Genomic DNA, 127,282 nt, shown 5'->3' with positions numbered 1-127,282 from the left:
CTCCATGGATGGACCATGATAGAACCTAGTCCAGGTCAGGTGTATGGATGGAGCTCATGGGTGATTTGTATGCAGAAAAACCAACAAACCCCAACAAAATCTGTTTGATTTCTTCCAGCATGCACTGTCTAGCAGCTAGTGATCATCTCCTTTGAAGGGATCCCTGATAAAAACGGGACCTGAGAACTGGGTCCACAGTAGGCAGAAGTGGGTGGGTGGTTGTGAGTTTGAGGCCAGCCTGATCTACAAAGTAAGGTCCAAGCCCATTGGGGAGACACAGTGAGACCCTGTCCCCACAAAGTAAAACAAACAACAACAAAAACAATAAAAATAACCACTACCAACCAAATGGTACCTGAGAAGTGAGGTTCAGTAAACTTTGCTCACAGGACTTACCAGGACTGTATATATTGGACAGAATGTAGACAAAAATAAGACCAGCAATGTCTCAGCGCTGTATTAGGTCAATTACTAATTTATATCCCGGGATCTGACCCTGCGGTCTCTGCAGCTACCTGTGCTCACATGCATACCCTCTGCACCCTGCCACGTAATTGAAAGTAAAAATAAAATGTGCACTGGGAACGATGGCTCGGTGATTAAGATTCCGGAAGACCTGAGCTCTATTCTTAGCACCCACACCAGACAGCTCGCTAATTTAGACCCTATAACTCTATTAAATAGGCCAAAGGGAAAAAAAGCAACCACACACAAAAAGAGGGTCTCATGTATTCCAGGCTAGCCTCAAATTTATTATACAGCTAAGGCTGGCTTTGAACTCCTGATCATCCTGTCTCTTCTTCCCAAGTGCTAGGGTTACATAGGTGCACACTGAGGTGTGTGTGTGTGTTTCCTTGTGCACATATGTGTGTCAGAGGTCAATGTTGGCTGCTTTCATAAGTCACTCTCCACCTTGTATTTTTAAGATGGAGTCTCTCACTGGACTTGTAGTTCACCAGTTCAGCTAGACTGACTGGCCAGCGAGGTCCAGCAATCCTTCTGTCTCTGCTTCCCCAGTGCTGGGATTACAGGTGTGAGCTGGGATTAAAGGTGTGAGCTTGGATTACAGGTGTGAGCTGGGATTACAGGTGTGAGCTGGGATTAAAAGTGTGAGCTAGGGTTATAGGTGTGTGCTGGGATTACAGGTGTGAGTTGGGATTAAAGGTGTGAGCTGGGGGTTATAGCTGTGAGCTGGGATTACAGGTGTGAGCTGGGATTACAGGTGTGTGTTGGGATTACAGGTGTGAGCTGGGATTACAGGTGTGAGCTGGGGTTATAGGTGTGTGCTGGGATTACAGGTGTGAGCTGGGGTTATAGGTGTGTGCTAGGATTACAGGTGTGAGCTGGGGTTATAGGTGTGTGCTAGGATTACAGGTGTGAGCTGGGGTTATAGGTGTGTGCTGGGATTACAGGTATGTGCTGGGATTACAGGTGTGAGCTGGGATTACAGGTGTGAGCTGGGATTACAGGTGTGAGCTGGGGTTATAGGTGTGTGCTGGGATTACAGGTGTGTGCTGGGATTACAGATGTGTGCTAGGATTACAGGTGTGAGCTGGGGTTATAGGTGTGTGCTGGGATTACAGGTGTGTGCTGGGATTACAGGTGTGATCTGGGATTACAGGTGTGAGCTGCTGCACTTTACCAATTTAGTGACATTACCAATCCTCCCTGTTGGATGAGAAACGGATGTACGAGGAGCTTCAGGGACTTGCTTAGTTCACTGTCTAATCTACAGGTCTTCATTTATAGACGTGAATGATCAAGAACTCTGGCCTTAGTGGTGTGACAAGGAGAGGGAGAACCAGGATGTGACCTTCTCTTATCCCTGTCTGGTCTTTTCCTCTGGGACCTCATCCCGTGTTTGAATAGGTCCCTTCTACTGGGGTGGCATTGTGGAGGCCTTCTACAAATTAGAATCTGGACCCAACTCTACTCTGGCAAGCAAACTCCTCTATTTGAGGTTCTCCCTGTGTTATAAATTCCAGGCTCCTTGCCATCTCATCTTCCGGTCCACTTCACGGTTCTCAGGATCTCCCACCTTTCTTTCCAGGCTGAAGTTTCCTACTTTGTCCCCAGGGAGAGGGATCCCTGGAATCAGGGACTGAAGCAGTTTCTGTGATAGATGTCACCTGTTTTGCATCTCCTCCCCGAGCCTGCCCACGCTGTGGGACATTAACCTGTGGCCCTGAACTCTAATCTCATCTGTGCAGTCCTGGAAAAGGTATCCAGTAAACAGCCCTCCAGAACAGGCCAGCATTCCTGCAGACCTGCCTCTGGTCAGGGACTTGTGTTCCTTTACACATGAGACCACACGAAGTCCACTCAATTCCAGGGTCAGTGACCTCTCTGGGTGTTGGTTTGGGGGTTAGGGCTAGGCTGGGTTGAACTGAACATTGTACTGAATGAGGAAAGGAATTTTCTTAGCAGATCCTCCTCACAGAATGAGGTCTCAGGCTTTCACAAACAGCCCTGACCTCTCCCAGCTCACCACAGCAGGCTGAATGAGTATGTGAAAAGGGCCTGCAGCTTTGCTCCATTGGAAGGTCCGCAGAGCCTCTGTTCAGACCTTCATTCTGAAATATAGCCTCTGTTCTTTACAGTCCTCTGTGTACCGTGAAGAAAATGACGCGTCTTCCCCTACCTCTCCCCTTCCTTCTCTAGTCCCTTTTTTACTGGAAATAAACAAACAAACAACAAAAATAACAAAAATAGATTCATTCTCTCCTTCTCCTCTCCCTGAGCGGCTGGGGCTGAAATGCAAGAGAGTCTGCAGAGGCATTTGGAAGATAAGGATCCTGATGATGAGCAGAAACAACGAGGAAGGAGGTTGAGATGGGGAGAACGGGAGGACCAGTTCTCACTGATAGAAAGGGGAGGGAGACAGCTAGAATGCGGGTGATGGGTCAATCACATTGAGCTCTCACTGCACTGAAGGAGAGAAGAAAACTAGAATATATGTAGAATATATGCTAACTATATAATATATGTTATCTGGGACCAGTCAGTCAGTGTGAACTCAGGGTTGTCAGAGAGAAAGACAGAAAGAGTGAGAAAGCACATACATTCAGAGAGGATGCAAAATACCTACAGATACGTGTGCATGCAAACACATGTACACACAAACATATACATACATATCCATATGCATCCTAGCTCTGTGTGCAGAAGAGTCTTGGTGTTAATGACATGACAGCAGTAGGTACACAGAATGCCCTTCCAAACACCATTCCCCACTATAAGGCCACGTCCGTGGAGTTTTTATTTCCAGAAACACAAACCCCAGAGATGGCGCAGAGGAAACACAGGTAGATTTGAATGATGGGGCTTTTTAGAGTACACAGCTGCTGTAGGCATTAGAAGAGATAACAAGGGCTGGGTATATCTATCTGTATCTGTATCTGTATCTGTATCTGTATCTCTATCTCTATCTCTATCTATATCTATATCTATATCTATATCTATATCTATGTCTATATCTATCAAGGGCTTGGTGAGAGAAGGAACTTGTCACTAGACCCGACGACCTGAGCTCAGCCCAGTAATCCTCCACACGTGTGCCATGGCATATGGGTGCTCACAGAAACACACACGCAGACCCAAAATTAATAAATAAGTATAAGCAACACAAATGTCTGTTGAAAATTAAATAAAATACATAGCGACATTCTGGGTTATAACCTACTATATAAAATAGGAATCCATGAGTCCTCGCTGATCTAAATGATAGCAAGATAAATATGTGAAGAAGGGGAAGATTTTCCTTACTTTAGGCTGCTAATCAATAAATTTTGAGGGGAGGAGAAGACCGGAGAATCAACACTTGGTAACCAGTGTGATACCAATTCATGCTGGCAAGAATCATTAATGAATGGTGAGACCCAAGGGCGAAAGTCTTAGAGGGAGAAAAACAAGGCATGAAATACTCTCAAAGTATCTCTTTGCAGACTTCTTACTAATAGAAAACTGGGAAGCCAGGGAGCTGCAGTGCTAACACGTACCAGACACCATCACCAGCGAACAGTTAACAAGCACAGAAAGGCGACAATCACCATAGTAGCCTGTACCATGCGATACAATGTCACCTCTTTGAGGTCACTGCCAACATCAGAAAATCAAAGTCTCCTGATGAAGTAATCCCAGGAAAAACCCATGTCAAGGGACTTTCCCCCAAATAGCTGTCAAATACAAAAGAGTACACTAAATCCCATCACCGTGACACAGATCTACCAAATCCAGAACACTGGAAATTCCACAGAACAAAGATCCAGTTTCTTTGACAAGTAAACAGCATAAAATGCAGGCGATCATCTTAGAGCAAAAGACTCAGGAAATAATAGACCGCATATAGCATGTGGATCTCGGCAGACCCCATGTAGCTTGTGGACCTCAGAAGACCCCATGTAGCAAGGAAATCTCAGCAGACACCATGTAGCATGGAAATCTCAGCAGACACCATGTAGCATGGAAATCTCAGCAGACACCATATAGCATAGGGATCTCAGCAGACCCTCTGTAGCATGGGGATCTCAATAGAACCCACATAACACGTGGATCTTAAATAGATCCACATAGCATGGAGATTTCAATAGACCCCATGCAGCATGTGGATCTCAATTGACTCTTTATGGCATATTTGTAGTTATATTTTATTTGTATTTTAACAAATAAAGCTTGCCTGAAAATTGGAGTGCAGCGCTAAGCCACTAGAGGCCAGGGAGTGATAGCACACACCTTTAACCCCAGGACTCAGGAGACAGAGGCAGATGGATCTCTGTTAGTTCAAGGCCACCCTGGGCTACACAAGATTGAATCTGTCTAAAAGAGAAACAGCTCACACAAAGGTGATCCCAGCACTTGAGATCCCACACCTTTAATCCCAGCACTAGGGAGGTGGAGACAGGAGTGATATGGCTGGGCAGAGAGAGGAATATAAGGCGGGAGGAGACAGGAGTTAAGGGCAGCCAGGTTTGGTGGAGACAGATGCAGTCTGAAACAGTCTGAGGAGCAGTGCAATCTGAGGCCACAATCACCCTTCAGACTGAGCACTGGTAGAGGTAAAAGAACTTTCTAGTGTCTGGCGCTTTGCTTCTCTGATCCTTCAGCTTTCACCCCCTAATATCTGACTCTGGGTTTTTATTATTAATGTCAATTAGAATTCATGCTACACATGTAGATCTCAATAGAAACCACGTAGCATGTAGCTCTCAATAAACCCCACGTAACATAGGGATCTCAATAGACCCTACGTAACATGGGAATCTCAATAGATTCCATGTAACATGGAAATCTCAATAGATTCCACGTAGCATGTAGATCTCAATAGACCCCATATAACATGGGGATCTCAATAGACCCCACATAGCATGTAGACCTCAGTAGATCCCATGTAGCGTGTGGATCTCAATAGATCCCATATAACATGTGGATCTCAATAGATCCCACATAACATGGGATCTCAATAGACCCCGCATAGCATGGGGAATCTCAATAGATCCCATGTAGCATGTGGATCTCAATAGATCCCATGTAGCATGTGGATCTCAATGGACCCACATAGCATGGAGATCTCAATAGACTCCATAAGGCATGTGGATCTCAATAGACCCCATGTAGCATGGAGCTCTCAATGAGGATCTACTGTGAACACCTAGTTTAATTTTCTTGTAGATCCACATAGGAATTTGTATACTGACGTATACAAATTTGTATACTGACGTATACTTGTAGTAAGGGGCCTGATAGCAGCTCAGCAGCTGAGAGATCTTCCTTTCGTGTCAGACACTGAGTCCCTCAAAGCCTGCAGTAGGAGGAGAGAAACACCTCTAAACCTTGTCCTCAGATCTCCATGCTTGCAAGCAAGTGTGTGTACACACATGCAAGTGCAAATAACATAAATAAATAAAATCATTTTTTGATATTAGTAAATAGATTAGGCAATACAGAATAATTATTAATTTCTATAGATGTATCCGTATTGTTATGTAAAAATTCCTATGTGTTAAAGATAGATTGTATACTGGGGGAACTATGATAATTGTCACTTCAGAAAAAAGGGAGGGAAGGAAGGAGGGAAAGAGAGAGGGAGGGAGGAAGGACGGGTGAAATTAAATTGACAGAATACTGAGCATTGTTGAAACTGGGGATTGTCTGTGGGCACTTACTATGCTATTGATTCCTTTTGTGTCTGTTTGAAAGCTCTCATATGAAGGAAGGAGGAGAGAAGTATCTGAAAGGGACTTTAGAGCACAGAAGCAAAATCAAAAGTTTACTCCATTTCTTAGTGCAGGACACTGGGGTGAGACTAGTGCTTATCTGTTGGGGCGATGTCTAGGCACACACCCTTGAGACTGTGATTGAATGAACCCCACAACAACAATAGACACGATAACATGGATGAGGGAAAGCCCGCAAGACCTCAACCTTATACAAAGAACGACAGCCGGCTAAGGGATGCTGAGGGCGGGAGAAATGGTCTTCCCCAGGGAAGAGCACAGCAATTGGTTAGCACCCGCCAAATACTCTGGCAACATACATACAAGTAATATACAGACTGAGCAGGCTGCATTCATGTGTTTAGGGATATACGTGAATACACATATATGTTATGTAACAATAATTAATGAAAAAAAGAGGCCATGAATTTGAAAGAGAGCAAGGAAGGGTACACTGGAAGGTTTGGAGGGAGGAAAGGGAAGGCAGAAATGATGTAATTAGAATCTCAAAAAGCATTCAAAATGTTTTTTAAGAAAGAACGTGGTTGATTGTATCATTTCTTCTAGTGCCATTAGTCCAAGATCATTCTAAAAACACATTTATGTAATTATATGCACAATCCACACCTGAATTCAACAACTTAATGATTCCACTATTTATCTTGGTGCAGGGTTGGGCAAGAAGGTCAGAAAAATTAAACACGATCTATTCTTAACTTTTGTGCCTTGCCTTACACAACCAACGAATGCATGGAGGCTTTTGTATTTGTATGTGAACTGTCGAAATGTGTTATCAATTTATACCAAAAACATACAGCCATACCTTAGGAATTTGGGAGTATTTAGAGTACTAGAATCTATAAATTCATTTTAAAGTAATATCTTTTATTTATTATTCGGCAGTATCATACATTTATACCATGTATCTTGATCATAGCAACCCCCAGCTCCTCGTTCCCACTCCTCCCCCACACCACACCCAACGTTGTCCCCTCTCATGGTCCCCTGCACGTCTTCTCCTCCTTTATTATTACTACTTTTCCTAACTCACCCAGTCTAATTAGTGTTGCCGGTCAGGAAGTTGGCTGGTGTTTTTGGCTTGATCTCACACAGGTGGCACACAGGTACCCACAGTTTCGGTGAACTCATGAGTCCAACAGCCATGTCATGTCCAGAAAACAGTAGTTCATAGTGCTCCTCCCCATCCATTGTCTCTTATTGTCTGCCCCTCCTTGGCCGTGCTCCCTAAGTCTTGGGGGAAGAGGATCGATGTAAATGTCCCCTTTAGTGTTGCTCACTCAACAGTCCCTTCTTCTCAGCCCTTTAACCAATCATGAGTCTCTGCATTAACTGCTGCCCATTGCACAAAGAGGCTTTTCTGGCCCAAGTTGAGAGCAGCACTAACCTATGGGGATAAACCAGTATTTAGAAGGCAGTGGTTTTTTTTTTTTTAACTTTTTAAATTTCATTAGTTCATTCATTCATCCCTGTGTGTGATGGTCTTGCCTGTGATGGTCAGGACACAACCTGTGGGGGTTGGCTCTCTCCTTCGACCAGTTGCGTCTTGGGGATCAAACTTGGGTTGTCAGGTTTGGTGGCAAACACCTTTGATTGCTGAACCATCTCACAGGCCTTAAATTAGGGCAGTCTGACATGTTCATTTAGGAAAACAACGGTAGTACAGTCCTCACTGTAGTCTACAATCTTCTGAACTTTGAACCAGGTTTTTAATATGAAGGATGAATCCCCTTCTGGGAGGCCTCGATCCAAACAGGAAGCAGCTTGTTACCGCCATAGCCTGTACCATGCACCAGTAGCCTGGCAGGTCACTATTGGGGCATGCAGGGTTCACCTCTAGACAATACACATCGATGAATTTTCTACCCCGGTACCCTCCAGCATATGAAAGCAGGCCATCAGAAAGGAAGTTTGCAGGTCGGTTCCAGCGTGGTTTCTCTATGTCCCGAACCAATTTTCAGCAGCAGGGTCTTAGCATCTAGCTATGGTGTACAACCAAAAACCATGGCAACAGCCCATGTGGTTTTGAGGGCCCTTTTAACCAAATCATTCATAGAGAGGGATCCACATCTGGTACTAAGATCTTTGTTTAATAACATACGTCTTCTGGCAAGAAGCACTGATCACCCAAGCAGGGTGTCTGCATTCAAACTCCTTAAAAAAGTTATGAGTTTTAATTATCTTATTTTAATTAGCTTACAAAGTAGTGAGTTTCCACAAAGCTTTGCATTCTCATTGAGTTTTAGTGTCCCAGCACTTCCTCCTAGCTCCCATCCTCACCTACACCTGAATAAGCCTCTAACTCCCAGTGTGCCCCACCCCTTTCATCAGCAAATCTGTGTGGAGAGAGTAGAGACTTTCACAGTGCTGGCGCTTCTATTCCCCATGCAGGGCATAGTTTTCCACTAACCTCAAGTTTAATTTCCTCAATAATATTTAATCATTCAGTCAATGACAATCCAGATGTCTTTGTTCACAAACATTTGTTTTTCTTTAAGGAAGAATTCTTTGCTTTTTAGACCGTGTATATAGAAATGAGCTGGTTTTGTATAATTTGCCATGCATTCTGATGATTCTTAGCCCATTTATCCTATGATACAAAATAAATTTATTAGAATTTTATATATATGCGGTTAAGCCATATATCAAGAGAGGAGGGTTTCTTTTTTTTTTCCAGTCATTTTGCTTCCCATTTCTCTTCCTTGCCTAGAGGTCTGGCCCAGACCTCCAGCTAACATGCTGAGTGCAGATGGTAACAGTGGGTGGTTTAGTGTCCTGCTTGCTCTGGAAGAGAAAGGTTTCATGTCACATTCCACCCTGAAGCAGGATATCTGTAGATCTTTATCAAATCGAGGAGCAAGCTTGCTAAGAACTGTCATTATGTATGGATGTTGAACTGTACCAAATGATGTTCTGATACTGATAGATGTGGTCATTAGTTTCATCCACGACTATATTGATTTACTCAGTTATATTAATTGATACTTCAAAAGATAATTTGCATTCCTGGATAAATCAAACTGAGTAATTATTTATTATCCCTAGTGTATTCTATTTGTGATTTTTTTTTTGAGATGTTGCCATGTGACCCAGAGTGGCCTGGTACTAATTATGAAGTCAAAGTTAACTTTAAACTTCTGTTTTTGCTGCCTCTGTTTCCTGGTGTGTGTCCAAGTCCACGTTATGCAGTGCTATCAAACCCAGGGCCTCTAGGCAAACTAGGCAAGCACCTGACTGACTAACCAAGCCTCTTCCCAGGCCTGTTTGTGAATTTCCCTTTTTCATCGGATTTTTGCATCTTTGCTCATAGTAGATATTTTGTGTTTGTCATGATGTCTTTATTGATTTTTTTTTTCCTTTCAAAGTCTATATTTCATTCTCAAAACATTATCGGGACTTTCCTAGACTTGGTTCCCAGAAGGAGTGTGCAAGACTATGGTGGTTTTTCTTAAGTGCTGGACTGAATTCCAAGTCCACCGGGCCATGAACTGCTACTGTTTACGAGCAGGTTATTTTTGTGGTCTCTGATGTGAAAAGAATAAAAACCTTCCATTGTCCTAGGATTTCTGAGAGGGAAGATAGACAGAGGGAGGAAGAGACAGGGAGGAGGTGCCACATACCACATCCCAATGCCAGCTTCCCGTGAGGCGCCTGCCCCAGTTCCTTCCTTCCTGGCAAACTTTCCCTGACCCAGCAGGCTGGCAATGGCTGGCCTTGTGGTTTCCACTGCCCAGGCTTCCAGGTTACTCCCTTCCCAAGACGACCCAGTCCCGAGATTTCAGAGAAGGAAGACTTTGGCTTGGTCAGAGGACACTGTTCGGGGCGGGGGGAGTGTGTGTGGAGAGACGAGCTGGGGCTGGAGTGGGGGCATGGGGAGGAATGCTTGAGGCAGACAGAAGCTCTTTGTTTGCTCAGTTTCTATGAAAATTGGGTAACCTTTGTAAACAGCAAATATTGGTTCAGAGGTCCACTGCCTTCCTGCCCACCCCCATCTGGGCAACACCCCAAACTCCCCTGCACGTACACACAGCTTCAGTTGTTTCTCCCAGAAAGCCCGCTCTGCGGTAGAGATGTAAGGGTTGACTCTGTGGTACACAATTTGGGTCACAAGCAGGTTGGGCTGAAACTAGCAGTTCCCTTTAACTCATCTCTCAAGTTCTCTCCCTCTCCTCTCTTTTTTTTTTTCTTGTCCTTTTTAAATAGAGAGATCAAATATTAAGGAAAGCAGTTGTGGCCTAGAGAAGGCTAGCTAGAATTAGGAGCTCTGGGATCCGCTCCCAAGGTCTATGAACAAGGAGCCTCTTTTTAACAGACTGTGACTGGTAGCATCATGGATGCTGACTTCATCTGTAGGGTTGTTGATCAACACTACAGACCCACTTGCCCCAGAACAGGGCCTGGCACATGCAAGGGGCTAACACGTTGCTTTCCATTCGACTAGGCCTAATCCGGACAGCCCCATCTGAGAGCCTGTAGTCTAGCACGCATTCCTCTCCAAGGCTGACCTGACAGAGTTGGCGGGAGAGGTGGAGTGAAGTGGGGGAAATGCCTGTGGGAAAAAGGCAGGGCTGGAGTCCAGCCATGTCTGTTACCTCCTCATTGTGACCACAGGTGAGCCTTCTTGCCCTCCATATGTCCTGCTTTGCTAGAAGGAGCTGTGTCCATGGTTGATGAGTTAAAATACAAACAGTCTGTCTGATTTTGTATCTCGGCATTACCACTGACCTTGGGCAAGGCCCTCTGGTGTCCTTGTCCCATCTAGATGGAGATTCTCAAGCACCAATACCAGGGGCTGTAGTAAGAGGTCACTGAACCCCACCTCCAAAAGTCTCAGCCATTGTTAAGGTATTCAAGGGAACAATGCTTGTCCGGAGGGTCTCCGGTATAGAATTAAATACATCAATGAGGACACAGATACAGGTGGCTGGAGCCACCAAGAACACAGAGCACTATGATGCCAACTTCTCATCCTCCCACACTGTGCAGGCATACATAGACCTGGGTACCCAATATAACCATGGCTGTTCACATGAACACCCCCAAAACAGCCTTTGTCCCACCTACCCTCTAAAGAATGACAGACACAGGGCTTCTCCTGAGCAAGAACCAATGGCCTGGACTTCTCTGCCAGGTATGTGTTGATGACACGGTAGCTGTAGGTACTAATGTCACACAGGAACCTTCTCCATGTCCTGTGTACCTTTCTGGGCTTGGGTTCAGAAGACCTCTCTGAAGCAGAGCCTCGTGTTGGCTGGTCTGGCTAGGACCCAGGGAGACCAGAGACTTGGCTAAGGCAAGGCTGCAAGCCTGTGGCTGGAGGAATAGCTTAAGGTGGGCTCATTGTGTATGCACAGGAAAGGATGAGAGAGGGTTAGTCATTTTCTGTGTCTTCCATGCCCTGCTCTGAGGAGCCCTGAGTTTGTGTCATATGTTCAACACCTCACGGTTCCCCTTCCTGCTTCCTGGCATCAGCTGCAAGTGTACCTGATGCTCTGCTGGGTATCTCCTGTCTCCCCACCCCCACCTTCATGTCCCTACCTCCAGGTGTTAAAGGAATTCAGACTACATCCTAATGCCTGCTGTGAGTGGTAGTGGGACTATGGCCTTCCTGCAAAGGGAGCCATGAGAGGGTCAGGGGATGGAGCCCAGAGCAGCAGGGGCTTCCCTTCCTCCTTAGTGATGCACTAATGGTTGCATCAGTGATGCATCATTTGCCTCATGTCCCTGCTAAAAACCTTGTTAAATCAATGGTCTCTAAAGCAGCTGGTGTGTAACTCCTTCCCACAGGAGACCATCCAGTGGTTTACGGATGGCTGTTGCTATTGCAGAAGATGAACAAAACAGCAGAGGGGCTCAGTGTGGGGGTTGGCCCTGTCTCCTCACCTGGGTCCATAGGATGGACAGTAACCTGTGTCTGGAGCCTCTGAGGTGTCCCGAGGGAAGATGGGGATCCTCTCGACAAAGACTGGGCAAGGGAGAGGAGTGCTGAACACCTGTGGCCCCCATCCCTGTCTTTCGCCTTTGACATCTTTGTTTCCATGTTTAGGACTTTTGTGTATCCGGTTCCATGAGTGTTAGGTTAGAACATTTGACCTTTGGGCTCATAAGACAAAGCTCAGGAGGCAACACAGATTTCAACCTGGCCACTTGAATTTAATCTCCAGAACTTCTATGGTGGACGGACAGAATGGACTCCTGAAAGTCGTCCTCTGACCTATGCACTGTGACATATGGCAGAGGTGTACCTGTGCTTGAACACACACACATATGTGCACAATAAATAAAGGAAGAAAATCTGACTTTCTCTCTAACCCTCATAAGACATACAGGTGCCTTTAAACCATTCCCGTCAGAGACTGGAAGCACACCGGGGAAAGCCGCCTGCCTGTGTTCCTAAGAACCACTGCACACAACCAAAGCAGCCAGATTAGCTTGTTGTCTGAGCCCGGCATGAGCTCTCCATCAGCTAAAATATGAAGCAGACTCATACCGCTTGCCTGCTCCTGGTGGAGAGGTCAGGCTACTGGCTCTTGCACAGGAGAAGGATAACAACAGAATCCCACGTCCGACATTCTTCTGAGGGGTCGGCAGGACAAGGCTAGCCGTGGGGAGGGGGCATGTTGCATAGCCCAGGCCTGTGTATGTCTACAGGGGTGTGCGGAGGTGACAGGTTGGCATCTCAGTGTCTGTACCTGTGTCCTCAGTTACGTGTTTAGTCCTGCATTAGAGATCCTCTGGACATTCATGGTTCCTGTGAACATCTTGACAATGGCAGAGACTTGCTGAGAGCGTCAGTGGGCTCTTCCCACAGCCTGACATTGGTGCTTTAATATGTCCACCTTACAGGCTTGACAAGGAAACAGAGCGGACAACATCTTGATTAAATTGATTTTGAAAACCCTAAATTCTCTTAATGATTCTGAAATCTGGACAGACATTATGCCTATAGCTCCTTGACCTTTTCCTCGGTGTATCTTGTGTGCTGAAATAGTACACGAGGTAATATATAACCAGAGGGACATTTTCAAATGTCCATTTTATTTTTACTTCATCGTTTCACAATTTTCTAACTCATGTTCAGGGTTGAAATACACAATTATAGTTATCGTGAAAATAGTACATATGGAGGGTGCAAGTGCAATATTTTTGTGATAAAACCATGCAATCAAAGCAGTTTGATGATTACTTAATTAGAGGGGACTCGGTATGGGCAGGAAGCGTCCTCCCGGGGTGTTCTTTGCACTCACAGAGCCCTTTGTTCTGAGTCTCAGTATGACCACTTCCTAACAGTGGGAAAGAGTTTCATGCCCCTGTTCCTAGCCTAGGCTGTCCCACTAGAAGCTCAGGGACAGGACCCTTTCAGCCCCAGAGCAGGCTCTGCCTGGCAGGGATGGAGACAGAGAGGCTCTTGGTACGTTCCCAGGATCACCTGTGAGAGCAGGGGCTGCTGCCTCTCTAACCAGAGCCCAGCTTTCCTCTCTTTATGTTCCTTCTAGGGTCCTAGACTGGGGTTCAGGGCAATTCCCTCCCCTCTCCAGCCTCAGTCTCTCTTTGTGAGGCCGATGAAGCTGCTGGCAAGCAGCTCTGGTACCCGGGGTGCTGGAGCACGTCACTCCTGCCCAAGCGGCTATAGCCATGCGGTTCCTGGCACCGAGAGAGCAGTGATAACAAAGAGTGGGTTTTGCTTTAGGCCTCCTTCCAAACAGCTTTTTTTTTTTTTTTTTTTTTTTGGTGGTGGATTCCATGCGCAGTTCTGTCTCACAGCCTCACAGCTCAGGAAATGAGGTGATCATCAGGGCAAGAAAGGAAGGGGGGGGTGCGGGCTATTGGGCAATTGGGCTGCGCAAACACAGGAGGTCAAAGATTGCACCCAGCCAGCCCGCTCCGGACATAAAGGGGAGCGGGTCACAGAGAAGCGGTGCAGAAGCGGGTTGGTCTGTGTTCCCCGCTCCTCGCCACACACACCGGGAGGATGAGGTCCGCCGTGGGCGCCCTGCTGGCCTGTGCTGCCTTGGGTGAGTGTGGGCTGGGAAGGACTGTAGATTACTGCCTATGCGTTCCCTGCAAGCGAAAGGCTGGAAGCCCTAAGAGGCTGCCTTTTGCTTCTCCCTGCCACATCTCCATCCTTCGATAATGCAGGAATAACCTTGACTCAGTCGCCTGGGGCCCGGATTCAGTCTCTTCCTTTTCTTATGCTCCTTGTGCTGTCTCCCCTATGTCCAGTAATTTGCAGATATGGTCTATGATAAGGTAGAAAACTTTTAACCAGTTTTCCTAGGTATTACCCTGAGCCGCCTAGTGTAGTCCAAACAGCTTGGTGGATAGTCAGGACTTCTGGGATCAAACCGTGTTATCCGTTCACTGTCTGATGTCCCTTGGCTGCCTTTGGCGCTGGTGGCTCAGACTATGGTGTGGGATTTGAAACCAGAATTCTTGAGTTCAAATCTTGCCTGTACTTCTCCTGTGCCAGGTGTAGTTACAGCACCTGCCTCGGAGGGTCAGGTGAGGGTGAAGTCACAGGATCCTGCTGATTCCTCTCCAGATGGGGTCTCAAGGACCCACGTGCCTGCCCTTGTTGGACTGTTGGAACCTTCTAGTCTGAGCTATTTGCCTTCCTTGAAAACTGTCAACATGGGAGAGGCTCCCATGCTTGTCAACTCAGGGCACGTCAAGTGACTGTGCACAGTGGCACATGACGAGGGACAAAATTTGCAATTTAGATTAAGTAGTTTGAAGCACTAGGGAGGTGGTTTAGGGAAAGTCTGCTATTTGGTTTCCCCCTGGCCAGCATGGAATAAAGGGAAGGAGTTGGGGCACCCAGTCTCCCTGTTGTCCTTCCTTATCCATCCTCACCTCGCCCACCTGACCCCATCCTTTGTGCATTTTGGACCTGGTTGAGTCAGTAAATCAGCCCTGCTAAGTTGTTCTATAGGAAACAGATGTGATGAAAGCCAGGCCTGACTGCCAGATCTCATGGATGGTATCTCTCCATCACACGGATTTTAACAGTGACACAGTTGGGAAGGTGGTTCAGTTGGGGAGACGCTTGCCACATAAGCATGAGGACCTCAACTCAGAACCTTAGCACCCATGGGAAAAGCTGGGAACAGCAACACTCTGGGGAAACAGGGATGGGAAGATCCCAGGGACTTAGGGCCAGCCAATCTAGTGGAATTAGCAAGGCTCAGATTCGGTGAGAGATCCTGTCTCAAAAAATCAGGCAGCAAGTAATAGCAGAAGACACCCTATGTTGCCCTTTGGCCTCCATGTGTGCCTAGCTGCACATGCATACACACACATACACACCACATACACCACACACACTCGCACACGCACACAGACACACACCCACTTATAGACGCACATGCACATAAATCGTGATGCACAGGATTGTCTTCAGCTATTTCTCTAAACGGAGACCAAAGTGGGGTAAAGCATTGAGGGAAGGTTTGGTAGAAGCAGAAGCCATTGACTAGAAGGGAGTTCCTAGCTATTTCTAGACAGAAGGTAGCTGGAAAGTATCACAGGGGAATTCACAATCTAACTGTGGCCCAGAGAGAGGCAAAGCATGGATGATGGTTATCTTCCTCTGTGGTCTGGCCTGCAGACCCGGGCCGCTAACAAACATGGTGAGCTTGGACAATCACTTCCGGAGTGCAGCTCTCTGGTTTCTGAAAGCTGGCATTCCTTTCCCCGGATCCTCTGGGTTGGAGCACAGAGCCTTGGGTCAAGGTCACTGAGAACAGTGCTCGCATTCTGGGGCCATGATGGTGAGGCCAGGGGTTGGGAGAATTGTGGGCTGTCATCCTCAGCTCTCCCAGAATCCCTCCAAGCAGCCCAGGGGTAGGTGGGAAGATGAGAGGCCAGTGGGATGAGCCACCTTTTCTGTCCCCAGCATCAGAAAGCAGCAGAGCCCTGTGCTCTGTCACGACCGCCAACGGGAGTGGGATGAGGGTGTGACAGAGGGGAGGTGGCCAACAAGACGCTTCAGAAAGTGGTGCTTCCTCTCCCCTGGCACAGGAAGTGGGTCCCTTATGCCTCTGCCTTCTCTCCTGCAGGACTATGTCTGGCTGTCCCTGACAAAACTGTAAGATGGTGCGCAATATCAGAGCACGAAAACACCAAGTGCATCAGTTTCCGTGACCACATGAAAAGCGTCCTTCCGGCCGACGGTCCCCAGCTTGCTTGTGTGAAGAAAACCTCCTACACTGACTGCATCAAGGCCATTGCCGTAAGTCCCGCTGCCTCACACGGTAGAAGGCTGCAGGGGCTGTTTCCTTTCGTCATTGTAGAATATGGAGGGCAGGTAGGAGGCTGATGTGGGAGGTAGGCAACCCCTGCTGCCCGTCAAATCACGCCAAAAATGGACATAGAAGAAGTCGTGGTAACTGTCCATAGGCGGGGGGGGGGGGGGGGGGGGGGGGGGGCAATGCGCTCTGAAAGGTAACTGCTTCGAGGCACTTAAGTTCTATGAACTTGGGGTGGGGTTAGGGGAACGGGCATCAAAAGTTACTGTCTAACTCTGCTGGGAAGTTCTCTTTCTCTCTCTTCCTCCCTCTGTCTCTGTCTGTCTCTGTCCATCTCTTTCTCTCTAGTGTGTGTGTGTGTGTGTGTGTGTGTTTCCAGGGATTGAGCCCAGGGTTTGGGGAATGCTAGGCACACACTCGTAACACTGCATCACATCCCCCCACTATATAGGTTCTGGACGCGTCTTTGGAAACATGAGTGGGTGTAGGGGGCCAGAATGAAGAGTGATGACTGCAGCTGACCGCGGATCCCTTTGCTTTCCCCTCTTCACTCCTTCAGCTCTTGTACATCCGGGCTTGTCGGTCCCTCTTCTAGTCAGGGAGCTGCAATATTGGTTACCTATCCCCTCGAGGTGTCCACAGCCTAGTAAGGAGAGAAGAGAGGATTGCAAGTGAGTGAACTATTAATGAGGGCAAAAGGAAAGAAGGGTGTTCCAACAGGGACGCACGGAGAAAACGTGTTGGTCCCTGTCGTCAGCGTCAGTCTCGTTGAGAAGGAAGCAATGAGGCTAAAGTTCAGCAGATGACCCAGGGTAGGGCTTCCTACTAAGAGCTGTGGTGCACACCAGGAATGAACAGCACGCTCAAAGGCAGCGCCAAGCTAGTGTGAGCTGTATGCAGGAAACCAGAGAAATCCAGCCTGCTCTTTGGGGGCACAAACGAGATTTGTAATTGTGAGTACTGCCAGCAGGGGGAGCACTGAGCTCCATTCCAGTGTGTGGTAGCTCGGACATTTTATTAAGGGAGGGGAGTGCAGGAACTCAATAGTTAGGGAAAGAAGTGGACGAAGGTTGCTCAAAGAGAACCTGGTGAACCTGGTGAGGTTAGCAGTGTTGGCTGACTGGCAGTTAGATATTTAGGATTCCATTTCACATAGGGGTGGGGAGACAGATGCCTTGTTCTTCCTGATAGATATCTATCGAAGGAGGTGTGTGTGTGTCTGTGTGTGTGTCTGTGTGTAACACTTCTGAGTTTCAACAAATACACAGTCACACCCAGAAGCCTTGTTTTTTGCTCATAGAAAGGGAGAGGAAAGTCTGTCATTTATTGTCCTCCCAAAGAGAGAGGACATTTTTCCTGAAGGCGCTGTGCTTTCTCAGACAGGCACATGAGAGGGTTGGGGTAATCCTAGGATACAGCCTTATACTGGAGTACAGTCAGGCCTCTTGATGCCGGAGCTTGGATGGAGTTGTCATGTGGGGACATGCATACAGCGGAATAATTTCAGCCTTAAAAAAATGTGAAATTTGGACATAGTCAGGTTACAGTGTAGATGAACCTTAGAAACATAAGCTAGACACACTGGGACCAATACTGCAGGATTGCATCCGGTGATGGGAAGAGTGGAGTTGGATACAGGAAGCTGGATAACGGTTACTGGGGACTGGGGCAATGGTTGTGTGTATGTGTGTGTGTGTGTGTGTGTGTGTGTGTGTGTGTGTGTGAACTGTTTAATGGACAGGAAGCTGGGTGGTTGCTACTGGGGACTGGGGCAATGGATGTGGGGGTGTGTGAGTGTGTGTGTATGTGTAAATTGTTTAATGGTGGCTGTTACTGGGGTCTGGGGTAGAATCTCGTTGAGAAGATGAGAAGGTTCTGGAGATGGATGGTGGTGATGGTTTCACAACAATGCAAATTATTTAAGGGTCCATCTTTAAAAAGGTCACAATGGTAATGTGCGTGGCTATTTTATAACAATAAAGAAATCAAAGCCATTAAAATTTGACTTCTATCATTAGTTGATCTCGCTTAGACATACGTTCTTATTACTTACCTTTAACGTGACTGAGACCATGAAGCCATAGCTCTGCTTTTGCAATTGATCAGTAAGAACTCTGTTTTCAAGTGTCTAGACCAGTGGTTCTCAACACCCTTGGGATTGTTGAACAATCCTTTCACAAGGGTCGACTAAGATCATTGGAAAGCTCAGGTATTTACATTACAGTTCATAACAGTAGCAGAATTACAGGCATGAAGTAGCAACGAAATAATTTTGTTGCCACCACAGCATGAGGAACTGTATTAAAGGGCCGCGGCATTAGGAAGGTTGGGAACCACTGGCCTAGATCAAAAGCAGATGGGCTCATTTTAAGCCTTTAAGTAAAGGGCTTAAAGTCCCATTTGTGGGACTTCCCCAGTGCAGGGCAGTGCTCTACTTCGGAATGAACCTTGCTAAACATTAAAAAAAAAGACTTTAAGGAATGAGAAAATAAGCTGTTGACATAGTTGGAATAGTCAAGTGGCTTACTGATTTAAACACAAGAGTCCTGTGGGGAATGGGGCTGTATTCTTGTCATTCTGGTACTTTGTAGGCTGAGGCAGGAGGATCATAAGTTCAAAATCAGATATATAAACTGCCTTAAAACAAACAAAAATACCAAAATAGTTGAATATTCACAAAAGCATAAGGTAAAATAATCAAACAACGTTGAAGTAACAAAGATAAGAAAGAGACCAGACTATATGGCCCCAAATCCCAGCGGAATGTCTTAGCAGCCACATGACGTGCCAAAGCTGCTTACCCTTTATATGACTCTACTTCTGCTCACCTGTGAAAATTGAACTGGAGGGGGGAGGCTGTCAGATCTCCAAGTAGACAATTATACCAGAAAGGAGAGTGAGCAGGAGACCCTGAACCTTGAATCCTCCTGCCTGTGTCTACCAAACTCTGGGATAACAGGTGTGTGTGACCCCGGCATGTTAGCCCCTACTGTTTCGTGGGCCCAGGACTGTAGGGGAACACAATGAGTCCTGAGTCAGTGGCGAGCCCAGTGCCTTCAAGGATTTCATTTTCCTTGGAGGCAACTCCACAACAGCACCCACAGAGGAGCTGACGGGAACGCTCAGAACACAAGGGTCTCTGATGGAAAACCTTTCTGTGTGGCTGGGCACGGAAGGAGATATAAAGACCACCGAGAGGTTCCTGAGTGCTGGATAAGACCGTGTCAGAACCTATAGTACAGTGGCTAGGCCTGCCTCTGGAGAGGGAGGGACCCTTTCCCTGACAGGCCAAGCCTCTACAATTGCCGAAAGTAAATCTGCATTAGGGTATTTTTGGCTAGGTGCTGGACAGACACATCATTGGGAAAAAGAGAGAAACACTCCGTTCTTTTCTCTATGCAGAGCAAATGTGAACAGTAGTGAAGGGGTCTTTTGACAGAAATGGAATCAACGCATGCTAGCAGGGTTGGATGTGTTCTTGTTAGAGTTGCGTTTTTTTTGGCCCTAGATGCATGGGCCGTCGCTGTCCCTCCCCATCTGTTATGGCTCAGGGAGGTCTTCTTTGGAAGCAAGAGCTCCATTGAGGATTATTCTCTCTTAGGGAAGTGAAGCAGATGCCATAACCTTGGACGCTGGTTGGGTGTATGAGGCAGGCCTGACTCCCAACAACCTGAAGCCTGTGGTAGCGGAGGTCTATGGGACACCTGAAAGTAAGTTCTCCCAAAGGACCCAGGAGCGGTATTGCGGCTTTGTCCCCTAGGAGACATTAACTCTCATTTTGTAGGCAGGTATTAGATATTAGACACTGGCAAGTATTCTCTTCGGGGAGTCAGTGAGGAAAGAGAAGATCTTCTACTCCTCCAGGCACAGATCAAAGCTCTGGGACTCTGGGCTGGTTGAAGGCCAGTATGGACCTTCTGAGTCAGGCATCCTCACTGGACAGAGAGCAGCCTGGGGTCCAGCTTGGTCTTCACTGGATCTGGTGATGTGTCCAAGCTGGAGTGTCGGGTGCCATGGACATGGGAGAACCCATCCAATGGCACACAGTGAGAGCCCAACAGTCCAAGGAGTCTTCTGAGATCACTCTGACTCTTCCTTGTCACCAGAGGACGTAAAATACTTTGAGAGAGGCAGCGAATGTGAGCCCCTGTTGTAACAGTTCCATGTTCCTGGTGGCTTTGGGTTGATGGACAAGAGCAGGGTAAACAGCATCCTTGACCCTTGAGCAGGTGCTTCTCGACCCTGTATTTTCCTGGGATGATGTTCCAAAGGTTCCCTCAGCCTTTAAGCCGACAGAGGTTTCTCTGACTTCTTACAAGCCAACTGCACCTAGGTTACCCCTGGGTCTCTCTTCCCTCCATCAGAGCCAAGCCCTGTCGAGCGGTGCTTCCCTGTGCTATGTCAAAGTACTCCATTCACACTGTCTCCTTTCAGAGCCACAAACCTCCTACTTGGCTGTGGCCGTGGTGAAGAAGGGTTCTGGCTTCCAGCTGGACGAGCTCCAAGGCAAGAAGTCCTGCCATACTGGCTTGGGCAGGTCTGCAGGATGGAACATCCCCGTCGGCTTACTTTTCTGTAAATTTCCGGAGCCTCGCAGTCCCATTGAGAAGGGTAAGCTGTCACCTCTGTTCCTGGATATCCTGCCAAGGTCACGCAGTCATGATTAGTCAGGCAGGTAGACTGAACTCCAAGGTGGTGACGAGAAATCGAAACATCTAGATTGGCCGGTCCGTGGTACCAGCTGCCCATGGGGATGGCAGCTGGGCCCTTTTTGTCGTTGTGAGCTTCCAATACCCCAGCAGAGGCTGTCCTGAGGAGGGAAGGAAAGGGCAGGTGGGTTCGCAGAGGATTTCCATATTCACAGCAGCTGGACCTTCTCCCCACCCCCAGTTCCCGTCTGGAGGTGTGATTCACTCGGAACGGGTGCTTTGGTGCCACCTGCTGGGCATCAGATTGTTCCGCACCTCTCTAAGCTGTTCTACCTCTCCGAGAGGCGCCCTCTGTCGGAAAGATCTGGGAAGAGAGTGGTTGAACAAAGGTCAAGGGCTAGCCTTGGCTAGCAGGAAACACGGACCGGTGTACCTCAGAGAGAACCTGCAGGACAGAGGTTTACCTGTTCCTGTTAGAAACCCTGCTCAGCGCGTGTAAGGCTGAGCCAGGAGTGTGCTTGCTGGCTTCATCGCTTCGTGCCTCTGACTTGCCTTAGGAGCCCAGGCTGTGAGGCACTGATGGCATTGTACTTATGCCTTGTCCATTTCTTTGTATCGAGCAGCCGTGGCCAGTTTCTTCTCGGGCAGCTGTGTCCCCTGTGCAGATGCGTCATCCTTCCCCAAACTGTGTCAACTGTGCCCAGGCTGTGGCTGCTCCTCTCTCCAACAGTACTATGGCTATGCAGGCGCCTTCAAGTGAGTTGAGATGGCCTCTCTGTTGACCAGTGTTGAAAGTCCTCAAATGGGGGTTCTTTGCTGACCTGAAGCAGACCCTCACCTGTCTAAAGTTATTTAGGGAGCTTAAACTTCTCTCAAGGAGGCAGGGGTACAACATGGAACCCTCAAGGCCAGGCTAGCAACATTCCCTTTCATCTGATGTGATAGCTCAAGCCCTGTTCTGGGAGTCTTCTCCTCTCCTCTCTCTCTCCTCAGAGCTCTTACATCTGGCTGGTGTCTCCTCTCATCGAGCTGGCCAGCATCTGAAGGGACTAGCACACCCCTTGTGCCTGGGGATGTGACAGACAGAGCCTCTGCCCCTATGACAGTAGTGAGCCATGATTAATATACTGGACAGTCCCCTGTCCCCAACCCGACAGTACATTTGGCCTTTTTAAATTATTTTTTTACATATAATATATTTTGATCATATTCTTTCCCTTCCCCCAACTCCTCCTAGATCACACACACACACACACACACACACATACACCCCATCACCACCACCACCATGACCACCACCAACAACAAAGGTCAAAACAAACCAAACAAAAAGCACACAGGTAAAAAGCAAAACAAAGCTTGGAGTCTGTTTCGCATTGGCCAACTATTCCTGAGGCATGGGGGCCTGCCCTGGAGAAAACTGATCTTCCAAGAAAGCAGCAGATGCAAGTAGCTTCTTGGTTAGGAGGGGGACTTTGTGGCTGATTTCCTGCTCTCTCTTTTTATCTCGCTTATACCCTGAAGTCCACATAGCCAGAGTAGAAATACTGTCATCTTCTGCACTAGGATTTGAAGCTTTTTTACATTAAAATGTTTTCGCCTTCTTTTTGCCCGTTTGGGGTAGAAATGGAAGGGCATTCGTCCCGTGTGAGCTCATCCCTCCTTTCAGCAGTATTCCAAAAGTCAGCAGACCACCAGAGTCTTTGTGCTTCTTTTCCACAGGTGTCTGAAAGATGGAGGTGGGGACGTGGCCTTTGTCAAGCACACGACCATATTTGGTAGGTGATGGGAAAAGCCTGGCAAGTTTCCTGCCCCTTTTTGCCGTCAGTAGGTGAGCAGGAGCTGGCACGATTTCTCTACCATTGCTTGAGTTTCTACATGGGTCTCCACCTAGATTCAGGGGCCCCTTTCTATCACTCAAACCACACAATGGATCTTCTTCTAGGTAAGATTTGCCATAGCCAAGGTTTGGAGATTGGTCTGGCTGACCTTGGCCTGTCAGTTGTCTTGCTGAACTCGGACTCATGGGATGGAGGCCGTCATTGCTTTACTAGTCCCCCCAAACCTCCATGCCTTCATCCCGTTTTGGGCTCATCTTCCTGCCTGTTCCTTGGCCCTCAGAGATCCCTCCAGGTCCTTCAACTCATGCTTTTATGATAAGAGGCCCACAAAGGTGGGAGGGGCTCACCTGAACTTTCCCTCCTTAGAGGTTCTGCCAGAGAAGTCCGACAGGGACCAATATGAGCTGCTCTGTCCTGACAACACCCGCAAGCCAGTGGATCAATTTGAGGAGTGCTACCTGGCCCGCGTCCCTTCCCACGCTGTTGTGGCTCGAGCTGTGGACGGCAAGGAGGACTTGATCTGGGAGATCCTCAAAGTGGCCCAGGTAACCCCCCCCCCTCCCCGCCACCATTCTCTCCCCTTCTTACAACTCTGTGGTTAGATCTTCTTGACTTCTAGACATACTAGAACAGTCTTTGTGTATGTTCAGGAAACAGTGGGGACCCTGCCATGTGTCACAACCTCTTCCACATCCCCGACTGGGATGCCTTGTAGGGCAGCAGGAGCCTCCTCGGGTATCAATATCCACCACGAAGATGGACGCTAAAAGAAAAAAAAATCCTGCACTAACTCAGAATTGAGTATAATAAAGGGCCATTTATTTAGGGGGTAGACTCACAGATCACAGTCCTCTGCTCGAGTGGGAAACAGCAACCAAATCCAGCAGCTGGAAGACAGAGAGAGTGAATACGCACTTTACAGTGGCAATTATAGGATAAAAGGCCATGCCCAAGTGGGCGGGTAACTTAAAGGCTACTGGCTGAAGGATTTCCTACAGCACACCGCCTTTTGACCAGTGACACATTGTCCATCTAAGGTAGGCCCTTAAGGCCCAGAGAAAATCTCAAAAGGCTCTCCTGAAACACAGAAGGAAAGAGAATCTCTCTTTATCTCCCCAACCCTTGACACACTCAGGCACATGCATACACACACACACACACACACACACACACGTGAGTGCACATGCATACACACACACACACACACACACACACATACGCATACACGCACACACGGATGCACATCCTGATTGTAGAGGCATTGACTTCCCCCTGCCAGTTCTGGGTCTCTTGGCTGGGGTTGGTTAAGACAACTTCCTCTGGTCCAGCCTACTTATCTGTCCATCAAGAATGTAAGGGGCAACCATCCAGTGCCAGCCTCCACACCAGGCTCACTTCTTGTTCTTGGCTAGCTCTCGGACACTCCGGAAGACAGGCTCAGATACACGGGGAAGGTGAACGTGGGATGGTCCTTTCAAGGCACTGGACGGCGAAGGTGCTTGGGGACGGAAAGCATGCCTGAATGCCTTCTTTCCGAGGACCTCCACGTTTCCCGTGGTTTTAAATCAGTTCCCTGGAGTTTTTTCCTAGTTTTCTTCAGTCCTGCTACTTACCCTCCCTAATCCCTGTTGCTGTCTGCTGCTCTATTTTTTTCTGGAAACAGGAACATTTTGGCAAAGGCCAATCCAAAGACTTCCAACTGTTCGACTCTCCTCTTGAGAAAGACCTGCTGTTTAAGAACTCTGCCATTGGGCTGTTAAAGATCCCCTCGAGAATGGACTACAGGCTATACCTCGGCCATAACTATGTCACTGCCATTCGGAATGTACGGGAAGGACAGTGTAAGTACTCAGGAAAAGCCAGGTGCCGCCAAGGAATGTGGGGATCTAGGCAAGGGCAAGAAGCAGCCATAGTCTTTCTGGGGGCTGTCAGCCTCTCCTGATGTTCCTATTTCTGTCTCTTGTTTGTGAGCCCAGGGCTGGAGTGGCCTGGAGGTCACCAAGCACTTTAAAGGCTGTTCACATTTTAAATGACCTGGGTTGGTACTAGTATCATTCCCTCTGCATAAATCAGGGTATTCCCATGCCCTTTATGAAGCCAATTAGACTATTACAAAGTAAATAACTCAAAGTTTCTGCCGATTTCACCTCTCTTGTCAATACTGTGGTCAACACAAGCATAATGAAGCTGTAGGTCAATGGAGGTTGACCTCGCCCTGGGTTTCACTGGCGCACTGGAAGTCTGCCTGGTAATTTATTCATTCAATGGATATCTATTGAACATCTACCCACACACTCTGCTAGATGCTGGACTTAAAAACACGTATTAGATTCTGTTGTCCTGGAACTTTCAGGCCAGGGAGAGGACAAATGTTTGAGAGATGGTCACACTACTGGACAACTAATCACAAAGTGAGAAAATGGAAAATAGCAACAGCGGTAAAATAGTAAGGTCCCACAGGAGTGAAGAGCAAAGTCAAACAGACCTTCCTGGCCAAGGGCTGAGCCCCTGTGAGGGAGTGATCTGGGGGGCCAAGCCTAAAAGATGGGCATGAACCCATTTACCTGTCTGTCTGTTTGTCTTTCTATCTATCTATCCCCCCTCTCTCTATCTCTCTATCTCTCTCTCTCTCTATCTGTCTATCTATCTATCTTTTTGCTGGACATATATTATAATGACTCCATGATAGTGCTGCTTAAATGGGAGGGTGCCCTGGTGAATGACACGGTGTGTCTCTTTCTCTAGCAGAATTTACATTCCCCCATGTGGAAACCTATGGCAAACCACGAATGCAGAAATAAGTGATTAGGTAAAAGTGCTGTTTGGAAGAGAAGGGAGAAAGAAAAGTGTTCAGATGTTAGGGTGTCCTGAGGTTAGAGAGTCAGCTTGTCAAAAGAAAAGCCTGGGGTCCAGAGAGATGACTCAGTGATCAAAAACAAGTATGGCTTTTGAGAGGACCCTAGAGTGTCTCCCAGTGCCCATATCAGACAGCTCACAACTGCCTGTAACTCCAGCTCCAGAGGCTCTGACACTCTCTCCCAGCCTCTGAGAGTACTGTACATACACAAACCCACATAGAGATACATGCACACATACCTAATTAAAATTAAAGACAAATAATCTTACCAAAGAGGAAAAGCTGAATTTAAATGAAATTAACCAAAGTTGGACTGTCTGCTGTCTTTGCTTCCCTAGGTGATTATGAGTTCCTCGAATGGGATCTATTTATCTCATTTGCATGAAGCAGTCAACAGCATTGACATATCCCAGACAGCAGCTGGGAGTTGTCTCTTTCCTGACCTCTGGCTCTTCGTTGTGAACTCCAGGTCCAGAAAGCCCCAGCAGCAATGTGCCAGTGAAGTGGTGTGCCCTGGGTCACCACGAGAGACAGAAGTGTGATGAGTGGAGCGTGAACAGCGGAGGGCAGATCGACTGTGAATCAGCAGAGACCACCGAGGACTGCATCGACAAGATTGTGGTATGACCCTTCTGCTTGTCCAGGGTAGTGTCCCCGACACTGGCCTGCTGGCCCAGTGTAAGGCCAAGGCAGCAAGTATAGCTAGCGCAGTATGGAAATCACCTTTCTAGAATCCTTGATTTCATGGTCTGAATTCAGCTCCCCAGGAGGTTCTAAGCCTTAGAGTTTGTGGGTCTGAAGGGTGCCTCCAGGTTCCTTTGACTCTTTACATTAGCCCACTGGGAGGGTAATCCCAGCCATGTCCTTTTGAGTGGGCTAAGATCATAATTTGCTCTGATGAGTGTGGAAGGCCTTGGTTTTGATCTCGCAGGCTTAATTGATCAACAATAGCGTTCCTTATTTTCCTATAGAGAATCTTCAAAATCCTCAGCCTGAGAAAGAAGAAAATAAGCACCCTTTGTCATCATATAACTCAGAGAAAACCCTCTTATTGGGATTGTGTTGTATATGTATAAGCTGCTTAGCGCCCCCCCCCCCCCCCCCGTGCCACCATGTCTTATAAGCCTCTCTTGATTTGGTGTATCTATCTGTCTTAGAGAACTACTGAGGTTCTGCCAGGGCGGCACGCCTGGCAAGGGCAAGGAAGCGCTGAGCTTTCAAGCCCCGAGTGCCCCTCCCCCCAATCTGGCTGTTCTTTAAGTTGAACCTTCATTGTTGCTCGAGTTGCTACTCTGGCTGCGGCTGATGGTGGTGGTAGTATTTGGAGACAGGGTCTCCAGCGGCTGCTGTTGGTCAGTTCCTGGTTGAGGCTGAGGATGAACTGCTAGACCCACATCCTTCTGCTTCTATCTCTGGCGTGTTGGGGTCATGTGCCACTATGCCACCACCTAGGCTTAGGGCTGCTCAGGACAAGATCTCGGTCCTCGGGTTTGCTCGGCTGGCACTCGACCAACTGAGCAGTCGTGTCAGTTGGATCTTTGATAACAAACTAGTAAATACATGGAAACAAAGTAATACCTATTGACGACTTGCCGCTGTCAACTGATCCTTCAGGAGTTTCTCAGCTCTGCTTTTGAGCTCTTAAAGATAACCCTGGGCTTCCTAAGCTCTCAGTCACAAAGCAAAGCAGACCACCAACCCCGCTCCTCTGTTGGCATTTTAAAATATTACAGTATTTTAGCGGCATTCCATTTTATTGTTTTGCCTGAGTCGAGGCAAGAAAAATGAAACCAAATTAATGCAAAGCCTGCCAACTCAAAACCTGAGTCTATTTAAAGGGATGCTAACGTCTGGGTGTGCCTGACCGATCACTGGGTTGGGGGATTCCAGTACCAACATCTATAGCTGCCCTGGCTTTATACCTTGTGCTGGGAAGGACTTTCAAGGAGACAGTCTAGAAGGGCAGGCGGCACAAACTCTCCATTTGTTGTGACTTGCTTTCTTTGCAGAATGGAGAAGCTGATGCCATGAGCTTGGATGGAGGATACGCCTACATAGCAGGCCAGTGCGGTCTAGTGCCCGTCATGGCGGAGAACTACGGTGAGTGTGCTGAGTGCCTGCTGCTGTGCTTTCTTCTTTCTGGGCTACAGCGAGGAGAACCACAGCCCAGTTTATCTCAGAGCCATGATAAAGTGCCTCCTGCCTGACACCCTTGGTGGTTGGTTGCTCTTTTTTACACTTTTTGCTCTTTGGGGGGCTTGCCACCCAGTTCTCAAATAGGGTCTTATTATTACTTATGAAGGCCCAGCCTTAGCTTGGCTTATTTCTAGCCAGATTTTCATAACTTAAATTATCCTATCTACCTTTTGCCTTAGGGCTTTTTCCTTTTCTTACTTCTGTAATCTTACTTTCACTCCTACTCCATGGATGGTTGTGCGGCTGGGTGACTGATCCTTTCTTTTCTCCCTTGTTGATCTCCCTCTTCCCCATTTTCTCCTCCTATTGATTCTCTGTGCCTGCCAGCCCCACCTATTCTTTCTCCTGCCTTGCTATTGGCCGTTCAGCTCTTCATTAGACCAATCAGGTGTTTTAGGCAGGCAAATTAACACAGCTTCACAGAGCTAAACAAATGCAACATGAAAGAATGTAATATGTCTTTGCACCATTAAACAAATGTTCCACAGCATAAACAGATGTAACACATCTTAAAATAATATTCTGCAACACTCCTCCCTAGTCTCTGGGACTCCCTCACCTAGAATCTCCACAATTATCTTAAAGAATGAGAGTGGTGGTCCCGTCCGTCAGTTCCTGCTATGAGACTTCTGGTATGAAAGGAATCCCACTGCAGAGTCCATGGGGGATGTCTGGGAAGTCTTCCAATGCCCAGCACTCCTGCTTTTCCCACTGCCTGTTGCAGGACAAATACATTCAGTTAACATCCCACTGCAGGCTTGATGCACAGCGAGCAAGACACTTGAAATGCAGTTTGTGAATGAACCCTAGAGGTCCAGTACCCAGGTGAACTCGCAACATCTGGAGAGTCTTGCCTTAGTGTCAACCAGTGATGTCTGCAGTTTTATTCACTTTTTTTTCTTTTTTCATGAGATGGGCATGATCATCCAACCTATACAAAAATGTTTAATGATGTATTTTCCTTCCTCCAGATAGCTCCGATTGTGGAAGACTAGGACAAGGTGAGTTGAATCTGGCAATCACCTTGGAAGGTAAATCCTCATTGTTGGGGGAAGTGGTTAGGCAAGTTTATAAGTCAATGGAGAGATACAATTTCGGAATGCAAAGTGCCGTGTGAGTGTCAGTACTGATCAGGAGGGCTGTGCTTCTGCACTCCCTGTGACTTAGACATGGGGCTTCTCATTTCATGTTCTAACATAGGTACTGTCCTCTGTTAGGGCTCATGGGAGGATCCAGTGATTCAGAATTTATGAGTGGTTTAGAATCGTGGAAACAAATCTAGGCTCTTCCCATTGCTTCCCTCCATTTTGAATTAAAGTCTTAGAGTTTTAGATGAGAGCACAGCCCAGGAACCCTATTGATGTGGCCCTTGCAGGACTGAGTAGAGAGTGTCAAAATATTGATATCTAGGAGTATGGAGTTTTCTGCCCATCCAACAGGCTGGGCTCAGAAATTAGACTAATCAGACTAGGGCTCTGATTAGGGATAGATCTAAGATGATGCAAAGAGTAAGCAGGAAGCCTGACACCAACGTGACATCCACATGACACCGAGACCAGGTGTTCAGACTCCTTAGGTTGTATTCCACGAAACCATGAGTGTACAATTCTGGCCTTGTCCCCGCGACTAAACACAACCTTCTGACTTATAGCATATCTAGAAAGAGCCGTTATTATTCCATGGATAACATGGATTATTTTCTATTGGGGAGAATATTCTGAATTAATTAAAATAGAAAACAGGATCACAGGTTGGTGTTCTAGCCCCTATTAGAGGATATGTTTGTACTGTCGAAAAGGACAACCAATTCGTTCTTGGTGTTTCTATTTTGCATATTAACTCTGGTATAAATATATATTCTCCTTATGAGAGGATGCCTGGTCTGATTAACCCCCAGGCAAGTTCATTATAAACTCTTAGAGTTACATTCGCTTTCTGGCATCCATTTCTCTGATTTAATACTTTGGAAGTAAGTTACAGGTTTTTAACTCAATAACCTTAGCCTTATGCACGCAGGTGAGGATTCTAGGCCAGCCATTTCTATAATGATTATGTGTTAACACTTTTGCTTTTCATTTTCACATTGTCTGGGCACTCATGTGTATGTGGGCACATGTGCATGTTTGCGATGCATCATGTAGAGGTCACAAGTCAACCTCAAGTGGCTTTTCTCAGGAGCCATCCACTTTGTCTTATGAAACTGGGTCTTTGATTGGCCTGGAGCCCCTTTAGTAAGTAAAGCTGGCTGTCGGTGAGCTCCAGGAGTCTGTCTGTCTTCATACTCTTTTTCCTGAGATTATAAGCACATGGCACATACACACACCACCACACCTGGCTTTTTTACATGGGTTCTGGGACTGAACTCCAGGCTTCATGCTCTTGGGGCAAGTACTTTACCAACTGAGCCATCTCCCCACATCTTCTTTTTAAGTTGATCTATAAAAACATTTAAAAACTGTACATGATCACAGGCACCACGTGATCTTAGTGCTTAGCTTTTGAACTTCTTCCTGCTAGACTGTCCTGTTCTTCACCAGAGTCAGCTGTTGGGAAGTTCCTTTCATGCACAGTGTGCTATTTAGGATATCCTTGCTGTTTTATGAAGACAGTGGTATCTGCTGGAAGCATATACTCTGGGAGGTCCCAGAGATATTAATAATGATTTTGGTGGCATCTTTCCTGTAGGGTATTATGCTGTGGCAGTGGTGAAGGCATCGAACCGTGACATCACCTGGGAGAATCTGAAAGGCAAGAAGTCCTGCCATACCGCAGTAGACAGAACTGCTGGCTGGAACATCCCCATGGGCCTGCTCTACAGTAGGACCAAGAGCTGCAAGTTTGGTGAGCAGAGCTGGGAAAGGAACTTGGCATGTAGAGAAAAAGGGTCCTGAGAAAGGCTGTGGGATCCAGGTCCACAGAAGAGAAATCTCATCAAAGCGAACCTCTAGGAAATAGCAAAAAGAACTGGAAGGGCTAAAGAGCCGGGGAGTGGAGTGGGCATGATTTGTCTCAGTTGCACATAATGGCTCCAGTGAATATACATTTACATTTCTCTGTCCCATGAAGAAGACCAGATGTGGGCATTCCATGGCTGATAAGGCCTTGAAGTCTCCTTCCTTTTTCCCGCTCCACAGTTCCCATCATAGCACGTCCATGTTCAAAGCTGTCTTATAGTTTCCAAGGCATTCATGATCCAGGCAGGAATGAGAGCAAATGGAAGTTTATACCAGCTGTGATCCGTGTGTGAAAGGAGCCTTCTGGACATTATTTTTGATATAACTTCCTATTGTGCAGATCTTAGGTGTGTTATCATGCACCTGCCTACACACACCTACCACAAATCAAGCTAGATTTGTGTTACTGAGGAACAAAGTGAAATGGACATCGGGTAGACACTACGCGATCCCCGCTGTGGGGGTTCTATGATATGATTATTGGAGGGGGGAGTCCTGGGTCTCTTACGGTGTTGGTCAGTTCCTGCTCAGCTCCTAGGAGTCTTCCGTTTACTCTGTGCCCTCTGAAGATCCTGAGTGGAGTTTGTCTCTACCGCCTTAAGTTTCTGAGTAGACGATCCCAACAGACAGATGTTGACAATGGCTTTGCTTTCTGTCGGCTTCCTGAGTGCTTCTTTCCTTGTGCCTCCAAATTTGGGCAACTCCTTAAAAATGAGAGAACTCTGTAAACCTGACTGTGATCCCTGCAGCCCTAGCATATGTAGGCACTGAAAGTGAGGACGCATCTCTAAGCTGAGATGCTCCGGTACCTCAGAAACAAAGCCCACCTGGAGCCCTGGGCAGAAAACACGGGCTCCTGACCTCTGACCCCTGGACCCTCCGGGACCTCCTGGACTTTCACAGCCATGGAGGCAGCCAAAATGCAGGAAAAATACCCTGTTCTTCTCTTAAGCTTTGAAATGAAAGGGGAAACTCAAACAAACACAACCCAAAGAAAGCAAACAAAAATAGTGGTCCAACTTCAGAAATTCCATTTCTTCACTCTTCAGGCTGGAGATGGTGGCGCTCAAAGGCTCCCCCTCCCCCGAAGTGGGCGGCCCACAAGATCCTTTCCCACCCTTGATAGGTTTCCTTCAAAGGCCTGCGGTCTGGCGATTCTGGGTTGGTGGGTGGCAGGTTTCCGAGTGAATCATTTAAATCCCTGTCATGTGTTAAGTAAGTCATTAGAACTGACACATGAAGAAACTGACTCTCTTTTGTTCTTGGGTCCAGATGAATATTTCAGTCAAGGCTGTGCTCCTGGATATGAGAAGAATTCCACTCTTTGTGACCTGTGCATGGGCCCAAACAAATGTGCTCCAAACAACAGGGAGGGATATTTTGGCTACACAGGGGCTTTCAGGTGAGTTTTCCAATCCTGACAAGACGTCTTAGTCTTGACCAGATTCCTTTTAGGAAGTGAGATGAGGTCTTATAAGTATTGATCTGTTAAGTGTTGCACATATTAGAATGAGAGATTCCCCCCCCCCACATGTAGAGATGGTGTGTGAAGGGGCCTCTGAGTCCCCACAGAGCTCTGCCTGCCAGACCAGTGAGACTGTCGGGGAATGCTGCTTAGCAGTTCTCGACTGGGGACAGTTTGCCTCCGTCGCCTTGGCAATGTCAAGAGATGCTTCTGATGGTAGTGATGTTGGCAGGGGTGCCTCCGGCATGGAAGGGATGGAAGTAGATAAATCTCTACAGTGCATGGGTCAGCAATAGCTAACAAAATCCCAAATGTCACTCATGCCAAAGCAATGCTACCTTTCCATAATCGACAAAATACTGAGCCAGGGGTTTGGCTCAAGCTTTTCCATGCTCCCCAAGAACCACACTCATTTTGAAGTAGAGAATAATGAAGAACATGATTTCTAAATTCCTCTCTACCATGATATTTTATAGAATCTCTATCATTTTTAAAACTTAAATATTAACATTTGAATTACATATATGTATGTGTGCTGTGTGCAGGCTACCCGTGGGGGCCAGAGGAGGGTGTCAGATCCCACAGAGCTAGAGTTATAGGCAGTTGTGAGCTTCCTGGTGTGGGTGCTACGAGCAGAGCTCAGGGGCTCTGCAACAGTCACTTAATGGGGAGTTGTCATTAGAAAACTGATTCCCTGCTCCCCATGTTCATGCTGGGGAAAGGATATAACCTACTGAGGAGTGTACTAAAAAATATGATGTAGAGAGTGGGAGACGTCTAAGTGGGTAAATGTCTGCCACACATACATGAGGACCTAAGTTTGCATGCCTAAAATCCACATAAAAGGTACCAGCGTGTGTGTCTCAGTGCTTGTGGGTGTGGGATGGAGAAAAGACAGGTGGATCTCTGGAGCTCACTAACCAGCCAGTTTAGCCAACTGAGGAGCTCCAGGGTCAGTGAGAGACCATGCCTCAAGAGACAGTGGTCAAGGAAGATACCCAACGCTGACTTCCAAATTCTGCATGTATGTATACATGTGTACAGGTTTTACACACCCACATGAATGTGCATATACTCTCCCCACCCCATACACAAAGAATAAGAAAAAAAGTACGCAGTGTGTGGAGCTGAGTTTGTGGAACTGCATAGCAACTTGGAGGCTTTTGCTTTCCTCATTATGCATGCTGTTTAGTGATAGAATGGTCCTAACCCTTGCTGGCGTCAGGTGGCCAACCTCGGTTCTGTATGATGCCTCTGAATGACATGTGTCAATTTGACCTCCTGTCTTCTTTCTCCTCCTATCTGGACCTGTTCAGATGTCTTGTTGAGAAGGGAGATGTAGCCTTTGTGAAACACCAGACTGTCTTTCAAAACACTGAAGGTATGTGTGCCCCCTCTCCTTTTCCCTACAGAATCTGGGCCCCTGGGATTGCTGGGGTTCTTTCTCGCCACCAGAGGGTTAACTTGATCTTGTTCTTTGTCACCTTAGATTTCTTTTGTGCTTTTCTAAGAAAGTCTCTGATTTCTAGGCCTTGACTCTCCACTTTTCATAAAGACTACAAAGTCTATAGCCTCCTGGCTATAGTTTATCTCAGAGACCTGACCTTTCACCTCCTTCAGCACCTCTGATTTCTAAGCTGCTATTTTTATGCAGAATGATGGCATTGCAAAGCCCATTGGCACACAGGCACACCCTTCATACTTCTCTTCTCATAGCTTCTGACCTTAAGTAGAGAACATTGTTATAATTCCCTGCCAGTGTCTCCTCTCTTCCCTCCATATAACACAACAATACTTGGGAATCAAGGCCTTGCTCATGTTTAAGCAAGATTTTTGTCACTCAGGGTGGTGGAAGCAATTTGGTTATATTAGAATTAAGTTGAATTAACTGTTCCACATCTACATGAGCCAATTCACATTCAACAGAACTCATCATTCCTGTAGTAGCCAAAAAAATTATAAACACTCCAAATATCTATAAATGGAGGGATGACTTAAAAACATTGTTCTATGCCACACCATAGAATGGGGTCCAGTTATTTGAAAGAATAACCTCGGTTTCCATAATGGTAGAAAAAAAAACCTGTAAGGTATATAAGTAGTCAAAATAGGACTACAGAAGTTTATTTATGTTAAGATCGAATGCTAAGAAAACTAACTGTAAGCTTGTAACATCGTGTAGACCCATATGTAAGTAAATGAGCATGAGGCATAGATGGAGCCGGGCAGTGGTGCAGTGGTGGCGCACGCCTTTAATCCTAGCTCTCAGGAGGCAGAAGCCGGCAGATGTCTGTGAGTTCAAGGCCAGCCTGGTCTACCGAGTGAGTTCCAGGACAGACCAGGCCACACAGAAGAACCTGTCTCGAAAAACATATAAACAAAAAACAAAACCAAACCAAAACAAAACAAAAAGCCATAGATAGAAACACAAATTGTGAAATTGAGATTTCAAGAATTGGAGTCAAAGGAGCCAAAAGGAACCAGTGGGATTTGGGGAATGCAGAAGTGAGGATTTTCAGCTCGTAAGTAGAAACATTTAAAAATACTCTCACCTTGGTCTCACGTAGTATTTATTCAGTTATGGAAAGATTCTTGAGAGAGCAATGAATGAGATGAGAAAGGCTGCAACCCTGCTTTATGGGAGAGAGATGAAAACTGACTAGATAAAATGCCAGGAGGAACCATGGAAAGCCTCAGGTCGGGCAAAGGCGTTTAAATTGACTGACTGATTAATTAAGTTTTGCAAAGAGACTACAGAAAAGATTAGGCAAGCAAGCAGGTCAGACAGGACGTTTTCACCTGGGACCAGCATCTTTAAACTGAAAATGCTGATGCTGACTTAGCACCCTATTTATTTATTTATTTGGTCTGGAGATGTGATGTGTGCAGAGATGGGGAAACTGACTTAGAGTGTCACGTTCTCTCCATGCTGGAGCCAGAAGTACAAAGACTTTGGAACTTCATTGTTGTTTGAGACAGGCAGTCCTCACTCTGTATCTCTGGCTGGTCTCGAACTCACTATGTAGACCAGGCTGGCCCCAGACTCATAGAGCTCCATTTGTTTCTACCCCCAAAAGCTCAGATTTAAGGTTGCTCCATCATGCCTGGCCTTTTAATAAACACTTTGATGTTGTTTAGCTTTGGAATTTAATAGAAATGAAGATCTTATTTTTTTTTTAAACAACACCCATGGAACATGGTTCTTTTTCATTTGGCTGAAAGGGAATATCAGAAAGAAGTACTCACCAGTAATCTCTTGTGAACTGAGTACCACCTGAGTGTTCCTTCCTCCCAACACTGCCATCATCCTGCACACGTGCTTCTGTGAGCCAGAAGGCACAGATTTCCCATACACCAGCAGGTCAGGGACACCCCCCCCCTCCAGTAACTAAAATGGTCAGATCTGGCTAATCCACCCTTTTCTCTACCCAGGAAGAAACCCTGATGCATGGGCTAAGGATCTGCAGCTGAAGGATTTCGAGCTCCTGTGTCCTGATGGCAGCAGGAAGCCAGTCACTCAGTATGCCAGCTGCTACCTGGCCCAAGCTCCAAACCACGTTGTGGTCTCACGGAGAGAGAAGGCAGCCCGTGTTAGCATGGTGCTGCTTAACCAGCAGGTATGGACCATCCAGGGTCTCCCACCATTTAGTCCTAGCTGGGGCAGGTTATTTGGAGGTCAGAGCTGAGCAAAGCTTCGGTGTAGACATTTGCTTTCTGAAAACTATAATGTGGAGTCCTGAGATTGTGGCTCAGAATACCCCAGTTTAAATCTCAGCTCGCAGCTTTTCTAGACGTGTCGTCTTAGACGTATATGACTTAAAATTTCCAGTCTCAGTTTCTTTACATATTAAATGGAAACAGTTAACCAAAAAAAGGGGAAGTAAGCACACAAAAGGATTAGGAAATATGTGTCTAACGAAGGGGCTTACAGCGTGTTAGCTGGGACTGGATCCCTCAGACCTGGCTCTGTTTCTGTGGAATTCCTAGTCACTAGAGACAAGTTCCCACCTGATCCATGAGTCCTCAGGACCTGGAATCTGCTTTCCAGCCTGCTTTGACCTTGACTCAGGGATTCCTTTATTTTCCTCAAGTATGCTTTTCTGAAAATGAGGATGAATGATCCTGCTTCCTAATGTTCTTTCATACAAACCTTCAGGACCAGAAATTATTTCTATGTCTCACGCTTAGACCAGTTGTACCACGCTCCTAGCAGTTTGGAAAACACAAGATTCTCACCCTCAGAACAACCCTGTCAGGGACAGCCTGGGAGAGGGCTTTACAGGGGGGCGGGTGCTGCTTGAATACTTGAATCCCTGGAGCCCTCTACACACAAACATCACTCTACCTTCTGGCGTAGCTTCCTGCCTGTTAATCTGTCATTAGTTTTAAAAGAAAACAAAACAAAACAGGATAGCATGTCTTCAAAAGCCCCTTTTAAAAGCACATGGGTGATAATATTGAGTGATGTTTCTAGTTTGACATTAGATTTGGATCAAATAATCTTACAGTAGCTAACAGTTTATCAGTGTTACCAATGTTTAAAGAGGGAAATTCTTTAACCTTTTGACAGCATCTTAAACCTCTGCTTCTTATGTAGATTTTTAAAATACTATGTCAGCTATACAGAGTTTAAAATGAAAAAGAGGGCACAAGATGATAATCACGAGCATTCAAGAATACTCCTCGCTGGGATAGGAATGCTAGGCTGACTTCCAGCGCCCTCATTTACAGCCGTGGGCTGGGAAAAGCTATGTGGCTGGTCCAAGACAAATTTAAAATGTATCCAGACGTGAACTTCTATTGGCTTCTTTTTACCATTCCTCTGAGAGCGCATGTCTGATGTCTTTTTGGCAACCATACTGGAAGGGGCATATCATTTCTTCTTCCTTTAAGCACCTCTGAGACACTTAAGCCACAGGATGAAAAAGAGAGCAGCAAAGGTGGGAGTGGGTAGTTGAGAGGCGTCGGAGGTCTCAGAGGACAGTAAGATAAGGGGTGTTCAGAGGACTTTGGGGAATTGGGGAAGCACGTGGTTCAGGTTCAGGTGGGTAAATGGCAGATGAGAGGGGTGGCAAGTTCCTAAGGTATATTCCAGAGTTTTCCTTTGGTTGTCCAGGGCTGGCTGCTTGGAGTTTTCAGCCTCCTGCAATGCCGGTGTTTCCCGCTGCTCAGGGATGTGTGTTCACAGGTGTTCTCTGTTCCTTTGACAGACTGCCTTTGGAAGCAATGCTGACTGCTCTACGACCTTCTGCTTGTTCTCATCTGACACGAAGGACCTTCTGTTTAGAGATGACACCAAATGCTTGTTTAAACTTCCAGACGGCATCACATGGGAAAAATACTTAGGAGAAGGCTATGTCCAAGCTGTTGGTAACATGAGGAAATGCTCAACCTCACGTGAGTAGAATGAGCAGTGTGGAGAAGTTGCAAAGCAAACCCGGAGACGGGCTCTGGAATGGCAGCTGTAATAGAGGAGTCAAGCATGGCCTCTAGGAAATAGCCACAAGGGCAGGATAAAACCCAGCATATACAGCAGGATGGGTTTTATATATATAGTAAGGGGACCACAGATCCAGGACTCTAGGGTGGTGAACTTATTAGATGTACATAACCTCATCTTATTTCGAAGAATACAAAAGGGACACTAAACTTATTAGTGGTTCTTGTCCAATACGGCAACCACTAACAAGATGTGGCTACTTAAATTTAAATTACAGCTGAATTAAATCCAGATGTCATTTCCTCAATCCCATCCAGCTACAATTTTAGCGAAAAGTAGCCACAGCAAAGAGAATGTTGCGGAACATTTTCTTAGACAGGTCTGATCTACAGAACATCAATCGTGATACGTTCTGGCTAGCTCTAGTTGTCAAGGCCGTCTGGAATGTCATATGCCAGGCACTGAGACAGGATAAAATGAAGTTGTGCAGTCTGCTTTGGGATTAATCGAATCACTTGGAAGCATTTGGAAGGTGTGAGAGAATCCACGTGGTGAAAAGTGGTTAGTCTTCGATTGTAGTTTGTAGGTGAGACTTGGTCCTGATTTAAGTTGCTATCTTAGAGATACAGCTTGAGTGAGTCTGTGCTGCTTCAGGGTGTTGGCACTTTCAAAGTTTCCATATGGGGTTGGTAAGACGGTTCAGAGGGTGAACGAGCTCGTACCATCAAGCTTGTGGCTTGATGACCTGAGTCTGATCCAGATCTGACGGTAGAAGGATAATGTATATATGCACGCACAGGTTGCCACGTGCAGTTCTAGTGTAAACAATGTGCTTGCTGATGTCCACTGTTACAAAATCCAAGTCAATATTTCCTTGGCCTTTATGCTGCCCAAGATGACAGTCTAGCGTTGCTATTCTCCACCCCATCCCTAGACCCAGCTTAGAAATTGCTGGGGACTGCTAGCCACCATCTGCCTAAAAATCTCAGTAAAAGAGTCTTCATAGACAACTTTTAGCTATATGAATTCAGGTGCAGAGTTTCACCCATTAAACACAAGGGAGAGCTGGGTGGTAGCGGCACACTCCTTTAATCCTAGCACTTGGGAGGCAGAGGCAGACGGATCTCTGTGAGTTCGAGGCCAGCCTGGTCTACAAGAGCTAGTTCCAGGACAGGCTTCAAAGCTACAGAGAAACCCTCTCTCGAAAAACCAACCAACCAAACAACCAACCAACCAACCAACCAACCAAATAACAACAACAAACAAGGTAGCGGATGCTGCAGAGTAGAAAAGTTGTGTTACAGCTACTGCATCCTTGGTGTGAGGCCCTCCCTGTGGTAGGCACAGGAGCTATGGAGGCTTGTAGAGATGGGCATTGGAACATGCACCAGAACAATGAGCCTTGGCACCGTTGTGTAAATATAAGAGGATTCTGAAGGCCCTACCTCTCCCTTCTCTTCCCAGGACTCCTGGAAGCTTGCACTTTCCACAAAAATTAAAATCCAAGAGGTGGGCTGCCACTGTGACGGAGATGGGTGTTCCTGTGATCCATGGACTTCCCTTGGCCCCTGTGGCCTGAGGGGTTCAGGCCAACTGGGTCCATCTTCATGTTTGTGTGTCTTTGTGTAATAGAGCACAAAATAAAAATGACTGTGACTTTATATTTCCCAAGCTCCGTTCTTTTCTAAATGTTTTCACCAGGATTTCTTTATACAATCTGACTATATATGTTTACAACTGAACCTTGTCTTCTGAGTTCAAGATTCAAGTTGTTAGGGCTGGTGAGATGGCTTGGGGGTAAGGGCACTGACTGCTCTTCCAGAGGACACGGGTTCAATTCCCAGCACCCACATGGGGGCTCACGACTGTTTGTAACTCTGCTTCCAGAGGCTCTGATGCCCTCTTCCTCTCTGCAGGATCCTGCATGCATGTGGGACACATGAGCTCATGCAACCACATACACATAAAATAAAAGATTAGAAAGTAATTTAAAAAATAAAAATATTTTTTAAAGAAGTAAAAAAATTCAGATAGTCTTTCCCACAGCTCTGGGTTCCAGAGACTCAGTTCCAGGGTCTAGCCCAAGAACAGACCCTTTTGAAAGAATCTCCTCGGTCATCCTAATAGAATCAAATCTATACGGCACACACATGCACATACACATGGTGCAAGAAAGAGAAATTTGTTACAAATAACTGCCCCAGTGAGTACTGAGAAAGAATATCTAATTTTATTAAATGTGTTTTGACACCATAGCCATGGTCCAAAAACGAATCTGAAACAACTTTTGCTAAAAATCTTCTTTTGAGCCTGAGAACAGAGCGATTTCTGTCATCAGTCCGTGGGCTGGGGTCATTTACATCACTCAGCGAGACATCGTGGGCAGGCAAGGAAAAGCTCCTCAAGTGCTGGTCACTGGGAGCTTTGGTATATAGAGTGTCCCTCAGTAAGGGAATGCTGCAGAGGCGGGCTGGCAGGCCAGATAGCGCCCTCTAGTGTTACAGTTCTCCTTTAGGGCTGCAGGTATTGGAGCTTAGCTGTCACTTAGCAGAGAGCAAAGACAGCAAGGGCCTGGGTAAGCACTGCTAATTCGGAAGTAAAAGTGTTCCGTGCCCCAAAGTCTTGGCTTATTTGTATAAAATGAACGTTGAAAGGAGTGCTTCAAATAAGAATGGCCCACGAGCGCCACATTAACACTGACAGTGACTTTAGCAGATTTTAACAGTCTGCCCAGTGCCCAGGGAGAGTTGGGGCCCTGCCCCTGTCTCATTCTACCCTCTCTCCTCCCCTTCTCAGTCCACTTTCCTGTAAGATACAGCTCATCCCCATGTGTTGATAGTAAGTAGTTGGTTGAACACATAGAGACTAGTCATCAATTCTGTCATTTCCCACCCTGATGTAAGCCACGGCCACCTGCCAACTCTTCAACCAACATACTTCTTTATTCTTAAGCCTGTTTCCTGAACTTCCTGCAGGTGTCTACCATCAATAATCCTAGCACTTGGGAGGAGGAGGAAGAAGGTTCAGCAGTTCAAGGTCATCATCAGCATAGCAAGTTTGAGGATGGCTTGGATAACATGAGAACTTGTCTTAAAACACAACACATACACACACAGGAATACACAAACACACCTTTATACCATCTAACCCCAACAATTTTCACCTGATAATGTTTAAACATTTTTTTTGAGAGGACGATACAAGATCTTACATTATGTGGTGGAGGTTGGTGTATGTGGAATTTACTATAAAGGTTAGGCTCTGTGGTGGTTTGAATGAGAATGACCCCATAGGGTTTATATGTTTGAATGCTTGGTCCCCAGTTGGTGAAACTATTTGGGAAGGATTAGGAGGTATGGTCTTGTTGGAGGAGGTATGTACACAGAGTGTTTTTGTAGGGACTACTGGCCAGCTCCCAAATAACCACATGGAGACTTAATTATAAATGCTTGACTGGTAGCTTAGGCTTGTTACTAACTAGCTCTTACAACTTAAACTAACCCATATTTCTTATCTAAGTTCTACCTCGTGGTTCATGGCTTATTTCCTCATTTTTGACATGTTCTACTACTTCTTCTTCTGGCTCAAGACTCCTGAGACTCTGCCCTTCTTCTTCCCAGTGTCCTCCTAGTCTGACTCCCCCAGCTATCAGTCAGTCAGCTCTTTTTTTAACCAGTGAGAATAACACATATATACAGTGTACAGAGATTGTTCCACAGCAGAGGTGTGTCACTGGGGGTGGGTTTTGAGGTTTGGAAAGCCCACACCAGGCCCAGTTTCTTATTCTCTGCCTCCAAATCAGGATGCCAGTGCCCATGCCTGCCTGCTGCCACACTCCCTACCATGAAGATCACAAACTCACCCTCTGAAACTGTAGGCATGCTCCCAATCAAATGCTTCTTTCTGTAAGTCGACTTGGTCATGCTAATGGAACAGCAACTAAGATGTCACTGGGCCAGGCTTTGACATTTCAAAAGCCCACATCATGCCCAGTTAGATCTCTTTATCTCTGCACTGGCTTGTTGTCTTAACATGTGAGCGCTCAGCTGCTGCTCCAGTGCCTGCCTGCCTGCCTGCAGCCATGAGCCCCACCATGATGGTCATGGACTCTATTAATCTCTGGAACCCTGAACCCCAAATTAAATATTTTCTTCTATTAGAGCTCTTTGTCATGGGGTTTCTTCACAGCAATAGAAAGGTAACTAAGATAAACTGTTCTCAAACTCGTGACCATCATCCTGAATTAGTCTCTTGAGGGCTGGGATTATGGGTATCAACACTGCCCCTGACTCAAACAGTGATAAGTCTAAAGAAGAAGCAAAGTGTGTGTGTGTGTGTGTGTATGTGTGTGTGTGTGCACATGTGTGTGTGTGTGCGTGCGCGCATGTGTGCATATGCATGTGTGTGTGTGCGCGCATGTGTGCGTGTGTGTATGTGGTATTAGGACCATAAAAAGAAAAGAAACATAATGTGTCATGATTTCTGATAGTACTGGTACCTTAACCGTTATAATAATTTATACCCTACCTTTTTAAAGCTCACATCCTCAACACTTCTCTTTGACCTGAAGCCCTTTATCAAATGAATCCTACCACATAATGGCAAGAAGTTAAGCATATAGAAGCCTAACTGCCTGTAATCAAATCCCGGCCCCACCTCTACTTATGCGCTCCTGGGGAATTAGTCAAACCCTTCCCCAGTTTCCCCTCTGTAAAGGTGCACTGGTGAGTCACTGCGAGGATTTAACAAATGAGTACATTAACAGCTTTCTGACCCCAGAAAGCACTCATTACCGGTAGACATTAGTCCCATTCTCGTACCGTAGTCTTCCTTACTCGCACTTCCCACACTTCCAGAGCCCCTGAGCTCACGTGCATCCTTATCACAGGGGCTTCTCTGCTACAAAAGAGTCTATCAATAACTGCCAGACACCTTTGTTTCATTTCTATGCCACCTACCCAGGAACTCCCAAAGAAGCCCAGTTGATTACTGACTCCAAATGAAAGCCAAATACATATTTGTAGCACTTTATATCTCTTTATTCTACCACCTGCTTGAGGGTGGCTTTCAGGTTTTTCAGAAACACCTGAAACACAACCTAGACTGGCAATTTTCATTCTAGCTTCCCTTTCTCCTTGAGTCCACAGCCTCACTCTCCCTTAGTAAAGTCTTCAGTTCACCAAAGGACACGTTTGCTGTGGACTATTCCTGTACACAGTGTGACTATATGTCATTGGGATTGGTTTAATAAACAAGCTGACTGACCAGTAGCTGAACAGGATAAATTTAGGTGGGAAAGCCAAACTGAGAATGATGGGATGAGGCTGGGTGGAGTCAGAGAAGTCTGTGGCAGACACAGAGAGAGCAGGAGAGGAACGTGATATGCTAATAAAGGTACCACCACGTGGCAGTGTGTAAGTAAGGAATATGGGTTAATTTAAATGTAAAAGTTAGCTAGTAATAAGCCTGAGCTATCGGCCAAACATTTATAGTTCATATTCAGCCTCTGAGTTGGTTATTTGGGACCAGGCCTGGTCGGGACAGGAAACGTCCGTTTACACACATTCGTCTTTTCAGTCACCCAACATCAATGTTCTAGGAGAAAGCCTTGATTATTCTTCTCAAGTCATTATCTATATATTTTATAGTCATTACAACTTACATATTTTATCATCTAAATAACCCTGAAATTTGTGCCCTCCATTCCACCCGTTTATCCTGTGTTAGACTCTGGGTATCATTTGCCTAAATACGATAAGAGACTCCTATTTGTAGAATGTGGCAACCACATTCGCCATTGCAAGATGGCGCTGACATCTGGTTCCCCAGCCCGGTGAACAGGATAACGCGCATGTGTTGGTAAATTTCCAACGCTGTAGTCCCTGCCTCTCCCGAGGCGTCATCTGGGATGATGGGTAGCTGACCAATCTGAGAGTGACACGTCCGAGGCGGGGACTGTTTCCTATATAAGGGCTGGGTTCACCTCGCTCTGGGTCTCCGCCATGTTGGCTTATGCTCTCACTCTCAAGATGCATTAAAAAGCTGTTCTGGAGAAGGATCCTACGTGCCCTGCGTCGTTCTTGCTGGCAAGACAGTAGCGCAGGACACCTATTGGTAGCCCAGCTTCAATCTTTTCTTCCTCAAGGGTCAGATCTCCGTAGATCTGCCAGTTATCCGTGTCATCTTCGACTTGTTCCATTCTGAATAAACTCTAGGTTCTTCAGCACAGCACACCAAACCCCTTCGTGTCTGAGTCCTACAAACTTTGCCACTGATTTTCTGCCACTTTGGCTTAAGTGAACATTCAAGTCAATTTTTTTTACATAGTTTGTAACTAGTCACTCAGCATCTGGTGACGACAGGGCTAAATGAGTGGCCCAAAGTGTGCTGATTTCATCTGTGGTGTGTCTAAATCACGCAGGGAGGGGGGGTTCCAAACACAAACCTTAACATCTGTTTTATTTCCTACCCAGTCAAAAACGCTTCTTCCTATCAACTCACTGCTACGCTGTGAGAAAGGGAGAGCCCCATTCCCTGCTTCCTGGTGCCTCGGAGTTGGAGTTTTGTGCCGTAATGTGGAATTGTAAAGATGTCTTTTAGTCTTTAAGGAACTTTGACTTCTCCTGCCATCACCCAGTCATACCTGTACTTTAAATCACACACACACTTTAAAACAATGGCACCTGCTTAATGACAGAGACTGCAAACACAGCTCCCCAGGCTTGGCCATTTCTGATCAGCAGAGGTGTTTTTAAATTGTAGCACACATTTTGAACGTTTTCAATTTCCCGCTGAAATCTTAAGTCGAAGACTCACCTTGAAAATCTTTTCTAAATAAGTTCTCTTGAGAAGCTAGGAGAACTCGTCTACCCCAGGCCTCAAATGGTCTGTGTGGTTTGAGTAGGGCCTTGCTTTCTATGGGTGGAAATGATCAGTTTATTGTCGATGTCCCCCAAGTACTGATTTTCCTATTTGCTTTTTAAATGTAGTCATTTGAGTTTTCCCAGCCGAGCCTGTCAATTGAGGACACAGAATTACTGAGCTTCCCACGTGTCGCTGACTTTTCCTCATGCTTCTCTTCGGCACATCTTTTTTCTTTAGCTGCCAGCATAGGTTACGGAATCCTTCAGGATTCGGGTCCATCTCTAGCTACTTTTCTCTGATCCCATGAAGGACTCTGCTTATCTTTGTGGATTCTCATGCGGCACGGGGGCTCATTCTGTCACATCTCTTGCCACACTGGTAAAATGTCTCACAAGTCTCAGAGCATGTAAAGGCAGAGTAGAAATTCTCAAGTGAAAATTTGCAAGTCATTAATTTTGCTCAAATTCATCGTTCTTTCAAAAATCTAAAAAAAAAAATGGGAGTAGCGGGTTGGATGTGACTAAAACATTTATGTATAAAATTCTCCAAAGATAAAATTTTAAGTGTAAGGGGGAAGACGCACAAAAAAGATAGAGTCGGTGCATACACATCCCAAAGCGTAAAGATAATCAGTAGACCAGTTAACTGGGTTGTAGAAACCAAAAAACTTCAACTCCCATCAGGCACCTGGCGTTCCTCGGGGCATGCAGGAGGGAACTACGGCCCCATGAACTACCATTCCCGTGATGCTCTGCGTCCTGGGGCGCGGAGTCTAGAGCCACGTCGCTTAGGCAGCCCGGGAAGACCACGCACCTTCCCTCATGGCGTCCGTAGACACCCGGCGTGTTGGGGACAGCGCCGGGGGCTCCTTCCAGCCTTACCTCGATTCCTTGCGGCAGGAGCTGCAGCAGAGGGATCCGACGCTGCTGTCCGTGGCGGTGGCTCTGCTCGCCGTCCTGCTGACGCTGGGTGAGGCGGCAGGCGAGAGCGGCGAAGGCGGGGTGGCGGAGTTGGAGCTCGGCGCTGCAGGCCTGGGAGGCGGGCGGCGAGGCTCCCCTTTTCTGCCATCCGCCCTCCAGAACGCAGCAGCGTCGAACCGGGACTCCGAAGTGACCTAGTTCTTGGGACAGTAGTGCCCGAGGCTCCCCTGTGCGCTTGAGCGCGGAGGGCGTCCGTCGCCATCGCTCACACCAACTTTGAGCTGCTTGTGTCTGGGAGCTTGGTGCTGGGCTACTGAGGTACTAAGGAAAAGTGGAGATCGTCAAATCAGATTTAGCAAGCCATTATTATTATTTTTTCCAGATTCATCGTTCTGTAGATACTAGAGGTCTCCACAGTTAGGATGTGGGACATAGGTGTGGAAAAGTTGACGGTCGATAGTGACTGGCACCCGTGGGTTCCTAACTATAACTCTAATGGGGTGTAACAGTGAAACTAATGCTGACGGACGCGTTGTTTTGCCGCAAATGCCTATTAAAACCCTTGACAATGAAGGCTGCTTTTCTCCGCAGTTTTCTGGAAGTTCATCTGGAGCAGAAAGAGCAGTCAGAGAGCTGTTCTCTTCGTTGGGCTTTGTGACTCCGGGAAAACGTTGCTGTTTGTCAGGGTAATGCTTTGATTCCCGCCTCTGTTAAACGTACTAGGAACTGTCATGGCATTTCAGTATTCCTGTCATTTTGTGGTTTATTTAGTACAGGACACTATGTCAGCAAGTTTGGGACAAGTTTTTAAAAATATTTTATTTAAGTTTTTTTTCTTTTTAATTATATGGATGTGTGTGGATGTGTGCACATGAGTGCCTGTGTCTGTAGAGGCCAGATATGTAGACTCCGTGGAGTTGGAGTTACAGGCTATTCTGAGCTGCCAGATGCTGGGACTTGAACTCAGTTCCCTTCCTTACAGGAGCAGTATGTGTTCTTAACCAACTTAGCTGACCCTCCTTCCATCCTGGGAGTTATGGGAATACAAAAAGGCTCTAGGAAAACCTGTTCCTGCACTCCACACACGCACACATTTAGTCGTTTCTGTGGGGTCTTCTGTAGATAATTTCTGTGGGTAAAGATGCCAGAAGAGTTGTTGTTGGATAAGAACCCCTTCTGAGAGCTTACTGGAGACTTTCATTGTTTCAGATTTTGGATGTTTTGAATTTTGGCATATTTGCATACATCTTTATCATTTAAGCATCCTTAAAAGGAAATGCTCCAAAATTCAAAACAGTATATTTTACTCATTTGTAATCTGTGTTGTGAATTATTTATTTATTTACTTATTTATTATGTATACAGTATTCTGTCTGTGTGTCTGCCTGTAGGCTAGAAGAGGGCATCAGATCTCATTACAGATGGTTGTGAGCCACCATGTGGTTGCTGGGAATTGAACTCAAGACCTTTGGAAGAGAAGGCAGTGCTCTTAACTGCTGAGCCATCTCTCCAGCCCCCAAAATGTGTAGCCCAGGCTGGCCTCGAGCTCGTGATCCTCCTGCCTCTGCCTTCTTCAGCAAATCCTACCGGCATGTGCCACCACAACTGGTTGTGTTGTGAATTCTATGTAGCTCTCTGGTTCTTATAGAACACCCTTTGTATCAGGAGCAATGTTGTGATTGCGGTTGAACCGAGACTGGGTGAAGACATTTGCATCCTAGCCTGCTGACTGACTCCTCAGTAAGTTCACGGTCACTCCCTGAAAGTGATCCATGGCATGAATATTGACTGCTACTTTTTTTTTTTAGTTTAAAGGATGACAGTGAAATGTTGAAGCTGTATGCCAGACTTCACTTGTCAGTGGCATGGGCAACGTCTTTGCTGATTCAGATGATACCCGTAGAATATATGGTCTGGGGCTGGGGAGGTGGCCCAGGCCGTCGAGCTTGCCTGGCAAAAACGAGGACCTAAGTTTGGATCCCTAGAACCCATATAAAAGCCATACCCAAAGGTACTTGTAATCCCAGTAGAGACAGTGGACACCTGGAATTTCTTGGCCGGCAAGCCTTGCTAGTTGGTGAGCTCCAGATTCAGTGAGTGAATATAGTCTCAAGGTAGAGAGTGACTGAGGAAAGACTTCCGACAGCCTCTAGTGTAGACACACACACATACACAAAATGGAAGATGCAGTCTCAGTTTCTTGGGCTGACCCGGAATATAATGGCTACAGACGTGCGCTTTTAAGTTTAGCCTGCTTTATTACTCTTTCTTCACCACTTAGTCAAAGAAAAAAGGAAGCCCAGTAACTTTTGTTGTGATGTAAAATAGTTCTAGCATGTCCAGTTCTAGCCCAGCATTGTCAGAGACATGACAGAAAGACCCTCCTTTGATAGTTGAAGCTAGTGAGGCTTCCTTTCATTAGTGCTCAGTTTTCTGTAGCCAGTATTTTTTAACTGAGCATGTCTTACTGTGGAGAATTTCCACTCTTCCTTTGGCAGGTATAAATTAGTATTTAATTTTCTCTGTGTGTGTGTGTGTGTGTGTGTTCATGTGTGAGTGCTGATACATGTGTGCCCTGTCACATCCGTGGAGGTCAGAGGATGACCAGTGTTAGTGTTCTGTCATTGCTGCGCCAGACTAGCTAGTCTGAATTTCTGGAAATTCCCGTCTCCTCCTCCTGTTCTCCCCATCAGGGTACTAGAATTACGAATGTGTACATTACTGGATCTGTTTCTATTGGGTGCAGAAGATCTGAACTCAGGTTGTCAGGCTTGCACGGCAAATGTTTATCCACTGGAACATCTCCTCAGACCTTGAGTTGTTGGTAGTTTAAATGTTTACAGGTCAGTAAATTTGGCCCCTTGTCGTTTGAAAAGAATAATATTCGGCCTAGGGTGTTACTCAGTGGTATAGAGCTTTTGAAGCATGTCTGAGACTTTGGGTTAGATCACTGGCACTGCAAAAAAGAGGAATAAAGCCTGTAATTAGTTAAATTTCTATAGATTAAAAATAAACCAGTATGATCCTTTTCAGCTATTCCAAGTAGCGTTCATTCATTTGACCTTATGCTAGACAGAATTAAAATGGTGTTCTTTAAATTGGGTTTGGTGTTATTGTAGTGCGCTCACCCAGATCTGGTCCATTTTGTTTTTTTACAGTTGCTAACTGGCCACTACAGAGACACACAGACTTCAATTACCGACAGTTCTGCTGCGTACAAAGTCAACAATAACAGGGTAAGGTGCCTGTGGACTGTTCTGGAATCTGACACTCTTCTTACTGTGAAGTCTTGTTTCATTTCCATTGCTGTGAGAAAATACTCTGAAAAAAGGAAACAGACAGGCAGTGGTAGTCTGGGCATTTCTTTAACCCTAGCACTCGGGAGGCAGAGGCAGGGTTAGTCTGGTCTACAAAGCAGATAGCAGATGCCAGGACAGCCAGGCCTGTTAAACAGAGAAACCATGTCTGGAAAAACCAAAAAAAAACAACAACAACAACAAAAAAAAAACAGAGAAGAAGAGAAGAAAGAAAATATTCTGAGGAGAAGCAGCTTGGGAGGAAAGTATTTAATCTGATCCATTATTCAGGGAAATCAAGACTGGAGCTTGGAAGCAGGAGCCATGCAGAAATGCTGCTTGCTGGCCCGCTCTTTGGTTTACTTAGCTTGAGTTTTTCATGCCCCTGAACCACCTACCTCGAGATGGAACCTCCCACATCGGGCTGGGCCCTCTTACATCCAGTAGACACGACCTGCTGACATGCCCACAGGCCAGTCTGATGGGACTCTGTTGAGGCTTTTCTCAGGTGGCTGTGAGCTGTGTCCAGTTGACAGGAGTAGGATGTGGGCATTTGTAGCCTGCTTTTATGAAGAACATATTCTTGGTAGCAGATTTTATCATGCCTCTACTTGTAACATGTATAGGGTTCCGTCACAAAATTTTTTCTTCCTAGGTTCTGTCTGTTCAGGGTTATTGTGAGTTTCATCGGGTCTTTTTCTGTTACAAGAGCAGTACATAGTCAGAGCGTTGTTAGTATTTAATGTTACTACAATCTTTTGCTTTTACGAGCATGGTTGTGATGGCTACACACCATGCATTTCAAAAATATCCGTGAAGAATCAGAAGAATGACTGTCGCACACCTGTGCAGCTGGAGGGCGCAGATGGGAACTTTTGAGCTGGTTATAGTGCTAACAGCTTTGGTGGGTGGGGGGAGGGCTCCGTGGCTGATGAGGGAGCGAAGGAAGGACGGATGGATAGGCAAATTAGAGTTGTGATTTTAGAGCCCCTGTTCCTCCCCTTTCTGGTGCTTTCAGAATTAAGCACTGTGCAAATAGGAGGGTCAGCCGTTTAGCTGTTTTTTTTTTTTTTCTACAATGGTACTTCTCTGATCCAGAACTTTATTTTATTTTTTTCTTGTCTTTAAGACAAGGTCTCATTGTAAGAATTGCAGCTCAGATGGAAAGGTATCCTGGCAGTTAGGAGCCAAGGAATACCATAAAGTCACTGTAAGGTAGCAGCGTACAACCCTGCTCAGGGAAAGGTTCCTAACGCCAGTGCAACAGCTCTGCTCCAGCAAGGGGAGGGTTTCCCCAGTGAAGCTGTTCCAGCCCTGCTCTGCTGAGGACGGTGTCTCCTGCAAAAGTGTCACAGCTCTGTGTAAATTCCCCGGAGTGTAACAGCTCTGCTCTGCTAGGGGAAAGTTTCCCCAGCGACAGGGTTACAATTCTGCTCTGCTCTGACTTGCTCCAGTGAAAAAAGTCACAGTGCACAACAAACCTCACTTGGTGTTTGTTGGGAAGGAAGAATCCAGGGAGGTGGCGGCCCCTGGGGTGAGAAGCAGCAGCAAACTGAACAGGACACAGAGCTTGCATAGGGTTTCTTGGATGACTGAGGGAGTTCCAGGGTGGCTTGGGATTGGTGGATTTTTGTAGCCTGATTCTGGGGCTCAACAATGAAGAGCACTTGTTGCTCTTCCAAGGTATTGGAGTTTAGTTTCTAATACTCATATCCCACAGGTCACAACTATAACTTCAGCTTCAGAGAATCTAACACCCTTTTCTGATCCTCATGGTCATCCACATTTACATGTACACATATACACACACATAAATAAATCTGAAATAATACTTTATATTGGGTTAAATAATTTTAAATACTTTATTAAAATTGATAGACAATGTTCCTCAGGCACATGAGCCTGTACTGTGCTTCATTGAACATAAAGAACACTCATCCCTTTCCTGTCCCACTTCCCAGTGTTCTGTTCCAGTCTAAGCAGTAATGTGCCCAGTCGTGTCTTCTGGATCACTCACTAATGCTGTGTGTTTCAGTGCTAGTACTGCTTCAGAAACAGAGCGGTAGACCTCATCATGCGTTCTCCAGGCTCTCACCGCATAGAGCGGCAAAGTTGTTAGACATGTTGTCGGTGAAGGTTCGGGCAGAATGAATCCAGAGGGTTGTGCCCAGTCTGTATGTGGTACTGACTTCCTTCTGCAGACACCATCAGATGTACCAGAGCACACCTGATAGTTTTATCATTTATGTCTACAATAGCATGTTCCAAGGATGAGGTTGTAGGATGGTGACTAGCACCTCCTAGGGTGCTTAGTGAGTTTGCTAAGTAGGGGACCAGGAATTCAAACGAAATACTGACAGAATTGGAACAAATAAATGGTGAACCTAATGTACAAATATCTAAAACTCAAGAGTCAAAGTTGTGGATATTTCTTTAAGATTGAGAATCTCATTCATTGTAATACATGCTATAAATTGTATGTTTTTACTTTACATTGTTTGTGAATATTTACCAGTTTTCATATGAGTTTGCTTATACTTATATTAGTGTATTTCCTAAGCCTTGGATAATTTCTGCTTCAGTGATTCCTTCAGACAGTAAGGTGTCTTCATTGTCTTACGAACATTTATTAAACTGGGTGGTGGTGGTGAACATCATTAGTCCCAGCACTCAAGAGGCAGAGGCAGGCAGATCTCTCCAAGTTTGAGACCAGCCTGGTCTACAGAGTAAGTCCAGGACAGCAAGGGCTACAAAGTGAAGCCCTGTCTCAAAAGAACCAACCAAACAAACACTTATTTACATTGTAATTTTATACATCTTACATAATTTTACATTGCATTATTCATGTCATGTCAGGAACCATGCTAACTGTTTTGTTGCCAGAGCTTTTATTTAGTATGTGGGAGGGGAGGCAATAATATGGGGTGTGCAGGAATGTGTGCAGAGGTCAAGCTTGGGTGTGTTGTTCCTTAGGATGCCATACACATTGGCTTTTGAGACATGGTCTGTTCGCTGTCCTGGAACTCACAAAGTAGGCTAGGCTGGCTGATCAGAGAGCTTCAGGGATCTGCCTGTCTCTGCTTCCCCAGTGTTGGGGCAAAAAGTAATTCTACCACACTGGACCTTTTTTTTCTTAATGTAGGTTTTTGGAATAAAACTCAGATCGTTTTACCAACTGGCCTATCCCCAGCCCCTATTTTTTTATTTTTTTTCTTTCTGTGCCTCGTGCATACTCATCAAGCAGTCTTCACCAGTGTTGACGGTTAATGCTCCACAGACATCCATCTCACTCACTGTCTGCAGTCATCATCTGCTTGATTCATTAGCACAGCACCCGCGTGCTGCCTGTGATCTGATGGTGCAGATTTATCCTCTTGGAACAGAAGGCTGACCTAATCTCACTCTTGTTCTCAGGGGAATAGCCTGACTTTGATTGACCTCCCTGGGCACGAGAGCTTGAGGCTTCAGTTCTTAGATCGCTTTAAGTCTTCAGCCAGGTAAGTTAGGAAGTGGCATGGGTGTGTGTAAGTGTGGACCGTGTTGGCATCCACTCATGATGCTTCCTCTGTTAGGATTCTGATGCCATGGTGCCCTGGGGTGGAAAGATGATGCGTTTGGAGTATCCATTGGGGTGTTAGGATTGTGAAGACTGTAGGAGAGTTTCTTAGGGAGTGTTACTCTCGTTAACATGATTAAATTTCATGGTAACTCTGAAGATACTATTTTAAAAAATTGTTTTTAACCATATGCGTGTGAGGCCGGGTTATGTGCACTTGTGGGGAGGTATATGTGTAAGCCAGAGGAGGGTGTTAAATCTCCTGGAGCTGGGTTACAAGTGGTTGTGAACTTCCCAACATGGGTGCTAGGAACTGAACTATGCAAGAGCAGAACACACTCGGAACTGTTGGGCCATCTCTCCATCCCCTAACGCTAAAGATAGACTTAATGATATATTAGAGCTGTTAGAGTTTGGAAGAGGAATTTTCTTTGTGTTTTGATTTTGGAGACAGGGTTTCTCTGTATAGCCCTGGCTGTCCAGGAACTTGCTCTGTAGACCAGGCTGGCATCAGACTGAGAGATCCACCTGCTCTGCCTTGCTGGGATTAAAAGCTTGTACCACTACACCAACTCTCATAAATTCTTAGGCATGTTCTGCACATAATGCAGTGGCTGTTAGCTGGGTATCTTTGGGTATAACTGCTAATTATTTGCATGAATGGCACACAGCTGGTATCGTCAGAAGGGCCAGCCAGAGAGGGCTGGCTTGGCTCCTGTAAAGCACCAGTAGCTGTATTCCGTAAGTGTGGATCTGTCTTAAAGTCCTAGGTGATTTCCACACTAGATGCTGACTGGCAGTCTGTGGCTCAGAGCTCAGTAGAGTGTCACACAGTGCCAGGCTTGGGGTGATGAGGCTTCCACACCCCTACAGTAGCAGCATGCTCTTACAACAGCTTTGTAGCCTGGTTTGTTTGCTGGTTGTTTTCCCACTAGTGGGTTTGGAGCAGTCCACTTTGTAGGAGGCATGGTATAGAAGCCGTCCTTATCATCCCCCTTGTATAACCCGCCAAATGCTAGAGGCAGCATGGCAGCCCAGCAAGTCTGCTCTTCAGTTACATTAAATCAATGCCTCAAGAGCTATTTTTAGTGTAAATCCTCCTGACAATTGATTCTTAAGTTCTTTCCTAAAATCCGAACGCTCTAGTTTTAAAGGCTTTCTTCATGTTTGCTATCTAACACTGATTAAGAACTGAAGAGGTAAATTTATATGATACATTTCAATGATGTGAAGGCATATTTTAATAACTAGATTTGGAAAGCATTTTGGAAATGATGTTGTGATAGTTTAATTGGCAGTATTGTACCTGAGGTATTCATGTTTTTGATTGATGGTATCTTAGCTTCCTTTTTGTTGAGCATTCTAGACTTAGATTTTGTCATTGCTTCTTGCCACAAAAAGATGGTGATGAGCAATTTGTCATGGATGAGAATGCAATTTTTATTCCTCAGACAATTAAGACATACCTAGAACTGCTAAATTTGGCCATAATAGGGTGTTCTTTTAGTACTTAGCAGACTGAGGCAGGGGGATGGCAAGTTTGAGACCTGCCTAAGCAATATAGTGAAACTGTCTCGAAACCAGTTTTTTTCTGTTACTAATTGCAAATAATTTACAGTTTGTAGTATAATTATACTCTGTTATCCAAGTATTTTGAATAAATAGAATATGTATCATATAAAGATAAAACTAAGTTCACGGAAACTTCAGTTATAATATAAGGGAATTGAAAATACTATGATCTGTGACTTTTTTAAGATTTTTTTTTTTAATTTGTGTGCATGCGCCTGTGTGTATGTTTGTACATCATATATGTGCATGTTCCTGAAGGACCAGAACATGGTGCTGGATCTCCTGAACCAAGTTACAAGCAGTTGTGAACTGCTGGATGTGGGCACTGGGAACCTAACCTTTGTCCTCTGCTAGAGTGGCAAGTCCTCTTATCTTGGAGCCATCTCTTGCGCCCCATGGGCCGTTTTTTAAAAATTCTGCTTCTGGCTTAAGATTCTTTTCCCATCACTGATTTTAAAGTATATTATTTTTTACTCTTTCTTGGATTCCTGCCCTTTTTTAAACAATAAGTAACAGCATCCAATACACACTCATTTCCTTTTAGTGAACTGTAAGCCCCCGTGTTTTGATCTTCATCAGACCATCTGTTATTTGGGGGATGTGCCTCTGTAACTGCCAGTGCTGGCTACTTTTCTTCTATCCAGTGGGTACTTAAAGTAAACCTGCTGTTTTCTTTGCTCTGCCAAATTCTTCTGCTTCCTTTCAGGTTCTGTTTTTCTCAGTGTCATTTTCCTACGGGACATCTGTCTTTGGCTTCGTGGTATTTGGGATTCAAGTGTACCACCCTACACCGAAGGACACTATCCTGTTCCAGTGCAGTGGCTGACAGCCCCGCAGCTGGACCAGCCACACTGAACAAAGCCTCCCACTCAAAAGCAGTTTAAGAAACTGAAACAGCTGGCTTCCTGCCTCACACTGCAGGGCACAAGTGAACCCTGCAGGCATAAGACCCCAGTGGAAGATTAGCATGAAACTTGGGCCGGTTCATCAAACCCTGTGATGCCGACAGATGGCACTGTCTGCTCTTTCTCACTTGTCACAGCGTGGGACTCTGCTGACATTTTTGATCTTCTCTCTGCTGTCTCTATGCTAGTTTATCTAAGAAATCCTTTTCCCTTGAGTGTTGTGTGAGCCCTCAGCTCTGCTGTCTAGTTTGCTGTGTTCTTTTCAGCTAAGTTATATCTGCTTAGGTTTCCACTGAGTTGCTAATTTCATATGCTATTTTTATGATGTAGTCTTTAAAATACCCTTTAAAAGTACACCTGCTTCTTTTTATTGTTTCTAGTATTATCCTCTAAATTTTTTTTTTTTTTGAGGCAGGGTCTCATGTAGCTCAAACTGGCCTTGAACTCATATTTAGCCAAAGACGACCTTGAGTTTATGATCTATTGCCTCTACCTCCTTGGTGCTAGGGTTGCAGGAATGCGCTTTGTCTGGTTTTATGCTGGCTGGAATGGATCCGAGACTTTGTGCCTGCAGTGCAAGCATTCTAGCCTCCATGAATATGTGCTTAGGTCACTCTAAGCTCCAGTTTGGGGGTTCTGGATATTCTGTGTTGGAACTGCATGTTTTCTTCTGTTTGATCCAGAACCCCTCCTTCAAGGGAATGGGTGTCACTGATGAGGTTGACAGTCTTTGCTACTTTAGGATGCGAAGGGTAGACTCCAGAGTTATTTCCATCTGTTGGTATCATGGGGGTTGATGAATCTGGCCCGGTTTTTATGTAACCTTCGCTTAGGGTCTTAGTGCAGGGAGAGCGTCAACTTGTGCATGGCGACTGTGAGGCGTTGGAGACAGGTGTAGTAGTTCTTGGGAAATTTTCTAATCACAGCCTCCATTAGCCTGCCTTTGAGCTGGAGGCTTTGTGCAGGGTGTTTGGTGTGGCTGCCCAGGGCCTCTTAGCCGCTGTGTACCCCTCTTTACTTAGGCCTTCACGTTCCTGACCCCTGTTGTCTGTAGTTCCAATGGCTTCATTTCTGGTATTGTTATTGCTGTTGCCTGAGGTTAGCCCCATGTACTCATAATTCTTGAGTTACCCTAAGAGTTCTCTGTCTTCACTTAGGACAGGAAAACAAACTGTACAGGTCAGTGTGTCATCTCGGACCCAGCTTTCCACAGCTCACCCTCCGCACGTACTCTTTCCAGGTGTGCTTTTTATCTGTGCGGTCAGCACACTCCTTTCGCCCAGCCGTCTGTACCATGTGTTGTTGGCTCAGCTTTACATTGTCCTGTAGTCTTGTTCACATGTCTTCCTCTTTGTTCTTACTCCGTTGTGGACGATAGGATGGTTTCCTGGCCTTGAGCAGACACCATTTCTTGTGTCCTTTTAGTTTCTTAACAGCTTTATGATTATGATTATTATTATTGCTAATATTATGTCAAGGTGTGTGTGTGTGCTTGTGTGTGTATGACAGTGGGCTGAGTCTAGAGAGATCAGGGGTCCTGTCCTGTGGCTCCCGCTTACTGTGTACTCATGTGCCTCTTCCCTTTCACTCACTGCAGGGCTGTGGTGTTCGTGGTGGACAGTGCAGCATTCCAGCGGGAGGTGAAAGACGTGGCCGAGTTTCTGTATCAGGTCCTCCTCGACAGCATGGGACTGAAGAATGCACCATTCTTCCTAATAGCCTGCAATAAGCAAGGTGCTTCCTGGCAACGGCAGTGGGTTGGTCTAGGATTGCTACTGAGAATTAGTTCATTTACCTGCAGTTGTTACTGTCGAGCATGGGGCACAGGGGTGTTCACAAATTAAGGGATTAAATCTTCATCTATTACTATTTCCCAGTCTTTTTACCAGGCTGCCTTAAGGACTGGCAACCAAGTGTTGTTATACCCTTTTTCATAATACAGTGCTTTTTATTTTGAAGATCCTAAATTATTTTACTTTACCAAATGTTAGTTTGTGAGGTTGCATACTGTCACTTCTGGAGATTTTGGGGGGGTCTCTGTAAAATAGCTTTACCACTGAGCAGGTTTCACCAGAGGAGGCTGCATCCCCTTTGGGGCTCACACTCGGGTCAGCGGGCTTCAGTTCTGGGCCCAGTTCAAGTAAACCCAGGATAGTTGGTCTTCAGAGCTCTCTCATATCTGCATTTCCTAGGAGTCTGGAGCATTTTTCAGAAGTGATTTTTTAAAAAAAATCTTAATAATACCTGCTGCGGGTATCATTTTAAAGTTATTTTCAGGGACAGGAGAGATAGTTCAGAGGTTAAGAGCAATGGCTGCCTCTCCAGAGTCGTGAGTTTAATTCCAGCAACCACACGGTGACTCACAACCATCTATAATGAGATATGGTGCCCTCTTCTAGTGTGTAGGCATGTTTACAGGCAGAACACTATACATAATAAATCTTTTAAAAAGTAAAAGAAGATATTAAAAATAATTTTTATGTGTATGGGTGTTTTGCCTACATGTATGTCTGTGAACAGTATTCATACCGGGCTTTGGATCTGCGGGACTGGAGTTACAGACAGTTGTGAGCTGCCGTGTGGGTGCTGGGAATCGAAACTAGATCCTTTGAAAGAGCAGCCAGTTCTCTTGGCGCTGAGCTACCTCTTCAGGCCCAGCTCTTACCTTTCTCTGTTTTGTATAAGAAGGGCATTCAGTACCTATTGGCTTGGGCTTTGTGCCCTCCTGGGCTTGTTTCCAACCTACAGCGTACTTCATGCTTGCCACAGCTTCCAAAACTTGGCTGGTTGTATGAGGTTCTTTTTAAACGGTAAATAAGGCGTTGTGTGTTAAAGGTTCTCATCAAATGTCAGTCACAGTGCTGGTGGACAGGTGTGAGCTCGAAAGGCTTGTACGCTGTGGAAAGCTCAAGCTTACTTAGCTTTACTCTCATTAGCACTAGAACAATTTATCTCATTGCATTTAATGTTTTAAAACATTTTTCAAAAAACTACAAATACAGCATTTACTTTGACAGAGAAAGAAATAGCATAACAAAAAATGATTTAATGGGGCTGGAGAGATGGTATAGCGATTAAAAGCGCTGTCTGCTCTTCCAGAGGACCTGGGTTCAATTCTTAGCTCCCACATGGCAGCTCACAACTGTCTGTAACTCCAGTTTTCTGGGATCTGACCCCTTCACACCAATGCACATAAAATAAAATTAAAATAAATTAAAAAGATGATTTAACAAAGGAATGGGAGATAATCTTGGACTAAATAGGAATTTTCTTTCTGTGGTAGGAATCCAGGGCAAAGACATATTTTGGTTTAATCTAGAACAATGCTCTTATTTTCCCCCCAGATATCGCAATGGCAAAATCCGCGAAGTTAATTCAGCAGCAGCTTGAAAAGGAACTGTAAGTGTGCACACGCTGCTGGCAAATGTCCTGGCGCCCAAGCGTCCTCTGGTTGTGTACGGTTATCAGAATTATAGTCAAGATTAGTATGGAATGTATGTGTTAAATAATTTATGAAAGAATTAGTGGAATTCTAAAAAACTAATGATGCTTATAGCTGTTTTAAGATTCCATGGCTTACTTTTGTTCTTTTATAGCTGGAAGGTTTGAGAGACTTAAGACACTAGGTTTAAAATAATTTTATTTCAGTGAATGAAGGTATTTGTTTACATAGTAAGGCATGTAAAACAGTGTTAAAAGGTACAAATAATATGTAAAATAGTTACATTAAGTAAAAACTGAGGGTCAGGGGAAAAGGGAAGTAAAAAAATTAAAAGCGATTGGAAGCTGGGTGTGGTCCCACAAACCTATAGTCCCAGGACTCTGGAAGCAGGGAAACCAAGTGTCCCAGGCCTAACTGGCCTATATAGTGAGAGCCTGTTCCAGAAAATAAAATTTAAAAATTAGGCCTGGCGCTGGTGGTGTATACCTTTAATACCAGCACTCGGAAGGCGGAGACAATGGCCAGATCTTTGTGAGTTCGAGGTCAGCCTGGACTTCAGAGTGAGTTCCAGGACAGACTCCAAAGCTACAGAGAAACTGTCTCAAAAAAATAAAAAATAAAAAATTGTAGCCACTGGAAATTATTTTTGACAGAACAAGAACACTTAGGAAGAATATAAAAATCTATGTTACTGTCTTGTAATTTCTTACATTGTTTTCAGGCTATTGACAATATTATTTACCTTAGTGTCGAAAAGCTTGTAAGTTGAGTGAGATAAACTGTTAGCATTAAGGAATCTAGCAGGCTTCCGTGCAGTTCCTATTTCTAGGAACTAAAAAGCTATTTTGCAGAAGAAAAGACAGAAAACCCATTTACATTTTCTGACTGACTGCTTTTGTAAGAGTAAGGCCTGTTTTTTTCAGACAGGGTCTTAGTAGCCTTCACTGTCCTGGAACTCACTCTGTAGCCCAGGCTGGCCTCGTACTCACAGAGATCGCCTGCCTCTGCCTTCCAAGTGCTGCAATTAAAGGCATGCACCACCATGCCCAGCTTGCTATTTTAGTTGGATCTAGTATTTATAAATATTAGTCCCTGGCAGGAAGTCAGTCAGCATTTGCCTGTGTGCTCTCTAACAGGATGAGCAGCTGGCTGTAAAGTGGCTTAATTTGGGAAGGTTTTTCTATTTAGGATGGATGAGACTGAAGTCTGCGTATGTATGAACTTTATATCCAAGAAGATTCACGATAAAAAGCTCCCTATCTCCCCGTGCTGAAGTTTCCAAACCTTGAGTTTTTATAAAACAGCATGCATTTAAAACTGTATTTTCTATGGTGTCATTCAGATCTTAGAAGTGGAATTAGGCTTAAAAGAGCTGGTGGCACCTGGGTCTCCTAACCCCCTGACATCTGGCTAATAGACAGGTTGGACCCATCTGACCTGTTTATCTGAAACAGTGGTTCATGGATATAAAGGATAAGTCAGCAGTGTTAATAATAGCAAATTGGCGGTTAGCCTGTCAGTCTTTAATGGGCACTGATGATTGCCTCTGACTTGTCCCTTTGCCCACAGCAACACCTTACGAGTCACCCGCTCTGCTGCTCCCAGCACACTGGACAGTTCCAGTACTGCACCTGTTCAGCTGGGAAAGAAAGGCAAAGAATTTGAATTCTCCCAGTTGCCCCTCAAGGTGGAGTTCCTGGAGTGTAGCGCCAAGGGTGGACGAGGGGATGCCGACACTGCCGACATCCAGGACTTGGAGAAGTGGCTGGCCAAGATCGCCTGAGGGGCAGCCCTGGCTGCAAACCTTTTGCATCTGTGACTGATGAGCAGTTTGGGAAAGGGCTGTGGTGGTGTGGAGCCGATAGAGGGAACATGGCATGTGTCAGCATCTCCGTGTTCTAGAAACAGTTACTGCAGCTTGAAAGCATTGTCCCTCCCTTCTAGCTCCTTTCTCAACCAGTCCTTTTTATTTAATTCTCCTGTTCTCCCTCTTGGTAGGTGTAGCATTACTTTAGTGTGTGACATAGCAGAGAGGGCATTACCATGAGAAAAGGTGCATCTGGGAAGTTCTTGTCCTCTGTCTCTCTGCTTCCCTCCCTTTTCCTGGAGCCAGTTAATTTCCAGTTGCCCCTCGTATTTTGGCATAACTAATTTGGCATTGTTAGTTCTTAGTGAAGTCTCAGATATAAAGGTAGTTACAACGAAGACAGGTTCAGAACCACAGGGCACCGCTGACAGTGACCTGTCTCCATTCCAGCTTAGGTTCAGAAGCCTGCCGGGAACCTCTAGTCACTCTCACGTGACGGATGTAAGAGCCAGCTCCCCAGACACTCATGGTTTAGTGTGCTCCAGAGCTTCCCCTGGGGAGACAGTGCACTGCTGCCTCTGGGGGCTTGTGAGGCCCCAGGCCGTCTGCCTGTGCTACTCGGTCAGCTCCCATTGTGTCTCCTCAGCTCAGATGCTGTGGAACAGCACAAATTGGAAAAGTCCACTGTATATATATTTTTAAGTGAATTCATTCATGCTTTAAAAAAAAAGTTGCCTTTTCAAAGTAATGCTGTCTTAAACATTTGTGTTTTTATTGCTTTTACAAATGACTGGTAAATTGATAAATAACTGTCTATCTGAAAGCATTAAGTTGGATGAGCGAGTATAGCTGGGAAGCTGAACTAGGATTCAAGCTCAACTCTAGGTTACCCGAGCCTCATCTCTCACACTCAGACAGGCCTCATTAGAGAGACCCTGTAGGAGAGCCATGACTCAAGGTGTGGTGCTTGGGAACACGTACAGGAGCGTCTGGGCTGGCCTTGGGGACCAGTGGGAGTCAGGATAAACACACGATGTGTTCCCTGTGCAGTCCAGCCCAAGCCTCTGCTGCACCACATGGCATCCCTGTGGGGCCCAGATCGCTGCTATTCCTAGCAGGTACTCAGGGCTCCCCACCCTAAAGCATTTTTTTTCTGGTGTATGAGATACACAAAATGGTAAGTAGAGAGATGACCCTGTCAGTTCTTACTAGAAAGCAGTGAGTTGCTGGGATTCTCATTGCTCTCTGGACTGTGCTGCTGATGTTGGTGAGAAGGGCATGGATGACTGACACTGCAGTAGGTGTTCAGGGAAAGAAAGGTAGATGTTTAGTTAAAGAATATGTGTTTGCTGGGCAATGGTGGCACACGCCTTTAATCCCAACACTCAGGGAGGCAGACGCAGGCAAATCTCCATGAGTTCTAGACCAGCCTAGTCTACAGTGTGAGTTTCAGGACAGCTGGAAATATACACAGAAACACTGTCTCAAAAAAAACAAAACAAAACAAAAACCCCTGTGTTCTTGGACACTACTCCCTTTTTCTGGATAATAAAGTGATTTTATTTACTGGGAGAATCGGCACGTCAGAAAAGTGATGAGGTTGGAGAGCAAAGAAAGTTTTATTCATAGCCCGAAGATGCTCTTAAACAAAAGGTTAAGTTGGGCAGGGCTGGAAACTAGGTTGGTAGAGTGCTTGCCTGGTGCTGGAAAGCCCAGTTGTAAAGGGGCAGCTGCACTGAGGAAGGCCTGAAGGATTCCACTTCTGGAGTCTCAGCATGGCCAGACTTCATTCTGGTTTTTCAAACTAGCTGACACTACCAGGTGCCTCAGTTTCTGGAAGGGCCTCAGCTCTTAATGAACAACAGCTGGAGAACCCCTGCCACTGCTCCCCAAGGCCTCTACACCTCCTGACATGAGGTCTTCTGACATCATTTCACCCAGAATGTAACCTTAATCAGCACCCCTAGGTCCCACCCTACAGAAGCACCTAGCCATGTTCTGTTGACCTTAAAAAATACGTGTTTTGTACACAACATACGTATATATGTGTGTATATATACAGATATGTTATATAACATAGCCAAGAGTACAAGGTTTCCCTGATATATATAAAATTTGGGTTTAGCAAACAGTGGTCACTCTTGCAGTGACGAGGAGAGTCACCCAATAGCCCTGCCCTTGCCACACTGCACTTCAAACAGGACAATCCCAACGTCATCTTGCGCACACCTGGAGTACCTCCTCAGCCTCGAGACAGTGGGGCATAACTGCTAATATGTAGAGAGCAAGCATGCCCTCTGTGTGAAGACCCGTGGCTGGACACTACTGTGTTGGAGGGCTGCTGTTCTCGCTTCATCTGGCATGTACTCATATTCTCGGGCTCTCAGCCCTCCCCCCTTCCCCATCTCCTGTGTCTGCCCACCTTACCGCTAGATTCCAATCTAAGGCAGTGGGCAGGGACTTTTGTATCCTCTTCCTGCTAATCAGTAGTGGCCTTGAGGTGACAAATTGGAGTGTTCCAGAACTTTTAGGACCTTTCAATGGGAAAGGTCACTGGTGAACTTAAACTTAGCATTCTCAGGAATTGTTCCCAGAACCCAGATATGGTAGGGGTAGTGGAGACCCGAGGGGCCTCTCAGAGACTGTCCCCAACTGGTGTGGGAGAAGCTGGGGGTGGTGATGGTTGATGTAATCTAAAAGGGGATCATGATAACCCTTAAGTTTTTGCCTTTAAATGACAGGCAGTCGTCAAAAGGGTAAAAAACTTAGTCCCTGCACTCTGCCTCCTTAACCCATAGCCCTGTTGAGTAGAGTGTAGAGGTGATAAATACACTCCCGAGTCCTGGTTCCTCCTGGAGTCTCCCTGACCATTTACTGTTAGGATCTAACAGACAGATGAGGCTGTGCATACAATCTCACTAGCCCACAGTTTTCTTTTAGAATCAGGGGAGAGCCCAGGTGAGCAGAGACAAGAGGCAAAAGGCCCTGCATTGGGGACATGCCACCCAAACATGAGAGGGCCTTTGAAGAAATCCACTTTTAAGCCCCCTATATATAAAACCGTACCACTTAGACACAGTCGACAAGCTTTGTGTTGAGAATCAGGACAGTTTATTGTTTGACCAACATGCTGAGTCTTTTCCACATATTACACAGTTGAATGTAAAGTCAATATGGCCGCTTTGCCTTCTGAGCCCATTACAGATGGAAATGCCACCCTCTGTGTTCCTCTTTAAAGAACAGGTGAGGTGCGAAGTCAACACACAATAGGCAGGCTGGCCTTCGTTGCTATGGAGGCTTCTTGTCTCCTGAAGAGACCATCTGAACTCCCGCTGCAAGGTTTTCCTGATAACATACCCTGCAGAGTGCCAATCAGACAGGGTCTGGAGTCCAAGGAGTTTGCACACTGAAACTGCAAGATTTTGAAATACCGAAGAAGTTGATTTCAAACAAAAATTAAAAGGGTGCCCTGACTACTGCTCCGTGTGTGGTTTAGACAATGCAAGTAGATTTGGGGACCACCCATTACAGCGAAGGAGCCCAAACTGCACCTATATTCTCACTAGCTACTAAGGCTGGAAATAACCGTATGTTCTAGCCATGGTGTGGAGATGGCTCAAGGGACACAAGCACAGGATGCAGTCGTGTCCGTACCCCCAGGTCAGCAATGGGTGGAGGATGCCAACACTGGCTCTGATCGTTCCTGGCTTGTAGGGGACCTTGTCTGTTCTGGTTCCCCCACCTGTGAAACAGGAAGGGTTTGGCTCCCGGTGCTGCAGCAGGATGACAGTGCCTCCCACTCTTGGGGAGAGGTAGTCTGGGAACTAGTGAGCATTGAGCCCTGAGCATTTGACACACTCAGACACGCTCCTGCCTACTGGCTCTCGTAGCTCTGACTCACTACTTTCACCTACACTCCCCTCTTCCCAACAGCCTCTCCCTCTTTCATATGGCGAAGGAATTAACTGCTGTACCTGCAGGATGCTGACACCAGCAGTGCTGTCCCCATATGTCATACTGGATACTGGAGGCCAGGCATTGGGTAGAGCTCTGTACCCAGCTGTCTACACTCCAAGCTACCACCCTGCAGCCCTTATCTCTGCCGCTTGACGTTTAACTGATGTGACCATGGCTTCATCTCCCATCTTGGGATATTGCGGAAATGTTTTAAGGATGGCGACCCGAAGGGAGCAGTGGCTGGTGACAGCAGTCAGGCCCTGACCACCAAACATTCTAACCTCTGACCTCACAGCAAGACTAGCACTCAGGACACTCACATCACACCTTCATTTTGGTGTGCATGTGGGCACAGCTAAGCCGCCTGCCTTTCCAATCTTAGACTATTCCTGCAATGCTCACAGAAGTTTTGCTGACAATCTCCTTCAAGACTCCTAAAGAAAAGAAAGAGGGTCATGCCCATCTGCCAGACCAGGCTCAAATGTCCAGGGAAAGGAACTGAATTACTAAGTTGAGATCTTGTCCTAAGAGAATCCTTCATTCTGTCTTCTGACTGATATGAATTCAGCAAAGATGGGGACACTGAGATAATTTCAGGACATCTTCAAGCGAACCTGACCAGACCTGCCGACAAGGAGGGTGGTGGGCGTGAAGGAGAAATCAGTCCCAGGTACAACAGAATTGGTTCTGTGTGGGGCCTGGCTGCCTTAATGGCCGTCAGAGAAGGAGATGGGCAGAGGAAAAGGCCAGGGCACCGCTGGGGTGGGAGAGCAATGGGCAGTACCCTCATTTTCAGAGGCAACGAGACTGGGCGATCCTAAACTCAAGAGGGGGCTTTGTGGACAAGCTAGGAAGGCAGGACTCCTTAGGTCAGATCAACCAGGATGGCATCCACCATGGCTCCTACTGTTTCTAAAGCATGCCATGATGCCTTAGATTGTGTGCACAAGAGGAGGGAACAGATCTGCTACTTCGAGTTATAGAAATACAGGAAAGGTTATTCTTTAGTGCCAAGAAGATTAAAATTCACCCTACATTCATTCCTTGAGACACAGGATAAAGCCCTGTCTGTGGGGCTCTGCCAGAGGCTGCCAGCGAAGCCCCTCCCTGCCAACCAGACGGCTGTCAGCACAGGGCAAGTGTGCCTTCTTCCAACAAGCACCACTTAGGTGGGGTGCCCACGGTGGGGGGACACTGGCCCACAAAGGCATACACACCTGTGCACACAGGTACAGAAAGCAGTGGTGAAGGTAGTTCTGTGGACGAGTTTTGATTGTAGCTTAACACATCTATGCACTATTTTATTGAAGGCAAGACAACCACAAGTTATTGGACAATATTTTGAGTATTTCTTATTTCAATACACTGCATACTTTTGAACTTCCAAAACTGGAATCACAATGCAAGTTCCAACTTGAGACTGGGAGCAACAGGAATATACATTGAGCACATGTATACGTGAGGATGTGTGTGTGTGGGTGTATACACAAGTCTATCTCTATGTATAATTATGTACACACATAAAAAAGCTAAACACATGATGTTTCAATTACGCTTGTACATTGGTCCTTGCCTTCTGGAAGAGGTACCCAGGAGAATCCTGCTTCCTCTCTTCTTCACCAGAATGGGCACTGACACTGTCTCCCAGGATGGAGAAGCATGGCGGCCCCACTCACAAAATCAGACCCACCATGCAGGCTGCCATTCTGAACTCATTTCTGAGAAGTTCCATAATTCATTCCAACCCTCTGTGGTGGCATTTACCCTGCGCATCAGCGGTCTGGAGACGGGCCAATGCTATAGGACTGGGATGTTTTGAAGGGTCACTGCCCCTGTCTGTCTTTGGGCAGGCTTAGGGCAGTAAGTATGGGAGCGCTGAGGGTGTGAGTTACTTTGCTTTGAGGAGAGATCTCTGTTAAGAGTCTTTGAAGATCTTTAAGCCTAAAGCAGTCTCAGGAATGAGTGGAAACAGCAAGGACAGCTTGCTGGGGGCAGGTTGTAGTGCCCTGGGCAGCCTTCTGGGAATCCCACAGTAACCTCAAAATGCCCGTAGTGCAGCCACAACACTCCAAAGGTATTCACACAAAGATTTCAAATATACCATGCCAGGGGCTGGAAACACATCAAGGAATCAACGCTTCCACAAGAGTACCCAGCAGGAGGATTACAAGGTCTGAGAACACATATTGTTCAGAGTCAGGGCAGACATCCGTCTCTTCCCCAATCACAGATGGATCAATGGCACGTGCCCCAGGCTTCAGCACCCCTGAGCCACCCCGCTTCACCTCACACATTGAGTTGGCGAGTCAGCCTAAGTACATGCGTCAACTGTTGGAACAGTAGCTTACATTTGAGAACCACAACCCTGCCTCAGTCCTCAGCCGCCTGGAGCACCCCATCCTTCCAGTACCGTCTCGCTCTGCTCGTTACTGGGTCAGCACAGAAAACACATGGTTGTCTGTGTTCTCTGGTTTTCATTTTTTTTTTTTTCAGGGGAGGAGATGAGGCAGAAGCAGCCGTGGGGCCTGATACTGATGATAAAGCCTACAGGCCTTCATTTCCAGTCAGAGGCCAGCTAATGTGTCCCACTCTGCCAAGGAAGGACTGAATAATGGCCCCTCTGGGCTGTTTTGTTAAACTAAAGTCTGATTTGACTGAGAGGAGCCTGGACAGAGGGTTTGGTTGGCTTGAGTCATGTGACCCAGGCCTGGAACCTAATTACTACTTTTCAGTTAATTGCTTTAATTTATGGGACAGGGGATGGGTGGAAGGTAGAGGTGACACACAGTTTCAAGAGAACAGGAAGGAAGAGGTGTATGGAGAGGTTCTCTATAAGTTTACAAATATACAAAAACAAAAACAAAAAAAGCACATCTTTCAAATAAAAATGACTACTTCTTTTATCTGGCAAAAAGTTGTATACACATGATTTAAATTTTTTTTTTAATTTTAACAGTTTTTGGCAATCTTAATAAAGTACAATATATTACAACCAAACCAAAAAATAGTTGTTTAGGTAACAGCTGTTAAGAGTGACGTGGTCCCTGATGCCCAGCCTCCCTCCCCATGTCCCACCCTACTCCTAGAGAAGACAGAGAGAGAGAAAAGAAAGATCCTCCCGTTTGATAAACTCATTTCCCACCCCGTTAGGAAGCTAACCAATAGGAGGCAACACAAGTGAGTGTTTTCGAGAAAGCCAAGTGGGCTCTGCATTAGCAGGAGCAGCCACCCTCGCTGGCCGGGGGCTCCTGGGGCTTGTCCAGCTTGATGTCAATCACTGTAGGAGGCTGGCTAAGGAAGATGACAGTCACCAAGATGCCACTCTGTCCTTCTGCAAACCCCCACACTCAGATCTTAACTCTGCTGGAGTGGGAAGGAACTGTCCATCTTGCACCCTTCTCTCCCTACCTCCACCTGCCCACATCCCCCAGACTGTCTACCCAGAGGGACACTCGGGCTGTGACGTGACACACAGGCCAGGGAGGATCTGTCTCAGAAGCTTTCCCCAGTGACTGAAGAATGGTGCTCAAATTCCATTAGTCTCAGCCTCATTAACTGCTGGCCCTCCTCCCAAGTGCTACTTTGTCATGGCACACCCTCTGAGAGTGGAGGATGCTTGCGGCATCCCTGCTCTCCACCCATCTGCTGCCAGAAACACCTGCTTTCCAGTCCCCTAACTTACCACTGGTCCACCTAAAAGGCTGGCTGCTGTCACGGTGACATTCTGTCCCATACGGGAGTGACCTGACTGCTGTTCCACAGGAATCTTCTCCAGTGCAGTCTGAGGCACAACACTTATGGACACCTCGTGGGGGTTTTTGGACGGTGTCTAAAAATCTCCTGAGAAATCTGTTACAAAACACATCTTCCTGGTGGATCTGGAGATGGGTCTGCAGGGTGAATTACTAAAAACTCTGGAACATCCCAGTGCACGGCACCTGGGAAGCCATTGCTACAGACACTGGGTAATTCCAAGATGGCACTATTCAAAAGGACTTGTGGTGGGAGGCTACGCTCCATCTGCATGTGCAGTATGGTGGCCACACTAAACTTTTTAAACTCTCTCTCTCTCTCTCTCTCTCTCTGTGTGTGTGTGTGTGTGTGTGTAGTAGGGTCTCTCACTAAATCTGGAGCTAGGCTGGTGGCCAGCAAGCCCCACTGACCCTCCTGTCTCTGTTCTGCACAGCACTGAGGTTACAGTTGCGTGGCCATGTCTGGGCTTTCACAAGAGTGTCGGATTCAAACTTGGGTTTTCAAGCTTGTGCAGCAAGTGCCTTCCCCCACTGACCCATCTCCACACCCTGAAACCCAACTTTTATATTAACCCAAGTTTAACTAGTTTAAGTGGAAACACACGTGTAAGACTATGATATTATAAAGCACAACTTTAAAAACTTTGCTTCAAGCTTTTGTACCTACTAACATTTAATGTTTCTTTTTTGTAATGCTACATGCCACTGGAATACCGCGGTCGAGGGCTGCTTCTGATTGAAAAGATGGGGAAGAATGGGTGGGCTGATTTCTCAATTGTCCCCAGAAGAGGAGATTCTGTGCAGAGATGTGCCATAGGACTTGGGATGAACCTGCCCTGTGCTCTTCTGTAGACAGGACAGCATGTGGCTGCACGTCCATCCAGCTCAGTATGCTGCACCAGCCACACTCAGGACCCCAGGTGTGGCCTGTCACTAACCACATCAAGGCCCACTGTCTGATGGCTCCTGAGACAGTGATGGGCCCAGCTGGCCTGTTACCATCTTGTCTTCAACTACTGGGTATGCTTCCCCGCCCCAGTACTTCTGGTGCTATGGGGACACAGAGGACAGTGGCTACAGGATGCAAAACATTCGAATTTTGTCATGGCTCTGCAAGTTTATCAGCTGGGAGGTCTGGGGCATGCTCTGCCCTGCATGGGAGGCCTAAGTGTCATGGTTACTGCCAAGTCACTGCCAGAAAGGAGAGTCCTGTGTGTGTGGACGCAGTAAGGGGCTTGTGGCTCCATCATTCTGGGGTCCCTTGGCCCAACTCTGTTGAGAGAGTGAGAGCTACAGAGCAGGTGGTAGAAGCTGCTAGAAAGGCCCTGGGAAGGCTTCCTGTGTGGGGTGCAGGTGAAGTACAGGAGCTCTCTGGTGATCTGGAAGCATGGCACATCCATGCCCCACCCCCGCCACCAGTCCAGGAAATAGAGCCACCTAAGAACCTTTCACAGAGCATCCCTAAGTGGCATTTCTGGGTGCTTGTTCCTTATGTCTATGCCATCCCAAGCATAACCTCAAGAACGCATCCTCAAGACATCTGGGTTTGACCCATCTGTAAGCAGATGTGTTAGCCTAACACTCCAGCTGAGCCAAAGTGGTCACTGCTTCCACCTGGTCCCTTCTGAGCTCTCTCCAGTCTGTTCCAGGCTGTTCTAGTCTTGTCTCCTAGGAGGATCCAGCCATTGGACACCTGGGAAGGGTATGGCTGCATCTGGCAGATGGGGGTACCACATAGGGCAAACAGACACAGTCCAGATTTCCCTGTGTGATCTGCTCAGTATTCTTCCCCTAGAGCTGAGTGAGATGTTAGGTACACTAGAATGCCATGCTAACTGTCACTCTGAAGTGGGAGCATGTGGCCTGATTGTTGGTCCAGCATGGATTCCCATGTGAACCACATTCCGGGAGAACATGTATGAATGGCCACCACTCACTCAGGCAGGTTGTCTTTGCCTTTGCAGTGGGCAGGGCAGAGGAGGCTATTTGTCCCTCATGGTTGGCACAGCAGGGGTCACCACGCCTCTTGCCTTCCCGCAGGTGGGTTTCTGCATTCTCTGGCAACTCGAGGGCTCCTCACCTGGCTGGTGACACTAGGGGTCTTTCCCTCAAGGACTGCAGCCCAGCTCGGCCACGCAGTGAGAATGGGGAGACACTCTCTGTAGCCCAGGGTCTGCTTCTGTCTCCTTACCTGCAAGTGAGGTCTTGGGAGTGACCAATCAGGTGACACACATTAGTCTGATCCCCTTGGTGCCCTGTCAGCCTCTGAAGCACACAGGTACTGTTTGTCCTCTGAGCATTACTGGGGTACCTGCTCTTTGGGGCTCGAGTCTGTCTCAGGCTCACCTTTGCAGCAACTGCTAAGACCTTATTTCCTACCCCGCACCAAGAGCATTGAGCAGAGGAAAGGGACAGGCACAGCCACATCACATCACAACTTTAAACGAGATGTTTTCCTTGTTTTCACCCTCATCAGCCTGAAGGAGCTTTTGGAACCACCTGGGTCACTCTGTGACCCTCAGTGAGTGTCTCCCTCAGAGACCTCTAGGGCTGAGTGGAGGATGTTGAGTATCCCAGTCTGAAAGATGTAGGCTGGGGTGTGAGAGTCCAGTCTCTCAGGCCTTATTCAGGCAGGGCCATCTGACCAGCTGCAAAGAACGCCTGTTTGTGTGCCATGTCCTCACGCACCTAGGCGCTTCTAATCGCATCCTCTCAGGTGCCCTTTAGAGACAGCACCCCAGAACAGAGAAGGGGTAGATATGAAGGAAGCCTCAGTGTGAATCCTAACTCCCTAAGTTACATACATGGCCTCTAAGGACCTCAGTTTCAGCAGCTGGGTGTTACCTAGGTTGGGAGTGCTGCGCAAGCTCCACAGAGCAGTGGGGAGTTGTAGGAAGCATTGACGCGCTGAAATCACGTGCTAGTGCACAGAAGCATCCTTGCCTGGCTCTCCAGTGGCCTCACAAAACACACATCATATTCACTACAAAGCAAGATGGAGCCACTATTCCTCCTCCCCTCCCCACACCAATGATTCCTGCACAGCCCTTGCCTCTCTTTCTTGCCTTGGTTACAGCTGGCTGGGAGCTCAGCGGCCATGGAGCCCACCCTGCTGCTGAACACGGGTGGCCTGGCTATCTGGATCAGTTCAGGGAAGGCCGGGCTGGAGGCCGGGTAGCATGCACCTGCTCTAGTGCAACACCAAGCGAAACATGGACTTTGGGGCTGTCTTTTCACTCACGTGCCAAAGGAAAAGGATACTCCCTTCTTTGCTCTTCTCCTGGACGTTCTCCATGCCGGGCAGAGCCGACGCCACACGTCGGAAGAGCTGCAGGCAGGAGATGCAGGGTGAGGCCCGCCCAGTCCCCTCCTCCCCTCTCCCCATCTCCCCCTGCACTGCTCTCCTCATGTGGATGGATATTATGGATGTCTGTCTGTCCACTGACTATGCCATGGAGTGCAGGCTTGTTCTGAGCCCTTTGCTGTCACCATAGCCCCTCACAGGGCAGGTCCTGGAGGGTCTCAGGGTGTTTGCAGGAAGAGGGCACAGAGGTTAGAGGGACTGCCTGGTCAATAAAGTGATTGCCACACAAGCATGAGGCCCCAACTTCAATGGCCAGAATCCATGTTAAAAGCTGGGTATAGTGGCACACACTTGTAATCCCAGCGATGGGGAGGCAGAAATAAGTAGGTTCCCAAGGAAGGACTCACTTGCCTCCCAGCCTAGCAGAACTGGTGCACTGCAGATAAAACCAAAACCCTGTCTCAAAATACAATGTAGAAGGCACCTGACGAATGACATCAGAAGTTAGCCTGTGGCCTGCACAGGTGCAAACACACACATGTCCACACACACAGCAAAGCTGTGGCTTCTCCTGCAGGCAGACTGGCCACAGGCAGTCGGGTGGGGCGTGATGCAGAGGATCTGTCCTACTGCAGAAGTCATCCGGGCCACAGGGAGCAGGCTTCTGCCTGTTGCCCTCACATGGGAAGGAGGTGGATAAAACCAGTTTCTGGTCTGACTTAAGATAAATGGCATTGCCAGGGACACTGGGGCAAGGCAGATGCTGGGAGCCAGGGCCACAGCCACAGTGAGGAACATGAGAATGCCACCATGACACGTGTGTGTGTGTGTGTGTGAGTGTGTGTGTGATATGTATGGTGTGCAAGATTTTGTGTGTAGAGTATGTGTGGAAAGTGTGCGTGTGTGTGTGTGGTATTGTGAATGTCATGTTCCGGTGTGTATTTGAGAAAGTGAGCATGGGGGAAGCAAGCATGCCGAGTGTGGTTCATGTGTGAGTTCACCTAAGTGAGTGTGTATGAGAACAGGAGGAGACATGGCGGGAGGGCATCTGGAAGGTGGAGGCTGGCAGGAATAACATCTTGAAAGTAACAAGTACAGCCCTAAGCCCAGAGCACAGAAGATTCTGGACTAGTCTGGATGTCTGGGTCTCCCCTAAGTTCATATGTTAAAACCTGGTTCCCAGCAGAACGGTATAATGTAGGTGGGATTTTCTTAAGCCCAGGCAGTCTGAGCAGCTAAGCTCTGCTCACGGACAACTTGGGTTCTGTGGATCCCAGCTGCACACGACTGCTCAGCCCCAGCTCCACCTCTTCTCCCTCCTATGATCCCCAGCTGCCGTGGGATCCTCTTTGTTCCATTTCTGAGTTTCCATTCATGGCCCCGAGTTCTTGCCACATACAAGACATAAACCCAACACATTAATCAGACTAAATATCTCTTGTTCTCTTTGGAAGTGAAGAGAGACGCTAGGAACCACAGCTTTCTCAGCCAGGTGGGAGTCCAAGGACCCTCATCCACACAGGCTGCTACAGGGACCCACACCCAATCACAGCTGTGGAGACTAGTGACTGAGGGTGTCTGCATGGCTCCCAAGCTGATGGCTCCTCCACATCACCTGCTTTACCAACCCCGAAGTCAGTGTCATCCCCAGCTGCTCAGAGAAACAGGTGCATGTGCTGGCTGGCTGCCCCAACCTAGACACTAGCCAACTCGAGGAAGGGAAGGTCCTGGGTGAGGGCTTCTAGACCTGGGCGAGTCAGGGACATTGCCAGCCGCGCCCTCACCTGCTTCACGTTATAGCCGGTCTTCGCGCTGGTCTCGATGAACATAACGCTGAGTTCTTTGGCCCGCTGCTCCCCTTCCTCGATGGTTATCTGCCTGGAAGTGAAGGGGAGATGGGAAGATCAGCTGGCAGAGAGGCAATCCCGGCAGGTGGGAAGGAGGCGGCCTACGATGAAGGACTATGGGAGGGCAGAAGGAGCCTGCCAGAATGCCAGCCATTGTCTGTCTAGTAAGAAGGCGGTACTTGAACACAGAGGATCCCGGCCCCTTTCCATGTCTTCTGACCAGGGAGCACCCCCACCTTTGAAGGAAGGGTCACATGCAGCCAGGCTGGCCTTGAATTCGTGATGTAGCAAAGAATGACACTGACCTTCTGACTGCCCTGTGTCTGCCGCCCTAGAACAGGGACTGCAGGGATATTTCACCAAGCCTGGTTTATGAGTGCCGGGGACCCCAGGGCTCCATGCAGAGCAGGCAAGTGCTCTACAACTGAGCCCAACCCCACTGCCTTTCTCGGCAGCCATTAGACCTGGAGCTCCTGCACACACGCCACACGGCCTTTCCTGGGAGAATCAGCCTTTTCCTAATGTAAAAACCCCAATTAAAAATACTCCCCTCCCCGCCCCTGCCCATGCTGCTCTGCAGAGGAGCCCACTTCCCTCCCCTCTGGGCAGGGCTCTCCTCTTTAACTCAGATTGTTTCTTAAATGGCAGGGATCCTGTAAGAAACCCACGGGCTTTATTAGAAACCATGACACACGGTCTTATCTGTCCAAGTCAGCACAGAGTTCTTAGAGTGGACACACATGGAAAGGACACCTTAGTGAGCAGGACATTGGAGAGTAGCTGCAGAGAAGCCTCTTCCAATAACACTCCATGCATGGACACAGGACAAACCAGGACGCACAGACTAGGGACAAAGTCTGTGTCCTGCTGACATGAACCAAGACTCATATCTGAAGACCTGGGTTTCGTACCCCACATGTTAATGCAGGGCCTTCAGAGGGGCAGGCGCTCCAGCCCAGGGAGCCACTCTTTCAGAGGCTATCTTGGGACCATAATGGGAGCATCCATGCAGACAGGTCCCTGGCCTGTCTTTGCTGGATTGAGGAAGATGGAACTTTGAGATGAGACGCTGGCTGCAGTGTGTGGGGTCTAACAGGCCTGTCAGTGTTCCTGCGCGGAGAGCCCAGCCTTGTTGTTCCCTTCACCTCAGACTCCAGGGCAGGACAGCCATAGAAGGGTGAGGAAGCGCGGTCCTGCCAGCCACAACGTCTCCATGCTCTCTCTGGCGCATGCATACCTCTTGTCAGCCAGGTCCGTCTTGTTGCCCACGAGCATGATGATTACGTCACTGCCCCTCTCTGTCCTGACATCATCAATCCACTTAGAAGTCTGCTGGAAGGAGTTGAGATCTGGAGGCAGAAAGTGGGGACAGAGTGAGGAGGGGCCCCGGGGGCAAGCATGTACCGAGACACAGATCCAATCTCCACACACCAACTAGGCTGGGGCTAGTCGGGGAAGTGAGGTCTACCCTGTGATCCTGGAGGGTCCCCAGCACTGCTCAGCCACCCCAGGGAGAGAAGCTACCATAGCTGGAAAGCTAGGCTGTCACAACCTCTACACAGGACAGTGACTCTAGAGGTCACGCAAGCGTCAGAGCTGATGTGGGGCTCACGGTGGAGGGCGGAAAGGAAGGCACTGGGCCTGGCTAAGCTGCAGACCACTGAAGGGAGGACACAGCAGCCCCTAGGAAATGCTGTCCCAGCAAAGGGATGCTCAGGGGAGTCTGAGGAAGGCCATGCTGGCTTGGGAAGAGAACCCGCAACCCTGTGGCACATGAATCCAGCACCAGTCATCTATGGGCAGCGACAGAGTCACTGGGTTACACTCAAGCTCAGCACCTAGAGGGAGGGAGGTGGCTGCTCTCCACAGCACATGACACGGGTCCTTTGGGATGTTGCTCCCATCTCGCTAGGGTGTACAAAGAGCCTGCAGTCAGGGGCACAGGGGAAAGGCAGACCTGCGGTGGCAGGCTGGAGCCATGAGTCAGGCGTGCCCCTATCCCTCACAGTGTCCTCTAGGACTGAAGCCTGAGGTTTCCCAGCTGTGTGTGTTCCTCTAGAAGGTCTTGGGTAGCTGGGCTCTGCATAAGACCTTCCCTAACCTCTGGGCCCCCACTGAGTCTGTGAAGCCCTCTCAAGATTCATGTGTGCAAGCAGGGCTGCCTCCAGGGATCCCTGGGGAGAGCTGGAACACAAGTCAGCCAAAGCCATGGAGGGCACAGAGGGTTAGCCTTGTGAGTGTCTGCCTCCCCCACACGCAGGACCCTGTCTTGTTCAGCCATGTCTGTCACAGGAGTTTGAAAGACAGTGAACCCACCAGTGGTCCAAGATAACACACTACCCCCACACTGAGCACATACCTGTATACACAGTCACATAACACAGGTCTGATCAGGGTCACACTGGACCCCAAGAGCTCCCTCATTCCAACACAGACCCCTACTCACTAGTGATGTCGTACACCACCACAGCCACTGTGGAGTCCCGGATGTAGCTGGGGATCAGGCTGCGGAACCGCTCTTGCCCGGCTGTATCCCAGAGCTGCAGTCTAACCTACAGTGTCAAGGCAGAGGCATTAGTGAGGCAGCGGAGCCCTCCTGGTAGAGGGGTTGGAGGCCCAGATCCCATGATGCTGGTACTACCAGGCCCATTCTGATCTTGGCAGTGACTTCCAAGAGTGCCCAACTGAGGGCTCTAGGGGATAAACCAGACAACCCCCCCTTTGTTCTCCCAGGTAGAGACCAGGAACTCACCGTACGGTCTTCCAAGTACATGGTTTTTGACAAGAAGTCAATCCCGATGGTTGCCTGTTAAAGAACAGCACAGGGAGGTCAAAATGGCAAGGACTCACACAACGGAGCCAAAAGCCCTGGGACCCCAGGGAATGCACAGACGGCAGGAGGGGTACCAAAGCCAAGTCCCTCCAGTGGCCACCGACATCCTTCCCCGAGGAGGGAGCTTGAGCAAACTGTGTGAAAATCAGGTTGTTTTCAGAGAAGAATATTCTACACAGAGGGAGAGAAAAATGCTTCCGGAGGGGTAAAAGAGCCCGGAGCATGGAATAGAGGCTCCCCAGGAACAGTCCACCAAGGAGAGCTCCCTACTGCTCTCCAACATCCTCCTTGCCCCCGCCCCCCCAGCTTCTCCCTTGAACTTAGACGTGGGCTCATCATTGCTCTTGGGAGGGTCTGCAGGGTGGGGGTGGGGTAGGGGTAGCGGAACTTGCCACTGCATGGGAACAGAGAGCAGTGTGTCCCGCCTCGGGTGGGGGTACTGTGGACCATCCACAATAATGTCTTATTAGAAAGCCCAATGATCTCTTTACTCCTCACGCTGCCAAGTCAAGGGTTGCCCCTCACCCACCCTGTGCCTCTCTGGTGGCTCTTCTGTCCTGGTGGGCAACCCCACCTCTCTGGCCCTGTGCCTACAAGCAGGAACTAAGATACTGTCAATGTGAAATGAAGTCAACACCATTAAGTAGTAATGAGGCCTCAGATAGTCAGGCAGCCAGGGCAAGGTGTCAGCAGCATGCTCCACCCTGTGCCTGGAGTCACCTCGTAAAATATATACAGCTTTGGAGGAACCTCCACTCAGTGAAAAGGCTCAGTATAAAGCATTGTGTGTGCTGAGATCCCAACTTGATTAAATAAAGTAGACAGACAGTTTCTTATCTTCTCAGACGCTGAGACGAAGAGAATATATTGTGTACTGGTATCTGAATGAAGAGTTGCATCTTGGGCAATTATTGCTTTCTCTATTACATGTGTTCATATTTTCTACAATAAACAGTTAATAGCTATGAATTCAGAAGAAAAAATCCTTGAGATAGCTGCACATGATGGGCAATGTCTGTAATCCCAGCACTTTCGAGGTAGAGGAAGGAAGAACGTAAGTGTGAAGCCAACCTGAGCTACATGGTGAGTCTTTATTTTATTTATTTTTTAAATCTTTGAATGAAAAGGTTTCACTGTGTGAAAACCTGCAGTGAATACAAAAGACAACAAGGGAGACTTTGGTGTAAATACAGAGATCTCTGTCAACGTGATTATTTAGAGTCACCTAGGCGACACACCTTGGGCTGTCTGGAAGAGCGTTTCCAAGAGAAGTTTACCTGAGCAGGAAGGCCTGCCCTGAATGTGAGCACCACCCTTGGGCTGGGGTCCCACACTGAATGAAAAGGAGAAACAGAAAGCAAGGTAGGCAGGCCCCTTTCCTCCTCTCTCCTTCCTTTTCCTTCTCTGGGTTGGGGTGGGAGGTTGTTTATTTGTTTTTGTTGTTGTTTTGTTTTGTTTTGTCAACTTGATACAAACTAGAATCACCTGGGAAGAGGGATTCTCAGTTGGCCCCACCAGGTTAGTCCTGCCTCTGAATGTGTCAGTGGGGACTTTTTCTTGATTAATGGCTGATGTGGGAAGGCTCAACCCATTGGGGATGGAGCCATCCTGGGCATGTGGTCCTAGGTGCTATAAAAAAGGAAGTTGAGCAAGCCCTGAGGAGCAAGCCAGTAAGCAGCGTTACTCCCCAGTTCTGTATCAGCTCCCGTTTCCCGGTTCCTGTTTGACTTCCTGTCTGACTTCCCTAAATGATGGCTCATGATGGAGAAGAACAAAACAAATAAACCTTTCATCACCAAGCCAGTTTTGGCTGGTGTTTTATCATAGCAACAAAAAGAAAACCAGGACCAATAATACTCTCTCTCCTTCCAGACTATGGATACAGAGTGACCAGTAGCCTCATGCTTCTGCCACTCCATCTTTGCCATGATGATTTCGAGCCCTTCTCAAACTGTGACCCAAAATAAGTCCTTCCTTCCTTAAGTTGCTGGTTCCCAGGCATTTGGTCACAGTACTGTGTACAGTACCAAATGCCATCTCATTCCAGAATGAATGTGCAACTCGCAACTTAAGAGCTACACACACACCATAGACATAACTTGATCCACTCGGACCGCAGGGATGAAAAGACAAGCCTGGGGAAGCCGGAGGGCATGCCTCGTGACCCTGGCAGTTGGTAGAGCTGGGGAAAACCTGTGTGGAAATCATACCATTGCTAGCCTGGCTATGCAGTGTCCCACCCAGCAGTCACGGCGGCCAACCTAGAACCAATGAGCACTTGCAGACAGGTTGTCATTCCCAAGCGGCCACACCTTTTCACTCATCAGCGAGGGGACTGACAACTCCATGTCTACTCAGAACCAAGAGGAATGTGCCAAGTCGGCAGGAATTTCAACTTCTCTATGTGCAAGATCCTCACGGGGTACTGAATTCCTTCTTAGTGATCCCTGAACCAAAACCAGATGCCTGGGCTCAGGATCAGAGGCAGGGGCAGCATTCCCTTAATATAGAATTCGAGACACGCGATGAGCTGGTGGCTACCCCCGTCAAAGGCCATGTTTCCTATGGCTACAGGGTGGTGATGAATCTGGGATGAGTCCTTTGTGGGTCAGTGCGCCCTAAGCTGCCCCTGTTCCCACTGCTTGGAATGCAGATGGTGGGGTGAGTGACAGCGGCTCACTGGGCTGAGGAAGACAGGGCAGGACGACTCTCAACAGAGCCCATCCTGACTGTGCAGTTAGCTCGGCCCCGCTTGCCTGCACACACCTGTTCTTGTCGTGAAAGAGAGACTCCATCTTCCATTGTTTTTCCCAAGCTACTCTGTCAACGCAGTGTAACTAACCTTAATCAACAGGGTGAAGGACCATGGAAAATCACATCCTCAAAGGCCGGCACCTGGATGGTGACAGGGATGTTACTGATAACAACTGTGACGGTGACAAGCCCTTTCCTCCTTGTGTACACATAGGGCCCCTCACTGTTACGGAGCAGAGAGAGGTCATCAGATACTACGACAAGGAGTTATGCCGTCGGGTCAAGCTGCAGCCATGCACGGCCCAGTGGCTTCCATCATCATGCTCACTAAAGGAACCGCACACTGTAACTCTGTTCAGCCTCAACACAGCCCGACCCTCTTGCATACTGAAACCTCACTGATGTCAGGTGCCTGTACTGCATGCCGCTACTGCTAAAATAGACTGAAGTCCTTTGGAAATCCAGGAGCCAGAATAAATCTTTCTTTCTTTCAAGGTGCTTCTGTCAGAGCAGTGCAAAAGCAGCGAGTGCAGAACTGGCCCCTACGAAGTGGCCATTGCTACCACTAATGCCACCAGGCAGTTTATCAGCCTTTGAAACTGGCCTGCGAGAGGGATCTGGAAGGGTTTGAAGTCATCGCTCTGGTGAGAACTTGGAGGGTGAGAAGTGCTGACAACATGGACAGCAAAGACAGAATTCACGAGGTCTCAGGTAGGGACAAAGACTCGACTGGGAACTGGTCTACAGAGCCACTTGTGTCTGACAAAGAATCTGTTTGCATTCTACCTATGTCCTGAAAATGTGAGAGAGGCAGATATCAAAGGTAATGGAGAAAATCCAAGACAACTTAGCACTCAGCCTCTGGTATGGTTCTGGTGGGCTATTTTTAGCTGGGTGTACAGTGAGAATTGGGAACAAAATGCAGAGAATTTCTAAAATTGGGATTTGGTCCTGAAAAGAAGGTGAAGATGCTTAAAGCTGTGGATAAGGGAACTGTGGGCAAGATAGGCCACTGATGTTAAGGTCATCAGCATCATTCAGAAACCGCGTATCTGACACTGGGACAGCAGAGCAGGTGACCCGAGAACGAGTCCCCACTCTCTGAAAGTTCCTGAGTATAAAACTCAGGACTCTCTTAAAAGGCTTTAGAGTTACCAGGGTGTTCTGGTGGAAAAGACCTGCCTAGGGAAATAGTTCCCTTGGTTCCAAGTTCAGTTACTCGAGCACTCGGGCTGATGCAGTCACGATCTGCAGTGAACTTTGCAATTATCCACCGGGTGCTATTTTCAAGTGTGCAGAATGCAAGAGTTTGGGGATTTTTTTTTTTTTAAACAGGGTTTCTCAGTGTAACAGCCCTAGCTGTCCTGGAATTGGCTCTGTCGACCAGGCTGGCCTCAAACTCACAGAGATCCTTCTGCCTCTGCCTCCCGAGTGCTGGGATTAAACGTGTGCACCACCACCTCCTGGCTCAAGTTTTAGGGTCATGGAGACTCGCACCTAGGTTTCTAAGGAATGCTTGGGAGTAAGACCAAACAATGCATCCCAGGTTTTGGGCATGGAGTTACAAGATTTAATGTTTTGGTCCTGCTTTGGTTCAATCTTGACTACATCCTTCTTACTTTACAGATCACAGCTAAAAGACTATTTGGAGCCTCAGTAGAGACTTTAGACTTAGGTTTCTGATCAGCGTTGAGACTAAGAGGCCTCTGGAAACTGGAATAAATACATCTCTGTATTACAAGATGGCCATGGACCTTTGGCAACCAGGATGGAACGTTCTAGTTCAAATCTCAAGAGTCTCTCATAGGCTTAGGTATTGAGTGTTTGTTCCCCAGCTGGTGGAGGAGGGTTTGGAACCTTTGGGAAGTAGGACCTGGCTGGTGGAAACAGGATATGTAGGGTGGGTGTCTGGCATGGACACCAGTTTATCTTGGTTCTAGTCTTGCTCTGTCTGCTTCACGGTCTGCTGTGATGCGAGAGCCTCTGCCATATGCTCACACTCACATGCTCACACTCACATGCTCACACTTGCATGTGCTCGCACTCACCACACGCTCACTCACATATTCACACTCACCACACACTCACACTCACTTGTTCATACTCACCACGTGCTCACACTCACGTACTCACATTCACTCACCACATGCTCACACTCACATGCCCACACTCACCACACACTCACATGCTCACACTCACCACACACTCACATGCTCGCACTCACCACAGGCTCGCACTGCTGTAATTCTGCAAGCCTTCCCTGTCCGTGAAGGACTGAATTCTTTGGAAACCATGAGCCCAAATCATTTATATCATTTTTTCTGTAAATTGTTCCTGTCAGGCAATTTGGTGGCAAAAACATAAGAAAAATAAATATAATTCTCCCCCAACCAGGCCACTTCTACTGCACAGGCAATCGTGAGAAGTCGCGGTTGCGCATGTCGCGGACAAAGCACAGGCATCACTTCCGGCTGTAACTGAGCCATCATTCCTCGACAACTCACAGGTCAAAGTTTTGCTTTAGTCACTAGCTGAGCAGATCATATCAGGCTATTCTATAAATTCAAGAAGTAACAACTTGCAAGCACTTCAGAGTGATCACAAACTGGGGCATGATGGAGGATTACAGTCTCTGGGGAAGAAAAGAGAACAGAGCCAACCTAGCATCTAAGTCAGCCCATCCGCTAAGTAAAAGAGAGCAGCCATGCAAAGAAGGAATTTGAATCATAATCAAGAGAGGAAAAAAACACCTCAACCGGAATAGACTCCCAGATGATACAAATAGGTATGCCTAAAAAGAAAAGGAAAAAAAAAATAGATGTGCAGATGGATTTCAACAAATCTGAGGACGTTCTAAACGAGACCGAGGTGGGCAAAGGCAGGGACAATCGAGGCAGAGGTCGGTTATCACGTAGTGCTGTCTCTTATACTTCCACCTGCCCACATCCCCATTCCCCTTTCCACCCCCACCCACCACTCCCTAGTTCAGACTGAACCTCTCATGTGAGGCCCTCTAGCCTGGTCTCCCTCTCCTCAACACTTGTAAGAAATCCTTATGCAGCAGGCAAGGTTATTTTTCTGAGTTTAAAACTAGGAGTGTGGAGAGGCGGCTCAGCAGTTAAGAACACTAGGTGCTCTTACAGAAGACCCAGAGTCACTTCCTAGAACCCACATGGCAGCTCAAAAATCTCTATAGTTCTGTTCCAGAGGATCTAACGCCCTCTTCTGGCCTCCACCAACACTACACATATACGGTACCCTTTCATACATGCAGGCAAACACCCACACACATGAAATAGAGATAAATAAATCTTAAAACACAAAAAGTATACAAAGTAAAAATCGACTCCATTCCTCCCTGCTGCTCCCAGGAAACCATCTAAACATGTGTGGTTGACTGTTTGGGACCCGCCACTGGCTTTTTAAGGCCTCATATACCCCTTCCCCAGCTTGACTTTATACCATGGAATAATGCTGTTTGGAATTCCCATGCTAATTTGCATTTATTTTTGTTTATTTTGTATATATTTGTGCATCCATGCATGCCATAGCTCTGGCGTGAAGGTCAGAGGGCAATCAGCAGGAGCTGGTTCTCTCTTTCCACCATGTGTGTCTGGGGAGATCAAACTCAGGTCATCAGGCTTTGGCAGTGGCACCTTTGCCCACCCACCGAGTCAGCCTGCAGGCCCCTCCCATGCAATTTGTGTGTCTTTTTCTGATGCTGTTCCTCCCCTGCTCTTCCACGGTCAGTATTTCTTTAGAACCTGAGATGCTTCTCCTCTGCAAACCACATTCTGAACTCTCAGGTTAGCCCAGAGAGCATTCGGTACTTTCTCTACTACCAAACAGGACAGGTCTCTGACTGGCTAATCTCAGTCACTGGTCAAAAGATGTGGTGACTCTCAGCCTGCAGCCTGCTGACCACATGCTTCAGAATTACCCTGGGAGCTTTTCTGACACTGAGATTCCTGATCCCACTCAGGCAGACGCAAGCGCAAATTCTGGATGTCAGTCTGGGAATCAGAACTACGAGGAGTTCTCAGAATAGTCTCTTGCTCAGTGAAGCATGCACAGAACCGCTCTGTGTTGTGATCCGGATCTGAGAAGGCTGTGTTCTCCAGGGGCCACAGATGGATAACAAGGCTCGAGGAAGACAAGGACAACGCTGGTGGCTGAGGTGTTGTGCACAGGGACCAGGCTTACTCAGAACCAAGATCACATAGTCCGGGTGGCAGAGCGGGGATCCGAATCCAGGTCTCCCTGACACTGAAGTCTGCTATGGGCGAGGTAACAGTACTCCTGCTTCTAGAAGTCCTGTTTCTGAAGCTGTCACTGTGGTTCCCTGGCATCACGGCCTATCTGGCTCCCTACTGTCAGAAAGGGGTAATAATTAGCCATAACAGCTCAGCAGAGCCCACTTAAGAGGAAGCTCATTTGCATTTTAGTAGAAATAAATAAAATGAACCCTCAAAGGACAGAAGGGGAAGGGTTTGAAAGACAGACTTGGCTGGGTCTCCATGACCAGAACATTTCTAGCTCCCGGGCACCATCTATTTCCCAGACATGAGCCGCAGCAGCGGGCCCCACACCACTGCCAGCTGGAGTCTGTCTCTCCCAAAGAAGGCCAGATTTCCAGAGAAGGTGGTCATGGTTTTCCCTGGGCAGCATTTGTGTGTGTGTGTGGCAGATGGTGTAAATAATTAACAGTCAGGCCACTTCACTCTTGAGTGCCTACTGTGTGCTATAAAAATCCCTGGCCCTTGCCCCTGAGGAGACTGACTTTGTGAAGAAGATGATGTACAGACCGGTCACTCACAGTCGAAGGGGAAGAGTCAGCACAGGAGGGCTCCAGGGTCCGGAGCAGCAGGCCCTGCTTGGTTGGTGCCTCATAAGCCTTAGTGCATGTCACCTTCTCATTAGGCAGAGGATGGGGAACAGTGGAGGATGGGAGGTTCAGGGAGACACATCTTGGAGAAAGGGGAGTTCTGGTTCTCATCCTACGAGAATTCGTCTAACTCCTTTGGTTACTATCATTAACTATGAACCAATTAGAACGACAGGTGAGTGGAGGCACCAGAAAGCACAGGCAGAAACTGGAATGAGTCAGCACTAACTTAACAGGGAGCACTGGGCGAGTTTCTTATTGTTTTATGACTTCTCACCCAGTGGCATCCCCAGCTGCAGCCAAGGGGTGGCTCAGATTTGTACAGAAACCCACAGTCATACTGGTTGACAAGTAAGAGGACACAGTGCAAAGCTACCACAGTTGATAAAAAGTATGGAAAACCCTAGACATGAGACAGCCACAGAGAAGGGACTCTGATGTTTGCATATAACGCTGTCCAACACTGAATGAGGCAAGAAGACCCCAAGGAACCTACCCAAGGCTGGCAACAAAACAAAATAAACAGAAACTGGAACAGAATGTGCTGTTGCTGCCCAGCACGGGACAGAGCTGGGAACCAGGGTCCGCACAAGTGCCAAAGAAACAGCTCTGCTCAAAACTGCAAGCGGAATCCACAGTCACGAGCACAATGTGCAGGACAGAATCCCACGTGAGCAGACAAGAGGGGTGAGGAAAATGAGAGCCAGACACGAGAAAAATAAATCAATGACAATCTCTCCTGAGTTAAGAGAGAAAACTAACTCCACAAAGTTGTCCTCTGATGGCCACACATGTGCCATGGCATGCACCTTTCCATATACACACACACACGAGTTCATCACACACACACACACACACATACATAATTAAAAAAATCTCATAGCCTCATAGCGAGCCAGCAGGGTGACAAGGACTGAGATGCATCTTCTCTGCAGTTGGTACGTGGGCTTTGGGTTGATATAGATATGAATAATTTGCATTGGTATGGATTTTAAGGTCAATCTTGTTATATGTATATATATTTCTGATCTTGATTAAGGTATTGTGATTGTGTAGCTCATTTAAAAATGTAATGTATAATTAGAAATATAGGTTAATGGATAATCATCGATAATAGTCAAGCTTGTAGTTATGTTAGGTTTCCTAGATATGTAGAGACATATTTCAGTTAGGTAAGCATTCTTCATTATCTTTCGAAGACTACAGAATATGGCATTTCAATGTTTTAATAACTTAGGACTTTTCATGACAATGAGACATGTTTGCTCCTGGCAGCACCAATCTACTTCAAGAGGAAGATGGGCATCGAAGAGGCTCCTTATGGAGTTGGTTAGCCATTTGGGCAAGAAACTGTTCTTGCCTGGACTGTTGCATAAACTGGACACAAAGAACCCACAGAGAGATGACTGCTGAACTTGCCTAAAAGTGAGATGATCCTTCGGGGTTCCTGATTCATGAAAAGAGTCTGAGATATTCTTCAGGATACAAAAGAAAGTGACTGAACTGTCTTTGAAATTTCCTGCTTCATGGAAGTCTGCTGGATACTACGGGCCTGAAGGCTGAAGATGGATGCCCCAACAGTACAGAGGCACTTTGGGTGACTGTACAGGCAGCGAGATGTCTCTGTCATTTCTAGAGTTTTGGAAGTTGCTTACTTCTTGTTTACATAGGTAATAGTATATCCTTCTGAAGCCTTTGATGGAGTTGAAGAATGGACAGTTATAGTTTCCTTAGTTATGATAAAAGATAAAATAGATATAAATACTGTAGCTATAATTCTTGCTTGATAACTGTTTCATGTAATTTTACTATGTTAAAGTTAAAGCCTTTCTTTTTTGTTTAAACAGAAAAGGGGAAATGGTGTAGGAGGGTCTTCTTTCTATGTGTTGCTTTCATTGGTTAAATAAAGAGACTGCCTTGGCCTTTTGATAGGACAGCAGCTTAGATAGGCGGAATAGACAGAACAGAATGCTGGGAGAAAGGAGGCAGAGGCAGAGAGCCGCCCGCCATGAAGCTGCCAGGTCAGACATGCTGAATCTTTCCCGGTAAGCCATGAGCTCATGGTGACATACGGATTATTAGAAATGGGTTGAATCAAGATGTGAAAGTTAGCCAATGAGAGGCTAGAACTAATGGGCCAGGCAGTGTTTAAATGAATACAATTAGTGTGTTGTTATTTCGGGGTGTAAGCTAGCCAGGCGGCCGGGAGCCGGGTGGTGGGAAGCGGCCCACCGCTCCTTTTACTACATTGGGTGAGAGCATAGAGAAGACCTTGTGGGTTGGGCAATGGTTAACTTTGCTGACTTGAGTAATGCATAGGCTTGGATCACTGCAACCAAAACACCTGGCAGAAACAAGAACTCAATAATGGGATGACTGGTCCTACATGCTGGGGCAGGATATCATGGTAGTAGCATAACATTGCCAAAGCTGTTCACATCACAACAGGCCAGGAAGCAGAGAACAACACAGGAAGAAGGAGCTGGATATAATCTCCAAAGGCCCACCCCCAGTGACTCATTTCCACCAGACAGAGTCCCACCTTTTAAAGACAGAGCAGTCACTCAAAATAGTGGCAGAGGCTGGGGGAAAAAGCATCCAAAATATAAGCCCATGGAGGATATTTCAAATTAAAAAAAAAAAAAAGATTGAAAAACACCTAGGAAAATAACGCACATCTCCAGGTGTGTGTGTAACGCCATTTCCAGAGATGATCAGGTCACGAGGATCTGGCCTGATCAATGCAACAATCCTTTGCAGTTCCTAAGATGATGGCACTATTTGAAAGCACTAAGGAGCATGAGACGGGAGCTCAGTGGAGAAAGTAAGTCACCAGGTGTGTGTCCCTGCCCAGACCCCTTCCTGTACACCCCCTCTGCTTCTTGACCACCATGATGGGAACTGCTTCGCTCTCGAGTGCTCTCCACCATGATCAGCTAGCATCTCTGAAACCACACGGGCCCAAACCAGTACTTTCTACATTAGACTGTCTCTGTTGGGTTTGTGGTGATGTCTGTGGAAAAGAAGCTGATGCAGGCTGACTCCTGTGGAGCACAGTCCAGAGAAGGTGGCCACAACCATACCACAAGAACAAGCGAAAACAGACACGACATGAAGCTAGATCCAGACTGACTGGCATTCTCACAGGGGATGAGCTGGGATGGCCAGGGCGTAGCAAGGGAAGCTCCTGGGCTCTGAAAGTTTTAGTTGCTATTCAGCATGGCCCTACAGGCTCTGCCCTGTGTCCTCAGACTGCAGAGGCCGTGGACCTCAGACATTTGCCCACACGGTACGAAACGGCGCTAGCAGCGAGTGAGGCGAGGAGGCGGGCAGTACACTTTGGAGGTCTGTGAGCTGCACAGATCGCCACGTGAGGGGTCTCCGCCTCGCTGTCCCCACCACTATCAACCCAGGAAACCCTCTGCATTAGTGACTTTTCCATTGCTGAGGCAGAACACCTGACAGAAAGAACTTCAGGGAGGAAGGTTCTAGTTGACTGTGTAGGGGCTACACTCCGTCTGGTGGTGAGACCAGCTCCCACCCACGGCAGGTGGAGTGTGAAGCTGTTTGTACATACCACGGTGGACCAGGTAGCGGAGCTCAAGCTGGAACTGGAGCCAGGTCATAACCCTAATGCACTGCATGCTGCCTTCCCTACAGACACCCACTTCTTCCTCTAGGACCCACCTCCTAGATGGCCCACTACTTCCCCAACATCCCTACCTGCTGGAAACCAAGCATTCAAAGACAGCCTGCCGGGGAGGTGGGCCTCACAGTACCTTGCAGGCACCATGTGCAGTTTCCTTTCCCTGTGGTCACTTGGGAACTGGGATCCAATGTTGAGCCCCAGGTGGTGTCTGTGCCACACTGAGCCCTGCGCCCCCACTCGTGGAGCTAGTGTTTTTCTCCTTCACATCTGCGGTTAGTTGTAAAAGAAGCCCCCACTTCAGGTGAGCGCTAGAGGAGGGAGACACTAGGTAAGAAGAACAAGTAACTAATCGGAGAGGCCTTGGCATCCTTGGTGGCTCCTTCTGACCAGTTCCCTCTCAATGGTCAGCAGAGATCACACAGGAGAGCTGCGTATTGATGTGTGTGTGTGTGTGTGTGTGTGTGATGCATGGTAATGGGGTCACACAGGCTTTTATTTGTACGAAGGCATGAATGTATGTGTATGCTGGTATGAGTGAAAAGGGGGGTCGGGGCTTCTGCCGTGAAGGAAGTCAGGAACCCTGATATGTACAGAGCCCTCGCACTGTCCGAGGCCAAGGTGATGAGGGATCTTTGGAAAGGAAGCAAACTCAGGGTGTGTCTATCAGTACCACTCAGGACAGGCCACTGGCCCCAGAGAGGCTGCCATGCCATCATTCAGATGGCCGGCCAGTGGGCGCCAGTATAAATTTCTTCGTTGTTAATTGTGTTACTTTGCTTTTTGTTTGTTTGTAGTGAGGTAGGGTCTATTGTATTCCCTGCTCTGGAGCTGGCCTTTAACTGGTTGTTGCTTAGGGTAGCTTTGAACTTCTCCTCCTACCTCTACCTCCCAGACACTGGGATTACAGGCATGTACCCTCAGGCCTCATACTGAGGAGCCAAGGTTTCCCGCATGTACCCTCAGGTCTCATACCGAGGAGCCAAGGTTTCCCGCGTGCTAGCTAGACTCTACCAATTGAGCTACGGTGTCTGATAAGCTTCCCTAGACCTCAAGCCCCTCATCTCTCAACTGAAGACACCAGAGCTCCCTGGAAGGGCTGTTGGACCAAAGCCAACAAAAAGACTTCGGCGGAAGCACTTCATTCTGTTACATGCTACATAAACAAAAACGAGCCGTTGTTAGCAGGAGCCAACTGACACAGGGCTATGCAAGCAAAGCTGCAGCCGAGCCCATGGAGACTGTCAGTGTCTGTCTGCTTAGGTGACCTGACCCTGAGAGTCTCTGCTCAGGATGAAGGTGAGCAGCGAGCCAGTACTCTGGGGAAATGGTTCCTTTCCCAGTCTTGAGTGTCATATTAAAGGCTCTGCTAAATCCTGCCCAGGAGAAGCAGGAACTGGGTTTTTCTAATCTGCCACACCTCCCTCCCCTTAGGAACCTTTGTACCCCTAATCCTTATCAACACCCTGATGGTCTAGTTTCCCGGGGCTTCAGCAAAGGCCGAGCTTCAGAAAGGTGGGTCTGAGACGAGGCAACACCCATCTTCCACTGTGCCAAGGAGTCATGGTCAATGCAGCCACTCCCCTTGCAAGGCTGTTCCTACTCTGCCTGTAGGGCACGATGTCCTCTCTGAAGGAGACTGCAGTGTGCTCCATTGTGGTACAGTGGCTCCCTGAACCTGGCAATGTTAATGCAATCCAGTGCAAGCAGCACGGTCTGTGAAAAATGGCCACCACTTTATTTTACACATGCAAGGAATATTAACAGGCACAGACTTCCTCCCCACCATTTATCTTCCTCTGCGTGTGGTTTTAAACAGTACCAACAGGGGTTCAGACGATGGTGCGCTACCGTGCATTCCTCTAGGTGGAACTTCCACCAGCGCAGCTCATCGCCGAGCAAGATGTTCCCTACGGCACTTGTTGAAATCTTCTTGGCTCCGTGCATTTATTATGAAATATAATTTTGCATCCACATTCTGACAAGATACAGCAATAAAGTCTACAGAGGAAATCTGCATGGCAATTTGCATAAATTGACTTCAGCGTTTCTTCTGGGGAAGAGAATGAAAAGGCAAGGATGTGTGTCTTCTTTTAGTCTTGGCCAGGCCTGAGCCCAGGGCTGGAGAGAAGCATCCGTAAATGACAGGAAGCAGCTGGGCATGACAAGTCCTTGACAATGACTCTGCTGTTCTCCTTTTGCACAACCAACCATCAGAGAAAAGTATCTGGGTAAAGTCATGCAAATTAGCATGCAAATTAGCTTGGTAAACTTAAAGATTCAGCCCGGCAAGCGGGTGCTTTGTGGGGAGGATCCCAAAGCCTTTGGGAAACATGCACTGCCAGGTCCTTGCCAACCGAGGCCAGTCGTGGTTATTCATGAGTACCCTAGAGGAGGCAATGCTGGCTAGCCTTTCAGGGTCACAATCTGTCCCCTTCGGGTGGTTATTTTCCTCTGTATGAAGAATGCCCATCCAATTTGTAATTATAGGTTCTGTTCCTCGAGAGAATACTAATTCAGAAAGCAGCTTGCTACCCTGTCCCTGGGTGGACACGGGGCTCACACATCACGAGAAATGAGAGACATCACGGCTGCCATCCAAGTCCTTTCCCATTCACCCTTCCCCCACCTGCACTAGCGGCTGAGCCTGTGAAGATGCTGTGTGTTTGTGGCAGGGTCCCTTGGGTGTGTGGTACAGAAAAGCCAGCGATGGATGGCTGCTTTATGGGCAGGAAGACTTCCTGGAGAAAAGAGGGGAGTAAGTGGGAGATGAGCAGGATGCAGCCCCATGGAGGGAGGAGGGAGAGGAGGGAGTATATGCAGAAGAACTCAAGAAAGGCTGAGGTGTCAGAATCCAGCGTTATGAGTGTGGATGCTGCATGGGCGTGTGCATGCATGTGTATGTGTGCATATTCACCTAGAAGAGGAGGCATAGCTTGTCAGATAAGAGACCAGTTAGTATACTGTGTCAGGGAGAGATCTCTGTGGCCATAGCAAGAGCACATAGAAAGGAAACAGGGATAAAACCCAAGGCTGTGGGGTACCAGGTGACCACCTGGTGGCTAGGAGCCTGCCCCAGAGGGCAGAGGTGCACTGACTTGACTCCACCTTAAGTGCCCAGAGGCGAATCCACACGGATCTATCAGACACATCTACTCAGATCCTGTGAAGAGGGAGACCAGATGGGAACCTTGTAGCCCTACAACAAAGAGCATCTGGGGCTGCCAGAAGCTGGCAAGGGCATGTTCCTCTAGTGCCTCTGGAAGGGGCATGGCCCCCTTGTATTTGTGCCACCCTCAGGCCCCAGGAAGGTGATGAGAGAATACACTCCCATTGTTTGAAGCTACTCAGTTTGCCATAATTTGTTATGGCAGCCCCTAGAGGCCAGTGTGGGAAGCCTTAGGGCAGAACAGCCTGGCGTGGCCTGAGGACCAGCTGCAGGCAAGGGCATCTCAGGAGCCCAGAGCCTGCAGGAAAGACCAGAGCTTCCCCCTCCCTTTAGTCACAGCAGGGTGTCCTCTGAGAACAGCCCTTCAGAGGGGCCTCTCCCAGAGGCAGCCCATTAGATCTGTTGTTTTCTAACTTGTACCATGGTGTGAATTCCAGGAGGGGCCACTGGCTCCCAGCTTTAAGTTCTTCTCTGTCACTTTTCAGTTTTTTTAAAACGCTAAGGCCTGAACTCCCAGCCATCCCCCCCAACAGCTGCCTAATCTGCAGACAGGAAAGAGAGTCCCACAAAACATTAATTCTCCAAGGTCAGCCAGTAGTTGCTTCCAGAGGACCACACCTCCTCTCAGGCCTCCTTCACAGGGCTGACTTTCCCAGGGCCCACAAGGGTTTCCTGGGTATGTGTGTGGGGAGCACCCAGAGCCAGCTCTTACTTATCACAGGTATTACAGATCTTTCCCACCGCAGAACTTCAAGGTAACCTCTTAGTTGGGATTTTGCATGAAGGAATCATCACAGACACAATTCTCCTCTGGCCGAGGCGTGGTTTTGCACTTGTACAAGTGAACTGCTTTGTGTGAGGTAATTAGACAAGGTGGTGAGAGACTGCAGAGGACGCATGTCAGCGGAGGATACGGAGTGTGTGTATGTGCGTGTATGTGCATGTGTGTGTAACTGCCAGGTAAATATAGGAAAACGACGTGTTCCTCAAAGGTCTCTAGAGCTCACTGGTAGACAGAACCTTCTGAGGTATAGAAGAAGACCCCAGCCCCCCATGCTCACAGCCTCATGGTGGCCCTTTAGAGCCTCATGTATGCTGAGCCCCATACCAAGGTAGAGCTGGCTGTCCCTGAGGATGGGCCCTGTCCTCTATACCCAGCTTAGGGTGGGGGTGGGGGAACAGGCTCTCCGGCCTCACTCCTTTCTTCTACTGCCTTTCCACAGACCATGGACCACACAGACATCTTTTGTCTGAGTGAGGGGATGGGTGGAGAGTATGGGGCCTGGAGACAAGGGGAGAAGAGAGGGAGGGAGCACCGTCTGGGAACTGTGTAAGTGGGTCTAGACTCTGCCATGTTGTACTGGCTGCGGGACAGACAGGATACTGGTGGGAGGGTGACTGGCATGGCCACTGTGCACTGGGACAACCCGAGAGGAAGTAAATGTCGCCTCCTAGAGCCGGTGGAGACTTTGTCCACTTCCCATACACCTCTGCTGCTCTGCTAGGAAAAACATCTCCAGAGAATCCATTAATACAGATGGTGTGTGTGCATGTGTGATGCGTGTGTGTGTGTGTGTGTGTAGCGTGTGTGTGCCTGTGTGTGTGTGTATGTGTAGAAGTGTAGCCCAGCCTCTCAGACTAATTGCTGCTTCAAAGGGCTTTTGGAAAAGTCTGCTACCTGAGGCTATAAAAACCAAGCCAGACAATTCTGCCATGTGTGGAGAGAGCAGCGTCTAGCCTTTGACCTCTCTTGACTCACCATGACAGTGGACCTGGGAGGCTCTCAGCCTGAGAGCACCGACGAACTGAGGCAAGCAGCCACCACTGTGCCAGCATCTGCGGCACCATCTGTGCCAAGGCCTTGTACGGAGATGGCTCCAAGAAGATCCCAAGACCCAAGTGAAAACTAGGAGGGCAGAGTAGCCGGCCTAGATTTGGGGGGCCCAACTAGCCTTAAGGACGACGTGCTACTGACAAAGGGTCATGAGGTAGCAGGGTCTCTGCACCAAGGACAAACATTTGCCCCAGGCTTCAGGCATTAGGAGAATTTTCAGAGTAAAGAGAAGACAATGACAGGAGCTGAGGCCAGCACAGCCCCACAGGGAGCAGCGAGGCTGACTTAAGCGACAAGCAGGGGCAGTGAGGGTAACACTGGGAAGAGGAAGCAAAATTTCAAAGGGGACTTGTCCACTGCTGCTAAAATTCTGTTTTTTGTTGTTCTTGTTGTTGTGCTTTGTTTTTTCAGTGCGATGACAACAGAAAACAGGAAGATGATTATTACTGTAAAATCAACCAGCAACCAGATGTGGTGTAGGCAGAAAGATCCTCAGGTCAAGGTCATCCTTAGCTACCCAATGGATTTAAGGCCAGCTGGAGCTACATGAGTCTCTATCTCAAAAAAACAAAGGAAAAAAAGGTCAAATAATAAAAATAAGACATGAGCATGTGTGTGGGCACACACGTTCACATGTGGGCACACACGTTCACATGTGGGCACACACATTCACCTGTGGGCACACACGTTCACCTGTGGGCACACATGTTCACCTGTGGGCACACACGGAGCACAGAGTGAGGCTTGAGGAGGGAGGCCCTAAGGGTGTCACCTCTGCTCAATTCCCCCTACTGGGAGGACAGGCCACAGCGGGGTCACAGAGAACACCAAGTCCTGGTTTTGGGGAGGACACAACAGCAGGGCCAACATCGATGTCCTAGAGCCCTGCACAGTGCCATGTGCACCACTCGGAAGCGCCCAGAGTCTCCTTTCCCACAGATAATCCTTCCACACAGAGGATTCTGGTCCACCCACTGCAAAGTGAAAGTAGGAACCCTAGGGAAACTGAGGGCATCTAAGACAAGAACGACTGGGCCAGGGTAAAGACAGACTAACAAGCAGACACAGAATCTCAAGCATGATGGATGTGCTGTCCCACACCCAGCAGTGGGGAGTGACATCTGGGAAGAGCTGCCCCAGTGGATCTATAAATACTTGTCCTTGAAAATGTGATGATAAAGGGATTCCTCTTCCAACACACTGTGTTTGCTTTCAGCAGGCTGAAGGCCCACACTGAGAAGCAAAGCCCAGAGAAGTCTTGCTGAGAGCAGTCCCCTGCCTAAAGAGCCCAGCTCTGCTTGAATACCCACCCTCCCCTTTTCAAGTGTTACCTACTAACATGTCAGGGCACTAGTAACCACAGGACCCACAACCTAGAGAAATGAACTGCAGAACTGTCTATACCCTAAGGGGGAAAAATGGTACTTTAAAAATATGTAAGAATAGTTGAAATGCCTAAGTTTTACAACTTTGGCAAAAAACTTGAATTATGAGGAAAATTCTCTTGTACAACAACCCTATTACCACCACTGAAACCAAACAGATATGTCTCTGCTCCCCAGGATTTTGATGTCACCTAGAGAGGGTCTGTGGCTGACCCCAGACCACCATTCCCAAGCAAGATCCAAAGGTCATTATGTGCAGTCTCCTGACCACACAGGGCAGGACAAACTCTCCACCCACGCCTCTCTGTGGGAGGATGTGCTTCAGCAATGGGCATGGGGGCTGAATGTGTGAAGTCTAGGGAATGTGAGTATGTATATGTACGGGTGTGCAAGAGCCTCTACGTGTGTGGTCTGGGTTTTGAGCATGTAAAGTCCAGCGAACAGAACACGAGCAGTCCGGAGGTGCAACCGCTCTTGGGTTTCAGCCTGCCCTCTTCTGCCCGCCTCCCAGCATAACCAAACATTGTAATGGTTCCAACCCCTCTCTGGTTTTGGGATTTCTCCCTAAAAACAAAAAATAATGCTTCCTTTTCAACATCTGAGATCATTTTCTGCACAGGCCCAGTACTCAGGGAAGAAGTTCCTTCAAAGCAAAAAGACACCTCAGAAACCAGGAGTTGTCCCCCTCTGATCTCAGCAGTCCCTGGAGACAGGCTGGCAGTGGACAGACAGGAGCCACAGGCAGAGATGAGAAGCAGGGGAGAAGGGTGGAGGGAGGGATGTGGGACTCTCACCTGGTAGGTGTTGTCAAAGCTGTCATACATGAACCTCGTGATCAGAGACGTCTTCCCGACTGCAAGACAAAAAGGAGAGAAATGTTCAGCCGAAAGAAGACGAGCCGGATGGCCAGCGTCTTTCAACTTGAAAGAGAGACTGGCTTATAAGAACCACTGGAAGGCGGGAAGCAGACTCAGGAAAAAGACCCCAAGTCAAGGTGCTGAGGGTCTACACCAGGTGAGCTCCAGAGGCACTCTTGTCAGATGCCAGGTTACCATGGAGAAGGAATCCTACCCTTTCCCCAATTCCTACCACATCCAAGTCCAGGTCTGTCATGGCCTTGGGTACCAGAGGACATTCAAGGCCAACAGGATGCACTTCTTATAGCTGCCCATGTTCCCTGGGTCACACCACCTCACCATGGGGCACCTGCCCACAGAGCTTCCCATTTATTCAGCTTACACATTAGCGACGAAGGGGCAGGGAAGGCAGCTGTCCTTTCTTATTGTCTCTCAAGGGCAAGCCTATTCCCCATTGAGTGGAGTGCGCCTGACTGTCCACTCCAACGCTGGGCCCTCAGCATCCCTAGATCCCACCGTGTAAATGACAAGAGGATTCCCAGATAACGCTACAACTGCAGGCTTACCCACACATCTGTAAGTTCCCTAACTGGGGCAGAAATGTCCCCAACTGAAAACTGCCAGTATGGTTAGGAGGCCAAGAGTCTCTTGGGAGACCCATAAATGCTGCTAATTTCCCAAACCGCAGGCTTTGGCTCCTGACACAACCCCGTGCAGGTCCCCTGGGACATAGCAGTGGCAGGAATGCCAACTGTTGTACTTCTAGCCATCTGGGAGGGGAAGAAGGATAAGAAAGGGACATTTGTTAGGTCACGACATGGAGCACTTCTCTCCTCCATCCTCCCAGGACTCTGCCACAGTCCTGGGAGGTGTAGAAGGGAGCGGCAGGAGACAGCCATCCCTGACAAGGAAGGCAAAGGTGCCTATGGCCATGAGTTCTCACCGTTCTGTCCTCTCCATGCCCAGCAGATCATGGGCAGACACTGGGACTGGAGGCGTGGTTAGTCACTGCCTGGACAGGGCTGGACAACCTGGTGATCCCTGGAAAGGGTCGCTGCTCAGGCTGAATCTACAGACACGTAACATTGTTGACGGCCCACACTGGCGAAAGAGAGGCAGTTGCCTGACCAGGAGGCCCTGAGGCCCTGACAGACCAGGTTTGGGCTGCAGTCAAATGGGGTCAAATCCCACTGGGGCACGTTTCAGCTGTGTCACCTTTGAGGTCGTCACTCCTCTGGACCCCTTTATAACATGTCACAGCAGTCAGAGGATGTAATCAGAAGTGAGTAAGGAATAAAAGAGAAAGGTACATGAGAAAGGCTGAAGGAGGGATCAGGTCACATTCCAGAATGACAGATGAGGAGAAAAACGAAACCACCAGCACTAAGTTTGTATAATGAAGAAATAGGTTTCTCCTGTCTTGGGGTGGGGACACTATGTGCTTGGACTGGAATTTTGGGGGTAGTATCTTTGTTTTTCCTAAGCCCTAGTCACTATATCTGAGCCTATATTAATGAGGTGGTGGCTCACTAGATGACCTCAGGATGAGGCCAATGTAGACTCCAGGAAAGGGAGGAAGCCTGGAGACTGAGCTCCAACACATGGACAACATTCAACCAGCTCTGTCTACAGTGAAACCCCAGTAAGAACTCTAGACACCCATGCCCTGGAGAAGCTCGTGGGGGAGCTTCCTGGGTTGTGAACACACAGATGTGCCTTGAGGGTAGACAGGCTGTAATTTCGTGGGGAGAGGACCCAGGTATTCTGTATTCGGGACACTCCTAGAGCTCACTGATTGGGGAGGCTGGCTGGCTCCAGGGATCTGCCGGTCTCTGCCTTCCCAGGGCTGTGAATCCAGACATGTGGCACCACACATGCGATGTGGTGCTGAGGAGCCAAACTCGGCAAGCTACCAACTGATCTCTTTCTCCACTGCCCCTCATCCCCGCCACTGCAATCTTAGGGAGTGCTTTCCTGAGTCTGTTGTTGAACCTGAGGGACACTGGGGACTAGTTGGCCAGAAGTATAGATGTCTTGGGATCCCCCAAACATTTCCCAGCTCCTCTACGTGGAGACAGTTTCTGATGGCCCGGTATCCTTTCTCACCCTTCTCCAGGCCCTCACGCTCTTTAGAGCATTTGTCTGTTCACTTCTATTTCTGATCAGTTTGTTCTGTCTCAGCCCCACCTCGGGCAGGGTAGAACTGCAGTGTCTGTCCTGACCCTGCTTCTGAGGTCTCTAGGCTCAACAGTCTTCAGGGGACTGGACTGACTGCCCTGCTCTGAACACAAAGCATGACAATGCTACCAGATGCCAGGAGCTGCAGGGAAAGATGTCCTCCATGGCCGTCTCCAGGAACCCCCAGGAGGCCTGAGTAGAGCTAATTACATCCCCTCTGTCCGCCCACACTGGGCCCCACCATGGCATCAAATGAAAGAGCTCCATGGCTCACGCTTGGGGTGTTCTCTACCAAGCTCACCTAACCCTGAAGGGCAGAACCCCCTTCCCTGTCCCTTTCCCACCCTCTACAACAGGTCTGGCTAGAAGATGCTGGCATCTGGAAATCAACCTGATTAGACACTACTGTAGGTCCTGGCGAAAGGGAGAGCCGAGAGGGGTGGGAGCGCTCGGCCTGCACCAGGACATGCAGTGGGGGGAGGGGCAGAAACTGCTGGTAAACCTCAGCCTTTAATCCCTGCAGGAACCCAGAGAGAGTTCTCTCTCTCCAGAGAGAGCCCGCCTCCCACCCTGCTCCATCCTCAAGGTCACCCCGTCTCCCTGCCAACAAGGGCTCGCAGACACATAGCAGCAAAGCAGGACAGGACTTTATTAGAAACAAAATCATGGCAGAGCTCTTTCTACCCTAAGCTCAGGGCTTGGCAACACTTGTCATCGCCCTGGTGTGCAGTCCCACACCATTAAACCGGAAGCTGCCTTTTTGTTCTTTCAGCCAAAGGAAGGTGAGGAAAGTCACCCCTGGGCACTGACCAGGACCCCCTAGGAAGGAGGCAACACCCACACTCACTGGAACTCTACTTAAACCGGGCAGGGATTTTGACCCTGTCCTTGGGTCGCCTTGGGAATCCTCGCTTCCATCCTATGCATTAAGATACCCAAGGTCACAAAGCGGACAGGCAGTGGAGCTGGGACAGCAGATCTGCCGCAGCACCTTCGCCGCAGCCACCGCTTGGAAATGCTTCATATAGAGGTCTGGGCAGCAACAGACCCTGGGGTCTGTGAGCAGAGCTGCTGGTGCGAGGGTGGGATGGGCAGCAGGGCCCCAGGCAGCAGGAACAGTGTGAGCAAATGCAGAGGCGGGGGATGGGGGAGGTGGGGGATGTCCATTAAGAAAGGAGAGGAGAAGGCCGGGATCTCACGGGGACGTTATGTGGAGGCCCCTCAGTCTCAACCCTGCCTTACAGATAATGGAGTCAGACCCAGTGTGCGAGGAGAGATGTGAACAGAAAACACTGTTCCCAGAAAGCTCCGTGAGGCTGCAGGGTTGACAGAAACTCACCCCTGGGGCCAGCTGTGGAGGACGACAAAGGGCAGACGGAAAGGCTAGGCTGGCAGGGGCATGGCAGCCATGGCTGAAGCTTCCAAGGCAGTGGGAGCTCCAGAAGAATCCTTAGCACAAAGGATATGGATGTGCACAGTGACGGCAGTTCAACATTCCCACCACAGGCTCACAGAGTGGTCCCCATTTCACACACTCTCTCTCATAACCCAAGTCTGGGACTCATTCAGGCGCTGAGTCTGGAGGGTCCGACTCCAATGACAGAAATGATACTGTGTGACTCCCAACACCGGGGGATAAAGGGCAGATGGCCTGTCTGAAGTGGGCTCCTGCCCTAGACCTGGGCTATCACATTTCATGAAAGCCCACTCCAGTCCATCTGGACGAGATCACTCTAGTGTGTCCGTGTGACAAGCAACTGAGACATCCCCTATCTCAGGTGACCTGTGCATGAAGGAGCCATCTCATTCTGAGACCTCTTGCCTCAACCTCCAGGCTGCTTTCAATGCTGCGTGCTCAGAAGCAAAGCATGCTTGCCCTGCTGTGTCGTGCTCCAATTATGAACCTGAGGGCCAGGTAAGTATCCTCCTCCTTCTCTTCCTCCTGTTGCTGCTGCTGCTGCTGCTGCTACTGAGTTTGGGGTGGTTTGACAGAGAGTCAGTTCTGAACTTTAAAAGGACCTCATCCTGCTTGGGGAGACTGGCTACAGAAGCCACCTTGGAAGTGGGGCAGAAGTCTGGCGAGAGATGGACCATCTGAAAGGATGCAGGGGCAACAGGGGTGAAAGAACAGAAGAGGTGACAGGACCCCAGAGCAGGCCAGAGCAGGCCAGAGCCAAGTGAGAGCCCAGGATGTATTCAGTCACCTGGCTTTGTAATCAGCAGACGGTGGAGTCATTCTCTGATTCCAGCACCCAAGGAGAGATTGGGTAATCAGCTTGTATTCAGAGCACCGCAAAAGCTTTCCTTAGAAAGATCAGATCAGGGCACACACGTAGGTCCTGACTACAGAAAGTAAATATATAAAAGCAATCATTCAGTCTCATGAGCAAAGGGTCTACACCTATTTCCCATGAAATAACTTTATTTTCTTTGAACTCTCTCCTGAGCTGCTGGACCAGGCTCTTGCACACTCTTGCACACCCACAGGCTGTGAGGCACTCAGTCCCACACACCATGGCAACGTCACCAGCTGCTGAACAGACTGAACACTGGCCCTTGGTGGCCTGCTCCCGGTGCCTGCCTGTCTGTCTCCTCAGGGTCCACGCACTCTACTCGCCTCCCATAGTCTGTGGGCCTCTGTGACTCAGCACAAGTTCCAGACTGACAGATTTCTGTACATTCTGCTGGGTTCTAAGTAGTTGAGAAGTTTCCGCATTCGGTGACCCTCTACTGGGTGCTGACTCCGACAGGTTCATTCTGGGCACCGAATTCACAGTGAGAAAGCAAGCTGCCCTCGAGAAGCCCTGGTCACGTGGAGCTAGACCCCACCATGAGTACCTGAAATGACAGACTTCAGGGAGGTGGCTGCAGTGAGGCCCTGCTGGGGGAGTCCTAGCATCCTCAGCATCCTCTCCGAGGGGGGAGTCCTAGCATCCTCTCGGAGCAGAAGTGGCGCCTGGGTTGGTGGGGAGAGGTGGAGATGAAGTTCTGAGGACTGAGGGATGGGGTGATCCATCATGCAGTTATTCACCCACACCATTCCATCAGGGCCATGTTGTGAGTCGGTACCCATGAGGGCGTGACTTGGGCCCAGGTTACAGGATGAGAGCTGAGTACATGGCCTTCCTCTATGAAGGATACATATCCTTCTCATTTCCACAGTGAGTGAAAATGTAGCCAGAGAGATGGCTACTAGGGCCAGGAAATGCGACAGGGCCCAGGAAATCACCTGCCGGCTTGGAGGGTCTGCAAGGCCTGGAGAAGCTGTAAAACCAACGCAGAGCCTTGGCCTGCAGTCTGTTCTCAGTTCCAGCGCGCAGTACTGTCCCTAACTGCTCTGCAGCGCTCTCGGGCAGAGATGCACCCACCCTAGTCCTCCTGATGGTCCAGGAAGAGCTCATGTCCTGGACGGCAGTAGCATGTAACTCATGGTTACAGCCAAGGTGGATTGCCTGCCCCTCAGATGTTGGGGTTTTCAGGAGAACAGGCATAGTGCCAGGCACTAGGCCTCTGCACCCTGTCTCCATCCCTCATCAAGCTGGATCCGCAGCTCTGAGAAGGTGGCCCTAGGGGCTGAAGATTCAAATCTGCTTCCTTCCAGCTCAAGCCACCTCCTCTGATGGGATGAGGATGGGATCCGCCCACTCAGCTGTCCTAACCACTCAGTTTCAGGACACAGATGGGAGATGCTGTGGGATGCTGGCACGGGCCTGAAACTGGCAGGAGGACAAGCCACGCAGACCCTGCGTCACTGTTTCACAGCGCCCTCAAAAGATGCCTGCACCTTCCCCTGCAACCTCTGCACACCGAGTCCTCGGTCACTGGCCCAGCTGCGGTGTGCATGACACCTAGACCCTGTGAGGGGGAGAGGAACAGGGGAAGAGAGCAGCAACCTTTGTCTGAGTCTTGTTTCCTTTTGCTCAGTGCTAAAGAAACACAAAATCCAGCCCTCTCTGACTATGAAAGAAAAATATGCCTGGGGCCAGGCTCCCCCCCCCCCACCCCACACCCCACCCTGCCACCCTGTTCTCAAAGCAGCTTTGACAGCTCCCACCTGAGCCCTCAGGGCCCGGCTGGCTCACTGTAGGCTAAATGAGGAAACAGGTGAAAAATCCCATTTCAAACCTTTCCCCCACAGACTCAGACGGTAATTAAGAAATATGCAAAGCTCTTCATTGGACACTTTAATTAAGCGTGCTAATTCCCTCTGCCTGCGGATGCTCAGCTGCCTGGGCCTCACTCAGGGGCCAGTGAAGTTGGAAGAGGGAGATAGAGGGCAGGAGGAAGAGGGAGGCTGGGGACAGCAAGGTACGGGGCAGGCTGGTGTGTGCTGACCCCCTGGCCTCCTTCCTGAGGGTTCCAGCCTCACAGCCCCCACAGCCCCACCTCCCCATCCAAGCCCAGTGTCCCTGGAAGCCTGTCCTGACTCAGCTGTGGAGTGTCACTTCATTACTTCCCTTCACACTTGCTGGAAAAATGGGGGGTCCTGGGGTACAGAAGGGAGTTCTGGCCTCCTATCCGACCCTGATTGGCTACAGACCTTGGAATCGTTATGGCCCCCTGAGGGCCACAGTCCTTTGAGCAAGAAAGAGTAGGATCAGGGGATCCAAAGGAATCTTGGCAACATAAAAGTCCACACCTTAGGGGTTGGAGTGATGGCTTTGTGGTTAAGGGCACTTATTGCTCCTCAGAGGACTAGAGTTCAGTCTGGTGGCTTACAACTACCTGTACCTCCAGTTCCCGCTCCAGTAGGATCTGATGCCTCTGGGCTCCTTGGGCACATACACATAATTTCAACAACAACAGTACTAACAACATTTTAATTTAAGAAATTAAAAATAGGTGCAGGAAAGATGGCTCAGCGGTTAAGAGCATTGCCTGCTTGGTGAAGAGCACTGCCAGCTTTTCCAAAGGTCCTGAGTTCAATTCCCAGCAACCACATGGTGGCTCACTACCATCATATAATGAGATATGGTGCCCTCTTGAGGAAGAGATCTGGTCAGTCGTTGTTATCAACTTAGACCATGAAACCCAATATGGACAAGTTCAACAGAACCGCCATATACGGGCTGCCCATGCATGCTTCAGCATTGCTAAAGCATAAATTTTATTTAAAAAAGAAATTAAAAATAAAATGGAGGTTGGGCAGTGATTGCACATGTCTTTAATCCCAGTATTTGAGAAACAGAGGCAGGCGGATTTCTGTGAGTTCGAGGCCAGCCTGGTCTACAGAGCAAGTTCCAGGAGCAGCCAGGACTGTTATAAAGAGAAACCCTGTCTTGAAAAGCCAAAAAAAAAAAAAAAAAGGGAAATAAAGAAGAAACCTCCGCTTCACCCATGTAGAAAGGATATGGGCAGAAAACAGAAGGGCATAAATAAAGGTTCCTTGTTGCCCTAATACTACAGACAAGCATGCTCCTCCCATCCAGGACCCCTCAGGTATGCAGGGTGGTTGGTCCTCCAGACACCGTTATCAAAGGCCAGAGCCCATTGCTAGGGCTTTTCATGGTGATCAGACAGTGCACTGGAAGACCCAGCCTCAGTTTCCCTTTCTATACAAACACTCTTGGCTGTCTTCTTGCTTTTTTTCCCAGTGGTTCCTCCTTCAGGAGAAAGGTAAGTGGAGGGAAGAGCTGTCCACAGGGCTGGGCTAGGTGAGAGCCTTCCAAAGGTACCCAGCCTCTGGCTGCTCAGGAGGGCTCAGCCCCTTCCTGCCTACAGAGACTCGTAGGCTCACCTTTGGTTTCCTTTTGTTCTCCCACTTCCTTTCTGTCTCCACCCCCAGGTTTACTAAGACATACCTGACAAATGAAAGCTATATATAGTTAGAGCATACAATGTGAAGCTTTGCTACAACCCCCTCTCTATACAGATACAGAGAGATGATAGGGATATGCACTATGAAATGATACAGCAGTTAGTTTAACTAACATATTCATCACAACACAGCTCCCTTTCTGACATGTGTATGTGTGTGTGCCTGAGATATATGTGTGTGTATGTGTGTGTGTGTACATGTGCGCACGTGGTGTGTGGTGTGTGTGTGCCTGTGGCGCCCAGAGGTTGACGTCATGTATCTTTTTTGGTGGCTCTTCACCTTATGTACTGAAGCAGGGATTCTCACTTGAAACCAGAGTTTTTCGGCTTACCTGTCTAGCCAGCTTGCTACAGGGATAACCCATCTCTGCCTCCTGAGTGCTGGGATCACAGGTTGGTATGACCACCTGCTATATATGTAGGGGCTGGGCACCAGAATGCCAATCATCACATGTGTACAGCAAGGGCTTTACCCACCATGTCATCTCCCCCAGACTCCCAGATACCTTTTTTGTAATGACAATACTTAGGATTTGCCAGACACACAAAGACACAGCCGTGTGGTTTCACCTGTAAGTTCAATCTTCAGAAACAGAGCACAGAGAGTATCTAACGGCACAGGGTGGGGGAAGTGGGGAGATGTCAGGCAAAGGTACAAACTTGTGGCTACAGGTGAGTTCTGGAAACCCAGTCTCCAGCAGGGTGAGGACAATCCACAGGCTATGGGACAGCACTTCACACTGTCTGCTTCCCTCCTTCACTCTCCAAAGCCTGGGAACTGGCACATTAATCTTGGACTTGCCCCCCGCCCCCAAACCTCATGAGATCCCAAGACACTGGAAACCATCCCTGCCCAGTCAGACCTAACTGAGATTTCCTGTTCTCCCCTAATCCCAAGAAGACCCTTGGGGAATTTGTCCTGGCCAATCCCACTGTGAGATTTAATGATTTTGGGTGCACCAGCCACAGGAATAGCCTACTCCTTAACCCAAAGCCAGAGCCAGTCTTGGGTCAGAACCAGGAAGCAAGCGATCTTGACCTCTGACCCGAGGCTTTTCCAGTTCAAGGTCAGGAAATGACATGGAGCCTCTGAAGTCACGAGGGCACAAAATTTGGACTCGAAGAATGGTAGGCATAGAACTCAGTTAATGAAGACATGGGCGACAAAAGGGAAAGGGGACATCAGATTGCTGAGGACTGAGGAAGGGAAGCCAGGAACTGGACACACAGGTTTGCCCTCAGGACACTGCAACAGAGACACGGTGTCCCAGAACAGAACGGACTTGATTGCCAGAGCCCGGGGCATTCTTGCAGAAACACTGCAGAGGGCTAGATCTGGGACAAGAGTCTGGGACCGAGGAAGGCACCGTGCGTGAGAGATAGGACCACTGACGGTAGAACAGTGACCTGCTCCACCATCAAGACCCAGCCAGGGCTAGTATCCAGAGTGCTTGTCAAATGATGGGGGACTAAGGGGTAGCAGACCCAGCAAGTTTGCCAGTGTGCAGTCCACACAGGCCTAGGCTTTGTCTAGGCTCGCTGGTATTCCAATGAGGCTGAACCAAATGGTTTTTAAGACTGGAATCTACTTTGATATACTGAAGGATCAAAGTTCCAGAAGGGTTCCTTTACTGTTATGGGCAGAATCCTCTTACCCCAGGGCTTCAAACCTTACTCTTGTCCCCACTTCCCCTTATCCGGCCCAAAGTCCTAAAGCCAAAGGGGACTGAAATCTGGCTGTCTCCTGTGGGGAAGGCAGAGGGGAGCTGGGGTAGCTTGCAAAGAGGCAGCAGTTGTATTCACTGCCTCAGGACTGCTGTGAGCCAGAAGTACCTGCCCTTACTGAATTACTCAGGTAATTTCTCCCCATGCCAAAAAGATTAGTCACAACTCTTGAAAATCATATTTGAACATGAAATTGTTGAAGATAGTGTCAGAATATAGTGCCTTCCTATTAATAAAGCCGAACAATTTCCCGATCCCTGTTTGGGGAAGCTCCAGCTTGCCTCTCCAATGGAGAAGGCCCACCTTGAAAGACATGGAGGCACACAGTAGCCTTCTCCCTTCAGATACTCACACAAGACTCTACTAGAGGACTGGCATGAGCCTAGTGAGGTGGAGAACTCACTACAACCTGAATTCTGCATTCAGAGGCAGCCGTCCTGGGAGTATGGCTTACCGGTACTCAGAATCAGAACAGCGCCTCCCCAGCACCACTCCTCAGGAACTAAGGTTGCTGCTCCAAGCCTGAGCCTTTGCCCTTCCACCCTGAACTGTCCACCACTCCTCCAGCGCTCAAATCAGCTAGACTGTGACACTGGGTCTCTTGTTTACAATTACAAATTCAGGAAGGCAAAGGGTTGGTAAATGAAGATGTATGAGCAAAGTTTGCACATCAAAATGTATTTCACAGCACCTTCCCCAGATGGCAACTTCCTTCTCTTTCCTGGCAAAACCCTACAGGGCCAGTTATAAGATTCATGGTAGAGCAGCCCTTACTCAGCTAGGGGGTATTTATTCTAAAACCTGAATGTGCTTTAGCCACAGATAGTACCGATTCCTATAGAAACTATATTGCATCCTTATCACACTTGTGATAAAGTTTAATGTCTAAATTAGTGTATGAGATTGATAATGATCATAATATAATATTGCAAACATAACAAATCATTATTATTAAAGTTATATGGATATCTTACCACCTGCACTCAAAATACCTTATTGCACTGTGTTAACCTCACGTCTTCCAGTTGGCCATGGGAAGCAGAAGTGAGACAGATAGAGGGGTACCCTATTAATGTGATTAAAAACCAAACCAGGTGTGAGATACTGAGATGGTTTTTATGAGCTGTGTTTCAAAAAAAATTTAGTAAAGAGTCTGGAGTGCAGAAATTATAGCCACTCAAAGGGCCAATATGTACACTTATACATATTGTGTATAAGTGGAACTGTATGCCATCACTACCAGAAAAACCCAAGGCTGATGATCAGACCAAGTCAGCCTTCATAGTCACGGACTCAGGATAGTGTCCTGACAGACAAAAAAATATATGAGAAACCTAAGATCCAGTGATTTTAGCTTCTGGCCAAGCTGGAGTAACAGAGACCAGATACATCATCTCATTCAAATGACAGACAAAGACAGAAAAACAACCATGTAAAATAATGGCTTCTAGGCAATGGTGGTCCCAGAGAGACACGAGACAAATGGCATGTGCTCCACGGACGATGCCTGGAGAGTCAGAGGAACAGGTGCATCCCTTAGAGGAGGAGGTGGAGCTGAGAGCCCAGGGGACAAACAACTGGAGCCAACAAGACAAAGTTCCAGACAAGGGGACCAGAGAGAAAACTGGAACATCTACGAGGGTCTCTCTCAAGTCTTAAGCTGAGTGCTGAGCAGTCAGTGTGGAGAGGAAGTAGTTGGGGCAGAGGAATGACCTCCCCCTACAGCAGAGGAAGCCATGTTCAGTGCCCACACAGGACTGGTGACAGCCCCTGTTCCCACCAGTCACCTACAATGCTCATTATTTGCAGGATACTGGGGGACCTCAGAAGTGGGCAGCAGCCGGGCCGTGGTGGTGCACGCCTTTAATACCAGCACTCGGGAGGCAGACGCATCTCAGAAGTTGCAGAACTGGTCCACCATGAACACAAGCATGCTGCAGAGACAGGAGATGCGCATGCTCCATTCCACCCCACCACCACTCCGCCCTCCATCTCTTAAAAAGGTTTCTGCTAATGCAATTTGGTAGCTTATCTAACAGGATTATGTTATTCGGCCAGCCATGAGTTTCGTAAAGTACTGGGCATGCTCATCCTTTTCTTCACAAGACTGGTGGTGTGGATGTTAAAAGCCTCAGGAAGAGAAGAAAGGTGAGGTGGCAAGATGGCGGACAGAACGCTGCGGGGTATGGCTGTGCTCCCTGAGTTGTCAGAGACTTGTAATAACCTACAGGTCCCAAGACCAGTGGCAAAGCGTTGGCATGACAATGGGACCAAGCTCGCTCAGGAGTGTGGAAGAGGCCTGCAGATGATGGATGCTGACGGGCATCTCCCCACCCTTCTCAGGGGAACTCTTGGGCTGGCAAACTAGGATGTTCTCAGTCTCCACGAGAACAGGGGCTGCCTCCGGTGCTGCCTTTGCGGGCCCTGGCTTCTCGTTCTGTCCTCCACAGATGCTCACACAGCTTCTCACCTTACTTCTGGCTCAGAAGATGGACAGAGGTTGGCTCCCCTCAAGTCGGTTGGAAAGGGAAAACTGCTAGGCCTCTCATGTATTCTCCTGTGTCCGAGACATATTTACTGGCCCCTGCATAGCAGCAGGTCTCCTGCTGAAGTACCAGGAGGTCTGCTGTCTCTAAGAAGAAAATGCACTATAAACCAAAGGCCCCCGGATCTGTGTGAACACGAGCCATCTGGAACACAGGAAGGACCTGTGCCTCCAACGTTTGTGGAACACAGACGGTTGCTGGTCAGGCACCAGCCTAGATGAAGAAGCAGGGGAACCGGGACAATGTTCAGATTCTCGCTCCCACACTGCATGCTCTAGATCTCTAAGGAGTCAGTCTCAAAATCAGCACCATGTTGGAAGCCACAGAGGACTCTGGAGCCGATGGTTCAGAATCCATGTTTCTCCTGGCCAGCAGTAAGGTGAGAAGCTGTATGAGGATCTACAGAGGACAGGAAGAGAAGCTGGGACCCAGAGAGGTAGCACCGGAAGCAGCCTCCGTTACCATGGAGACTGAGAGCACCCCGGTTTGCCAGCTGGCACCATGCTACCTTTCACACATCCAAGAGATGTGAAACCAGAGAAGAGGGGTCACCTGTGTAACAGGACACAGCACCGGACCACAGCCAGGCACAGTCTCTTCCAATGCACCACCGAAAGGTCGCCCTCAGAAGCTGTTCTTACTCCTTGTCATTGCCACTGATATGAACCCACAAGGTCACCAATGTGCCACCAGGCCAGGAAGGCTCTACTTGCTAAGACCTCCATGGAAACATACAGCAGGAAGTGCCAAGGGTCAACAGACAGCTTAGAGGACAAGAAAGCATGGCAGCCTGGCTCCTGGGAGGGCCACCGATCAGGGCAGCCTCAGAACACAAGGGCATGGCAAGAAGGGCCCGCCGGATGTTCTAGCCCTGCATGTGACAGAGGTTTATTTGGGACTACATGAAGAACAAAAGCAGATCATGCATCAGGGCTTCATAATGGGGCCTGGGCAGCTGCTTAACCCTCCCGAGAACTCCACTTCTTCTCTGATAAAGGGACCCCCACCACCTTCTCTCCTCTGTGTAAGCTATCTGTTGCTGTGTACCACCACAAGGTCACAAACAAGGTGTCTGCTAGGCTGTACTTATTTTCTGAAGTTAGAATCCTCCTCCAAGCTTATAAAGTAGAAGACAAGAATTTGGATCTTCATGGTTATGGACTGAACTGACGCCTCATTCTCTTGCTGGTTGGTGGCTGCACTTTCTTCTTAGAGGCCAGCCACAAAGTCCCTCTCTACACACACTTATACACAGTAAGGCAGCTTATTTGAGGCCTGGAGAAATAATTTTCTAATAAAACAATTGAGAGGGGCTGGGGAGATGGCTCAGTGGGCAAAGGGCTTGCCACACAAGCATGAGGACCCGACTTCAGTCAGATCCTCAACACCCCTGTGAAAAGCCAGGACTATTTTTTTCAGGCATATGCCTATACATTTTAGCACAGGAGACAGAGGCAGGAGAATTACCAGGGCTTACTGAACAGTGAATCTAGCCAATCAATGACTCCGGGTTCATTGAGAGACCCAGTCTCAAAATACATGTTGGTGAGAAGTGGAGAAAGACACTGGTGTGGTTCCCCTGGGGATATGGAGTAGGAACATGAGGGATGCTATGATCGAAGCACATTGCATACATGCGTGACATTTTTAAAGAATAAATTTTAATTAATCAATAAAAAATAATCAAAGGACAAACTATCCTGTTACCTTTCCCAATAATATGACTCAATTTAACGAGTGACCTCTTGCCACCTCCGCTGCACTGTATAGGCTAGCAGCAAGTCACCAAGTTCATCTGCGCTCGGGGGAAGGATATTTGAGAAATGGGACTCACTGTGACACACTCACGGGGGGACTGCCTTTCCCTTTCCCCTCCTATGACTGTGAACTGGGCTGCCCCGCCCCCGTGGGTCTTCTAGTCTGCTAGGATGAAGGCAGAAGGCAGGGCTGCTCTGCGGTGCCTACTGGTCCACACCTCTGCCCAGTTCGCCTACACCACAGCTGGGGCCCCAAAACAGCAGACACCAACGATGCCAGCTCCAGCAGCCCTTCTGTTCCTAGAGCTGGAGTAGAGCTGAGTTTTCCTGGCCCCACATGTGGGGCTCTGCCATTTTCTGATGTGGGTAGGAAAAGACCAGGACTGGAGGAGACCGGCCAGGTGCCTTCCTAGTCAGGCCTCCTGCTCCATGTGATCCGGGCAGTGTCCTGCAGTACTATGGTGGGGTGTAAGGAAGCGGGAGGAAACCGGATGAATCAGAATCAAGAACACACAGACCCTAGGGATGCATGTAGGATGTGCTAAGAACTTAAAAATAATTTGGGAGTGATTTTTCCCAGAAATGAAGCCCTTCCTGGGGAGTGTTCTCTACAGAAAGGGCAGAAGTCAGCAGAGGGCTCAGTCCCAAGGTGTGACTTTACAGGGACCAGGTAAGTGTTAATCTTCAGGGTCACAGCAGCAGCAAAAATCCTTGGGGGAGGAAGAGGTGGCGCCCCCTCCCTTTAGCTCCCCACAGGAAGCATGGGATACTGGCACTTGCTGATGGAGGTACTCCAGCAGGTACCACTCAGGATCCTCCTTTTCTTGACTGCCCCGCCCGACTACAGTCCTCTTCTTGGCCTTCACGGTCACAATGTCCTGTGCCCAAGAACCAGCCGCAGTCTGACAGAACCGCCAGCCTCTGACTGGACTTAGTCAGAACCCTGGGATGGATGGTACCACTACCAAGAGCAGTCAAGCATCCTGGCTCTGGAAGCCCCAGGGAAGCCAGGGAGCCCTTTAAGTCCTAGGGTGGCTGTTGCGCTGGCCTGTGCTGAAGGCAGTATGCACACCTTCCCTGACTCCTTGGTCTCTGTCTTCCCCTCTGGCTACACCTGTGGCTCCCTCCTGGCCTGCTCACCATACTCATGAGAGAGAGAGGGGTGGGGTTCCAAAGGCTTCCATTGCCCTCCCTGTGTCCCACTCCCTGCTCATCACAAGGTCGGGGGAATGTTTCTCTCCCTCTCTTAGAGTTAGCCAGAAGTTTATCTGCCCGTCCCTCAGGACTTGGCTCTGGTGCACGGGTCACAGTTACAGCAATCTATTCATGAACTGGGGCTGGGTCTCTAGCTCCCACCCTTGCCTGTCCTGGAAATGGGGACACGGAGACCCCGAAGAGGCTGAACAAGTCAAAGTTGTGCCTTTGTCCTCTGCTGAGCTCCAATACAGAGATGAATCGTCCCCCACCCTGACCTCAGAGATGATAGATCCGGTACTGTTCTAGGGGTTGTCAATGCAGATGAAGCAATTAAGGCTGCGTCCATGCTGCCAGAGCTATACCAGGTGGTGTTCCACTGCAGTGGGAAGACTGCCAAGACAGGAAGGGCAGGGAGCAAAGGTCATGGGTCACCAAGGTTGGAAACCAGTCCCCAGCTGATCCCAACAAGCTGCTCTTTCCCAGTCAGGGGTGGGTTCAAGAGTGGTGGTTCTCTACCTCTGCCCAGGCTCCTGGCTCTCAACCCTGGCTTTTGGAGCGGTCAGTTTAAGATTAGGTTTTGGTCTCTAAGGCAGGGACGCACACTTTCTCTTCAGCTGTGTGGTGTGCTCAAATCTCCTAATCTTGAAGGGGAGACAGCAGCAGTGCAGGAAGTGGGAGGTGAGCAAGGGAGGACTGGCCAGGAGGCTGATCAGAGAGCCAATACCTGCTTCTCATCGCCTGCTGCATCTGCCTGAGCAGCTGGCGGAAGTCTGGAAGGCCTACTACAACCTAGAACACCCCTGCCCCCAAGGTCAGAGTAGCCAGGAGCCCCAGCCTACTGTAGAGGCAAGGTAGACAGGGGAGTTCAAAGTGACTATTTCTGGGACTTCTGAGGGCAGTGTGAGACAGGCTGTGAGTCCTCCCCTATTCCTCTCATTGTCCTGAGGCTTTTCTTTGAAGATCAGACTGAAAGAATACACCCACCCAGCTAGGCAGGCCAGACGAGGCAGAGGACTGAACTTAGACCCCCGGAAGCCTACTCTATGCTCTGAATGTCCTCTGTCGGACCGAGTTCAGTCACTTGGACCTTCAAATTAGGACCTTCGTCTCCTAATCCATGAGCATGGGCCTCCTCTGTCCAAGCCTCCATGGGTCCCCGCTCTCTACAAGACAGGCTCAGATACCGGTGTGGGAAGACAAGGGAGGCCCCTTAGGTCTGGCCCTGACATCTCCTGTAGGCTCGAGCCCTACACCTGCTACTCTCCCACATCTGCAGGCCACCAGGTTGCCCGCAGCCCTGAACCATACCCAGTTCTCCAGAGGCCCCAAGCCTTCTACTGTCTTTGCAGAGTGGAGCCCTTTGACCCCTGTATCTCCATGCCTGCAGGTGCTTTCCCACTCATCCTAAAACCTCTGAGAACTTTCAATGGCTCCCTCAAGCAGACCAGGGCTACAGTCTTGCTTCTGTATACAGCGCTTCCTATTTATAATGGCTGGGGTGTCTTCCCACTTACCTCAGGCCAAGTGCCGCTCTGAACACTCCACAGGCCCCAAGTCATACCACACACAGCTTCTGCCCCTGTTCGTCGGGGAGGATGAGGCACTCTTTCCATGAGGGGCTTTGGTGGCCCTTGAAGGGGTAGGCTGGTGAGTTGGTGCCACTTCCTGCCACCAAGGAGGGGTGAGCAGGGGCAAGCGTTAAGCCAGAGGCCCAGGTCTCCTCCTTGCTGAGTAGAGGCTGCCTCTGGGCTCTACTGGACCCACGGACGCTGCTCCTCCTCATAAAGCCTCCTTTTCTTCCGTTGTCAAATGGAAAAGCCACTGTGCCATGCTGAGGCTGTGGGCTGCAGCATACCTGCAGAAATGCTCCGTGCACCTATGCGCCTTCCCTAACCTTCCCTAATAGCTGCACAGTGAGGAGGGGAGGGGAGGCTTCTGTCACGATTTTACTGACAAAGCCAGCTGGCACTTGGGTTTTAACTGCGTGCCGTGTACTCGCATATTTGATCTTTGTGAAATTCCAGGAAGGTCATGAACTAAGGAAAAGGAGCACGCGTGGTCCTACTGCATCCCAAACACCATCCAGTCAGTGAGGGCAGAAGTCCAGGACTCGGGAGGTCTGACATAGTGATGGCTGGAGCAGGAGCTTAGGTAGGGTCACCAACACTGCCTTGGTTCTGGCTCTTTCCTTATGTGAGCCCTGGGTGCCTGAGAGCTGTCACCTTCCTGGCTACTTTCATCTTAGGCCATCCATGCGTGGAAGAAATGCCTTCTGGTGACAGGAAGTAGAGGATGGACCAAACACACCAGGAGAGAGGAGCCAGAGTGGAGCTGGCTAACCCCTGATCCTAACCAGCACCGCCCCCCTGCAGCTCCTCATGCCAGCACCGTGCTCATCTCCAGGCTGAAGTGACATTGTATTCCTGGCATCGTGCCTGGTGCCAGCACAGATTACAGAAGGAAGAGTCTGAGCTCCGCTGGCCCAAGAAGCCACCCTACCCAGGAGTCTTAGGAGCCAGAGTGGAGCTGGAAACAAATAACATCTGAGTCTCCAGGACACTGTAGACCCAGGCACGCAGTCCACACAGCAGGTGGTTTGACAAGCTGATGCTTTGTTTGAATGGTTCATCCCTTCCTGGTAACCGGTTCCCAGCTAGACCCTGGGCAGGATGTCCCCAGAAGAAGTAGACTGAAGACTGACTCTTTACTTGCCCTGTTCAAGGCATCCCAAGTAAGCACTGTGTGGGAAGACAAAGTGCCTGCCACACAATGCCTGAGTCACCAGCCTCCTTCACAGGGACCCTGCCTCCTTCCTAAAGGCCTGCCCTTCCTGTGCTGGGCTCCGACACCTTTCACGGCCTGCTCTACACAGGGATGTGCCGGTTCCTCTTCAGCAATGTGTTTGGCACAGGTGTTCTGAGTCGTTTATGGCAGACCTCATGCTCCTAAGTCCTCAGTGTTCTTTTGTCCCTGCTCCTGGGCCTAGGCCTGACTTTGACAATGACCTGGTCTAAATGCTTGGGTGGGGTGCATGAGAGTGTGTGTGAGTGTGTGTGAATGTGTGTACGCGCGCACATGTGGTGTGTGTGTGTAGGTCAGCGGCCGGCCTGTCATTCCTCAGACATAAACCCCCCTTTTTTGAGACAGAGTCTCTCATTAGCTTGGGACTCAGCTAGTAGACTATGTTGGCTAGCTAGCTAGCCACAGGGATATACCTTCCTCTGCCTCCCCAGTGCTGAGATTAAAAGTATTTATTGCCACAACTCACTTTTTTAATTTTAATTTTTTTTACCGTTGTTTGTGTTTTGTTAGTTTTGTTTTTTCCCTGGTGCTGGGGTTAAAGGCATGTGCCACCACCGCCCGATCACACCCCACATTTAATATGAGTTTTGGGGAACCAAAAAAGTTCTTCATACTTGCAAGGCACTCCGTTGATTAAACTACCTCTCCAGCCCCAGCTCCAAATTCTAAATTTGCTACACTAATAGAAGGCAGAAGCCAAACCACTGCCTCATGAGCCACAAAATGATTATCACTGCATGTTTGTCATAGGTGACCAGGAAAGTACAAAGTGCTTCTGGAGAGCCTGGGGCACCAGGCCTGAGGTACCTGGAGCCACTTGAGGTCAGCAGGGAAGGACACCATGTGAACCTAGTCTTTCATGGCTGAGCCATCTTCCCAGCCCTCTTGGAGACTACTTTAAAGAAATAATTCTGCCCTCAGGGCTACACTATCACCTGTATCCTTCAGGATCCAGGCCTGTCCCTTGGGTGTGTCCCTGGAGACAGTGCCAGGCCAAGGCACGGAGCCCCAGTTACCTAGGCTCCCACTGGTCTTGTTACCAAGAGCACAAGATAAATATGTTTTTATACTAAAAATAAACTACTTTATTAAAGTGATGAAAACTACTCATGGCAACAAAAATTTTACTTTCTGAAATGATCCCTCTTAGTTTCAAGCAAAAGTTACAGAAACAAGCAAGAAAATTTGCCTTTTGAAGCCCCAAAATATAATAAAGACCTCCTCAGGAGTCCCGAGAAGTGAACCAGCATCCATCCTTGCCCTGGTTCTAGAAACAAAGGCTGCCTGCCATTCCCAGTCCCCTTGGGACTTCAAGTCCCCAGGCCCTGCCTGGAGCCCCGTTTCCCAGCAGCCTGTATTTCTGGCTGGAACAAAAGAGCTGCCCATCTCAGGGCGTGTCTGGTACTTCTCCTTGGCAACCTCCACCAAGAGTTCCTCCATCTTCCCTTCTGCACAATGAGAAACAGTAAAGGATCACAGACAGATACATACATACACACACACATACAGACACACGCACACACATGTACACATGCCCAGGATAGTAGTCCAATCCCGTTCATGGCTTTTGCTGTTCTTCCTAATCTTTCACTTGGCTCCATGGTTCTGCCCAACAATTTCATTATTTATATTGAGACCAGGAGCCCTGTATGTCCAGCAACAGTGAAAGACACCGAATGGGGAAGTTGGGTGGGGAGGGCAGGCTGGACGCAACATACACCTCTCTTGGGTCTACCAAGGACTGTCTGCAGTATCAGGGCAACATGGACTGACTTTAGGGATGCAATTGTAGAAGAAAGGGATAGAAAGTTATTTTGTTATATTTTAAAAGGATTTATAACTATTTAAGAACTATAGATAATGGCAATGTTATTATTCAAAAGCTGGTCATCACTACAGGGCACAGCCAGTACACTTTATTTTCTCTCTACTGGCAAATTCTCTTGTATCTATCCTTGGCACCATTGACGCCATTTTTCTCTTGTGCTGCATACAGTCTTCAAGTCTCCAGTCGGGATGTGGTTTGTCCCTCAGGTAGTAGTGGGTCTTTTAAGAGGTGGGGCCAGGGGCCTTTAGCTCAGATGACAGAGTGCTTACTCTAGCAGGCACGAGGCCCTGCATTCAACCCCTGGCACTCAGAGGTGGAGGTTAGAGGCCTCAAGGTCATCCTCAGCTACACGGGAAGCTCAAAGTCAGTGAGGACTATATAAGACCCTTGTCCACCATCTTATCCCCCCACCCCCATTCCCACTCAATCATCCACACAAATAAAAAGACAAGAAACATTTTAGGAGGTTTCTGATGCCTCCTAAAAAAAAAAAAAAGAAAAAAAAAGCTCCAGAAAACCTTTAGGAGGTTTTCTGATGGAGCTTGGCTAGGAAAGGCTTAGAAGCCATCTACCGTCCTGTGGTAATGTGACCTCACGCTCTCATAATCACTCCCAACACTGTGAATGTCATCTGTTATGACAGCCTCACTAGAACTGAGTCACTTGCCAGCACCCTGTTCTTGACTCTTCGGTGTCAGATAAAGGCACCTGCTTTCCTTACAAAGCTAGCCTGACTCGGGTGTTTCCGTGCAGTACCAGAAAGCACACTGGTACACGCTTCTCAGTGTCTATGTGAGTCTCTCTGACACACCTCTCGAAACAAACAGAAATCAAGGGTTCCAAGTCTGTACCCAACATCCAAGGTTCTCTCGTGTGTTATCATTCAAGGTAAGGGGTAGGGAGAGAGAAATTTAAGAGAAAAAAAAGATGAGCAACTGAGGCACAGAAGAGCTTGGTGGTTTAGTCCAGGTCCCCAAGAGAACTTCTCTGGTCTGACATGCCCTTCCTGCCTCTGCTAAGATGGAAGCTCCCCCACATTTTTTTCAGAGATATAAAAGTAGTTGGAAACCCTTGAGAATCTCAGGGGACTGTGCATGTCCGTGGTACAATGATGCAGTTCCCTGAGAAGAAAAAAAAACAACCTGTCAAGTGTCCCTGGTAAGAAGTTCTGGCACGAGAAGGCGCAAGTGCCAGGATGAAGGGAAGCTGCGTGAAGCTGCCTCGACTCCTTCACTGTTAATCTGCCGACAGGCCATCATCAAATCTCACATCAAGGATGTCGTCATCCTCAAATCAAGATATTTGGTGAGCACACACAGCCCACAGACGGGGCAGGGAGGGCAGGAGATGACTAAGACACAATCCTTTAGAAGTGCTCTGGCCACCCAGAATTTCGGTACCCCAAAGGGTTAATGAGCATCTTAAAATCCTCAGCTAACTGAAACAACAGAAGAGGGTCATGGGATAGCACATGACCAACTTTTTTTTTTTTAAGTGCTTGTTTAAAAAAAAAATCCAAGTTGTGCCCATTTGTGGCAAGGCAGGTCTGGGAACTGGAAGAAGGAGAAGGCTTCTAAAAGGGCAGCAGCAGGCACATCACCAAGCTAGTGAAGGGCAGTATGTGCTGGTGGGCAAGGAGGCTGCAGGGAACAGGGCTGAGCCTGTGGGCAGCTTGTCCTTAACCCTTAACTGGAGGAAGTGGGGGTCAGTCTCCACTGGGCGCCAGCAAGCCAGATCCCTTAGGGTCACTCTTGACATCCCGTGCCTCCACCTATGCTTTCTGGCGAGCAGGCTGGAGGAAGGGGAGCTTCTCTGAAATCTCTTCCTGTGCTCATACTCAGGCCTACAGATGCACAGGCTGGCCTACCAACCTCAGCCCGGGACAGCAGACAGCCTCGTGTATGTCCACTCTTTCTTCCCCCTTTCCTCGCTATACACACCAAGACGTGTCTGTCGAGGCTTAGATGCCCTGGAATGCTCTGATAACTTGGGAGGAAGACAGAAACCCTTCAGGTCCACTTCCCCTTCAGATATCTGTGCCTGTCTTTATCTTTTCTGGAGGCTACCAAGGGTCGTGGACCAGCCTGGTGTGTCACCCTCTTGTGTTCCCCACCAGCCTGGTGTGTGTCACCCTCTTATGTTCCCCACCATTGTCATCTATGTTAGGATTAGTCAGGAAGACCCAGATAGCTTCCTGAGCACCCATGGGACTGGATGGCCTTACCCTAGGTCCCCTAGTGTCTATTGAGGCTCCTACCCCGGGTGGGGTTGGCACTGCCAGCCAGACTATAGTCCATAGGCCATGTGATAACAGTCACTCTGCTGTCACGCTCTCTTCCAGGCTGGAGGTGTGTTCCAGAGATGGGGCACTCAAAGGTTTCCCATTTGAGCCAGTTCCTTGTTACCTCTGAAGGCTTCATGCCTACCTGTGATTATCTGCCCCAGGGTATCTTCTTCCTTACCCTGCTCCAAGGCTGACCCTCCTCTTTGGAGTCCAGATATCTCTGCCCACCAGTCTAGAGCACACCACCATATTGCCAGGAGTAGAGATCAGGAGACGACTGTGCCCTCCCTCCCCCATCACCAGCTGACCCAGCTCTGATAGGCAAGCTTATGCTTCAGAGTTCAGCGGGCTCAAGTGCCCTGGTATAGAAGGCAAGGGAGACCTAGGGTAGGGTCTGGATCAGACCTTGGGAGCCTCCCTCCACAGCACAGGCTGCAAAGGATGTTAGCATGCAAAAGCATGCATAGGTAAGGCTACACCGCCAGGATTGGGGATACACATAACCTCTGCAACTCACAGACACCAAAAGCTCTGTAAAGCTGAGGTAAACAACTCACTAATGACACAGCTAAGCGGAAGGAACTATTCAGGGGCTTGGGCTGTCTGCCAGAAGGGATCAAGGTGGCTAGCAATTAACCTCACTGATGGACCATGTGCCAAGGGCCCATGAACGCTACCCCCAGCTAACCAGTCCAGCATTCCTTCTAGGTCACCCAAACCAACTATCCATGAGCCCCTATATCCTTTCTAAGAGGTTCCGGATGTGGCTTCCCCCATTGAAGGTCATCTTAGTTCCCAGAGACAGGCTAGTGAAAATGTGGAGTCCTGCTCCTAAGGTGCTCACAATTCACGACAGGTCTCCAGCCAAACCCTCCCTATTCCCCGGTGCTCCCTTTCCACAGAAGCATGGGGGCAAAGGTAGACTCTCACATTTGTGACTTCTGACCTGTAAAGGGGAGGGATTGGCAGAACTCTCAGCAGGGGTTTCCCCCATCAGCACTGTTTCTAAGGAAGCCCAGAGTTTTCACTCAAATCCACCACATATGATTCTTTATGGAACTGTGTTCAGACTTGGAATAAACAAATATTTTTTGAGCATAGTGCAGACACTGAGGAAAACATGAGGCATACGGCTCCTTCAAGCCACCCATCTTTTCTGAGACAGAAACTGAGTGTCTGAGGGGCCTCAAATTAGGCAAAAGACAATATAGTTGAGACTTCTACCTCAAGGATGCTGTACACCTGCAGGTTCCCTCCTAGGGCTGAGGTGCATCCAAACCCTTTCCACACAGCAGGGATGGAGGTGTCCTCTGTGATGCTGGGATCTACAAAGGACTGGAAATCAGAGCCGGCTGACTACTTAGCTGGACTGGCCTTGATCTGAAATGTCCCAAACCCAGTTCTCCAGGACGGGCAATCCCTTCTTCCATTCTGATCCCAACCCTCCATCTCAGGTACTGAGCGTCAACAGACAGAAGGCGGCCATGTGACCCCCACAGCCCACGCGCACACGTCATAGCTGCACTGTGCCTGAGCCCACCATGTCCTCCCACAGCCTTCCTTCTCTTGGACTCTAAACCAGCTAACAGGACTGGTTTACAGAGCCAGAGCTGGAGATCCCGCCCCCTGGGGATCCCCTTCTCCTCCAGCAGAAATGCTCAGAGCCTAGCTTGTCTCTGTAACCCCCTGGTGATGGTGATGAGGCTCCTGGACGGAGGTTCATGGAGCCACACCTTCCTACAGGTATCAGAGGGGTCGCTGCTCTTCCATCTGGGCTTCCCACTTTGGACCAACCTGGGTTTCAGATACTTGGGGTGGGGAGGCTCCTGGACAGCAAAGAAACCCTCAGTCTCCCCCTCCTTCGGCTCTGGCTGGCTGTCACGGTGACCTCCCCTCCCCCAAGAAGGGCGGTGAGCTGGGAGATGGGGGTGGGAGAATCCACCGGCTCCACTGATGCTCTCTGGAGGGGGCAGGGAAGGCAGGCAGGGCGTGTCGCTTAGGCCTTTCTCTGCCCAGTGCCAAGCTCCTTGATATGAGCCGCTTCTGTACCATCCCCCAAGTCACCTGCTATGGAGAGAATCTTCACTCTCATGGTCCACACCCCTGAGCCCCAAAGAGGCTAATGCATTAGCGAAGGACAGTGGATCTAGAACCTTCTGCCCAGTCAGATGTAAGCAATGGGAGCTAAGCGCTCTGTTCCTCTACCACCTGCACCCACTCTTTTCGAAAAGGGACAGGTGTCGTGTTGTGTCCCCCATTCCCGAGCGGCCATCTGCTTCGGGACTGGACTTGTCCTTCCCTCTGGTTTCGGGTAGGGTCCACAGGGAACCCCTAGGGCGCAACCTTACTGAGGTGGGGGCAACTAGCCCCTAGCCCCACCTAGTTCTCCCAAAAGAGGCTCCTGTCCCCTCGCCCACACCCTCCCTGGCACCCAGACACCTGCACCGTGCTCTGCAGCCGGTGCCGCAGTGCGAGCTAGTCAGCGAGCCCGCGAGCCCGGCGCCTAGAGCCACTGTGCTAGCCGACGCCCTCGGTCCTCCTGGACGCACCTGCACGGGGGACCCCTAGCCAGATCCCACCCTCACCTTCATACCCTGACCCCGGAGCCGCCTCCATCCTTTACCCCGGATCCTCCCCAGCCCGGCCCCACCCGAGCCGGCCCCATTTCCCCATCTGCATCCCTTTCCTCCTCCGCCCGGCCGTGGAAGGGCCTTGGTGAGCCGGGGCTGGGAGGGTCCCCAGTGGGGTGACTGAAGGGGCGGCATGGGGAAAGCAGTCGGCTCCGAGCCGAGAGAATAAACCGAGTACTCACCGCTCTGCTCCCCCAGGAACACCAACTTGAATTTTCGCAGCGGGTTCCCAAAATCTCCCCCTGCGGACATGGTGCTGGCAGCTGGGGCCCGAAGAGGAGGAGGAGGAGGAAGCGGCGAAGGAGCAGGGAGGGGAGAGTAGGAGGGCGAGGGGAGGCGGCGAGCGGTGCGGGAGCCGGAGGGGGAAGGGTTGGCTGCGCGCGCCCCTGACTCCCCAGCTGCGGCCCGGCCCCGGCCTGCGGCTGCGTGTCCGACGGCGGCGACGGCGGAAAGGGAGGAGGCAGGGTGTGCGGCGCAGCCGAGGGCGGCGCTGGCTGTACGGGCGACAGTCGCGTTGTGGACGCCCGAGGCTCGGCGCGGGCAGCTAGGCACGGGTGGAGCGGGGCGCAGGGACCGAGCTGGGCGGAGGAGCGCTCTCCCCAGCAGCGCCACGCGCCCCCTCCCGCCCGCCTCCTTCGCCCGCGCCTGCGCTCTGCGAGCTCCCCGGCATCTGATGTCATGCGAGGCCCGTGGGCTTGCGGGGCTTGGGGGGCGTGCGCCAACCCCCCCTCCCCAACCGCCGCAGCCCGCCTGGGAGAACCATCTCGCCTTGTGCTTACGAGAGGCGCCCCCCACCCCACCCCACCCCCGCCTCGGAGCGGCTTGCTTGGCCCAGCTACTTCTGTTTCCCTCACCCACCTAGAAAAAAAAGATAAGATGTGGTCAGGGGGACATTTGCTTCTGGTCTTTGACACCTGGATGCGGGTCCCTTCCTCCGTCTCAGGCACAGATAAGCAGAGTAGTGGTCGGACGGGGCGGGAAGGAAAGGGCCAGTGCATGGTATAGTGGCTAGTAGGAAGACGTGAGAATACCTGGCGCAGACCGGGGTGGGGTTCCTCTGTCGCCCCTGGGCCCTTCCAACTAGGCCCAGACTCTTCATGGGAAGGGGGTCTATGGTGTCCCCAGCAGGTCTGTCCAGTGGGAGAGAAGATGCCCTCACAGGACGTGCCTGAGGCAAACCCACTGGTTTGAATTCTAATCTACTCCATGGGAGAGAAGGCTTGGTGGAAGCCAGCTCCACTAACACCAGCACAGTGCCCAGCCTTTCTCTACTGCGAGACCACCAGTCCAACTGCACTCTTTCGCCCTGCTATTTGTTTATTTGTATAATGAGCTCCAAGAGGACACAAGGGCAGTCTCCTATTCATCTCTGCTTTCTGGACACACACAACAGAGTGAGAGCAAAGGGTAGACACCAGGACTAGATGCACTCACAGGACAGCCCAGTCTAAAACATCCAGTTAATATAGGCCTTACGAAGCCCCCTCTTTCTCTCTTGCTGCCTGCTCGTCTTGACCCCTGGCCTTCAGGGAATGCTTATTTGGAATTTGTGGTGTATGCTATACACAGAGCCAGGAGTGAATGTGCCCCATGCCTACAGTAAATTTGTGAATTTTCCCAGGGAGTATTCACTGCAGTCTCCCACCCTTTGTTAAGCCCTCACAGTAAATGCCATGGAAGCAGCAGCTGAGACTCCACCTGGAACCCGAAGGACCTCACTCAGAGTTTAGGGAAGAGTCGCTGAAGCTCAAACTAATGTCTAGAACCCCAATCATTGTAACTGTTGTATGCTCACGGTCTTCTTCGGTTTAGAGCGCCTGGGGTTGGCGATCATGCCCCTGGGATATAAGCATGCTGTGTTTGGCACCAGACAGGGTAACTCTCACAGGGTCCCAACTTCTGCCCTGAGTTTGCTGCCATCTCAGGATCACCAAGCAAGGGCAGTCCAACCCGCTATCCACTGGCCATGTGCCGTGCAGAGTAGCTATGAATGCTGACCAATGCAGTATTGCAATCATGCGCAAAACATTGTGAGATTTTTGGGGTGGGTTTTTTATTTTTTGCAATTTGTTGCTGTTGATTTCATTTCCTGGTTCTCCAGGGGGAGGTTTGTAGATGGCAATGTTGTGTCTCCATATCAAGAGGTTGGGCATCCCTGCAAATACGCCTCAGTCACAGCCCTCTCTGCCTATGAGTAAAGGCCAATGGAGATCAAGACATCCAAGGAGGTCACATCCTCCACCCCATACCTCCTCACTGGTACTGTCTCCCCATAGCCTCTCATGCTGGCCTGAAGACATCATTGAGGCAAAAGACAGCAAGTTAAAGTGTGATGGAGAAAGCATGATCTTCTCGGCAAGGTTAGCCCAGCCCTGACCACCTCTCTCTGATCACTTGATCCTGTACCGTCTCTCTGAATATCTGGTCCTTCACACACAGGTAGGGTGTGGAGGGCATTTGGGAAGAAGGAATGAAGCAGGGGGCCTCTGGGCACCTCTAAGCCTCTGAGATAGTTCACGAGGCTTAGCTCCAAGTACAACTGGGGTAACTGTGGACCAGAAGGCATTGCAGCATTCTTCTGATGACGATCTTTCTAGGTCAGATGACAAAAGCTGGGTTGGCTCCTGTAGTCTGAGCAGTACTTGGTTCACACAGTGTGGTCTTCATGCTGTGGAATCTTAGCCTCAGACATGAAGAGTCTGATCTAGTCCTACGTGTTCATCCCTTTGTCTCTTAGGGGTATTCTATCCTGGGATAGCAGACATTTCCCATGTGATAGAAAAAATAGCCACGATATGCCTTGACATAGCAGCCGCACTAGAGAGAGTTTCTTCTGCATGGCGTCTTTCTGGGCCATTTGTTGAGGGATGAGGAACACAGAAAAACTGTCATCACTAGGAGCATACACCGGTCTCCTAATATTCCCAATGCCCTGGGGGGTTTCCCTCCCTTTCTTCCTTCCTTAACCCCCAAACCCCCAACTATGGCTTTTCTTTCAGCTGTAGTCTGTTTAGACGTACATCTTGGCACTTCCATTTCCTGTGAGTCTTTCAAGTGCATATTTCAAACTCTGTGTCATGACTTGCACTTTCCTCCTCGTTGTGCTCCCAGGGTTCCTGTCAATGCATAGAGCAGAGTCTTGCGTTCCCACGACTGCTTCGTATTCCACTGTCTGCCCCAATTTTCAGCAAAATGTGTCCAGTTTTTAAAGCTTGAAATAATTTTAGACTAACATAGAGGCTTCAGAAAATAGTACAGGAAGTTTCTGTGTCTCTTCATCCAACAGCCCCGCAATAACATCTTACATAACCACAGTACCTTCGCAGAGCCAGGAAATTAACCTTGGAAAATGCACCCAGTCTTCTTTCTGCTTTGCAAATGGTACAGATAGGATTGCTCTCTACCTGTCTCCTGATGCACCTATGAAATGATTTCGGAGCTCTGCAGAGTGGAGATAGGTTGCACTATGAATTCTGTCTTTACATAAAGATCGTTGTCAGGACCTATAGTTACCTTGCTACCCATATTTCTTCATGTTCTTTAAGAAGGTCTTGGCTATTTGTCCTTGGCTATTTATGTAAAAGCAAATTACAGATTACTCTTTATTTGGAAGTCTGGAAAGGATAGGATAAAAGGGGCGATTATTGTTTAAAAGGCAACTATTAATCTCAAATATTTTACACTGGTATGGATTTTTGTGTAGTGATACAAATTTAGGGTTATTTTTGTTATACTGTATATATGTTTCTACTCTTGTTTAAGGTATTGTACTTATGAAGATCATTAAAAATGTAATGTATAATTTAATAATACAGGTTAGTAGTTAGTCATCTATAATAATCAAACTTGTAATCATATTAGTTATATTTTCAAGGTTAAACAGGGATATATTTTAGACAGTAAATGGTCTTCAAACACTTCTGAGACTTACAGATATGACATTTAAAATGTTTTAATAACCTTAGGTTTTTCATGAGAGTGAGACATGTCTGCTCCTAGCAGTACTAATTTACCTCAAGAAAAGGATGATGGGAATCAAAGAATTTCCATATGGAGTTTGCTTTTGTTGTGTCAAAGTTAGCCACCCTGCAAGAAACTACCCTTGCCTTCACTACTGACAGTATTCTGTCCAAATTAGATGTGCAGGACACAAAATAAAGTGACTGCTGAGCTTTGCCAAGACAGGGTAGGATAAGTCCTTCAAAACTCCTGCTTCACAGAAAAGTCTCTCAGATATTCAGACCTCTAGGCCAAAGAAAGATGCCGCAATGTTGTAGTCAGCTGCTTCTGTCATTTTTATAGTTTTGAAAGAGGTTTGCTCTGTACTTCCTGTTTACTTAGGTAATTTTTTTGTTGTTGTTTTTTGAGACAGGGTTTCTCTGTAGCTTTTGGAGCCTGTCCTGGAACTAGCTCTTGTAGGCCAGGCTGGCCTCGAACTCACAGAGATCTGCCTGCCCCTGTCTCCCAAGTGCTGGGATTAAAGGTGTGTGCCACCATCACTTGTTGTAAGGAGAGAGGGACTGCTTGTTTGTCCCGGCTGCCCAGCTAGCTTACACCTGAAATAACCACACAGAAAACTGTATTAATTAAAACACTCATTGGTCATTAGCTCTAACTTCTTATTGGCTATCTCTTACATATTAGTTTAACCCATCTCCATTAATCTGTGTATTGCCACGTGGCATTGGCTTACTGGAGATTCTATCCGGCATCCATCTCAGGCGGAGGATCCATGGTGGCTCTGATTCTGCACTTCCTCCCAGCATTCAGTTCTGTCTTCCCCGCCTACCTAAGTTCTGCCCTATCAGGCCCAAAACAGTTTCTTTATTCATTAACCAATGAAAGTAACACATGAACAGAAGAACCAACCGCCCGACTACTTAGGTAATGTTATATCCTAATAGTTCTATGGTTTTGAAAGATGTTTGCTTTTTTACTTCCTGTTTATTTAGGTAATATTGTATCCTTCTCAGGTATCTGATGGAGTTGAAGTTGAGATAGTTATAGTTACAGTTCTACCAAATTCAGAAAAGAAACTCACAAAAGAGGTATAATGTGTACAAGGTGGAGAGACATAAAAGCTTAAATTGTTTATCTAAGAAATGTTTTGAAGGTCTAAAAAGATAGTTTTGGGTTGGTAATACAAGTTAGGATAGAAAGTGAATTAAGTACCAAAATGTGGACTAACCAAGATAGAGTAGATAATAGAGCAGTTTCTTTGAATTTGCCAAATAGACTGGACATTGTGAATGTAATCCTTACTTGATGATTGCTCTTATTGTATGCAGTTTTACTGTGTTGAAGTTAAAACCTCTCCTTTTTATTTAGCCAAAAGGGGGGAAATGTTGGGAAATATTTGACCATATTGTGAACCCCAAGTTTGCATTTGCATTGATTAAATAAAACTAACCTTGGGTTAGGAGGCTGAGTTAGCAACTAGTTGACAGAAAGTAATCATAGAGCATCAGAGGTCATCGAGTAGACATAAAGAGACACAGGAAGTAGTAGGGAGGGATTTTGAGTGGCATAGCTTTTTGTTGTTGTTGTTTTGGCAGAGCATTTGGAAGAATGGACATTTGGGGAGATGCCAGCAGGGAGAGGTTAGCTAGTTACTACTCGACCTCTCTGAGCTAGCAGGTTTTCACCCCAGCCTTTGAATCTTGAGTTCTATTTATAAAACAGAATGATAAGAGATTTAGTGAAACCTACCTTTAGCAGCAGCATTAGAGCTGGTGCCTATGGGAGCAGATTTCCTGCCAGGCTGCAACCTAAGCAGTGAGCCATTGCCCGAGAAACTGTGGTGTCGCAATTGCTGGCTGAAATAGCAGTAGACTGAGGCGCAACTGTGCTGTGCCAAAGATAAAACAACAGAAGTCGTTATAGGTTCCCAAGCAGTTGCAAGAAAGACAGACCCTGTGGGTCCCTTATCTTCCTCCCACTTCCCCCATGGTTGCATCTCACCGGTTCCTTGTCATGGCCTGTATACTGGCAGCCAAGGAAAAGGCATTCCTGTCACCACAAGGAACCTCCTGTTCCTGCTTTCCTCACTGTCAGTCATTGGACCATTTCATCTCCTTAAATGCCTCATCTCAAGAATTGAAGTGAAATTACATAGAATGTAACTTTGGGGCACTTGGTTTTCTTTTCTACTCATAATAACTCCATGCAGATTCTTGAGTTCCTATATACAAATAGTTCACTCCATTTACTGCTGAGAGATAAGCCATGGGGTAAATGATGGTAGTCTTTTTATTCCCTCACCCACAAAGGATGCAGACATTCTTTGGATAAGCCTTACTCGGTTATAATAAATTGTTCTTTTATATACAGTTAAATTTGACCTACTAAAATTTTGGGACTTTTTTTTTGGCCTATGTTTGTGAGTGATGTTGGCCTGCAGTTTTCTTCTCTTATAATGCCACCATTTGGTTTGGGTTATCAGAATCATGCTGACCTCACCAAAATGAACTGAGTACAAGGGCGTCATTGATTTCTGGCAAGAGTTTGTGTAAAATTGGTATTACTTCTTTAGAACTTGGATGGAAGGACTGGAGGGATGACTCAGTGGTTAAGAGCATCACCTGGGCTTCCAGAGGACCAGATTTCTGTTCTCTGCACTCGCTCAGGCAGAGATCTGCCTTTGCCTCCTGAGTGCTGAGATTAAAGGTGTGAGCCACCAGTACCCAGCCAAGATTTTTTTAAAATGAAAAATTATTTAAGTGGCATGAAATTAGCTAATGAAGCCATTCATTCCTGGTTTTCTTTATGGAAAGATTTTTTTAAAAAATACTAAGAGACCCAGGCCCCAGAAGATCTGTGAGTCAGCAAAAGAAACACTTCGTCCCTGAACCCAGAGCCAGAGAAAAGCACCCTGACTCCGTAACCAGAGACAAAAGAACAAACTTTACCCCTCGAATCAGATCCTGATAAGAAATTCATCCTGGCCCTAAAATTGGAGCCTAAAATCTAAAATGGACCAGAGAAAGAAACAGTTTGGCCCTGAAATCAGAGTCATCTCTGCCCCCCTGTCATAAAACCAACCAATCCCTGAGCAGAAAAACCGACCAATCCCTGAGTAGTAAAGCAGTAACCCCTAATCTAGGGGTATAACCTTTTCTCGACTTCAGCCTAGGGAGGTAGTAACCTCTAGCCTAGAGCTGTACTATGACCTTTTCCGGCCCTTAACCCAGAGGGGGCAGCCAATCACAAGCCTGTAGGCTTGGAATTCCCCAAGCCTTCCCCTCTATAAAAACCCCCTTCCCACACCACTGGGGTCTCTCCTAATCTGCTCCTGTGGCTGCCATCGCTGCTCCAGATTGGCAGAGGGACCCGAATTAACTCGCAATAAAGACTCTGCTTTTGCATTGGAATTAGTCTCTTGGTGGTTATTTGGGGATCTGGACTTTGGGAGTAAAGTAACAATACCAACTCAGTGTCGATACTAGGCTCTTCAGGTCATCTGTTTGTCTGCTTGAAGGAACACCAACCGTGTCTTTCAAGGAATTTTTCCTCTTAAGCCATACAATTCATTTACATGAGTTATTTGTAATGTTGCCTTATTAATCTTTTAATTCTATAAACTCTCTAGTGATACATCTCCTATTTCAGATATTGACAGTTTACATATTTCTTCTTCCCTGGTCCCCAACATTCTGTCTAGAGATTTATTGATTGCTTTAATGCACTTTTGATTTATTGATATTATTTGTTGTTTTACCTTGTGTGAGCCTCATGTGGGCAAGCCCAGCAGCTGTGAGCTCATGAGGGCAGTCGCCCAGCCATAAGCAGAAGATACTGCTTTTGGCCTCCGGGTCTTACAGTCTTTCTTCCTCCTCTTCCATGATGTTCCCTGAGCTTTGGGAGAAGGGTGTCAAGCACTTCACTTTGAAGCCATAACCTTTGTAGTGGTTTGAGTGGGAACGGCCCCCATAGGCTCACAGATTTGAACTCTTGGTCCCTGGTTGGTGGAGCTACTTGGAGGGTATAGAATCTTTGGAAGGTAGAGCCTTGTTGGAAGAAGTATGTCAGCTGGGTCAGGCTTTCAGAGTTTTTAG

General features: G+C 48.2%; 3 protein-coding genes across 4 annotated transcripts; 2 read left to right on the top strand and 1 right to left on the bottom strand.

Moving 5' to 3' along the window:
• The first annotated feature begins 14,087 nt into the window (after positions 1 to 14,087).
• Positions 14,088 to 39,540, top strand: Tf (transferrin). Its single transcript, XM_085689638.2, has 17 exons — positions 14,088 to 14,245; positions 16,289 to 16,461; positions 20,079 to 20,187; positions 20,912 to 21,088; positions 21,750 to 21,882; positions 22,849 to 22,904; positions 23,334 to 23,512; positions 24,631 to 24,808; positions 26,294 to 26,445; positions 27,834 to 27,924; positions 28,992 to 29,021; positions 30,706 to 30,861; positions 32,247 to 32,376; positions 33,756 to 33,820; positions 35,872 to 36,056; positions 37,650 to 37,836; positions 39,344 to 39,540. The coding sequence occupies exons 1-17, from the start codon at positions 14,203 to 14,205 to the stop codon at positions 39,376 to 39,378; spliced, it is 2,079 nt and encodes a 692-aa protein (XP_085545764.1). The 5' UTR covers positions 14,088 to 14,202; the 3' UTR covers positions 39,379 to 39,540.
• Positions 39,541 to 45,504: 5,964 nt separating this feature from the next.
• Srprb (SRP receptor subunit beta) lies at positions 45,505 to 60,989 on the top strand. The gene is made up of 7 exons (XM_085689639.2): positions 45,505 to 45,712; positions 46,255 to 46,349; positions 48,822 to 48,899; positions 52,374 to 52,456; positions 56,590 to 56,726; positions 58,337 to 58,391; positions 60,004 to 60,989. The coding sequence occupies exons 1-7, from the start codon at positions 45,565 to 45,567 to the stop codon at positions 60,215 to 60,217; spliced, it is 810 nt and encodes a 269-aa protein (XP_085545765.1). The 5' UTR covers positions 45,505 to 45,564; the 3' UTR covers positions 60,218 to 60,989.
• A 2,340-nt stretch (positions 60,990 to 63,329) lies between these two features.
• On the bottom strand, positions 63,330 to 119,821 carry Rab6b (RAB6B, member RAS oncogene family). Of its 2 annotated transcripts, none has more exons than XM_048417522.3 (8): positions 119,411 to 119,821; positions 94,402 to 94,460; positions 75,854 to 75,907; positions 75,548 to 75,653; positions 74,339 to 74,450; positions 73,039 to 73,132; positions 71,212 to 71,278; positions 63,330 to 67,475 (listed from the first exon to the last, which is right to left on the bottom strand). In XM_048417522.3, exons 1-8 carry the CDS (start codon positions 119,478 to 119,480, stop codon positions 67,411 to 67,413), a joined length of 627 nt encoding a protein of 208 aa, XP_048273479.1. In that variant the 5' UTR covers positions 119,481 to 119,821; the 3' UTR covers positions 63,330 to 67,410. The 2 variants fall into 2 exon arrangements, with proteins under 2 accessions (XP_048273479.1, XP_085545766.1); XM_085689640.2 differs by lacking the exon at positions 119,411 to 119,821 and adding an exon at positions 111,199 to 111,367.
• Between the last annotated feature and the right edge of the window lie 7,461 nt (positions 119,822 to 127,282).

This window comes from Myodes glareolus, chromosome 4 (assembly GCF_982192425.1).
Source record: "Myodes glareolus chromosome 4, mMyoGla1.1, whole genome shotgun sequence".
In the NCBI taxonomy this organism is placed as follows: domain Eukaryota; kingdom Metazoa; phylum Chordata; class Mammalia; order Rodentia; family Cricetidae; genus Myodes; species Myodes glareolus.
Note: the sequence above shows the minus strand (reverse complement) of the source record. Positions and strands in the feature narration are given on the sequence as shown.

What these genes read in the sequence shown, in the direction of transcription:
- Tf (XM_085689638.2), top strand. Translation starts at nt 14,203, where the DNA reads ATGAGGTCCGCCGTGGGCGCCCTGCTGGCCTGTGCTGCCTTGG. An exon ending in CAAGCACACGACCATATTTG is followed by an intron (nt 22,905 to 23,333) that starts GTAGGTGATGGG and finishes TTCCCTCCTTAG; the next exon opens with AGGTTCTGCCAGAGAAGTCC. An exon ending in GAGGAAATGCTCAACCTCAC is followed by an intron (nt 37,837 to 39,343) that starts GTGAGTAGAATG and finishes TTCTCTTCCCAG; the next exon opens with GACTCCTGGAAGCTTGCACT.
- Srprb (XM_085689639.2), top strand. Translation starts at nt 45,565, where the DNA reads ATGGCGTCCGTAGACACCCGGCGTGTTGGGGACAGCGCCGGGGGCTCC. An exon ending in AAACGTTGCTGTTTGTCAGG is followed by an intron (nt 46,350 to 48,821) that starts GTAATGCTTTGA and finishes GTTTTTTTACAG; the next exon opens with TTGCTAACTGGCCACTACAG. An exon ending in ACAAAGTCAACAATAACAGG is followed by an intron (nt 48,900 to 52,373) that starts GTAAGGTGCCTG and finishes TCTTGTTCTCAG; the next exon opens with GGGAATAGCCTGACTTTGAT.
- Rab6b (XM_048417522.3), bottom strand. Translation starts at nt 119,480, where the DNA reads ATGTCCGCAGGGGGAGATTTTGGGAACCCGCTGCGAAAATTCAAGTTG. An exon ending in GCTTTGACAACACCTACCAG is followed by an intron (nt 75,908 to 94,401) that starts GTGAGAGTCCCA and finishes GTTCTTTAACAG; the next exon opens with GCAACCATCGGGATTGACTT. An exon ending in GGAGAAGAGCAAAGAAGGGA is followed by an intron (nt 67,476 to 71,211) that starts GTATCCTTTTCC and finishes AGCCTCCTACAG; the next exon opens with TGATTGACATCAAGCTGGAC.